Raw genomic sequence first — 122,916 nt, 5'->3', positions numbered from 1 at the left:
GGTCAAAATGTCTGCCAACTGGGTGAAGTGGCAGCGTCTTATCAGAAAATGATTTCTTCGATCTGTACAAATGGATTCATGTTTCAGTTCCGGACAATCCGATCTTTAGATTTTTACTTTATTTTTAAACCTACATATCTACATTTTGAACAAGTCGGAAGAAGACAGTCTCGTGTATCACACATCTTCACTTTGTGGGGTTTAAATGTGTTAAAAAGTGCTCTCTCTTGTTACCATTTGGCCACGCATCGATCACTTTTTCTGTCGACGTGAACATTTTAAGCTGAGCTGGATGAGGTATAAGAGGTGACAAAAGTAAAAAGGACAATTTATTTTGAAAACAGAAGGAAACATAATTTAAGCAAAGCTGCATTCAGCTGAAATGTTTGGCTTCTGGAACAGCGGGGATTGTCGCAGCCCTAGGTTATGAATACATTTTCTATCTGGCACTTGAGGTTTCACTGTCAGTTCCCAGGTATCCTGAACATCTCTGGAGGGTAATTAAGTTTGCAGATAACCATTGCTCAAGGGCATCTTTTTGACAAACCTATAAACCTATAATTGACAGTCCTATAACTTACACAGGCCTGTTCTCTGTGTTAGTAAAACCACTAAAGTAAGTCAAATATGTTCCATGAATCTGGTTAATTTAAGCATTTTAAACTCTCCATATTAAGGGAAGGCATGTAGAACATCTTAGTCTAATATTGTGATACTTCATTTTGATTTCAAATTGTTTAAACTATTCAGGTAAGTTATGTTGAAGAGGGGATGATCACTCAAAAGCATCAGTTTTGCCAATCCACCTGCTTTAAAACCACATCAAATGAATACAAGGAAAAAGCAAAGTTCAACCCTCTGCCTTTGGGTAGTATTTGCTTTATCAGGTAACCGGGGAAGCATTCGCAACCTATTGGGTTTATATGATATGAAGCATCTGATTTGTTTTTTGTTTTTTTGGTCTTTTTAAACAATGCTCTGTATTTATATTATTTAAGTACCTTAATGACTATAGGTCTATGGATGTAGTACTAGCTCTTCAGGTGATTCATGTTGCACCTGGAAATGGAGAAAGCAATTACATTCAATTTTTTGTGTGCAGGAACTAAAGTGAAGCGATTGCGCCTGTTGCAGCAGTATTTACACATTCCCCTGTGGTTTAACACATTGCAGTGCTGTGCAGTGCGTATGCCAGTGGGAACAGAGTAGAGGGTATCGAGTGGACACTTGATTGATCCCGGTTTCTGAGGGGGACAGTGAGGAATACTAGGCCTTTAGAAAGGGCATTGAGTTTCGCTTCACACTCCAGTTGAAGCGACCCATTTGTGCCATTGCCCTTCTCAACAGAAGGTAAGCAGATGGACAAACTGCACGAGTGCTTTCCCTCCCCACAGCCAGAATTCACTGCTGAATTAGGGAATGAGATATTCCAGTAGGAATCCACTTGTGAATCAATGCCGATGATTAGGTGTGAATTCATGTAGAGACCGTGGAATTGGTTTCAATCTTTTCTTTAAAATGGTAGTGCTTCCCCTCTCTTTTTATTGTCAATACAACCTGTAATGTTTCAGTACGAATTTCAAAACATTAAACAGCAGAGCAATGAAAACTGGATAAAATTCTTGTGCTTTATTGTCGTTCAAAGAATTCAAATACCCACAATTTGTCCAGTGTTTTCATCAGTAAAATAACTCCCAAGAAAAAAACAAATCTTTAAAAACAAATATAAACATTCACAGATTAATAATTAGAGATGCATTTTTAAGCAAACTGATTTAAAAATAATACATTTTACTACACTCAAAAAAATTAAATATAAAAAAAGATATAGGCAGTATTACTCCAAACCATTGGTTTAGATACATTGAGGTTGATCTATATTATCTTTCCATCAGCTCAACTTGAACATATCAAGTAAGTATACTCAGACAAGTGGAAGTAGCCCACAACCTTAAACCACCGCGAGTGGCTACGACATCGTCATTTGTAAATGTGGCACGAGGTTTAAACAAATACAGCCCATGTCATAATTGTCACAAACTAAATGTCAAGGCACTTCCCCAATTGTAGCTCTTGTCTTTGAGTACATGACATGTAATTCTAGCAAAAAGTAACTTGGCAACTCCAAAGTTTCAGAAAGTTTCTCTATGAGTGTGTCTGTGTATATCACTATCAACCTATATTGATCCACTGCTGGCTGATGGCCTCCCCAAGATCTTATCACTAGTTTTGATCTATAGTTTCTCTTTTCCGTGTGTGTGTATATATATACATATGTATATCTATATCTATATGGGAGGGTTACTTTGAAAAAACTATTCCCTTACAGAATACTAATAGCTTTGTTTTGAAAATGATCTGTGACTTAATCTCATATAATTCTCCAAATCAGTAAATTAATCAGATTGTCAGATTACTTTAGGAATACATTATTTTAATATCTGTTCTACTATTATTACAAGTTATTCTCAACATAAAATGAGACCATATGCATTTCTATAAAAATAACAGTAAATGTGGAGTAATACTGAAACATTTACTGTATTACAAATATTAATAACAAAAGAGAAGCACAGCAAAATCCAAGTCAATTAGAGTATGTGTTTTCTCTGGTGTCCTGTTTACGGGCTGGGAGTCTTCCTACAGTCAGAAGGAAAAGACTGCAGGACAATGTGAGTCAATCATCATTCTGTGATTAATGCAAGACTCTGTATGACTTCAATATGGAAGTTGGTGCAAAAGCTCTAATTACATTTTAGAAAATATGTTCTTGTTAGAGTGAATATTCCAAAAGTATTCTCAAAGATAAGAGTCGAAGTACTCTGATTGAGTTACTATTGTATTGCACTGCATTACGTACAAAAAGGCTTTCAAATTTGTAATTGAACACTTCTTCAGAGTATCCCTCCCGGCACTATAAATGTATCAATATTAAAATATCATTTTCATTTCACTTAATTGTTACAATTTACAAAAGGAAGTCTGATACGATTATGGGCCATTATTAGCTAGAAGGAAACAAAAATATATTTATTTTGGAAAATAAGGAAAGGACATATTTCGTACATTTAGAGAAGCACACAAATGTGATATTAAGTCATAATGGTGTCACTTACACACATCATGTGTCATTTACGAAGTGAAAGAAGAGAAATTCAAATCATTATAGTTTATGTGCTGTAAAGTTTAGAAGTGCATAAATGTAACAGACTACTTTCATCAAGTTTGATTAAGTCATGTTGCTATACAATATTATAAATAGTAAGCTATATCAAGTGTAAAGATAATTTATTTTCTATAATGAAATGTATATATGTATTTATTTATTATTCACATTACAGGCTTTGGTCCCCTATAGTTAAAATGTACACCATTATGACATTTCAGTCTTTCATACTGGTTTTCCAGCTGTAGAGAAGTATATGTACGTAATTGCACTGGAGGTATATTTTAGTGTAAGCATAACCAAATTAAACTGAAAACGTATTGTACCCTCATTTAAGTCACAGCTATTGTAAGTATTCCACAGACTGAATGTGGTCACAGTGATCTTTTGATTTTATTATGTTTGTTTTCTTGTTTGTGTTTTTAAAAAATAGTTAATGATTACATTATTCAAGAATATGAAATGAAACAGACTTGTAAACATATATTTTAAAATGTTTTAATTTTATATTATTATTATTATTATTATTATTATTATTATTGTTATTATTATTACAGTCTTCAGGAAGTGAACTTCATATTTTCAATAGGATGTTACACAAATTATGTTTCATGAGCAATTGCTGTGAAGCAAAGTGATTTGTTCATTTGAGAATAATTGTGTCTTTTTTTCAAATTCAGAAAAGGTACTGCAATTCCTGTGCAGGCATGACTATGTTCATGCATTTTTTAAACTAGCACCATCTAAAATGTGTATTGGTTTGAAGACTATAATTCAATTCTGAGAGAAAATAATTGAGTTATAATACACAGCAACTCAGTGTACAGAGAAAAAAACAGGATGTCAGATTATCGACTTGAAGTGCAAACGCCACTTGATACACAGCTGGTTATAATTTGGTATAGTCCATAGATTTTGAAGTTCTTTATCAATTCTGCAACCCACTACTATTGATAAATTGACTATTCTGCTTTTGTCCTGGAACAGCAAGTACATTTCTGTTGTTTGAAGAGTAAACGCAGCTTCTGACTAGAATAGATAGCTATTTCTATATATTTCTGTCTTTCAACACAGACAAACCATTATCTTTGTTTTCAGTATATATGCATAAATATTAAAGGATTATATTACTTCCCTTTCATGCGTATTTATTTTATATTCTCCATATGAAGGTGAGGGATAGCTTTCAAAGTATAATTAAAACCATACTTACCTTATTAAAACCTATTGTGATGTTTTTGAACCCAAACAGCACCTTTAGATGTCAAAAAATAATAAATAACTACAGTCCTTGGTCTTCTGTGAGGATGAGGTCTATAGGCATAATCTAAAAATAAGTGTATCTTAAATCAATACCTTTGGAATTTTAAGAAGTTTAAAATTTGGAGTTGCCTAGTAGATTTTGATGAGTAAAAGATTTGTCCCCTGTCTGATTTTCTGTAATTTTGCACATTTTTCACATTGAATTTGGTCAGATATTTTTGTGGGTTGTAGTAGTATATAGAGTCAGAGCCATACTGCCCAAATGGAGACAGTTTGGGACAGTAGTAGATCTTCCCAGGAGTGGCTGTCCTGCCACGATTCTGCAAAAAATTGATCCCAAAGACACAAGCAGGTCTACATCAGAATGGTTGAAGAACAAGAAATGTAAGGATTTGGAATGGCCTAGTCAAAGTCCAGACCTAATCCCCATCGAGATGTTGTGGCAGGACTTGAAATGAGTTCATGCTTGAAAAACCCATAGGTTTTCCCAGAGGAGTGGGACAAAATGCCTCCACCACACTGTGAGAGACTAATCAATAAGTACAGGAAGCAGTCGGTTGCTGTTATTGCTGCTTAAGGTGGCGTAACCAGTTATTGAGTCTAAGGGGCAATTTACTTTTTCACACAGGGGAACTGGGTGTTGCATAACTTTCTTTACTAAATAAATAAGTATCAACATGTTGTCTTATTTGTTCTGGGTCCCTTTCATCTAATATTAGGTTTTGGTTGAAGATCTGATAACATTCAGTGTCACACATATGCACAAATGCAGACTATCAGAAAGGGGGCAAATACTTTTTCACAGCACTGTATATGAAATGTATATATTAAAAGCATTGTGAAGCAAAAGTGAGTATCCAAACTGGGTAAACAAACAGCCAAACTACCGACCACCATCCCTAATGGTAGTCACCTTCAATTATTTGTACATATCACTTGCTTTAAAAACTGTGCAAACCCCTTATCTACATCTAATGTAAACAGCTGCAGGAGAAGTCACTTTTGCCTCACCAAATAGAAAATTATCTTTAACAAAAAAAGCCCATTAACATAGTTTTCAATAAATAAATAAATAAATAAATAAATACGACATTATTAATTTCCTTTGGAGTGTCTTGCTAAGTTGATCTGAAGCTGTTTTTAGCTTGTGGTGTGGAGCCCTCAACAGGTGTTACAGGTTAAAATCCATAGTAAAAGAGGTCTGAGTATTACTTTCAGGTGCAGATCGTATAGCTATAAAATCCCTGTGAAGAGCAACTTGGCCCTCTGACGTATACTATTCTAAATAAATTATGAAATAAAAAGGTTAATTCCTATGACTCCGTGGCCGGCTCTGATAAGGTCTGGAGCAGGTTCTTGTAGACGGCAGAGTTCATGAATCGGGGGTATGAGTCTCTGTGCATTAAGGTGTAGATCTGAAGCTGTGCGTCATCAAACGTATGGGATGTTGGCTCAAGCATGTTCCTGTTAATCACTTCACGAACTCTGGAGTCCAGACTTACCTGATAAAAAAAGTCAAAACTTTGGTGAAAAAGAAGAAAATTAAAAGGGTAATGCTTGGAGGTAGGCTATATATCTTTTTTGTTTGTTTTTGGCTGCAAGGACAGACAAATATATTAACTTTACAGAAGGGAGTACCAGCAGTAATACAAAGCTAAAGTTAGATTACTGACAGCAGTATCATATATTTATAATTATAATAGACATAGTGAATTGTTATTCACCCATCCACACACCCACCTCTTTCGGCGAAAGGATTGAGATGTAGTCCTCATATATTAGCCTGGCCTTCTCTTCGATAATACTTTTGTTGTTTTCTTTTTTAAGGTCCTCACAGGCCAGCCAGAAGAGCATGTTCTCCTCGCTAAACTCTGTTCGTAGAAACTCTCGGAAAGCATTCCTCCCACCGGGACTTTTCATCAGCTTGTCGAATGACTGGCCCCAGGTACATACATCTTCCAAAGTTGGGTTCGGGCTTCAGAATTGGAAAGGGATGGAAAAAAGAATGAGTGTGAAGTCTTCCTACTGTAATCAGTAAACAGAAGTGCTCCTTAATGCATCTGACCTTCAAAATTAGTAGTAGCTAATCTGTTTAAATGTATAATTAACATTCAATGCTGAGGAAAAAAATCATCTGCTTAGTTGGCGAGATCCCAGCTAAAGATTCTTGACATAAACTACATGAGTTTAAGTTAGAAGACTACAAAAAGGAAAACATATTACTTATAAAATCATTAAGATAAAGCAGCAGTAATAAGGTTTGACTACAGTCCACAGGCTGCTTTCTATTTTTCTCATGACATTATGCTAATAGGGGAAGTTGCATGGGGTCATGTTTAATCAGCTATATGCATGGCTAAATACAAGTTCATGTGCTGTTTTCACATAAATGTTCTAGGAAATGGGGTTTTCATGTACAGAAAACATTCATTCATGAGAACATGGTGATCCACCTGTGTGAGATGACTTTGTGGTGATTGCAAGGAAAACGGTGAGATTTTAATGCCTCATGCCTGATTGTTTGCCACTTAATACTATGTTCTTCAAGATGTGCTAGCAAAACTCTTCAAAACTCTTCAAGCCCTTTGTACTTTACAAAGTTCTAGACGAGTTCCACAGTCATTCTTTTTAGATTGTAGTGAAGTTCTGTCTTTCAGTGTGGCATTAATCATCTGTTATTTATAATGAAAACTAGCTGACATTGTCATCCTTAGGCATTAAACAGAAATACACAGCAACACATACAAATGTGGAGCAGTTCTGCTGTCAGATTGCAATGAATATCTGCTGTAGATATTATGAGTCAAAATAAAGTGATACAAATAAATGAGAGAGAAAATAAGATTATCCAAAGCAACATATGCATACAAATACCATTCATACATGCATCCCAAGCACATCATGCATTATAATTTAGACACAGCTCCAACAGAAGCAAGTCTCTGCTCAAAGATCATGCAGAGTTCAAACATATATATGTATATATATATATATATATATATATATATATGTATATATATATATAAATATATATATATATATACAATGAGGGGAAAAAGTATTTGATCCCCTGCTGATTTTGTACGTTTGCCCACTGACAAAGAAATGATCAGTCTATAATTTTAATGGTAGGTGTATTTTAACAGTGAGAGACAGAATAACAAAAAAATCCAGAAAAACGCATTTCAAAAAAGGTATAAATTGATTTGCATGTTAATGAGGGAAATAAGTATTTGACCCCTTCGACTTAGTACTTGGTGGCAAAACCCTTGTTGGCAATCACAGAGGTCAGACGTTTCTTGTAGTTGGCCACCAGGTTTGCACACATCTCAGGAGGGATTTTGTCCCACTCCTCTTTGCAGATCCTCTCCAAGTCATTAAGGTTTCGAGGCTGACGTTTGGCAACTCGAATTTTCAGCTCCCTCCACAGATTTTCTATGGGATTGCTTCTGTGGACAGGTGTCTTTTATACAGGTAACGAGCTGAGATTAGGAGCACTCTCTTAAAGGGAGTGCTCCTAATCTCAGCTCGTTACCTGTATAAAAGACACCTGGGAGCCAGAAATCTTGCTGATTGATAGGGGATCAAATACTTATTTCCCTCATTAACATGCAAATCAATGTATAACTTTTCTGAAATGCATTTTTCTGGATTTTGTTGTTGTTATTCTGTCTCTCACTGTTAAAATACACCTACCATTAAAATTATAGACTGAGCATTTCTTTGTCAGTGGGCAAACATACAAAATCAGCAGGGGATCAAATACTTTTTCCCCTCACTGTATATATATATATATATATATATATATATATATATATATATATGTCTCTCAATTATCATGCTTGTAAACCAGTCAAAATGCCACTTTGCTCAAAATTAAATTACCAAATTAATAGCATAGTAAGAGAAATAATACACACAAAAAAGTCAAATTCAAGTGATTATAGCAGAGGATATTTACCTTTCTTCACAGTTTGTGGTGCTGTCTGTCTTGACATCATGAGAGTCTCTCCTGTCTCTCTCTTCTCCCTCTTCATTCCTAACAGTAAGACTGCAAGGTAGTAAACAAATCATTTGATCCAGGGACAGATAACAGATAGCAATAAATGAGATTTTGATAAGCATGCAACTATTGGTGTCATGCCTTCATTTCTTAATTTTTTCGGATGTCTGGGCAATTAATCCTGGCACAGAAATAAAGACCAGTGAAAACAGAAAACAGGGAGTGAGTGATGCATTATTGTCTTTGGTTAACTCTTCTGTTTGAATGACGATGAAGGCAAAATAGAATGGGTGGCATAATCAAGACATGAAGTAAACTAAGCACATTTTGGCAATAAAATAACTGAGTATCCTCAGAATTGGTTAATAAGAACTATTAGCAAGAAATATAAACTTTCAGTCATACTACATTTAGGGTTTGAATACATTTGGAAGCTACAATAACTACATTAATTCCCTTAATTCAAGCCAAGGCATGCCGCAATTCTAAGAATATATGGAGATTTGTATTATAACTTGATTAGAGAGTGTAAAATGTGTTTACTTTCTTCTTTTGTGGAAACTATGGATTCTCTTTACCAGCTTATTACAATAATTAAAACAATTTAAATGCCTGGCTAAATGTTAGACACATATTGTATGCAACACCCTATGCTTATACTAGAGTTCATGATCAGTTATGATCATATTTCTGACTAGCAAACACTGCCATAAAAATGTTCTTTGAGATCCACATTTACTTCCCCTGCATATACGCTGCACTCACCCATACAAGCTAACTACGTTTCATACAAATGCTTATTTTAAGGAAATATCTGTCGATCCAGAGCTTCCTTATGTGAGAAATGTATTAATGTCTAATGCATTTGGAAAAACTTGTACATGCAGTGAAAGACTATTCCAGAATACTGAGATTTTTTTAAAGCAAGGGTTGAAGCTTGATCTACCATTTCTCATCTACCCTTTACTTTGATCCTATACTGTATGTTCCTTGAGAAGACACAAGTAAATAAATCAAAAACACAACAAAACAAAAATAAATACATACAAGTAAAATAAAGGCATTGACAGTGTTGGTAGAGTATTTATAATGCCAGGCATGAAGAAAACCCCTGTTTTGGATATTGACCTCATAGATATTTTTTTAAACAAATAGTCCTGTCTAGATTTCTATGCGAAGAACATAAATCTGTGGTGACTATATCCATGGAGCAGAGATATTGTAACTTGTTGTAAACACCCATCCTCTAGTCCTCTTTTGCTTTTAGCTTTGAATACTGTAATAAATATATAGCCATTATATTTTTGCAACATGTGCAAAATTATTATTATTTTATATTATAATTAAATCATGGCAAGACTTCAGACCAGCCAGTGGCCTAGTTTAGTAACAGGAACTGAGCAATACCAGATTCTGATACACTGCTGTTTTGTGATGTTGACGAGGTGCCATTGACATTGATTGAAGTAATTCATATACATCTGTGCAAGAATTATAATCACTGCAGGATGTGTGAACTGCTCTGAATTGTGTAGCTGTATGCATTTGTATTAGATGTATTTGTTAGCCACAACCAAATTAAAGTATACGTTGGATTTAACTTAAACCACGCAGTTTTGACCAACATCTCCCAGCATTTTCCAATCTCTAACAGTTTACAGTGGTCCTAGATGTGACTTGGTTTTATGAACTTTCTTTGGTGGTTGCTCCCCTGGATGTAGAAATGTTGTCCTTTACATGTAATATTTTGACTGGTTAAAATTAAAATATATAGACACTAACGGACTGTCAACAAAAGCCTACAGAATTTGGCAAAACCACCCAGTTTTCATCCATACATGATTTAATGGGAACCTCTGTACAAACTGTCATGGATTAAAAAACATCTAAGCAGTGAAATTATAAAACACATTTTTGGCATGATGTGTTCATTTAATTATTATATTTGCTGAATTGGTTGGGTTTAGTACTTAGGTTGTAAGCTTAGATTTTAACATATGTATTACAAAGTTGTGTTTTGCATCAAGTACAATTGTACAATGCATACATCTATGTTTTTAAATAGAAATATAGTATAAATATATACAGTGCTGCAAAAGACTCGGTTATCAAAACCCAAAGTGAGCCTGAAATTATATTGCATTGCATCAGAGCAATGTAACCCAATATCAATCTTTGTCACTCACAAATGTGTATACAAAAATAACAAAATACTTACCTCGAAAACCACTGCTGAATTAGATATTTGATTTTACTAGAAAAAGCACAGTATTTGCTAAAAACACATATCATATCTTGTTAGTCAACCTTTTAGAACAAATTCTCTGATGGTGGCCTTATTTCAATTCTTACTTCACAAACCATTGATTAGAAGCATGTTTGGTGCAATTAATTTCCCTTACGTGCATATTAATCATGAAAACAGTGTCCTTAAGCACTGTGTGGATCCCTGTTAATAGTGGTCTAAAGCACCGGCACATTTGAGGAAACGTGGATTTGTCTGAACAACATACCAGGAGCAACTGCAGCAGCAGCACCAGCAGAAGCAGCAGGCATTGGAGGCACGGTTGCCTGCGTCCGGCTGTGCCTGTGCAGCGCCCGGCGTCTCCTGCTGCACCGACATCTGCCGCTTGCGCATCTCCATCCGCTCCGAACCCATGGGCTGCAGGAGAGGGGAAAAGAGCGTTGCCTTTAATCAAGGAAACACAGTCTGCTGGACGAAGTAACCCCTGTGTTTATGGTGCAATTACAGTCGTTTTTACACAACTTTTAATAATAGTAATTATAATTATAATAATACATTTTATTAACAAAGATTACCAAGATTTTTCTCTTTTTAAGTTAAACAGACACATTTATCTTGACATAATTACCATTAACCGATAGCTAATGCATAAAATAAGCCATGGTAGTCATGTGATAAGTGATCTATTAAGCAGTCACCCTTAATTAGCTTCAAATATAGAGGGTTGTGATATTGTCCACATGAAGCATCAGATGGTATCACCTGAGCTTGATGACATACATGATTTCCATAGCGTGAGAATGGGTGTCAAAATTCCATGAGTACATGAACTCAGCTTTCGCCAAGATAATTAATACCAAAGTAACCTAACGTGATCCATCTGCATGTCAGTACATCTCCAACATTCCCTTCCACCTGATGATGTAGATATACTTCTGCCTGGTACTGATGGCTGAAGTGTAATGCTGTCTCTGGGGTTCACCTTATTTTGCCTCCCCCCATGCCACTCTTAATTCTACCAGCTGAACAAGGCGTGCTGATGCAGACCACAAGATGGCGTCTGGTCGAAGGCTAGTGGTGGCATTTTCAGTTGGAAATATAGCCCGTTGACCAACATCTGCCAGAATTTTCCAATCTCTAATTGTTTACAGTGGTCCTAGATGTGACTTGGTTTTATTAACTTTTCTTTTGGCTCACCTGGATGTAGAAATGTTGTCCTTTGCATGTAATCATAGCAGTACTTGGTCATTTTGACAGGATGTAAAGTGGTGTATGAACTAATTAACATTTCCAGCTTCTCACTGTTATTAGGGGAACTTTGTACACAGCAGCCTTGGCAGTAGACCAAACTGAAAGCACCAGAGTTTCAGCTTGCCAGGTAAAACCTTGTTGTCTATGCTCTTCACCCATTCCACTGCTTGTTGTCTCACTTCTCCAATTCGAACTGTGTCCTTTAGGTCCCTGTCCTACTATCTTCCTAAACTTTTCAATGGCTTCTCAGACACTGTTGGAATTGCCTCTTCTTTAATGTAGAACATTTTATCCTCTACTTTACCTTTGACTATGGAGATTTGATGTTGCAGGCTTGAACTCATTCGTGCCCATTTGTTTTGGTGGCTCATTTCCCCAATAACCAATTAGTGCAGCCTGCTGTCATAGTCTTAGTTGTCATGTCATGTCATCCATGAATGCTCCAATTGTTGGTAGTCGCATTTCAAAAGCCAAGCGTTCTCCTCCTACTACCCATTGATGCCCTAATAATTACATCCACAGCCATGGTAAAAACAAATGGAGAAATTGTGCATCCTGTGGTAAAGTGGTACATTTTGAAAAGTCCCCAAAGCAGGCTTTAGAAACACTGAAAAGATGCTGTCCACTTCCAACTCAGTGTAATGACAATTGTCAACTGCAGTTTGCTACTTTTACAAATAAATCACATCTTCCATGTAGCATAAAATGGAAAGATAATTGTAGCAATTAATTCCCATATCCCATGGCCTGTCAAACAACCAAACATCAATAGTTTGAAGAGAACAAACAGCCTTCACTAATCCCTGCACCTGGACTTATGAATACAGATTCTGTGCTAAAAAAGCAATCTGAAATTCCAGGATGTAGTTCTCTATGATGTATAAGCCAAACTGTACTTCTCAAAATGTAAACCCTTCACGTTGAGAATAAACACATTTTACTCCGTTTGCATAAACTATGCAAACTAAAGAACATTTAGAGTAAGAAAAGTATCTAAAATGTATAGCTTGGCTTTGCTGTACACCCTTGGGTTTCTGATGGAATGTTAAATGTTGAAATAAATATCTAATTCTTACGAAAGGGTGCCCAGTAAGTAAATTAAAGTCAGTAAGTAGTCCATTCCAAGGGTGGAATCTCTAAATTTAATTTAGCTCATCAGAAAAGCATACTGTATTCTCCGAAGTCGATTAACAAAACTCTGTGTTGACCAATTGAAAGCATCTTTTAAGATAAAGTCATACATTACACACCCAGGGGTGTTAAAAAGGCTACTCATATTGTAAGCTCCTTGTGAGAGGAGAAAACCTAAGATTTGAGTTTGGGTTTGAGTCTGTGTTTCTAAAAGGATATGAGACAGATATTGGTATGACAACCTCAGAACTGAAATAAACATGCACAATTATTATACTTTATGCCCTAAGTACCTTAACTCAATTAGGTAATATATCACTATGTTTTTATTTACAGTCTGGAACAATAATACAAACGGATATATTGTAGCCCTTAATCCAATGTATTATGTGAAATGTTTTGTCGTAATATACATTTCTCCAGAAAATACTTCTCCATAATTGATTAAGTCTTTCTCTGAGGTCTTTCCATTAGGCATATGTGAACAAGTTAATTGTGGTTTCCATGTTAGGTTGATGTCCAGACTATGAGGCATCCATGGAAGAAGGTAAAAGCACTGTAGGCAATTATTGCTTTTGGAAAAATAAGAATATGGCTGCAGTTTCAGGGCAGGTAGCAGCCCCCCCCACACACAGGAGCACCAACTCACATTTTCTTCCTCAGCCCCCCTTTAAGTCTTCCCCTGACCAACACACAAACACCATGCAGGACCAAGTCCCTCTGCTGGCACCCACCCATCCCAGCAAACATTATCACATTATTGGGGGCTTACTTTGGGGGACACTCCCACAACTATGCAGTAAATATGTGCCCCAGCATTCCCTATACTCATGTATTATAACACCGATAAGCAAAAAGAATTAGTCCTGAACAAGACTAACCAGCCATGCCAGGTTTGCCCTAAAACACTGTACATACATAGTGCCAGGCAGAAGGCCTACACCTATGACACACTACAGCATACTGTTAAATCTAATACAAAAACACATTTCTAACTAAAAACAGAGCCCTGCACTGGAACTGGATTCCTGCACCTTCAAGTCCCACCTCTCTCACCCATCTGCTAAGTGAACTTGGTAGGAATGATTTAATATCAAGCAGCTGGACTACAAACAAATAGACTCAAAGTTGTTCTTTCATCTCTCAATAGCTTCTCCTGGATGACATACAGTACAGTGCAAAAGTTTTAGGCTGGTGTGAAAAAATGCTATAAAGTAAGAATACTTTCATAAATTGACATGTTAATACATATTTATCAATTAACTAAATGCAAAGTGAGTGAACAGAAGAAAAATCAACATCAAATCAATATTTGGTGAGACCACCCTTTGCCTTCAAAACAGCATAAATTCTTATAGGGGCACTTGCACACAGTTTTTGAAGGAACTCGGCAGGTAGTTTGGCCCAAACATCTTGGAGAACTAACCACAGTTCTTCTGTGGATTTAGGCAGCCTCAGCTGCTTCTCTCTCTTCATGTAATCCGAGACTGGATGATGTTGAAATCAGGGCTCTGTGGGGGTCCATACCATCACTTCCAGGACTCCTTGTTCTTCTTTACGCTGAAAATAGTTCTTAATGATTTTGGCTGTATGTTTGGGGTCGTTGTCATGCTGCAGAATAAGGAACCTCCACCATGCTTCACTGTTGCCTGCAGACACTCATTCGTGTACCACTCTCCATCCCTTCAGTGAACAAACTGCCTTCTGCTACAGCCAAATAATTCAAATTTTGACTCATCAGTCCAGAACACCTGCTGCCATTTTTCTGCACCCCAGTTCCTGTGTTGTCATGTATAGTTGAGTCGCTTGGCCTTGTTGCCACGTCAGTGGTATGGTTTTTCGGCCGCAAATCTTCCATGATGGCCACTTCTGACCAGACTTCTCCGGACAGTAGATGGGTGTACCAGGGTCCCACTGTTTTCTGCCAATTCTGAGTTGATGGCACTGCTGGACATCATCCGATTGTGAAGGGAAGTAAGCATGATGTGTCTTTCATCTGCTGCAGTAAGTTTCCTTGGCCGACCACTGCGTCTACGGTCCTCAACATTGCCCGTTTCTTTGTGCTTCTTTAAAAGAGCTTGGACAGCACATCTGGAAACCCCTGTCTGCCTTGAAATGTCTGCCTGGGAGAGACCTTGCTGATGCAGTATAACTACCTTGTGTCTTGTTGCTGTGCTCAGTCTTGCCATGGTGTATGACATTTGACAGTAAACTGTCTTCACCAACCTCACCTTGTTAGCTGAGTTTGGCTGTTCCTCCCCCAGTTTTATTCCTCCTACACAGCTGTTTCTGTTTCAGTTAATGATTGTGTTTCAACCTACATATTGAATTTATGATCATTAGCACCTGTTTGGTATAATTGTTTAATCATACACCTGAATATATACCTACAAATATTATGATGCCTTGATGTATGTAATGTGCATGTCCAAGTTTAGCACGTGCAGGTCGGATCCCCTCACTCGGGATTTGAGCTGCACTGACAGAGGTGCTCCTCCGCTCACACCCAGTAGAGAGATAACAGTACACAACACAACCGCTACACTCCACTGATTTCACAGAGGGGTTACGTCACCAGAACAAGCTCATGTACACAATCATCCCTGCTACACAAGCAAGTAACGGTTTATTGTTTATTTTATTTGTCGTGTTATTATATTATTATACATGTAAAACATTTTAATTGCACAACAAAATCAAGTAAATATTAAAGAAAATAATAGTTTACATTGTAGTAAAATATTACTTATAATTTATCTATTTCAGTATATAAATATAATAATATACAATTAAACAATATAAAATCCCACGTTACAAAGCATTTTGCTACATATTCTGATTAAGAAGGACACATAATCTGTGATTTGTCAACATCGGGGCTTTTACATTTACATTTACATTTCCAGTTTCAATTTTTATTTTTCTGTATCAAAATATGAACCTAATAGCCAATGTTCAAAGACCTCTAGAAAATATGTTTGTTTGCTTGTTTGTTTTGCAAAAATGTATAATTAAGAACATTTAACATTTCTGTTTAACAATAAAGTATGTTAAAGGTTAGATTATACAGCAAATCACACAAATGCTGATTAAAATGAATGACTGATATGAACAATTACATAATGCATTTCTCATTCTAATTTAAAGGCCCATTATTTTTAATTAACTAAATGTTCATTCCCAGGTGAATTTCCAGAAGACAGAACTAGAAATGGAAAAAAGCAACATAAAAAACATCAGCATGTCTTACTCCTCAGAGTTTAATTAGACCTGCAAGTTACCACCTGATCATTTTAAAAATAATAGTAATAGTTGCAAAGTAAACAAAAAAGCTACAGCAACAACAAGGACTGCCATTTTAATAGTTCAGGCAATTTAAAACAATGTTTGATGCTTGAAATGCTAATTTCTATTTTATATCCATAAATAGTTAATGTTCTCCTAGACTCCTTAGTAATTATATCTGGAATATATGCATCGTTTTTATGATGTTGTGCTTATCAAAAATGTATACTGTTAGCGTGTTCACAGTTTACGCATAATTTGCAACTTGCATTATAAAAGGAATGCAGTGAGATAGAAAAATTACCTTAATATATATACATATCAACTGCAAACTCAAGATTTTAAAGTTAGGACCACTGCACACAAAGCCACTTCCAGTCCAATGCTTAGACAAGCACTAATGCAAACATGAAAATATAACCTGCTTCTTCAGTTAACTAATTTCTCTGCAGTCTCCATGGACAGACTACAAAATCTATGTAAATCTAATAGGGTTGAAAATCCTCTGAACACAGTTTTGCACAATAATTTGTTTACATAAATGTACAGTAACATTATGTATTTTTTTAGTCAGTAAGAATGAACTTTTTCAAATTCTCTGTAAAAGACTACTCGGCATCCTAGTGATAGATTTCTCTCGGCAGCTTCACCAGCTCCCTCCCTAGCAGGAATTAATTTTATTTTGCCTTTGATCCGGAGACATGTAAGCAGAAGAGCTCCAATCAAGGAGAGAATTGTCAAGCACTGCCAGTGATCTTACATGCTGCCTAACACGAGGGGTCTGACAATTGCTGTGATTAAAAAGAGATTATTTAACATGTGCAGAAAGGTCTGTGAGTTCTAGGACACTGTCTGGCACAGATGACACTGTAATCCCTAATGTCATTTGCACCCCCGTGGTTGTCAGAGAATCAAACAAGCTATTTGACAATTCGGTGCCAGCCCTATTTGTATACAAACGTGTCTAAGTGAAATGTTGAATTTGTCTTTTCTTATTGTCACATAAAAACCAAACTATGATCCACCTGCTAATAAAAAAAAAACATCCTGCACTTAGTGGAGTCTTTAATTTTTGTCAGATGCTTCTATCTTCTAATATAAATATTACCACTTCCATGTACATGTTTGTAGTTTGCTATGAGCATGTAGGTCAACATTTTGATATAACCACTTACCAGCTATTTCAAATTAATATTTTCCTGACTACTTTTAGGAACTCATGGGACAGCAAATTAAGTCAAGTGATGTCAGACTACATACAATGTCAAATTGTATCATGTGAAGCTATGCATCACTTGGAGTTCACCAAAGCCACGGCACATATCTCTCATAACAACCTGTTCCAGATAACTACTGCACACATTCAGAAAGGAGACGGAGAATACATAGGTATTCCAAACTGCCACGAGCAAACACAGAGGGAAAGCAGGATATAGATGTATAGGATTGACCAGTAAGATGATTATGGAAATAAACTATTCAAGGAATCATTCAAGCAAGCAATTTCTGCTTCTTATACTTTTTGCTAGCTTCCACATTCTTGAAGGTATGTCTGGAAATATGTTAGGAAAAGTGTCAAAGATTATAGACATACATACTAACAAATGTAGATTTTATATTAGCTTTTTTTAAATGGCCTTGGATGGAAACATAGCCTGGAGAGTAAGAATTAAAACAAATATGCATTCTTTAGAAGGTCAGTTGTCCTATATGAACTGTATTCACATAGTCTTTCAGTTCTAAAATGTAAATACCAGTGGAATTTATATCTCTGCAACACTAGTGTAGGCGGTGATGATAATAATTACGTGATTACAATCACATCTTACAATAAAAACCATCAATCAGTTTGTCACCATTCCATAGTAAGGATATTAAACAATTAAATGCCTGGGTTTATATACAGTGGACTGTTATTAGAGCATTGCAAATAATTGTTGACAAAAAGCTAATGATCTGGGTTGCACAATGGTTTGTAACAGAAGTCCCATGGCAAACAAACAAACAAAACTTCTGGGTATTTGAAGTTGAAAGGATTGCAAAAAATAATTTAGTCCAATGCAGAGGCAAATTCCACCATATATTGTTGAATGATATTTTTTATATATCTCATATAACCAGGAACCTCAAGTCATATAATGAACAAAATCTACATTGTTAGAAATAAACCAGGATGCTTCTGCTGGTGGTGATGATTATTATAACTGCATGAGATAATGCAGCAAATGTATCTTACATGTAGAGAACAGTTTGCTCAGTTTGTAAATGTACATTCAGAGTCTGTGACACAAATCATAAAATGTTACCAAATCTATGAACATAAATAGTTTATGTATCAGCAGGACAACTGTCAAAATAATGACTATTTCTTAATATGAAATGTTCAAATTTAATCATAGTCTAGTAATAAGTATGTTGTGGCTGCTGCTTTGGCTTTGATAACATGTTTTTAGATTACTCCTCCATGCAGAACCTCTCCAGCTTCTCAGGGTTACATAGCTGGCACTTGTGAAGTGCTTTCTTCTTTCCTCTGCATTGAGATAGATAGATATGAAATTTGGATGGCTAATCAAGAATGTTGATTTTATATTCCCTTAACCATTTGATGTTAAGTCTTGGATGGGGGGTTTGAATAATTCTCCTGCAGGAAAGTCTATGCAATCAAGCTAGAGCTTATTGACAGAAGACCCCAGGTGTTTTGGCTGAAATATCCAGGTATATGGTTTTTGTTATACATTTTATTTTACTATATATTATCTATTTCTTGGCAGATGCCCTTATCCAGGGTGATTTACAGTTTACATGAGGATTACAAAAGTGCAGTAATAATACAGATCAATACAAAATTCAATTTAAGTAGCACTAACATTGAATAAGCATGTATAAACCCTCCAGTCCTCAATTCTACAAATAAACCAAGACTAGGGGATATAAATCAACATTACAGAAAAACACATCCATCTCTGTGCTTCACAGAGGGGACGCCATTCTCCATGACATGAGTTTCACTTTTCTCCTGGCATTTACTGAAATCATTTGTTGTTGTTGTTGTTTCATCCAACCACACAATATGGTCACTTTCAACTTGCAAGTCATTGAGTGTCTTTGGTTTTATGTTGCTACTTCAGGAGATCCAAATTGTACCCCTTGAACTTAAATTAGCTTCCAAAACCACGTTTCAGTCTGTGTGTTTGGGCAAAACCTTCTTGGACCCTTTTCCTGGACAGTCAAATTGGGGTTGTTCATCTTCTTGTGATTGCTATTATGGTGGTCACCAGACCTCTGGAGGTCAAAAACCTTTTTTCTAAGATATAGGCCTACAGAATATTATAAGTGGATCTGTATGGTGGGGAATAGAAGTGGCTGGATTACTTCTGTGGACACCTTCCTTTTACACCCAGTGGTGATCCAAATGACTTTCAAAAGCTAATATTAAGTGGCTGAACAACTTTATTGAGACTACCAGATGACCAAAAAGAGATGCAGTTGTTTTACATTACTGATTTAAAAAAATAATGTGCATATATTTGCAGGGAATGAACAATGCATCATTAGAAATATGTATAATGATTTGTGACAGATATATTGTTGACACTCATACAGTATAGATTTTATTTTGTATTCACTTTACTATTTATTTATAAGCAACTATAATTTCATGATATGTATGTATGTGTGTGTATGTATGTGTAGGTGTGTGTAATTGAAATGTGCCGACTTTATATTATAAGGAAAATGCTGTCATACTACTCCAAAATACAGGTGTTTTTCGTCTCCTGTTTTGTAATTATTATTATTTGTACATTTTAGACAGGTTTAAAATGTAACAGTGACACTTAAATTAAGTGCAAAAGGTTCACGACGATGAATGAACCAGAGCAACCAAAGCCTTGCGACTCGGATGCGATTTGCCATTGAGCTCTGTGGAAACTTAGTGCTGCTAACGAGATTGTAGAGGAACTTTCCCTTTACAATTTAAATCATCTAGTGTTTGAATGTGTTAAAAATATATGTACTTTTAATTCCATAACTCCATACATTTGCAGGAAGATTATCATACGTGACACAGTTATACTTCTCCAAGACACACCAGCGGGCATCTTAAGAGATAAACCGCAGTTAAGAAAGTGATTTAGAAGATCATTCCTGTAATACACTAATGCATATTGATTCCTTCACGATTTTCTTGTTTGTTTTTATGCGCACAGTAAATTGATTTTTTTCTCAATCTAGCCTATTTTTATAAAAACAAACATGAACAAATAACATATTTCATTATACCAATGGAGGATTTATGAACAACAGAATACATTGCAAACAACGTTATATTAATTGGGAAATTGTTTTTGCCTTCGCATTATATTTCTCATGGTTTTTATAAGCAATAATATAATTTGAGGATAAACCGCGCGTTCCGATGTAATATATATATATATATATATATATATATATATATATATATATATATTTGGATGATTTTGATACAATTAGCGATTATATATTTCACAATGCTGAGTGTAAATCATCACACCTAAAGGACCACAATCTGCAAAAGAAAAGCAATGTTAACGCAAAAAATGAACAAAAAGCCGCAGACTGTGTCGAATTAAAGGATAAAGAAGCAAAGGCGTTGCTCAGGCATCAAAACTGCAATGCCATAATGTAACATATCCAGCCGGTGTACATCAGAAACCATGCATCGCCTTACACTGTATCAACTGTAGCAAATACTAATACATCAAAACCACACTCGCTGCCTTCGGAATATGCGAGTGCAATAGTATGTTGAATAAAAGGGAAAACCAGTATTGTTGCCAAGAAAAAAAGGCATTTCCAGTATGTATGTATGCGTGTATATATATATATATATATATATATATATACACACATACATACATACATACATACACACACACATATACATACTATATATGTGTGTGTGTGTGTGTGTGTGTGTAGACGATAACATTTACCATTTGAAACATTGCATCTTGCTGTTGTGTAATCACCATAACACCCTGCTATAAAAGACACTGAGATATAAAACACATAACCCAATCACCTATCAGAAAGTGCACCCATGAAGAACTACAATCCAGCTACACCGCAGAGGCGCATCATTTCTGTTGCTCCCTCTATAAATCAGCGGCTCTCAATCAGCCCAGATCACGCACACGGTGCCGTTATTATTAATCTCACGTCTGTCTGGATCGGTCCGTGCCGCCGGTACTCACACTTTCACCATGTATGCCAGGAGACAGAGCCGGTAATCCTGTGCCTTGATTACATCCGTTTGCACCGGGCTCTTCACAGAGGACCGACTGAGCGTCATCCATGCGCATGCGTGCGTTATTTATATATTTATTTATTTATGTACTAGTAGTATATCTTATTCTCTTTAAGTTGGTGCATGTACTCAACGCAGCCGTGGCGTACTGTGGAAGAGGCGATGCACTGCCAGAGCAAGCCGTGCTCATGTTATAACTGTGAATAGCACTGAACAAGCGCCAGTCCGGCTGAACAAGTGCACCTTTTAAAAGGAGGAGCGCATCCGAGTGTCTCCACTGTGGGACTGAATTGGTCAGTGAGCCGTGCATACCGCAGCGGTCCATTAATAAGCTTCTTAGCAAAATACATCCATCAAATATGTATGATGCAAAATAAAGCATGTCTTTCTTTCCCTGGTCTTATTTGTTATCTGCAGATTTTATATTTTAACTCTGTGTGTATCGTTTGCAACACCCATTTTTGTTTGTATTGGTCATTAGTGTGTGTGTGGATACATACACACACACACACACACACACACACACACACACACACATATATATATATATATATATCTACACACTCACACACAGATCCAGGCTGTGTGCAATAGAAGTGGATCTGTTATGTACCCACCCCATATAGCAGCGGGTGTAAGCATTGCCTAATAATAAGCCCCTTGCATTCAGATGCTACTCTTGTCAAAGACACGTTTCTGTTTGCAGGGAAGAGTCCATTTCCGCGGCCAAACACTGACCTGATCAATAACCTGCGCGTCACTTCCTCTGATTGCGGTGGAGTGGGAATCGGTCCCCCGGCCGGCAGGACCCACCACTTACACTGGCATGCATTGAACTGCGGGATGATGACGACGCTGCTGCTGTTCATCATTGTATGAAAACACTAAACATGATATACGAAATGCACACATGTCACACGATCTCTCGCTCTTTCACACACACACACACACACACACACGTTTATATTATATTTCCATCCACTTTCTGCATCACACGCAGATTGGCTGTCAAAATGAAAAGGTAAATACTATACAATAAATACATAATAATAATAATAATAATAATAATAATAATAATAATAATAATAAACGTTACTATACTTTAAGGAATTGGAGACACCAATAATAATACGAATTAAAATGTTTATGGAGAAACTAAAAAGGTAGTTATTGACATGAAATGATCTGCATGTGTCCGTATAGGAACACACAATGGTCGAACCACGTCATATAGAAAGAGAAAGGCTTTGAAATCACCGCCATTCATTCTCGCATCCCTGAGATTTGTTCATAATCTTAGTCATACTTACACTTCTTTATATATCAGAGCAGCAACCTTTTATCTTCAGTAACAGACGGGCTCCTCTTTACTGTGCACAGTTATTGGAAATCCGTGTTCTTCTCTTTCAGTAACCATGATCAAAGGTGCGGACACGTTTATTCTCAGAATAGGCATCCTCTGGGGTCGCCATATTCAAAAAAAGAAAGAAATGGGAGAAACTCACACGATGGAGCTTTTAATGGTTATTTGTGCGTGTTGCTTGGGCAGCATGTGGACTGCAGAGCCGTATTCACTTTCTGAAACACCCAGTTTTAGACTATGGGCTATAATAAAGAATACAAAAATAACAACAACCACCTTTATTTACGCTGCTTCCCTTTTCAAAAACGTATTTAATAATGCACGTATTTTGTCATTCTTCAGAGGCAGATCATTATGTAATCAGTACAGTATTGTGCATCTATACACTATTTTTCTAATTTGTCAGTGATTAGTACAGAAGCCTAATGCAGGCTCACCCAAGTACAAAAAAGTTGCTTGTTCTGCTTCACAAATCATAATCATGATTTAATGTCATCTAATCTTACACTCTAATAACATTTACCACTACTGACATGCACAATAAGAAATCGTAGGAAGAAGGAGAGTAAAAAACTATGAACAAATGTACAACATATTAACTTACAAGAACTGTGTGGGTATATATTTTAAAGTCGGTGTATTGCACATTTAAGATATTAGAATTCATATTATGTACATATAGCCTACATTATATTGTGAGTAATATATATATATATATATATATATATATATATATATATATATATATATATATATATATATATATATATAGTGTACAGAAAGTTATGATACATTTGTTTTCATATATATTTAATAAACCACTAACAAAACAACTCTTTTAAGAGATAGCGCAGTATTGCGGGTATGCTTGAAATGCATGAGCTGGAAAGGCCTAGTGTTGTGGAATCAATTAAATAGATTAATTACAATCAAAAATAAGGCTTGGTTGATGATGAGGAAAACATCTCTCCCGAAACTCTCAATTTATGCTGGAGTGCTATGCATTTGAAAAGTGTGTACTTAAGATATGTGTAATGTTTCCTGTGTGGCTGGTCTGTGGTTGTTGGTTGTATGCTTGGCAGATCTTTCCTTGCACTGGAGGTGGATTTTCCAGGAATATGTTAAATATGGGAGTTGCCTACTGTTAATGACTGTCATTGAATTTGAAATTATTACTTTTGAAGGAAATTACATCATGTTTCTTTTTAAAATGCAATGCTGATGTACATGTATTTGAATATTATTGATACAGGCAAAGATACAAAAAAAAAAAAAAATCCCAATCCTTTAATTGATTTATCAGAGGGAAATGTTATGAACAACATTTGTATCAGTGCCTTTGATGCTTTAAGATTGTACTGTTTCAATGTTTAAGATAATTTTACAGTATGCTTTTTCCAATAGATTATTCTAAAAAATGTTTATATTATTATTAAGGGTACTAATAACATTTCTTAACATGGAAAATGAACGTTTACCAGTAGAGGGTAGTGTTTCACAAGTGCTATGGTGAAAACAACACAAGGTAATCCAGCATTGTTGGTTAAAAAAAAAACTTCATCAGCATCGTACTAGTCCTTTTTGAAGAATGGCAGAACATAACTTTACTCCATTTCATAATTCTACTAAGATCAATCTCTTCATAACAGTTTGAAGGGTACCTTCACAAAACAGTCTTATGTAGCAGAAAGACAAATTAATTGTTGAGGTGAAATGTGAAAGCAAGTTGTACACTTTATCTACAATTAATCTAGATAGTTGGGTAACCTGTGTATCACTGCATTTAGAAAAAAAAAACACATACATGTTTATTAGATGTACTACATTTTAATTCATCAGAGAGAACTGAAAGACACATGTGCAAAGTAACATTTGTACAGGTAGATTGTAGACTGAAAGGTCTGTTTCAATTGTTAATATGAAAGCATTATCCTGATGGTGTAATATATTAATATATTACCATAGGGGCTCTATTCCAATTAATTAATTAATTAAATTCCCATTAAACATAGTTGCCTCTTAATTTATTCATACCATTGTAGTTAAAGGCTGATTTAGCAAGGGAAATACAGACTTATCATGCAAATACATGTATGAGCAAGCTTTAGGTTCTTGTCAGAGGTTACTAGAGTTTTAGACTAAAATATCCTGATATACTTTGTAATCAATCTGTTCCTCAATTCTAACCAGGGAAACAGGATGCAAAAAAAGTTAAAATTACATCATATCTGATATTATATTTATTTATTCAATACTGACAGTCATAAGATTTCTTAATTTATTTGTAAAGAAGTACTGAATGTACACTTTAGTTAATGTTTTTAAACTGATAGGATTTGTGTATCTCTGTTTAATATTTTAGTTTTATTTACTTATAGTCACATTTTGAAAACTAGGCTTTTGTATAATGAATATCAAATATGCGTAAAACATACTGTAATTATCTGTGCTCGATAACTCTGGGTCTTTCTTTTTGCTGCAAGCAGAAAGATGGAACACTATCCAAGGAATAACAAGTAGAGATGTATTTACAGACACAATGAAATCTACACATCAAATTAATGGTGAAGGGGGAGTCAGAGCTAACATTACGAGTCAAATCAAATTAAACAAATCTAGCGTCCCAAAATGAATACAAACCCTTCAATGCAATAAACTGAATACAAATAAAAACTACAACTTCCCAAACACATATAACAATAACTCTTGCACAATAGCACACAACCCAAAGAAAAAGTGATAAGAGTACATATTAAATTCACACTATATGTTACCAAATAATATTTTTACTCCTAATCCCCCTGCCTACTATCAATTACAACAGCTACCTGGCACAAATAAAACAGAAAAGCATGCACACATAGATGTATGTATCTAACTTACGTCCTTCTACAGAAAGGCTTGGTGTATTGGACGATATTGAGGAGGTTTAATTAAGGAGGATCACACTGCTACACAAAATCAGTCAAAATAAATACACTGCCACTGAACACTGTCAATCTCCAGCGCACTCTGCTCAAGAACATCTCTCTGTGCAGTGAGTAATCCTTACAGTTAGTACCAGAGCCCCAGGGTGGAGTTCGTTCCTTTTAAATGTCTCCAACAAGACAGAGATATAGTTTCTAACCATGGAAAGAAAAAGACAGCCTACCAGGTACACATCTCTTACATTTAAGTAGCAACATAAATAAGCACAAACATAAGAAAGTTTACGAACGAGAGGAGGCCATTCGACCCATCGTGCTCGTTTGGTGTCCATTAATATCTAAGTGATCCAAGGATCCTGTCCAGTCTATTTTTGAATGTTCCCAAACTTTCATCTTCAACCACATCGCTGGGGAGTTTGTTCAGATTGTGACGACTCTCTGTGTAAAGAAGTGTCTCCTGTTTTCCATCTTGAATGCCTTGAAGCCCAATTTCCATTTGCGTCCCCAAGTGCGTGTGTCCCTGCTGATCTGGAAAAGCTCCTCTGGTTTGATGTGGTCGATGCCCTTCATGATTTTGAAGACATCCAGCAGAATAAGAGAAATCAATGGGAGTCACAAACACAATGCAGCTATTTAAGTAGTAGTAATTCTTGGAGATAATCCCCTGTGCTCGTATGCTTTGAACCTGGCCCTGTCTTCCCGTCACTCTAGAAGATCCTGTACCCTTGTCTCCGAAGTGGAGGACCCGCTGTTTACAGCCATTAGGACTGCACTATCTCTCACCACCTTTTCCCACCTCTGCCAAAATCACCAATTTAAGATACACTTGTACTTTTAACAATAAAATTAAGCTCATATAAGCTATTATCTGCAGGATTGCATGGCTAGACACCTCCCACTACATTCTTGATTTGAAGCCCCTTTTTGTTATAAACTTAATCCTCTGCATGCTGATTCACAAGACCAGTTTAGATATACAAGTGATGTGTTACTCCTTATTTACAATAACTTCATGTTCCTGTGTTAACATTTATATATATATATATACACTCACCTAATGGATTATTAGAAACACCTGTTCAATTTCTCATTAATGCAATTATCTAACCAACCAATCACATGGCAGTTGCTTCAATGCATTTAGGGGTGTGGTCCTGGTCAAGACAATCTCCTGAACTCCAAACTGAATGTCTGAATGGGAAAGAAAGGTGATTTAAGCAATTTTGAGCGTGGCATGGTTGTTGGTGCCAGACGGGCCGGTCTGAGTATTTCACAATCTGCTCAGTTACTGGGATTTTCACGCACAACCATGTCTAGTATTTACAAAGAATGGTGTAAAAAGGGAAAAACATCCAGTATGCGGCAGTCCTGTGGGCAAAAATGCCTTGTTGATGCTAGAGGTCAGAGGAGAATGGGCCGACTGATTCAAGCTGATAGAAGAGCAACTTTGACTGAAATAACCACTCGTTACAACCGAGGTATGCAGCAAAGCATTTGTGAAGCCACAACACGTACAACCTTGAGGCGGATGGGCTACAACAGCAGAAGACCCCACCGGGTACCACTCATCTCCACTACAAATAGGAAAAAGAGGCTACAATTTGCACAAGCTCACCAAAATTGGACAGTTGAAGACTGGAAAAATATTGCCTGGTCTGATGAGTCTCGATTTCTGTTGAGACATTCAGATGGTAGAGTCAGAATTTGGCGTAAACAGAATGAGAACATGGATCCATCATGCCTTGTTACCACTGTGCAGGCTGGTGGTGGTGGTGTAATGGTGTGGGGGATGTTTTCTTGGCACACTTTAGGCCCCTTAGTGCCAATTGGGCATCGTTTAAATGCCACGGCCTACCTGAGCATTGTTTCTGACCATGTCCATCCCTTTATGACCACCATGTACCCATCCTCTGATGGCTACTTCCAGCAGGATAATGCACCATGTCACAAAGGTCGAATCATTTCAAATTGGTTTCTTGAACATGACAATGAGTTCACTGTACTAAACTGGCCCCCACAGTCACCAGATCTCAACCCAATAGAGCATCTTTGGGATGTGGTGGAACGGGAGCTTCGTGCCCTGGATGTGCATCCCACAAATCTCCATCAACTGCAAGATGCTATCCTATCAATATGGGCCAACATTTCTAAAGAATGCTTTCAGCACTCTTGACACTGTTGAATCAATGCCACGTAGAATGAAGGCAGTTCTGAAGGCGAAAGGGGGTCAAACACAGTATTAGTATGGTGTTCCTAATAATCCTTTAGGTGAGTGTATATTGAACTAGGTATCATATGACATTTCTGATATAATACATCATTACATTTAAAATGTATTAAAAAAAAACTATGGAAGGCATCAGCTAAATAAATAAATACACACATACTTATATAGTTATATTTCTGCTACCACTAATTACAACAACAACAATAATATGAATCAACTGAGAAAAGATTCGTCGTGTGTCTGGCATATTCCTTTAATATGTTTGATTTCATTGTCACGCATGGCATTCCTGGGGGAGGCTACATTGTCTGGTGTGCCCACACTCGCTGGGTTCAAACAAGTTCAAACTAACTTGCTCGTGTTGCAATGTTTATTGTCACTTTGCCTCCATATGTACAATTCCCAACCCATGCCAGAAAACAGTCAGACAGGTAAGCTTACTATGTAGCTATTTTTTTCTACATGTTATGAATTGTTGGTAATTTTAAACAATATTTAAGTATATAAATATTAAAAGATTCACACTGTATTTTGATTCATGATTATATTTTACCAAGCTTACATTATACATTTATTTGTACTGGATAATTTAATTTCATATATAAAACCTTGCTTACTGTATAATTCTGTGCTGATAGATGTTTGCTTTTGTAAAGGGATGATTTGCAAAGTCTAATCTAAAGTGTGATCCATTTTATATACGATTTTCTATGAACAATCATCAAAATGGATGCCAGAGAATTCCAACTACTTAATCTATAATTGATGAAAGAGACTTGAAAAACAATTACTGACTTGCTCAAAGTGAGATGTCCTGCCTGCCAATGTGTTACATTATATCATTTTACGAGGCTGTGATACATTTGTAAAAGCTAGCTGTGAAGGCAGAAGCTGAACCTCAACTTGAAGACACCAAAAACAAACAGCTACAATAATAACAACTGTTATCTGGCCAGAATACAGATGCTGGATAGCTCCAAAATAGCACATATATAGCAAAAGCTTCCCAGTGCTATACAGCATTTAATCATATCCACTCATTTTGGTATCCTGATAAGAAATCAAAGGCATCCAACCAACCATTTTCACACACACAGCAGCATGCAAACTACACACGGACTGACACTCAAGTCTGGAATCAACCCCCGGGTCCCAGGAGCTGTGAGGCAGCAATGCTAACCACTGTGCCACCGTGTCATGATCAAAGGTATTTAATATTATATTCATAGCATTGTATGAACGGTTTAAGGCATTTTGCGAAGTTCAGTCTAGTTCAAGCACGCAACTGATTAAAGACCTTGAGGTTGAGCTTGCCTCTTTCACTGAGTCATAGGAGCAATGTATGAAGCTTGCCTTTTAACAGCTGCATTATATCAGCTAAAACAACAAAACCAACAAACATATATTGCATAAGTGGAGGGAGTGCCTAAACAAAACAAACAAACAAACAAACAGAAGTAAATAAAACATCATTCAAAGCAGTATACACAAATTCCACCAGGTGGCAATGTAGTTTTACTTTCTGTTCTTGATTTTTTTCCTGTTGCAATTCTATTTTAATTTCTGCTGCTGCATATGCTACATTGGATATATGCACCATTTTGTTTATTTTATTTTATTGAAAATACATATATATCCAAAAAGAAGTAGGACCCAATTTAGACTACCATATGCTGGGTTCTCTACATTTCTTACTCATAAAAGGTTCTTGAATGTTCCTCATTGAAGGAGGCATGACGCAACAGGCTAATATACAGTCTTGACTTCTGCATGTCTTTCTCTGAATCTAGTTTAGGTGAAAATGTAAATGAGATTGGTGGTCTTAACTTAAGTCTGAGTGAGCCTTTGTTAAGATTGCAATAATACCTAACTGCTGAGGGAAAAAAACATTGTTTTCCTTGGAGGAGACAGAAGCCTGCTTCACAAAGGGGATTAGTCGGGATTAAGAGCTATGAGAGGAAGCTGATGGCATTGTGCTTGACTACATTCTGTCTCGGTGTACACAAACATTTTAATCACAGATCACACAGGAGTTAACATTACAAAGGAAGCAATATATATGATTCTACTATTAAAGGCTTTCTTCAAAATATAGAATGCTTAATTTATTTGAAAAACTTTTTGAACATTAAATATGTATAATGATTTATTGGAAAACAGTAAAATCCTTTATATATTTTGCAAGTACTTAGATTTTCTTGAAGATGCTCAAAGTTAAGGGTTGTGACAAACTATATGCAAATTGTATTCTTTCCCAAAATAAGGGGATGGGCCTTTTTGTCTACAGCTTGCAAAATGAGCATGAAAGTGGCTATGACTGTACACCAGCGCTTACAGAAATGCATTTATTTAAAAATGTAATGTAACGGTGGGAAGCATGTAGGTCTCGGATTAAGACTTATTGCCAGATGGCAAATTATGCTTTAAGTACAGTTCACTGGAGATTAATCAAAATATTCTTGACAAATAATGTTTTGTAAAAAACTGACAGGAAATGTAAAATGTCCAACTCATCTACAAGACTAACCACTAAAAGTAAATACCTTATTCAACTTGCATTTAATGCGCTTGGGTGAAATCAAATGAGTGAATTGTACATCCACCTACAATGCATTCCAACTGTCTGCACTTGCAGTTTTATAAATGCCAGAGAAAGACTTAATATTTGGAATAAAGTTTGACAGTTCATTTTTTAAATAGTACATTTTAGCAAATTCTAAAAGCTTAAAAGCAGTAATTTGAGTATACTTTGTCAGTATATACGTGTCTTAAATATGTTGAATACTTTAATTAAATACCACTGCAGTGTTATCTCTTAGGAATGAAATCATTGAATTTCCATTAACCTCTTACTTCTGGGATCCAACCTAGTTTATGGAATTTATTAAGCCATTGCAAATCCACAATAGGCAAAAACAAAGTTATTTAAATGCATGGGACAATGGATATACGTTCAAATGAGACTTAATACAATATAATGTAATTCATACTCCATGTTTAAATACAAGTAGTGATAACAGGCAATAATCTACACATTCAAATGTATTCAGTATAGTTATGACGTTATTATAGAATATTTAGAGGCTGAAAATAGCCACCATGTCATTATAGGATATTGCTGTCAGGTATGTGGGTTGTCTCGTGACATTTACATTTATAGGGTGCTGATAGGGTGGGTTGGCACAGGGAACCCTGCCCACTTTCCAATTTCTTCTAGGCAGCGCAGCCAGGTGACTTCCACTTACTTCTCAGTATAGTTGGTGAAGGATACTTGAGTAACTGCTCTTACTGCGCCTCAATTTTCTCCATCGTATTGCAAACATGTACTTTATTTGCAAATAAACCATTCCTGTGGCTGCAGTGGAAGCTGGCAAAAGACCCTTCTTCGGATTTCCTCACAGTATTCCTTCCTTCTAGGCATGAGCTTGACTTTACTTTGGGACTCTGGGTGCTAGCTTGTCTGCCAATGTTTAATCTTGCTCACCCAGCTGGGCTTGCCATTTAGTCCCTAGGTTTCGGCTGATTCTCAGCCAGTGGTACCGTGGCTTATCAGAGAAAGTACTGAAATGTATTCAGCTGAATATGTTTTTTCTTTTCTTTTTTTTTTGCGCCTTTACACATATATTTAAATTCTCAGAACCTGCATTTAAGTCCCGCCTAGGAGACAATGTTGTGGCCTTGTTATCTTGCAGAATTAGGACATGCCTCAATTGACTATTTGAGCATTTTAATTCCAATGCACTTTCCAGCTACCATTACAGTTTTTCAACACATTCTTTTAAGACTTCCCTGTAATTGCGTCAGAATTACAATTTATTGGGACATAAAATTGAAGCCTTCGGGAAGGGCTGTTCTGTGTAGGAAACAATTGTTCAAAGCTACCGGAATAAAGTGAATCAGATAAAAAAGCTGCATACCAGTACACTTAAAATGTGGAAGGACATCGATCAAGTATAAGGTGTCAGGGTAAGACTGATGTTAAGGAACTATAACTATAATGGATATAATTGTATGATGTAACAGATATAATTCAGGTATAATTAGGAATTTGCTGAGATTGTTATTATGATTAGAACAATTCGTTTACATGGAATAAGTTGCTTATAACCCAATGGGGTAAAACAATCACATGAGTATTATATATTATTCCAGGTATTACAATTCATTTCAAATAAAACATCATTTTAGATGGGAATTTGTCTTCCATTGCCCTAATTATTGTTCATCAAGATACTGTGTTGTATGCTGCTAGATTCCATAATTAAAAGTTCTATAAATGAGCATTTAGATGAACAGCATTGTTTCATAGCAATACAATGTTCCTTTCTCTATGGGTTTTCAGTGTGTTCCTTTACTGTCAATGGTGGAGGTTTGTACATGGTCAGAGAGTGTGTTTGGCTTCAGCGCCATTAACTATATAGAAAAATATAGAATGATCTTGATCTGGACATATGGGTAGAAGAAAGTTGAGGGGAGCTCTATAAATAGACATTCAGCACTGTTGATTGTAGTTGTAGTTGCAGTTTTAGTAAATTGAAGGCCAGGAGAACCTCAAAATATTTTAAGCTTATTTTAACACCAGTCAAGTACAACACAGAGAATAATCGTGAGTATTCTGTATGTATGCTGAATAATACAGAATTTGTCTTCCGTGGAACATGAACAAATCAAATCCCAGTTGCAGGTAATGTAACCAATAGGGTAAGGTGAGCACTATACACTACAAATAAAAATACAGAAACAAATTGTCTTGATGTTTCCCAACATGAGCCACAGGATTTCCAGAATTGGATAAATACACCTCACATGCTACAGTGGTATCAGTAAGCTTCAGCATGGGGAAATCCACGGATGTCCCATACTTCCAGAAAGGGTTATTTGGCTTCCTTTGGATGCTGACACACCTGCTATTACTTGGCAAAAGTACTTGGGATATACACAGTATATGCAAGAAAAACATGTCTACATTAATACAACCATGACATAGGGGGGGTTCTATGAGGTTTGGTATAAGTGTTTGCATTTAAGCAGGATCTATGCTGGTACATAGGCACAAATTACTTACTTCTATGCACGTTTCTTTCAGTTTGTGATAATCTGTAAGGGCATTTTAAAGCTAACAGACAATATATGCAAATATTTTGGAATTTGTATCTGAATGCAATATATCACCTACAGTACTGAACAGTCACAATGTCTTGACATATTGGTATGATGAAGTGTTTATCCATAAGGTAATTATTGGGTGATGTATCTGTTTAAATAATAAATAACATGAAATTTTACCACCTAGAGAAAACAGTTTGTAAGTTACTGAATTATTTAAAACATTTCCTTGACTTAACTTTTTAACAGATAATTTTAACATGAGGCAATCATATTTTACAAGACTTGCATATTTGTTATGCTTCATGACACATAAATGTGTCAAAATTATAAGACATTATAGCGACATGTTGAATAATATACAGTGAGGGAAAAAAGTATTTGATCCCCTGCTGATTTTGTACGTTTGCACACTGACAAAGAAATGATCAGTCTATAATTTTAATGGTAGGTGTATTTTAACAGTGAGAGACAGAATAACAACCAAAAAATCCAGAAAACACATTTCAAAAAAGTTATAAATTGATTTGCATGTTAATGAGGGAAATAAGTATTTGACCCCTTCGACTTAGTACTTGGTGGCAAAACCCTTGTTGGCAATCACAGAGGTCAGACGTGTCTTGTAGTTGGCCACCAGGTTTGCACACATCTCAGGAGGGATTTTGTCCCACTCCTCTTTGCAGATCCTCTCCAAGTCATTAAGGTTTCGAGGCTGACGTTTGGCAACTCGAACCTTCAGCTCCCTCCACAGATTTTCTATGGGATTAAGGTCTGGAGACTGGCTAGGCCACTCCAGGACCTTAATGTGCTTCTTCTTGAGCCACTCCTTTGTTGCCTGGCTGTGTGTTTTGGGTCATTGTCATGCTGGAATACCCATCCACGACCCATTTTCAATGCCCTGGCTGAGGGAAGGAGGTTCTCACACAAGATTTGACGGTACATGGCCCCGTCCATCGTCCCTTTGATGAGGTGCAGTTGTCCTGTCCCCTTAGCAGAAAAACACCCCCAAAGCATAATGTTTCCACCTCCATGTTTGACGGTGGGGATGGTGTTCTTGGGGTCATAGGCAGTATTCCTCTTCCTCCAAACACGGCGAGTTGACTTGATGCCAAAGAGCTCGATTTTGGTCTCATCAACCACAACACTTTCACCCAGTTCTCCTCTGAATCATTCAGATGTTCATTGGCAAACTTCAGACGGGCCTGTACATGTGCTTTCTTGAGCAGGGGGACCTTGCGGGCGCTGCAGGATTTCAGTCCTTCACGGCGTAGTGTGTTACCAATTGTTTTCTTGGTGACTATAGTCCCAGCTGCCTTGAGATCATTAACAAGATCCTCCCGTGTAGTTCTGGGCTGATTCCTCACCGTTCTCATGATCATTGAAACTCCACGAGGTGGGATCTTGCATGGAGCCCCAGACCGAGGGAGACTGACAGTTATTTTGTGTTTCTTCCATTTGCGAATAATCGCACCAACTGTTGTCACCTTCTCACCAAGCTGCTTAGCGATGGTCTTGTAGCCCATTCCAGCCTTGTGTAGGTCTACAATCTTGTCCCTGACATCCTTGGACAGCTCTTTGGTCTTGGCCATGGTGGAGAGCTTGGAATCTGATTGATTGATTGCTTCTGTGGACAGGTGTCTTTTATACAGGTAACGAGCTGAGATTAGGAGCACTCCCTTTAAGAGAGTGCTCCTAATCTCAGCTCGTTACCTGTATAAAGGACACCTGGGAGCCAGAAATCTTGCTGATTGATAGGGGATCAAATACTTATTTCCCTCATTAACATGCAAATCAATTTATAACTTTTTTGAAATGCATTTTTCTGGATTTATTTGTTGTTATTCTGTCTCTCACTGTTAAAATACAGCTACCATTAAAATTATAGACTGATCATTTCATTGTCAGTGGGCAAATGTACAAAATCAGCAGGGGATCAAATACTTTTTTCCCTCACTGTAACTGATGTTCTAACTACTAACTAATCCACCATTGTGTCTCATGTAATATATTTTGAAGCAGCAATTTCATAATGGTGTGTGACTTAATAGAAGGGCAATGGAGAGATTTTTGTCTTGCTTTAGATTTTTTACGTACGTTTTTATATTGACCATTAAATTACACACAATAACTATGAACAGTCACAGGTGTGTGTAGTGACCTTTGGCCAAAGAGATTTTTTGCATTTAATATTCTTCTTCATACTATCAGATAATTTACGAGCTCGTCTCAGGCTGTTTGACCTTTTTGCATAACACTAAAATAGTGACTGGAAGGACCTTGAATCTTTTAATGATGACAGAAAAAAATGAAATGCCACCTAACAATCCCCAATTTTTAAATCTATTGTTTAATCAATCAGTTACCCACTTCTTGACTATAGATAAGGTCAACCTAGTTTCTAGTTTCACATGACTGCATGTTTTTTTTCTTTTCATTTAATAATAATTGTTATGTGATGACATTTTAGAAGGTCAGTATTCATTTTTATTTTAAAATACTTAAATTCTTAAATGTTTAATACAATAAACATGCAGGTTTCACAATTATATTTGGTATTGTTTCACTGTCAATACAAATACATATAACATTTTTTTTCTCTATTACTATAAAATAGAAAATGTAACAGGTTCCAGTCCTTTACATTTGCTGGATATCTTCAGAAACAACACATTCAGAGACTTTGAAATGAGCTCCATTACTTTCATATTATTGAAAGCTTATTTGGTAGGTTATTAAAGGACAGATCCTGGGAACTGCCTGCTCAGTTTAATCAATCTTTTGTTAAGAGAATGCTATTCTATGTAATATGGATATAGGTGAAGGTGAGAGAGGTTTTAATGGAAATTGCAAAGTAATGAATAAAAAGGACATTAAACAAAGTGAAAAGTTATCACTCTTTAAAGAATGTGACTATTTTCTCTCCAGTTCAGCATTAAGGTTTTTATGCTACTTAAAACCTATTGCCCTGTAATAAAGAGTCTTGTGAATAAAAGTTGCAAGCAGTGATTGTGAAGATTGAAGGTTTAGCCCTTTTGCTGACAAAAGTAAATTACATTTTTCCGTTCATTTCATTATTCCAAATTAAATTAAAATTAAATACAATCTAAATGCTAGTATTTATAGACAAGGTCTCCTTCCTTTTATTCCACAGTCATCAGAGCTTAAACCCCAAGACTTCTTCTCTGAGGAAACTAAAAGTCATGAGTTTACTGTGGCAAACCCTGCAGCACAAATGAGCTCAATCAATTTCCAAAGAAGCAATAGGCTTTGCAAGGTGGCTTGACCCATGATTGTCAGCAGATCAAACCCTTATTCTAATGTACATACAGACATGCTCAAATGTGTTGGTACCCCTCCACAAATATTGAAGAATACACAATTTCCTCTGAAATAACTTGAAAGTAACAAAAGTAATTGGCATTCACCATTGTTTAGACTTTGCTTTTTATTTAGTTTTTCAGCATAATATTGTTATGCCCATAATGATGGGACCCTCAACCTAATATTTTGTTGCACAACCTTTAGAGCCAATCACTGCAATCAAACATTTTCTGTAGCTCTCAGTGAGACTTCTGCACCTGTTAACAGGTAGTTTGGCCCACTCTTCCTGAGCAAACTGCTCCAGCTGTCTCAGGTTTGATGGGTGCCTTCTCCAGACTGCAAGTTTCAGCTCTTTCCAAAGATGTTCGATAGGATTCAGATCAGGACTCATAGAAGTCCACTTCAGAACAGTCCAATGTTTTGTTCTTATCCATGCTGTGTGTTTTGGGTCATTATCCTGTTGGAGGACCCATGACCTGCGACTGAGACAGAGCTTTCTGACACTGGGCAGTATGTTTTGCTCCAGAATGCCTTGATAGTCTTGAGATTTCATTGTGCCCTGCACAGATTCAAGGCACCCTGTGCCAGGCGCAGCAAAGCAGCCCCAAAACATAACCGAGCCTCCACCATGTTTTACTGTAGGTATGGTGTTCTTTTCTTTGAAAGCTTCATTTTTTCATCTGTGAACATCGAGCCGATGTGACTTGCCAAAAAGCTCCAGTTTTGACTCATCTGTCCAAAGGACATTCTCCCAGAAGGATTGGGGCTCATCAATATGCATTTTAGCAAATTCCAGTCTGGCTTTTTATGTTTCATGGACCTTGAACTTCTTAATAATACTTGCAACTGTTGTCACAGGAAGATCAGGCTGCTAGGAGATGGTCTTGCAGCCTTTACCTTTACCATGCTCGTCTATTATTTTCTTTCTGATCTCCTCAGACAACTCTCACCTTTGCTTTCTATGGTCCATGTTCAGTGTTGTGCACACAATGATACCAAACGGCACAGTGACTACTCTCCTCCATTTAAATAAGCTGCATGACTGATTACAAGATTGGAGACATGTGTGATACTAATTAAAGAAAGTAATTAGTTTGGAATATCACTATAATCCAATGATTAATTATCTTTTCTAAGGGGTACCAACAAATGTGTCGAGGCCATTTTAGAATATCTTTGTAGAATGAGCAATAATTAATCTCTTTTCACAGCTTCTTTGCTTTATTGTATGACATACCAAAGACATGCAAGTATACATGATGCAATAGCTTTTCATCACTTTTCAGGAGGAATGAAGCATTATTTCAATGAGCTGTAAGGGTACCAACAAATTTGAGCATGTCTGTATATTACCATAACGTTTTTGTTGTACATATTTGTAATTTCCTGTAATATGTTGACATGCCAAAAATAAATATAGTAAAATAAAATAAGTGTCAGTTATTTTTCCTTTTCATAGTCCACGTTTTGTCCAATTCACATGATAATCTGGCGTTGCAGGAAATAATCTGGTGTTTCACTGCTGATGATACTAAACAAAATTATCAAAATAATTCAAGAAATCCCAACATAAACAAGGCAAAAGTGAAAACATTATATCATACCTAACTTCAAAACTGTTGACACTCTGATTTATGAACAGTAAGGAAAGTAATGCTGATACCTAGAGAAGTGCAACCTAACCATTTAGTTAAATCCTCTCATGTAATTCTGTCTGCATGGCACAGTTAATTTACCCTGAGCACGTATGTCTGAATGATTACATTCTGTATTGCTGTATAAGGATTAATGTTTCCTATTTTTCCTTTGGGTCTCTGGGTTTACAGAAAAAATGAAGTAGTGTAAGAACATATAATAAGTATTTTTAAACAAAATACTACATAAATTGTAAAAACCTTATGCATATAAAGAATGACTGAATTTTCTTAGGTGTCAGCATTTGTTGATTAACAAGCTTATGTCCTTTAGCTTTACAATTCAACCGAGGAATAAACAAGCAGATAGGTCAGCAGTGTAATCCAGTACAACACCTTTCATTGCTTTCCTTTACAGATACAGAACCATCTATACAAATAAGATCACCTTTGGAAGAAATACTTTGTTACACAAAACAAATTGGAAAATGTGATGAAAATAGTTGTTATGGTGGTGCATACATACATACATACTCAGCAACTGGGTGTGGCTTTAGCTCCATTAACCCACATACAGAAAAATATAGAATTTTCTTTATATGGAAATATAGGCAGGACTAAGGCTAGTTAAGGGAAGTTTTCTCATGCTAGCTTGGAGAAACGATATGATTACAGATTCAGCCCTGTGTAGTGTGCAAGTGAATGGAACTGCACTGTAGCAAAGAAACTGAAGGAAATTAGGAACTGTGAAAGCAGAAGTTCAGAGAAGCAGCAGTAATAACTGCTCTGGGCCTCCAGCTGCAGTTCAGTCCACCATTATAATTTCCCTCCTGGGCTGTTGTCTTGCTACTCTGACACGTTTGACTGAACTATCCAGTATATAACATTCTAACAGTTGATAGTATTGTATTATTTGCTTATGTTTACTGTCTACTATTATTTTCACAGCTATATACACTCACCTAAAGGATTATTAGGAACACCATACTAATACTGTGTTTGACCCCCTTTCGCCTTCAGAACTGCCTTAATTCTACGTGGCATTGATTCAACAAGGTGCTGAAAGCATTCTTTAGAAATGTTGGCCCATATTGATAGGATAGCATCTTGCAGTTGATGGAGATTTGTGGGATGCACATCCAGGGCACGAAGCTCCCGTTCCACCACATCCCAAAGATGCTCTATTGGGTTGAGATCTGGTGACTGTGGGGGCCAGTTTAGTACAGTGAACTCATTGTCATGTTCAAGAAACCAATTTGAAATGATTCGACCTTTGTGACATGGTGCATTATCCTGCTGGAAGTAGCCATCAGAGGATGGGTACATGGTGGTCATAAAGGGATGGACATGGTCAGAAACAATGCTCAGGTAGGCCGTGGCATTTAAACGATGCCCAATTGGCACTAAGGGGCCTAAAGTGTGCCAAGAAAACATCCCCCACACCATTACACCACCACCACCAGCCTGCACAGTGGTAACAAGGCATGATGGATCCATGTTCTCATTCTGTTTACGCCAAATTCTGACTCTACCATCTGAATGTCTCAACAGAAATCGAGACTCATCAGACCAGGCAACATCTTTCCAGTCTTCAACTGTCCAATTTCGGTGAGCTTGTGCAAATTGTAGCCTCTTTTTCCTATTTGTAGTGGAGATGAGTGGTACCCGGTGGGGTCTTCTGCTGTTGTAGCCCATCCGCCTCAAGGTTGTACGTGTTGTGGCTTCACAAATGCTTTGCTGCATACCTCGGTTGTAACGAGTGGTTATTTCAGTCAAAGTTGCTCTTCTATCAGCTTGAATCAGTCGGCCCATTCTCCTCTGACCTCTAGCATCAACAAGGCATTTTCGCCCACAGGACTGCCGCATACTGGATGTTTTTCCCTTTTCACACCATTCTTTGTAAACCCTAGAAATGGTTGTGCGTGAAAATCCCAGTAACTGAGCAGTAACTGAGCAGATTGTGAAATACTCAGACCGGCCCGTCTGGCACCAACAACCATGCCACGCTCAAAATTGCTTAAATCACCTTTCTTTCCCATTCAGGAGATTGTCTTGACCAGGACCACACCCCTAAATGCATTGAAGCAACTGCCATGTGATTGGTTGGTTAGATAATTGCATTAATGAGAAATTGAACAGGTGTTCCTAATAATCCTTTAGGTGAGTGTATATTCCCTGTCTGTTGCCACCAATGACAGAGTCTGTCCTAACAGACAGTCCTGCACTAATGAGGTACATCTAAGAATGCCTATGCCAGTGGGAACCAAGCAGTCAGGATCTCCATATGACCCAGCTCAGTGTCTGGGATGAAGGCCGTAATCTGGCGGCCTTGGTAGTGGCATACAGACACTGGCAGTCTCAGGCCAGAGTCTCGGAAGCTGACAAAGTTCCCTTTCTGGATGCCCCGATCTCACCTGGATACATGTTTGGCCAAACAGTAGAGTTGATGCTTAAGTGCTCCTAACAAGACAAAGAGGCCCACAAGACAGTTGTCCCAACTGCTAAAGCAGGGTCTCAGACAGCTAAGGGCCCCTTGGTTACACCTTGGCCCCTCCCCACCCCCAACTTTTCGACCTTGACAGGAGTCAGCAGTCACTGGCCCACCATCCATACTCTCCAACCCACATAATCCAATTGCCCCTCTGCACTCCAAGCTTTCTTAATTACCCCACAGAAGAATCTATTGGCAGCTTTGACATACGTCTCATAAGCCTCCCAGAAATGTGATGCAATTTCCCTCTAATGGTTGCTTTTACAAGGCTGTATTGCAACCCTGTTTTTTTTTACACTGAATCAGTCTTCATTAAAATTTGAATGAATTGTTAGATATATATAATTTAATGCATAGTATCTTATTAAACCAAATTAATCAAAGAATAACTATTTACTATCTACAATTGTACCGCTATACAATCTATACTTTTACAATTTTAATTCACTTAATTTGATCATATTTAGCCTACATTTTCATAGGACAATGAAATAACAAAGCATTGAAGTCAGTAGTGTCTCAAAAGTAATCATAAAACAATACCATAACATGACATTTCTAGCAGATGGTTTATGATGCCCAGGGTTAAATATTTAAAATAGTGAAGCAATTATCCTTTATGTTTCTTTGAACCTTTGTTAAATCCATTTGCAGAACTGTATGGTATAACATTGGCTTTTATATTCTGCATTGCAAACAGTGAGACCCTTATTAACAATGTCATATAATAGAAGATTATAAATAACTTAAATAAATGAAAGTTTTTGTGGAGGACTGTAGTCATGCCATTCCACTCAATACTGTACCACAGTGCTGTGTAATGCCACAGAGGAACAGAAGAGATTAATTTTACTGTTCTCATTGCAGATACAGAACTTGCTATTACAAGTATACACACAAGCCAACCTAGCTGGGCTCAGGCTGACCCAAAGTACACCAGGCAAACCCTTTATCACGACCCATCAGGAGTAAGTCTCCAATCACAGCGCCTTAAAACAATACAGAAACATCTTTGGCATTTTCCAGAGCACCCCCGAACCTGTAACTTTTTATAGATTTTGCCCCATTGTTACCATATAAATGCACATTGATGAGTGTCTGAACAGTCCTGTCAAGGATCAGGTGGGACCCAAGCCACCCTATAAGGGCCTATGAACGCAACCAAAACATATGCCTTCATATTGCAGGGAACCAGACATATTACACATTTTTATTATGATTCCTGTGATTATGATGTTGATAATGATGAATATATGTATTTATGTTTTTCCATTAAACCTAAATAGAAATACAAGAACATTAACCAAATACTACATTTACCAGCACACACATTTAGTGATTAATAACTGCACACATAGCTGAAGAGGTTACTCCAAAAAGTCCACAACAATTAGAAGACCAGCTTGGTGTTTTCTGACAGATGCTTTTTTAGCAACAACTGGGGTTAAGAGGTCCACATTCTACTAATGTAGTCTGACGAGCTGAAAGGAACAGCTTTGTGACAAAATCTACAAATTGCAAAACCTCTAATTTGTTAATTACTGATTCATAATTTTCTTGCAGATAATGGCAATTGGTTTTAGACTAAAATAAACAGTTTTTCTGCTTGAACTTGTTGGATATATCAAGATGAAAAAGATGAAATGCTAACCTGTTTCTTTAAACACTGTGGTTCATGGATTGCTTATGTAACAGCTAGGTCAACTGCACTTAATCCACTTCCTCTGAAGTAGCAAGCTAATGCTCTTGTAAGTATGTAAGGTTTCAAAGATATAAAATGCAGTGAAACTGTAAATGCTCTGTTTTGTATGTAGATACATACATATAAATATGTATATAGATGTATGTATATATATGTAGGTGCATGTATACATATCTATGTATATATATATATATATATATATATGCATGTGATTACAGAATACATTTGATATAATATATAGGTGGCTATCCATATTGGAAGTCAATAAGTTAATACATAGTCTTAAAAATGCACTTTTAATGTATTGGGAATAAAATACACGTATCCCAGTGTCCAGTGATGTCATTAGCCAAGTGTCCATCACTTTTTAGGCCTGGTGCTTGTCATAATACTTGTGTGATTTGTGTATAACGGTTCAGCTGGAAGGGTCAGGCTTTTTGAGTGGAGCCACTGAGAATCCCCAAATTAGCAACATCATATTCTGAAGCTATACCCAATCCCATTCATAGCATTTTAGTTTGGCCTCTAAATCGCAAACATTGATGGAAATCTACATTTACTAATGTTTTTCCATATATGATTAATAAACAAGTCTTCTGTATGTATATACAGTGATGAAAGAGGGCATTTCTAAGAGAAACTTCAATACTTTTCACTAAACTGTAGATTTGTTAGTGAGTTGCATCAAGTTAAATCCAGCATCTGTCTGGAGGACAATATACAAAATTAATATAAAATTAAGAGACCACTGCAAAATGATCAGTTTCTCTGGTTTTACTATTTATAGGTGTGTGTTGAACATTGAACATTTTTGTTTTATCTATAAACTATTGACAACATTTCTCCCAAATTCCAAATACAAATATGAATGGAATGGCTGCCATACATGTAGAGATGCTGATTTAAGAAAATATTGCAGTGGTCTCTTAATTTTTTTCCAGAGCTGTAGTTGATTCTTGTTGTTAAACATGTACTCAATGTACTCAAATGTATACAATGTTAATTTGACATTAAGTAAGTAATTAATTAAGTAATTAATTAATTAATTAATTAAGTAAGTAAGTAATTAATTAATTAATGTAATTAAGGACAATACACTAACTTTTTCATTAAGTATCTAGGCAGGGGGGACAGGAGCTGAGATTCATTGGAATTATATTATTTAAATTGGGCAATGAAGATCAATTAATGGTAAGCTGATTATGATTAATTGTGTCAAACCTAATTAAAAGGTGATGTGCGGAATTTTAACAGGAAAGGGCATCAATATTACCCATGTGAGAAAAATGACAACGGTATGATAACATTGTATTGATTTCTGAAATCTATTAATTTGTATGAAGAAGGCCAATTTATATAAATAACAGCCTCTAGATTTTTAAGAATGTATATTTCAGAGGCTTGCAAGATTAACTTTGTAGTATTTGCTGCCTGAACATTATGGCCCAGTAAGACTGAAGATAGTTTAGTTTCAAAAGGAAATCAAGCTGTATGAGTGTCCACACACCAACTTGAACAATTCTGGAGTGAATGTCTTTGGATTGGGGCTACACAGCACATATTGCTGTTTACTAGCTGGGATATATTGGTGAACATCTTCAGAAGTGATGTTTACTGTGTACACATCAGGATAATAAACCCATCTATTGTATTCATTATTAGATTCCTAAACATCCGCTCTTTACCCATTATTCTTTTTGGCAATATATCACATGTGGGCTTAAAATCTAAATGCTAACCATCGTTTTAATATAATTTTATGTTTAAATGAATGCACAGTGTTCTCTGAGCACTATAACCGATGGTGCTGTTGATGATATTCATTAATATGGCAGAAATGGATTGTAGCAGAAGTTTTTTATTTATAAAGTGTGACTTCTAGCACCTAAACTGACATTCTGGACAATACTAAATTACCAGCATTGATGACATTTTCTAGTTAGGAACTGTAGAGCATGGTAATGCCATGTTACAAAGTAGGTAGTATATCATAGTATTTCAAAGATAATGATTTTGAAATATTTTTACTTCAGTCAGTGGGATGCACTGGAACAGGGAGTCACATACTCTTGCCACAGTATGAACTGCACTGCTTTAGAAATGGCACAGTATTCCTCAAAAGGATTGCAGCAATCATTGAAACCAAGTGTGGGCCTTTACTCTATGAAATGTATTATAAACAAACATTACATTTCAATTAATCAGTTGTCCTCTTAGGGAGGTAGGTGGTCTTCCTTCATGCATATCTAATATGTCTGCTAATGTGGTGATAGAGTTGTAAATACACAGCATATCTTTAGCTCTACTGCGTTTATAATATATTTGAAATGTTAAATAGGATCCATTTTACTCACTTTTGCAAACCAGTATAATTTCTCTCATCTTTCAATTTTCTCAAATGTGTTTTTTAAGCGAGCTTTCTAGTATTACAGACATTGCTGGGAGAATTAGAAAAAAATAAATCTCATTCACTTACTGTGCTGTAATTACAGAGTACTATAGCATCTCCAATTACTCAAAATGAAAAAATAAAATACATGTGACACCAAAGTGGAGAAAGAAACTAATCCAGGCTTATAAATTGCCACTGGACACCATTCTGGTAGAAAGTAAATGACTACTCTTCCAGAGTCTCATTACTGTCTTCAGTAATAAACCTATGTTAAGTGTACTATGATCTGGCACTGGAAAGGGCATGATAAATACTTTAGTTCTTAGGTGTTATCACTGTTAATTTTCTGCCCCACAATTAATGATTTCTATTGTGCTGATAGTAAAATTAAATATTATATTATACTGTTAAATAAACACCATTTAACTGCTACAAATGTGTTAATAGTAATATAGTTCTAATTCTCATGCTATGCATGTTTTTTTATTAATAAGGAACAAAGGGCATGTTGAAGTGTAATATCTTTATTTGTATCTAAGAGCTTTCTTAAATTTGGTCCTTATACTAAAACATTCTTAAATTATTATCAATTGATTTTTTTTAAACACAAAACTTGTTTTATGATTCTTCATTGGGGTCATATGTGATTTGTAATTTGTATAGTCAGTTATGGTAATTGGTTATATTTAAGTACATTGGGTGACCATTCAATAGCAAAGGAACAGCACATCACACTTTGCAAATAGATGGGAATTCAGCCGTGTCCTTGGTCTTACCTTGAATGGAAGCAGCTCCTCTCTGTTGTTCTGTTCGTTTTCATTTTCAAAGCTTTCTGTTGTCTGATAACCTTCAGTGTAGCGCCAGGCATGAAGCTGAACCCACAGCTGCCTCCACATTGGAAGCAAGTTGGCAGGTTTCTGAGAAAAAAGGCAAGCTTTCCGGACTAAAAAAACACACTCTCCTTCTGCAACTCTGGAACTCTAACAGGCATCAACATTACTGAAGGTATTCGCAATCAGCAGTATGGCACTTACTTACTTTTCGACCATTGCTTTGGAAAATCTAAAACAGTGACAACAAAAACAAGCAAACTGTCTACTGTTGAACAGGCAGGAGAGATTATCTGCTCTGTGAGACACTTTGCCTGATCCACTGTGTCTAAGTACATCACTCTGATTTAGCACAGATTAAATCTGCATGTTTGTGTGTGTGTATATATATATATATATATATATATATATATATATATATATATATATATATATATATATATATATATATATATATATATAATATATATATATATATACAGTGAGGGAAAAAAGTATTTGATCCCCTGCTGATTTTGTACGTTTGCCCACTGACAAAGAAATGATCAGTCTATAATTTTAATGGTATGTGTATTTTAACAGTGAGATACAGAATAACAACAAAAAAATCCAGAAAAACGCATTTCAAAAAAGTTATACATTGATTTGCATGTTAATGAGGGAAATAAGTATTTGACCCCTTCGACTTAGTACTTGGTGGCAAAACCCTTGTTGGCATCACAGAGGTCAGACGTTTCTTGTAGTTGGCCACCAGGTTTGCACACATCTCAGGAGGGATTTTGTCCCACTCCTCTTTGCAGATCCTCTCCAAGTCATTAAGGTTTTGAGACTGACGTTTGGCAACTCGAACCTTCAGCTCCCTCCACAGATTTTCTATGGGATTAAGGTCTGGAGACTTGCTAGGCCACTCCAGGACCTTAATGTGCTTCTTCTTGAGCCACTCCTTTGTTGCCTTGGCTGTGTGTTTTGGGTCATTGTCATGCTGGAATACCCATCCATGACCCATTTTCAATGCCCTGGCTGAGGGAAGGAGGTTCTCACCCAAGATTTGACGGTACATGGCCCCGTCCACCGTCCCTTTGATGCGGTGCAGTTGTCCTGTCCCCTTAGCAGAAAAACACCCCCAAAGCATAATGTTTCCACCTCCATGTTTGACGGTGGGGATGGTGTTCTTGGGGTCATTCCTCCTCCTCCAAACACGGCGAGTTGAGTTGATGCCAAAGAGCTCGATTTTGGTCTCATCTGACCACAACACTTTCACCCAGTTCTCCTCTGAATCATTCAGATGTTCATTGGCAAACTTCAGACGGGCCTGTACATATGCTTTCTTGAGCAGGGGGACCTTGCAGGCGCTGCAGGATTTCAGTCCTTCACGGCGTAGTGTGTTACCAATTGTTTTCTTGGTGACTATGGTCCCAGCTGCCTTGAAATCATTAACAAGATCCTCCCGTGTAGTTCTGGGCTGATTCCTCACCGTTCTCATGATCATTGAAACTCCACGAGGTGAGATCTTGCATGGAGCCCCAGACCGAGGGAGACTGACAGTTATTTTGTGTTTCTTCCATTTGCGAATAATCGCACCAACTGTTGTCACCTTCTCACCAAGCTGCTTGGCGATGGTCTTGTAGCCCATTCCAGCCTTGTGTAGGTCTACAATCTTGTCCCTGACATCCTTGGACAGCTCTTTGGTCTTGGCCATGGTGGAGAGTTTGGAATCTGATTGATTGATTTCTTCTGTGGACAGGTGTCTTTTATACAGGTAACGAGCTGAGATTAGGAGCAGTCCCTTTAAGAGAGTGCTCCTAATCTCAGATCGTTACCTGTATAAAAGACACCTGGGAGCCCGAAATTTTGCTGATTGATAGGGGATCAAATACTTATTTCCCTCATTAACATGCAAATCAATTTATAACTTTTTTGAAATGCGTTTTTCTGGATTTTTATGTTGTTATTCTGTCTCTCACTGTTAAAATACACCTACCATTAAAATTATAGACTGATCATTTCTTTGTCAGTGGGCAAACGTACAAAATCAGCAGGGGATCAAATACTTTTTTCCCCTCACTGTATATATATATATATATAGTTATGTATTTCTTTTTAAAAACTGGAATTCTTGCACCTAAACCATTCTTCATTCCTGTTCAATTACAAATGTGAAGGATGCAATTTCAGAGAAAAAATAATATATAACTCAGTTGTAGATGCTTAGCTATACATTTGAATCAGAAGTAGATACAAAGCATTCACAACAGATGGGATAGTCTGATCAACAAAATAATCATGTTAATCTTAACGACAATGCCTGATTTTTTTTTTTTAGGTACACTGACAGAAGCATACACAATGTTTCCAGTTTAGAGTATGATCTGACTTGTTTTATATATATATATATATACACACTGACACACTACATTGTAGCCTAACCTACATACACTATTAAACTACATACTTTAATGTCATCGCTTCTGAGGAACTTACATACCTGCTCTTTCTATTGACCCATTTGTTTCGCAATTCTTCAGCTGCAATTGACGGCAGAGGAATCAAACGCCTGTCACAGGGATCAAGATACACAAACTCACCGACCACACGATTCGGCAAGGTAGCCAGCGGACAACAGCTCTAGGATTAAATGGTTATTTTGGGATGAACGTCTCTACTTGACTGCTAAAACCCCTTAAAAATAGCACAAGTAGATTGTGAGGACATAGACCTAGACGGCAAAGATAATGAAGACAAATAAGTAATACAAATAAAAGTCACTTCAAAGCTATTTAATCACTGTTTTATTCAATTGTAATGGCAACTTCAGATTCAGATTGTACAATTTGTTTTATTGGATTTGCTGACCGCTCTACCTTTATTACAAAACCAATCAAACTAAAAATACGTTTTGAACAAAAGTAACATAAAAGAGTGTTTCTTGATTTTTAATCTAGGATATAAAGATGCAAAAGTAATAATGTTGGCTTTAAAATACCTTTGTATTGTAGCTAAATAAATTAAATCCTGAAAACATCGCGAATAAGTGTAAACGTTGATTACATCGCAGTCAGGAGGGCAGTTAATCATGCCACTGAAATCTCACTTGAGCTGTAAAGACATGGGTCGCGCCCGTCTAGCGCAGATTTACGCAGTTCTGCGCAGATATATGCTACTCCACCAATGGAATCGGTAGAATTCTGCAGATCTGTGCAGAACTTGGGTAATTCGCGCAACAAGAACGTGCCCTCAGATTTCCGCAGATCTGCGCTCATCTGCGCGGCTCCACCAATGGAATCGGTGGAATGCTGAAGATCTGCGTAGAACTTCGAACGTCTTCGAACAAGAACGCGATATCTGAACCGAGAGCGCTTGTGTGTCATGTGACCAGCGCTGGGGCTGTGTCACATGATCGCAGTATTGACGTTCAGAGCTCTGTCACTGAGTTTGCAGGTAAGTGGAGACCTGTTATGCAGTTTTGCTTATTATATCCAGTTGATTTGTTCATTTCTGATTGTAGTTTTGCTTGGGAATATATATCGTTATATTACTGCCATGACGTTGGTATTATTTGGTCCTTTTTCGTATCTAAAGAAACCGGAACAAACCCGATGTTAAAGGCCCTTGAGGAGAAATGCGTTACATTACAAGTAAACAGGAGTTTTAATGTCAAGGACATTGATTGTGTCCAATTGTAATTGAACTGAACGGCATGTATATATATATATATATATATATATATATTAAATTCTAATTCTTACGTATTATTATTAAATCTATATGTGTGCACGTTTGAACTGACCCCTTGTATGTCCTTGTTTATCTGAACGATTTAATACCTACAGTTAAACGTTACGATTTTTATTTTGGTAACTATCCTATATTTTAATTTCTGAGAAGGAAAGTAGGTGCAATAAAGAATTTTTTTGTATCTGCCAAGTAACAAATAGGCCTTCATTTTGGCCGTTTTTAAAATCATTGAAATATGCAGGCAGAATTTAAAATGAGAAACCAAATCTTATCCGCTAATTAATTGTTTTCTTTGTTTTTAGGTTAAAAAACTGTTTTTTTATGGTGTGTGCGTGTGTGTGTGTGTAAATGACCTTATAGTTACACTTTTTTTAAGAGTGTGAATAATTTTTGAACCAGCAGTGTATTTATAATATCCGCAATTCTTACAATTGTATCTTTCTCAATCACCAACTAGATTTTTAATCCAAGGAACCAATAAAGAAACGTAGCAAGATGGATATCCGAGGAGCTGTGGATGCTGCCGTCCCGACCAACATTATTGCAGCCAAAGCTGCAGAGGTCCGGGCCAACAAAGTCAACTGGCAGTCATACCTTCAGTGAGTACAACAGGAAGTTTATTTGGGATTATGGGATCTGGGATTATTTGTTGGTATTTCTTGTTACATTTCTTCACAGTCGACATTAGAGAGCTACACTGAGTTTTTATCATTTCACCCTTTTTTCTGGGTTTGATGCAAGTCTTTAAACTAACCAAGCATTATCTTTCAGGGTACTCACTCACACTGTCATTGGTGTTCTGCATTTGGAATTTAGGTTAATGGTAATACATTTAAAACATGATGATTATTACAATGAAAATATGACACCTAATTATGTTTGCATCTGGTTTAGAAATCAGATTAAGTTGTTGAATACCTCAAAATTTATACATCTAAGTGGATTATCATACTATGATCACTAGCCAGACAACAATACATGCTGTGTTATGGGTAATTTGCTGTGTGAAATTAAGAAATCCCAGTATGACTTTTTCTACAAAGTAACTATTGGCTGTTCATGATTTCCTCCTGGAATTTAGCTTCAACTGTGTTGAACAAGTACAATGATTGAGAGAAGCTGGAATGAAGGACACTGTTCTGTAGTCAAAAATATAAGAAATTGATTTAATATTGCTGCCTACTGATCTTGTGACACAATAGAAATAACCCTTGAAGTATAAAACATATATATATATTCTTTGATTACAGCCAACACTAAGGGACATGTCATGCCCTGCTGTACTGAAAACAGTACATGAAGGAAGATATTGTAAAACTGGAGGGAGCTAGAATTATTTTACTCTAAACATGTAATGTATAGATATACAAATTATTGTATTATTATTATATTTTACAGGTTATGTTTTGACATGAGGCAAGTTTTTCAGACTTAGAGAATGGTGTGAACCATCTGAATGATTCCTGATATCTATAGCATCTTTTAAATGCACAATCTCTCCTAATAGAATAATATCATGAGAAAAACCACAGGCATTTGAGGAATGATGAAATATTTCACAAATGTTAATTTTTACACTGGTTAGATGATATAACTATGTTTCAGAGGTAGACATTGCATTTTAGAAATGTATACAGTCAAAAATAGTGAAAAAATATAAAATTGTTGGGTAATCGGTGCTCTATAAGTTGTGCCATGTTTTCCTTACACCTATGAAGACAATACCCCTACCTGTAAAGAAATAATGTTATTTTAGTTGTTAACCTTCTTTATCATTGTGTGAGGAAGTGTCCTAAAGCTGTTTTGATTTGTTTCACAAAAAGCATTAAAATGTGTACTGGCACAACCAGGATTAACTGCACTCAAAACATTACAATAAGGGTGAAGGAACTGGTTTTGCAGTAATTATTTCTGTATTCATAACCGACCTAAAGCAGTTGTTTTGAGGATAAATGCAGTCTACCCTGAATACATACTGTAAGAGTCTCTTTTCTCTTCTTCAAACCAATTTCAGCAGTTTTTTTGTATATCTCCCTACACATGTTAAAGGTATAAATTGCCTGAATATTATATTTTGCCATATCCTTTGTTTAGTTTCTTTCACTCCTGTTGAGTTTTTCTAAGAGGACCTGTGAAATTTCCAGAGTTAATGCTCTGATTATTTCAGTATGCATTTCCATTAGGAACTACCTAGAATTGTTTTATTTTTTTATTTTTTACTTGCCTCATACATACAACATAGATAAAACATATCTTTGTAAATACACTGGAACTGTATATTCTAACCAGTACTTAAACATTCTCCAGCTGGAAGTTCTGCATCACTGTGTCAACTCTTCAACAGGGGCAATATCCTGAAGGAAAATTGTGCCTCAGCTTGGCATGTCAGAGAAAGAAAAAATAGATCTGTGGCATCTCACCTTTTTGTATCCGTACATACATAATATACATGCAGATGGGTGACAAATTAAAGGGAAAAACCAACATAAAGTGTCTCAGTAAGGTGTTGGGCCACCAGAACAGCTTCAATGCTCTTGGCACAGATTCTGTGAGTCTCTGAACTCTACTGGATGGATGAACACCATTCTTCCAAAAGATATTCCCTCATTTGGTGTTTTGATGATGATGGTGATAAAGAGTGCTGTCTAACACGTCGGTCCAAAATCTCCCATAGGTGTTCAATTGGGTTGAGATCTGGTGACTGCGAAGGCCTTAGCATATGATTCACATAATTTTCATACTCATCAGACCATTCAGCCCTCGTGCCCTGTGGATGGGGGCATTGTCATCCTCTCCCATCAGAATAGAAATGTTTCACCATAGGATAAAGGTGACCACAGAATAACTTTGTAATGATTTGCAGTGACCCTTTCCTCTAAGGGGACAAGTGGACCCAAACCATGCCAGGACAATGCCCCCCACAGCATAACAGAGCCTCCGGACCCCCTCACTGTAGGGGTCAAGCAGTCAGGCCTGTACTGTTCTCTTGGTGTCGCCACACATGCACTCGCCCACTTGTTGAGAACACTGGCAAGTTGAGCGTCTGTGTGACTGAAGCTCCTGGCATTCGTGCCCCAAAAATGACCCCTCTTTCAAAGTCACTTAGATCCTTTCCTCTTTGCATCTTGATCCAAAATCGAGGTCAGCTGTGCCTGCTCAGCATTTATATACATGCCACAGACCATGATAGGATGTTTATTACCTAATTGTATCATGCAGTAAAGCTGTTTGGAGGCATCTGCAATCGTTATGTTCCTCCATTCAGGTTTTTCCTTTAATTTGTCATCCATCTGTAAATGCAACCAATGGGTAAATGCCTGAAAGTCTAGGTTACTGAACGTAGTGTTAGAAACTTAGAAAGCTTCTGTGAAAAGTCTTGCTCTGGAGTCCTTTGGTTTAAATAGATGTAGTTGGAATGAATTAATGCCTAATAAGCTATTGAGTAATGCATGGTGAGGAGTGAGGCTGTATTTTGTGTTCTATATATTTTTTTTCTTATGTTTTTGTCTGAAAAAGGGAAAGCGGATATGAACCTTAGTTTGTGTAATTCTTTATTTTTGTGAGGGAAATGGAAAGTATTTTTTTGCGTCTGTCCTACGACACTCTTAAGATTAAAGATGTGTTGTAATGAGCCAAGTATTGTAAACAATTAAATAGTAAATCTTTACACCTTTTCCTTTAATTAATTTTTTGAAATTGGTCCAGTAATATATGATTTAACAAATAGTGTAGAAAGTTAATTTTAGATTAGATTAATTTGTAATGCTACATCTCACAGAGAAACCAGAATCTGTGGTCAAACTTAATTGTTATAATTCATTTTTTTCCCTCAGAGGACAAATGATTTCAGGAGAAGACTGTGAATTTATTAAGAAGTTTGAATTGGCTAGTTCCGAAGAAAAGCAAGTGATACTCACTAATGAAGGGCATCAGGTAAAGGGTTTAACACAGCTTTCTATGTGTGTTTAAACAAATTAAGGAAACGTTTATCAATTTATCAGTAATGATTTATATCCTTCTGTCACAGTGTGCAAAAACATTCATTAACCTTATGGCACACATCTCCAAGGAGCAGACTGTACAGTACATCTTGACCATGATTGACGATACATTGCAGGTAAAATTGACTTTTTTACATTTACAACATTTAAATCGCTTTATTAAAAGTCAAATGAAGAAGTGCTTCTTTCAGGATGAGTAAACAACTACTCATTTGTTGTATTGATTTTAAATGGCTGACTACTAATGCCAGCCAATTAACTTTAGACATTCCATAACTTTTTTAGGAGTCATTTTGACTTTGAAATTGTATCTAAGGATAACTCCTGTGTAGTAAATAGAACAACTAAAGATACACTGTAGTAACACATATTTTAGTATTTTAATGTTGTGAATTTGACAGGTTTTCTGATAGATGGCCAGAGAAATACTGTGAGCACTTTTCTAGTTCATCAGGGTGTTGGATTGTGTGGTGGTAAGGACTCATAACAGGTCTTTGAAAGAAATGTTTTTTTTGAACCACTCTATCACACTCCCAGATTTGATATAACAAGTTGTCCAAAATTGATTTATACATACTGGAGGTCATGGTTGTCATTACAAAAACCAACCTCTACCTAACAGATAAGCCTCCATTACCACTGGAGCAATCATGAGGCTTCTGTTACCTTTGTAGTGTATCTGTTTCCATTTTTCCCATGAAAACATTTTTTCCCCCAGCTTTTCACTACCTCTTTGGAGTTTCCAGTTTAAAAGTTTAAAATGCCAATCCCTGACCAATTGTGTCCTAGTTTAACTGTCCATTTCAACCTCTCATCAATTGTGTGCATAGCCTCACATAGGGGTATCATTGTTTTTAAAAGGAAATTAAACTATGTTCATTATCTAGTAGTTTGTCATTACAAAAATGATAAAATACAGAACCATTATATACAATAGTACCCTAAAATACAAACCAAATGCATAGATGTGTCAAATGTAATATACTGTACTTACTAAGCAATGTTTGCTGTTCAGGTTAAGAGGAAAAACATTGAAATAGGCCTGCTATAGTGTATGAGGCATCGGCTGCAAGGGTTGGAAATTATTGCCTATAAATCATGGTGTGATAAAGAGATGTTCAGAGGTATTTTGTGTGACTAATTTTGGCATGAGTATGAGCTATTTAGCATTTTATGTTTCACATTTTCAATCCTGTTCTTACAGTCAAGAAAAAGGAACAACATTGCATGTGTTGACGAGCACCTTTGAGACTTGTCTTGCTAATTGAGACTTTGACATGCAGTTTTGTAAATAACTGTAAAATAAAGTTTAAAGAATATATTGTATTAGTACTGGTAATCCTATAATAACTATTATTATAACGGCATTTTGAATATTATATTAAAATCTAGACTGCAGCTTTAAGTTGAACAAAAGGCAGGTTCATTGAAATGTTTGCTCCTGAAAATTGACTGTTTGGTTTCCTAGGCAGACTTCTAAATCTGTACAGATGTACCCTTTAGCCGAGTGAAAGAGAGGCAAATCGTACACCTTTTCATACAAAATCTGCTCTGCATATAAACTTTCAAGTAATAGTTTATCTTTTGTTTGTTTTTCTCCTGTGTAGGAAAATCATCAGCGAGTTAACATTTTCTTTGATTATGCTAAGAAAACTAAAAACACAGCTTGGTCATATTTTCTTCCCATGCTGAATCGTCAGAATCTTTTCACTGTCCATATGGTGAGTAATGTTATGGCCCTTTATGGATTTTATTGTGTATGTAATGTATGCTTTTTAAAAACACAAATTTGAAATGAAATGCTTTGTTTTTCAGAGACTTGAATGATCTCTTTTGAAATAATGGAAATTTTTCCCGATTTAAATATATCGTGCATTTAATATCTGCTTCAGCTTCTACTGCATATTCTCTGTTGTTTTATGTTGCTCTTCAGATACTATTTTTATGCTGTCTACTTCAGTGTAATGAGCTCCAGAAAGATTTGCAAGCAAGTGTCACAACTGTATTGCACAAAGGTGTATGATTTTATTGGAAAGAATTTACACTTTTAGTATTTTCCATTACAGCTCAACCTCCCCACTTCAACTCAGATCTCAGGGATGAAAACAATTTTTTCAAAAGCTGTTTTTGCCTTTTCTCAGCCTTGGGCTAAAATAATTTATTTTGCTTATACACTGGCTGGCTGAATTTTATGAACTAGTTTTAATGGAAAAACAACATGCAATAACAAAAATGAAAAATAGGACATTTTTTTTAATACTGGATGAGAGAAATCCAATCTATATAAAATGCTTGTGTCTGCCTCCATGTGTCCTTATCTGTCTGCAACTAAAAACCTATCCAGTAGAACATTATACCTCTTCTCTCATTAATGTAAGCATTTTTGTATGACTGTAATGATTTGTCTAAATATGTCATTCTGAAGTTACATAATGCGAAGGGGAAAAGTTCTTTATATTTTAATACAGAAACAGAATACCAAATGTGGCTTCCAGACAGAATTTACTCCCACTTAAAATGTTCTTTATATCTCAAATACATACAGTGTTAGTTACATTTCAAGTTTATATTTTGTAAGACAAAACTTGAAACATTCAAAGCTTGTGGTAAAGTTTTTTTTTTTTAAATCTCGTTCAGGAATGGTGGATTAATTCTGTGCTTTCATACATTTACATGAAGTCCTTTTCAGTTATTCCTGTTTCCAGTGGGTGGCAGCACATTCTTCTACCTTCGTCAGTCCCGATCTCGGCAGATAATTTCTCATGCTTTAATTATGATGCATGCTTGAATGAATTTATCGTGCTGAACTTGCAGAAAAAAAAGATGAATGCTTAAAATTTATATTTTATAGAGTTTTTACTTAGATGAATGTTTTATCTTCGTCTAGAGATACATTAACGATGTATGATTTCCTCAAATGCTTAATTCAGTTTGTTATAAACATACATAAAACCAGGCCGATAGTTTTATATACACCTTGATTTCTGTACCCCCTCAATTTCTTTAAAAGCAACATTATTCATTAAATTCTTCCCAGTGAAATCGCAGAATAACAAAACACCTTTAGAAACACAGTAGAAAAGGTTTAGCCCCCGCCAATGTATAGTATATTATGAAACACTGAATCTGATAAATGTTCAAGTCATGTAACAAATATGCAATTGGTATTTTGCCTGTTTGGATCATTTTCAGTTACAGAGCTTTGGTGTTTGTACTCAAAACAATTTAAACCCTCAGAATGAATTTGAATATATAGCCTACATTTGCTCAAAAACACATTTTTTCTTATTAAATGTATTCTAAATTATGAATATCAGTGGCACAGTGACAGTTAATAACACTTTGAGATATGATGTATACTGAAATTGAAAATGGCAAAAAAATTATCTGTTTCAGTCTGTTAAGTACAGAGAGAATAAGTTTTTTTTATTTTTTTATCTATTTTTCCCAAGGCTACAAAGACAACCTTAGGAGGTGATATGTATTTGTGAATTAGCAGTTTTAAAATAGAAATACATTATTGGGGACCCAAAAAGCATTTTTTTCTGATCTACCTAGTAATAGCCTAGTTGTAGTAGTATTAGTAATCGTTATAATAAAAGTAGTAATGTGTGTTTGTATGTAGAGGACAAATCCTAAACTTTAGATTTAGTTTAGTAAAGCTCAACATAAAACAAACCATTATACATTTTTGCACCCTTTCTTGACCATATTTTTTATTTATATTATCCAATAGATTATTTGAAGTCTTACCACTGTACTGATTAGAACTAAAATACTTCAGTGTGATTTGTATTACCAATAATCACAAAACTCGCACATTCGCTGTACTTGTTTACCTAATCTGATTTAATCTGTGGCAAAAACATTCTGGATTAATTCAGTTATTTTTGTAGCTCAAAATAATACTTAATCTCTTTTGTAACCCCATAGTTAAAGTTAATAAAATGTTTTCATTTTTCTCTAATTTAAAACATGTATTGTATTCTTCTGTTAATGGTATATGTATTTTTACATAGCACCCAATGATGAGAAATATATTACAGGGTGTGTTAATTTATGTTTATTGAGGGATCTGTTGGCACATTTAGGTAGGCTGAACTAGGAGTTAGATTTTTTTAAAAAGGTTATGCGTCTCATGCTTGTCAGCGTGCTATTCCTTAACCCCACCTATTCGCTGTGGTCATCCCCCACCACATAGCTAAGTAAATCTAAATCAGGACCTAACTCATGTTCGAGCCTACCTAAATGTGCCAACATATGCCCCAATAAACATATATTAACAACACACAAGGCAGACATTCTGTAACCAGTCCAAATCACAGTCCCCAAACCCAACGTTGGTATTCCTTTATCGCTCTTGCTTTATCTCTCTCTCTCCTTCACACCCTCGCTTTGCACTCTAGGCTTTAGGCATTCCTCCCGGTCTCTCCACTACAGGAAGCTGTTTGCTTCCTATTGGGAAATAGCTCACACAGTTGGGCGCAGGAGGTCAGGAGTGAGTACTTCTACGGATTCTCCTCCCCCAGAATCCGGCGAAGGGTACCCGTGTCTTGCCAGACACGGCACCACTAATATATATATATAATATATATACACCGATCAGCCATAACATTATGACCACCTGCCTAATATTGTGTAGGTCCCCCTTTTGCCGCCAAAACAGCCCTGACCCGTCGAGGCCTGGACTCCACTAGACAAATGTGTGCTGTGGTATCTGGCACCAAGACGTTAGCAGCAGATCCTTTAAGTCCTGTAAGTTGCGAGGTGGGGCCTCCATGGATCGGACTTGTTTGTCCAGCACATCCCACAGAAGCTCGATTGGACTGAGATCTGGGGAATTTGGAGGCCAAGTCAACACCTTGAACTCGTGATTCATCAGACCAGGCCACCTTCTTCCATTGCTCCGTGGTCCAGTTCTGATGCTCACGTGCCCATTGTAGGCGCTTTCGGCAGTGGACAGGGGTCAGCATGGGCACCCTGACTGGTCTGCAGCTACGCAGCCCCATACACAACAAACTGCGATGCACTGTGTGTTCTGACACCTTTCTATCAGAACCAGCATTAACTTTTTGAGCTACAGTAAATAAAGTTATAAATTGATTTGCATGTTAATGAGGGAAATAAGTATTTGATCCCCTATCAATCAGCAAGATTTCTGGCTCCCAGGTGTCTTTTATACAGGTAACGAGCTGAGATTAGGAGCACTCTCTTAAAGGGAGTGCTCCTAATCTCAGCTCGTTACCTGTATAAAAGACACCTGTCCACAGAAGCAATCAATCAATCAGATTCCAAACTCTCCACCATGGCCAAGACCAAAGAGCTGTCCAAGGATGTCAGGGACAAGATTGTAGACCTACACAAGGCTGGAATGGGCTACAAGACCATCGCCAAGCAGCTTGGTGAGAAGGTGACAACAGTTGGTGCGATTATTCGCAAATGGAAGAAACACAAAATAACTGTCAGTCTCCCTCGGTCTGGGGCTCCATGCAAGATCTCACCTCGTGGAGTTTCAATGATCATGAGAACGGTGAGGAATCAGCCCAGAACTACACGGGAGGATCTTGTTAATGATCTCAAGGCAGCTGGGACCATAGTCACCAAGAAAACAATTGGTAACACACTACACCGTGAAGGACTGAAATCCTGCAGTGCCCGCAAGGTCCCCCTGCTCAAGAAAGTACATGTACAGGCCCGTCTGAAGTTTGCCAATGAACATCTGAATGATTCAGAGTAGAACTGGGTGAAAGTGTTGTGGTCAGATGAGACCAAAATCGAGCTCTTTGGCATCAAGTCAACTTGCCGTGTTTGGAGGAGGAGGAATGACCCCAAGAACACCATCCCCACCGTCAAACATGGAGGTGGAAACATTATGCTTTGGGGGTGTTTTTCTGCTAACGGGACAGGACAACTGCACCGCATCAAAGGGACGATGGACGGGGTCATGTACCGTCAAATCTTGGGTGAGAATATCCTTCCCTCAGCCTGGGCATTGAAAATGGGTTGTGGATGGGTATTCCAGCATGACAATGACCCAAAACACACAGCCAGGCAACAAAGGAGTGGCTCAAGAAGAAGCACATTAAGGTCCTGGAGTGGCCTAGCCAGTCTCCAGACCTTAATCCCATAGAAAATCTGTGGAGGGAGCTGAAGGTTCGAGTTGCCAAACGTCAGCCTCGAAACCTTAATGACTTGGAGAGGATCTGCAAAGAGGAGTGGGACAAAATCCCTCCTGAGATGTGTGCAAACCTGGTGGCCAACTACAAGAAACATCTGACCTCTGTGATTGCCAACAAGGGTTTTGCCACCAAGTACCAAGTCGAAGGGGTCAAATACTTATTTCCCTCATTAACATGCAAATGAATTTATAACTTTTTTGAAATACGTTTTTCTGGATTTTTTTGCTGTTATTCTGTCTCTCACTGTTAAAATACACCTACCATTAAAATTATAGACTGATAATTTCTTTTTAAGTGGGCAAACGTACAAAATCAGCAGGGGATCAAATACTTTTTTCCCTCACTGTACACACACACACACATACATACATACACTGGTTGCCAAATGGAAATCGTCTTAAAATAATCAAATGAGAAAGGAAGATGAAGCTGTTGTAAACATTTGAAATGAAAGTAACAGAAGATATGTTTTCCTTGTATTTTTCTGGAACCATTTTCAGGAAATTTAGGACAGGGCCTCATGTTTATGGTTATTATAAGAATGTTAATCAAAACCTTCAACTACAAGTGTTCCTGGGGGTGTTTGCCTGTGTGTTGTTGGAGAGTGGAGTGACCTTTATTTTGCAAATGCACAATATAGTTTTACTATATTTGTTATTTGTTCTCTGCATGAGTCACCAATGTAAAGCACACGGCAAAGTCAACTTAAAGATAATTGGAAAAGGAGGAGTTTAACAGGACAGATAAGCACAAGTCTTACAATGCTGTGAGGAAGGTTTGTGGGCTGTCATAGTAGCCAAACCTGAACACACTTAAGAACTAACTGACTGTAAAAGCCCTTGCAGAGTTTCTCGGATAAATCATTTTTTATTTATAACTAAGTATTGTTTAATAAATTAATTACGAAATGAATACGTAAATAACATTGTTTTAAACAAAGACTCACAATATTTAAGTATGCTAATACACACATGCACATACGTATATATATATATATAGTAACGTGCACTACCTTGGAAGCCATTTCAATTTTCTTTGTCTATTCAGTGTTCATCTTGGGAGAAAGTCTGCAAGGGGTTTTTATTTGAATTCTATATTATTGTATATTATGCAGTCAGGGCTCTTCTGAAGTCACAAGACTTGAAACCAAATTAAAAGTGCATAGAGTGGTGACATGCTGGAAAATAACCTTTGCCATGCAGCCTGTAATTGATGTTTTTCTTTGTTGAAGGCTGCAAGGATTATTGCGAAGCTGGCTGCCTGGGGACGGGAACTGATGGAGGGCAGTGACCTGAATTACTATTTTAACTGGATTAAAACTCAGTTAAGCTCACAGGTATTTTTGTTTTGTTTATTTTTACATTGGAATAAATAGACTTCTTTAGCCTGACTTTATTGATGTACACTTGTTGTCTATATCTCTCTTTTGGGTTTTGAGACATTTACTTTTCTTATTTGTCTTATTTTTCTAATTATGTTACTTATTTTTTTCTTGACAGTAACTATATGAAATGAAAACCTGAGGATTTGTTTTTCTACTTTTTAATTTATCAAGTTGACGGTAACTGCAGTTCATTCATTAAAATTAAAACCTTAGGGCAATCACATGCTTATGTAATGTGGCCCACAATGGAGTAATCTGCTGTCTTCAAATCTATATTATTTTTACAATTTATATGCAATGTTAACTCCTTTGATGTTTGATTCTTTTGTCTGTTTTCTAATTATTTCTTTGCCTTTTGGATACATCTAATTCCTGAACACTGCAATAGTAATCTCCTATATATTTATTTACAATTGCTGTTCAGGAACAAATTAAAATGCTTTCTTGTTGGAAGATGTGTCAATAATTGCTGCTAAAGTCTTGGCGAAAAGGGAACATCATGATTTAGCTAACCATGTGATGTCTCTTGTTTATGAATTGATTTAAGTAGATTTGAGAATATGTATTAACTATTTTTCCTCCTACATTTATTTATTTTGATGTTATGATTTTGCCTCATTTTATTTTTGCCTAATTTGACCTACTGTTTGCATTTTCAGGTAACAACCCATGTTTGAACATTTGAACAATAATTAATAATTTTTAATAATACAAATTAAATAAAATAATACAAATTAAATGCACAAGCATAGCCTACCTAGGCAAAGTCCTAGGCAACCAACTGTAAAATAAATGGCACTTGATTTGTGTTAGTGGGAATGAAGAGTGCTCTTGTATTAGCTCAGAGTTTTGATTTAGTCCGGAATTCAGTTACTAAACCCGTTTATAATTTATTACGCTTCTTTTATGTTGTAATATATTTCAGCAGTCGGCATACATCTCTCATGCGGGCACTTATGTCAGCTGCGTCATCCAGATCTGCCTTTTATTGCTTTTCTTATGCATTCTGATATCTGATATTTTTATTGTTGGAACTGGATGAAATCAAACTTTTTTTTCTTTCTAGGAATGATTGTTTTTTTGTACTGATTCCACATATCCACTGCAGGTCGATAAACTTCATTATTTATTGCCAACACTTACATAAGTATTCTCCATGGGGTGTGTACTACATAATGTGCTGGCCAAATTAAAAATAAAATTTAATATATATATAATAATATATATAAATAATATATTTTAGGACATGTTTCACTTTGGCCTCACTTTTACTCTGAACTGAAAGAAATCCAGCTAAAATAGTTAGAGCTGTATCAAGAGTGTTGATAGCAGAATCATTATTCAACTTGGTATGTAGCCATCTACCTGCTTTATTGGAGGCCTATCTATTTCAAAATCACTCAAGCTAAGCAACAAAATGGCTGCTACAAATGTTTCTCATATTTGGCTGTGTATTTTGAAAGACCCTTTTACTGTTCATTACAGAATGCTGAAAAAAGCCTAATTAGCATTACAAGATTGTAAGGACAAATCTGTAAAATCACAATCCAAAGGAGAGACGTCTGCACAGAAAATGTCACACGTTTTAGTCGCATTAAAAATACATGAGAATATTCTTTGTTTTTCTGAATTTGTTCTCCTGTTGTAAAAGTGTTGTATAAATGAAATCGCTAGATGTTACTAGATTAATGATATAAAATATTCATAGTTCCTATATTTTAAACTGCGTTGCAAGTTTGACAAGTGGGCAATAAATCAAGTAGAGGGATGATTGTACTAGGTTTAATCACTCCCATAAGACAAATGTAGAAGCCTGGGTCACTGTCACTGCTCTGACTTCCCTCATCTTTTTCCAAAACCATGCAATCCAAGATGCTGTCACTTCTACTTAGAGTAATGATTATCTTAACTGCTTTCCTCTTCATACAGTGTGAGCCATTTCCCAGTAAATACTCTCAGTGCTGATTGTGGGTTGACAGCAACCTGGCCACATCACGCCTGGAACTGGCAAATTGTTCATCTTAGTTCTTCACGTCTTTGAATCTCAATGCCTTGATTTATGTATTGATTCATTTGTTTTATCAGTTTTCACAAATTTAATAAGCTGAAAATGAGGATGTTGAACTTTACATACTTTAGAAGTTCAGCTTTCAACATATCCAGAATGTAAGTTTACACCATATTTCTGATTGGTGTCGGAGTTTGAGAGAGAGTTTTTTCCAGCTTCTGATTTTGTTAGTTTTTAGTTAATTCAAATATTTGTAAAGGAATTATTTTACCTTACTTTTTACATTTTGACTTTAACAAAAGTGTTTAGTAAAAATAAATGGCTTTAAATATAGATTCTTCAGAATGCCACAGATTCCGGAATCAAGTTTGTTCAGAATTCTACAATGTAGACCTATGTAATTTGCTATGGATGTAACACAATGAGTCTCTCTAAATCATGCATTAAACTAATTCCTTGAGCTTTTAGTTCAGTATACTGGTACATATGCACAAACCACAAGTTGTCCAGATGACTGATTACAGCTTCAAAGAACCAGTCATTTTTATTGTAGAGTACAGAGCACCAGAAATGATATAACTGGAAGAAATAATAAAATATGAGATTCATTTGGCTGCATGATTTATTAATTTGTGCACATGCTTTTGACCATGATTAACTGAATTGTGTGCACGAATGATTCATTATTATAGTTTTGTGATTTGTGGGCAAGGATCTTTCTCAACTGTGTACTAATTGATGTTTTATAAGTTTGTCAGTATGGCTTCTGACATTGCATGCAAGTCACATTTTTAAAAAGGTTTAAAAAGGGAGTGTATTGGGAAATAAAATATGTCTTATTTTAGAAAATTTTAAATCTATTTTGGATATGATTTTTTTTACTATTAGTATAAAACAGGAGTGTGGCTAGCTAACATTTAAACAATTTATATATTTTTGTCAAACCTACATGAGATCAAACAAAATAGACTATATTTGAAGAGGAAAATAAATTATATGATGGTTAGAAATAAGTGGCTTATGGGCATGTTATAAAGCAGGATCATTGCAGCAGAGCCTTATAAACACATTACAAGGAGTCATACCACAAAAGAAAACGGATAATGTTTTTATTTCACTGGCAACTTTTTTATCTGTTGTTAGAAACTACGTGCTGCAGGTCCTGAAACTGGAACAGTTTCCCCAAGTGATGTAAGTACTTAAACCACCTAAATCTTTTGTGAAACTCTAAATGACAGTGAACTTGCTCGGGCATCATGACTTCAGCCTCTGACATATGAGAGCTGCCTCTTCTGTTCACTGTAAAATATGGTTTCACCAGCATTGTGAGAATGGCTCCTGGCAAACTGCAAGCTTTAACATTAATCTTTCCTTGCTTCATTCTGTCTCTCTAATAATCTTGCTGCAGTCTTAGTGCAGGAACAAACAAAAATGGAAAAAAAATAATAACATTTATAATATATATTTTTTGTATTTTAATCAAATATATATAAAGGTACATACATTATAAACTGTGTATTAAAGTAAGGTATCCACTTTATACTTCAAAAAATACATTCACTATGAAATGTTTTTTTTGTTTTGTCAATTTTAAAAACACTTTAGTTTGCTGTATATGAATATTATTCCATATAATTGATGTGTATTCAAATCCTACAATATGTACTTCATTATCAATTATTTGTTTCCAAGATTAAGATTATCTGTTCAAATTTGATAAACATTTCATATCTGACAAAACAAAACATTTACATATGCTAAATAAACTGTACCGACTGCAGTTAAGACATATTCCTCTTTCTCTCTGCATTCCCCTTCATTGACTGTTAACCTATTCTTTTTTCTAGATTTCATTGCTGTTTCTTGGTCTTCTGAAGGGGTGGATGGATATGTTTTATTTTTTAATTTTTTAAACAGCTTCATAAGCTAATACCTTCTTTCTTGCAGACATCACAATGCTTTATCTTCGCTTCAGTACTAATAAATTGTGTGTTGACTACCTTTGCTATATTTGTATTATAGTTCTCATGGTTTACTACATAAATGGTATTAAACTCAAACTGGTTTATTGCCATGGTATATAGGTATGTATATGTGTATTAATGACTCGAGTTATTCTGACTGAATACTATATAAACTAAGCTTAACCCCCTTGTTTTGGATTGTGAGTTTTTGAATCTTGCTTTTCAGTCTCTGGTCTTCTTTCCACAAATATTGAGTGCTGTTATTTTTAATTACATCTGCAGTACTGCTAAAGCTAACACCTTTTTTTTGTTTGTTTTCTTTCTTTCTTCCCACTACCAACTCCATCTAAGCTGTACCTTAATCTTTTCACTTTTTAAAAAAAGATGTGCTTCAGAGATTTAAGGTTTGCTGAGCTTCACGGGGTTTACTGAAGCCTTCTAAGGTTACCTGGGGGTAGAACAAGGCATAATTCTTAAGAAAAAAGGAACTACTGTATACTTCAAAGATATGAATCTTGTGGGGATACGTAATGCCCCTGGTTACTGCTTATAGAAATTGTGCATGTTTTCGTCATTTTTTTTTAAAACCAGATTTTTGGGACGGTAATAAGCTGCAGGTGTTGAAACACAAAGCCTTCCTACCGTTAAGGTGCAGCTTTGAATTATGAGGCAGATATTTTACAATTTCACATCTGTCTGGAGCTTCTTATTTCTGTTAGTTAAATCAGAGGTTTCTTTTTTTTTAATACTGACACAAAACAAACGCCTTTAAAAACAGAACTTAATTAAAATTCTGAACATAATGGAAAGATACCATTCACTATTTTGTTAAATTTTTGATGCTGCAGTTTTCCTCATCAGACTAAAATTCACTGAATAAAGATGACATGGACATTTTATGTCTTGGTGTATTAACCACAGATGTGGTAAGATTGCTTTATTTTTTATTGTTGTTCAGATTACTTCTGGTTTTGCCTCATTGGTTTCTGAAATACATATTCTTTACTGCTTTATAAATATTAAACTGTTTCATGTAGCATAATTTGCCATTATATTTCTGATAACTTCTAAATGTTAATTTTCTCAGGAGTCGACTTGCATTTGGCTGCTTGCTTTGTCAATCAAAGACAGTCCTTCATGTCCTGGGTATTTTATCCTTGACATCTCTGTACTGTCCTTTCGGCGTGCAGTCAGAAGTGTTCTGCATCATGTTGCCTTGACAACCTGTAGAAGAAGAAGATTTTTAGAAGTATTCTTGGCATCTATATTCAATGCACATAAACTGCCTAAGAGGGTTAGGGCATGTGTTATGGTCACAACTAGGCTAAGGCATAGTGTTCCGATGGGGTTCAATTGTATTTTGAAATGTGTGGCTAAATAAGGACTGGGGGTGCTTCTGCAGAGGTGAAAATGTGTTTAAAAGCAAATTAAGTAATGGGCTTCACTCTATACCTTTTAAGAAGGAAAAAATACATAGGAGAGTCCCTATTCGAACAGGAATCATGGTTCTCTATCCTATATACCTCTGATAAAGATGTAAAATGTTGTGAATACACTGGGAGCAATGCCTTTTATGCTTCCAATGGCCGGTAGTTGATGAGAGGTATTGTACAGTTTACTGCGTTTTTCCCATTATAGAGCTACACAGTCATTTAGATCTTCTTTTCAGTTCCAGAGTTCCCAGTATGTGCAGTGTGTTGCTGGTTGTTTGCAACTGATGCTGAGAGTTAATGAATACCGTTTTGCTTGGGTAGAAGCTGATGGTGTCAACTGGTAAGTGGAAATCTTTCAGGATTTGTAAATCTAATCTTGCAGACTCTTACTAATGAAAATGGTGATCTAAATTGAATGTGGCTATGAATGTTGAATTGTGGCTATATGTGTTTTTCTGTATTATAAAAGAGCATTTTAGGTTTTAAATTTAAATAAAAAATAAAATGAACATAGGTCTTTTAACTTGAATGGATGTTTTTGTGAGTGATTTTTCCTCTTCTAAGGAAATGTTGCTATACCCACGACATTCAGTTTTCTTGTAATTTGTAGTAGCACATCATAAATTAACATGTTATAAAGTTATAGATAGTTATATATATTATATTCCAGGAAGCCACACAAATTTATTTTTCTACTGGGACACATTTGTAAATTTCGTTTCTAGCCAGACTTTGATATATGAATGTTTGCTTAATTTTTAAAAAGCAGTCCTAAAACAGTTGGTAATACAGTTCTCTTTGGCTTGAGACCTGGGAACAAATTAACTAATAGTTGAAGTCAGGACGTGAAATGGTTGAGTTATAGGCATCTGCAATAGGAGCTGGAACCTTTCTTTATTATTTTGATGAATAATGTTTCAACACCTAAACATCCTTTGTGTACTGTAGCATTTTTGCTGGCTCTCGAAACATTGCTGCAAATGGTGGATGAACGTTTGCAATTTTAAGTGTCTACGTTTTTGGAACAGCTTACCTTAATGAAAGCTGGGTGTTTCTCTGTTCTTAAATTTGCCTTACAAAAATACCATCCACAACATGTATTCTTTACAATTGTTCAGCATCACAGCAGTCTTGAACAATAAGTGTGGATTCCAGCTACAGTATCAGATGATCTTCTGCATCTGGCTGTTGGCATTCAACCCTCAGATGTGTGAATACCTCCGCCGGTACAATGTTGTTCCTGCACTGTCAGATATCCTCCAAGAGTCTGTGAAAGAAAAGGTTACCAGAATCATCCTTGCTGCATTTAGGGTAAGTGCAAACCATTGCTTTTGTTGTGGTCTTCTAACTGCATTTGGCTGTCTTGTAGTAGGTAGTGGCAATCTGAAGTGTTTCACCCACAGTGTTCTTGGACTTTCTCAAAAATGTTCAGTTTGGAAAGGGTTATTGGCACTTTAATACTTAATCACTTGTGTTAGCAGTTTTATTATTTTCATACAACATGTGTAAACCAAGAGGTGCTCATATATTGATACATTCACAGGTAAAAGACTGCAAAACCTATCTTTTAAAAACAACAACAAAAACTAAAGCTTTAAATCACATCTATGTATAAAACATAGAACAAACACATCTGGTGTGAAATATTTCATAGTAAGCAATTGGGAATAAAGGAATAAAGTTTTCTAATTTATTGTCAACTTTCTGATCAATATAAAGCTTTGCAGCAGTTCTATAGTGTTCAAAGTATATAGTCGGTCTCATTTGAAATCATCATCTGAACACTCAGATCATTGTGTGGTGCAGCACTAATTTGAAGCTCTTGCCATTGGGGATCTAAATTGAGCCTTACAAGCGTGTGTGAAGGATTTCAATAGCATTTGTAGATGTATAGTTGTGTTCTCCAGAGCAAGATAAATGTGAATATAAGCTGTATAATATTACTAAATGATTTAAAGTTTCAATTGTTAAAATTAAACTGCCAATTTCCATTTTCTGCAAAACTCAGCATGGAAATCAAAACAGTTTGTCACTTCTTATCTATAAGTGTAAAAGTTTGTATGAAAAACGTTCTGTAGCCAGACTGATGACTAGTTATTACCAACATGATTTCCCTTGATGGACTTGTTTCCAAAAGAAGCGGCATAGCTGTACTGCTCAAAGAGTGATTTGTGTTCAGAGCGTTTTTCATTCTGTTAAGTCATTCATTCCCAGTTGGTTGATGGCAGTACCAGTAGGAATTTCAGGGCTTTCAGAATTTGAGGGTGAAAATTTGGTGCATTCATTTTACTGAGTTAAAAATAGTTAAACCACATGGTTTGATTTAAAGGGTGAAGCATGTCATTAACATGCAAATTGAAAAATGCAATTGCAATGCAAATTAAAATTGAACAGTTTATCCCCATACAATCGTATGAGGCAGTTTACCAATCACATATTGCAATGTTTCTGTGTGCATATGTATAAATATCTGTATAAATGCCCCCAGAAACGTTGCAGTGTGATGGCAAAGCATTTGCATGTTCCAAATGTTGTACAGGTTAATTTATTTGTGTATATGTGTATACATATTTATAATATACACACACACATTGTGCTTAATCTGTATTATGGACATTTGGAAAGTTGTCTGCTGTAGAACCAAAGTATTTTCCCCATTGAAATAATCTTACTGGTTTTAAGTTGATCCTATGAAATAACCCAAATACACATTTATTATTATTAAGACTTCTCTTGGTTGGAGCCATTTACTGAAATTTGTTTTGGAAAGAACCCACATTTGTTAATGATTTAGTTTTTTCTTAATTTTCAAAGCCACTTTCATGTAACTGTAGATATCATTGTAATTATTCTGTAATTGCTGAAGGTGAATTAAGTAGGTTCCACTTATTTTCTCTCTCTTTTTATCCCAATAAATTGTCTTGGAGGCTTTTTTCTGTGACCATAGCTGGTAATGTAAATGTGACTACACACAAGTTATACATTATTTCCAAACTCATCCCACTTTCAGAACAATTCCGCAAGGAATTGGAGCACTAAATGTCTTTTACTGTTCATGTTGTCAACCCTTTAGTGAAAGGAACCACTAAAGCTGTTTTAATTACATTTTATGTGTATCATATTATAGTCAACTGTAAAATGAGATCAAAAATAAATCAGTCTTGACAGTTTTCCAATAATTTTAATTCGTGGTTTTTATAAAGTACATCCGACAAATAAAAAATACATAAATGTGGTGTTATAATGCATTTTGAATACTATATACACACACACACACGTATGGATGTAAGTAATTATGTATTTGTGTATCTATGCTTTTTTGCCCATTATTGTAAGTGCAACTGATGGTATAATATTACAATTGATGCTCTATGTGGGACCATAAGGCACCAAGCATGCTGGACTGTTAGGACTGATATACTTAGCTTATAAGGTTGTAAATCATTGTGGTTGAAAGCAAAACAATAGTGTTTATACCGTTTGGAGGGTAGTGGAGACATTGTAAAGGAGAAAGCATGAATTAATGGTATACGTTCATATCTGCAGTTAATGTGCCGTCTCAGATGCTCGTAGGCGTTGATTTGTGTTTGTTTTTGTTAATGAATTTCGATCTGGGTGTGCCTCTCCTTATTCAAGTGGAATAAATTAATGGAAAGGAAAATATGTTGGTATTGTTACGTGGCTGCTTCAGGCTAAATCTGCACTGCAGTGAGACCGATCGGTGAAATGGGCAGAGGACAAGAGGAACTTTTACTCACCAGTTTTATGAACAAGTATTGTTATCTGAAAAAAAATTGAAAACTTACAAAGTATACATTTTGGCTGTAGTAATATTCTGCTGCTCCACTAGCCCAGGTATGACTGCTGCTTCAATCATTGCAGTCTTCACAGTTCTTAATCTCCTTCACACAATGCAGTTCTGCCGGCCCCCAATACTGTTCTCTTTGCAGAGCTGTAGCCGGCTACTTTTTGAGCTAGCTTGAGAAAATTCATCTCAAGCCCACCCATCTGTGCATAAAGAGACTTCTTCTACAGTCAGTGGCGCTAAAGCCAAGCTGACTTCCCCAATATGTATGAGCTCTGGATGCGTGAGTTATCAAAAGTTATAGAACACAAAGAAAACCCATGGAGAAAAGAACAAAGAAAATGTATAACACCCTGTTAGTGCTAGACAGTGCTGTTAATCTTCTACACCGTGTATGTAACCAACCATCCAATTTCTGGAAAACAATCAAAGTGTAGAGAAATACCACAATATACTGGAAAACTGTTATAATCTATATCATTCCATCTTTGATTTTGAATATGCTTGACCTAAGAGGCAACTTGACATCTAAAGTTTGCATTCTACATTGCACTGGATATATATGTAGCCTATACATTTAGCAGCCAGTCCTAGATGATCATAAATCAGGCGTTCTGTACTCTGTATTCACAGGCTAGCCTAATCTATCAGGGTTTTATACCCTGTTGATAAACTTGTCATGCTTCTGTTCGTGGGGAGGATCTCCAAGAGACTACTTGTGGTGCACTACATTTAAATTAAGAACTCATTAATGTTATCTTGAATTGGTGATGAACATCATGCAGCTGGCAAATCTTACATTTCTTGATTTTAGACCTTGCTATGATCCTGACCTGGGGCAGTATCAAAGCTGAGAGTCTTACAACCCAAAAAAATGAATAACTGGTATGAATCAGTATTGTTGTATATTCATTCAGTGCAAATCAGGTTAATTTTCTCAGTTGATGATTCAGGAATTGTACGGGCGTTGTGTCCAGTTCATGAATGGGGTACAGTATATCTCCAGTTTATAGACAAATATAGACAAAGCATGTAACTAGTTTGAATTTTATTAAAGGCATTGCTATAATCTGATCTAAATATTCCTGTAATGTTAATCACTGTTGAAGCAGGCTGGGCTTTATTAAGATAAGCTCTTAGATCCCACTTACATTTAACAATAGGTATATGTAATATGTCATGGCTGATATCTACTTTATCTCAATTCTCAAAGCCAAAGAAGCAAAAGTTTATTGATTTATTTATTGTCAAAAGGATGCATTCTCTTACTGTAATAGCTGCTTAATCTGATTTTGCAAAAGAAAATGTCTGGCATAGTTTGTATTATAATTACATGTAGTCATATAACTCAAAAGATACGACCTGTCTTACCTGAGTGAATCTGACAATCCTAATAAGGGACAACTTTGGCTTTATGCATACATTGGATGTTCTTCTGTGCTTCCTGGTGACTAATCGGAGAAGACCATAGACATTATGCCCACTAAATCCAATGGGCAATTATGTCTCACTTTCACATCATTGACTCTATTACAGTAATCTGCTGAGGTTATCTGATTAATATAGTCACTCTATGGATTTACATTATAAATATTGCCTTTAGCTCCTTTTTACCTTTTCTTTGATTATGGTAGGTTTCCTAATCAGAAACCATTTTACAATACTGCCAAAAAAATCGTACTTCATTCAGTTTGAAGCTGACACGTTGACTGAACTGTTTCAGTGTGCAAAACCATAAGTGAAATTCTACTGAGATGCTATTTGCATATGATTTGTCATTTCCAACCCACCCCAGATATATTTGGATTGAGTGAATTTTTCCAGTGCGTCACAGAATAAGAGAAACTAACTGATAACTGGTCAGAGCAATCAATTAATTAATTATTTTATTTATTTATTTATTTAAAAAAATAATCAACCCATTGTGGAAAAAAAATCAGACCCACAGGATTTTTGGGGGTAATAACAACTATGCGAGCTTGAGTGGCCTAGTTATTAATTTATTTTGTGTTTTTATTATTAAAATGGTCACAATTTTGTAGAATAAAAAGAAATGTCCTAACTCTTTTTGTGTTAATCATCTTCTATCCTAAGTTAGCTGTGTACAGTTTTAAAATTAATGACCTAAGAAGATTCTACAGGGTGAGCATTCTAATTGCTCTTATGTTTGGTGCTAACAAATAAACTCAAAAAGACATTAAGGCAAGCCAACCGTAGTACAAATGAATATTGGTGGTGAACATTTTGCCCCTTGTGTTATGTATGCACTTGCTCTTCTCTGCTCTTTGATTCAAGTTTACTGTTGTGTCCTTCTTTTTTGGGAACTTATGACATAGCCGTTAGGTTTGATTAATTGAGTGAAGCCAACTGTTTCAAACAAGATTTTAGATTTCTGATTTTGATACTGAGCCATGTGACTAATGGTATTGGATGTCATAAAACAGTAAGGCATTCTTAAAATTAAAATGAGTACCTGTGTAGTAAAAACTAGAACCAGGTTGAGGAGGGTAAAAAGGGTAACTACCCACTCACCCTTTAAAAAAAAAAAATATATATATATACACTCACCTAAAGGATTATTAGGAACACCATACTAATACTGTGTTTGACCCCCTTTCGCCTTCAGAACTGCCTTAATTCTACGTGGCATTGATTCAACAAGGTGCTGAAAGCATTCTTTAGAAATGTTGGCCCATATTGATAGGATAGCATCTTGCAGTTGATGGAGATTTGTGGGATGCACATCCAGGGCACGAAGCTCCCGTTCCACCACATCCCAAAGATGCTCTATTGGGTTGAGATCTGGTGACTGTGGGGGCCAGTTTAGTACAGTGAACTCATTGTCTTGTTCAAGAAACCAATTTGAAATGATTTGACCTTTGTGACATGGTGCATTATCCTGCTGGAAGTAGCCATCAGAGGATGGGTACATGGTGGTCATAAAGGGATGGACATGGTCAGAAACAATGCTCAGGTAGGCCGTGGCATTTAAACGATGCCCAATTGGCACTAAGGGGCCTAAAGTGTGCCAAGAAAACATCCCCCACACCATTACACCACCACCACCAGCCTGCACAGTGGTAACAAGGCATGATGGATCCATGTTCTCATTCTGTTTACGCCAAATTCTGACTCTACCATCTGAATGTCTCAACAGAAATCGAGACTCATCAGACCAGGCAACTGTCCAATTTTGGTGAGCTTGTGCAAATTGTAGCCTCTTTTTCCTATTTGTAGTGGAGATGAGTGGTACCCGGTGGGGTCTTCTGCTGTTGTAGCCCATCTGCCTCAAGGTTGTACGTGTTGTGGCTTCACAAATGCTTTGCTGCATACCTCGGTTGTAACGAGTGGTTATTTCAGTCAAAGTTGCTCTTCTATCAGCTTGAATCAGTCGGCGCATTCTCCTCTGACCTCTAGCATCAACAAGGCATTTTCGCCCACAGGACTGCCGCATACTGGATGTTTCACCCTTTTCACACCATTCTTTGTAAACCCTAGAAATGGTTGTGCGTGAAAATCCCAGTAACTGAGCAGATTGTGAAATACTCAGACCGGCCCGTCTGGCACCAACAACCATGCCACGCTCAAAATTGCTTAAATCACCTTTCTTTCCCATTCAGACATTCAGTTTGGAGTTCAGGAGATTGTCTTGACCAGGACCACACCCCTAAATGCATTGAAGCAACTGCCATGTGATTGGTTGGTTAGATAATTGCATTAATGAGAAATTGAACAGGTGTTCCTAATAATCCTTTAGGTGAGTGTATATATGGATCTTGTGTTTTGTTGAATCCTGTCTTTTTTTCTTATTTTAGCATTTGTTTGTGTAGGTTTTTAACTTAAACCTACTCTAACTGTATTAAAAAAATCATATAATAATAATTTAGCATTGAAGGACCTTGAATTTATACAAACACTGCAATGCATGTACAAATATATATTCATGGTTCAGACATATTTCCTAGGAATGAGCCAGTGATGCTTGAAATATGGACTTATCTCTTGCCAATCTTTTCACTAATCATCCTTCCTTTATTTCATAGTAAAATTATCATCACTTGCTTTCCTATCAAAAGCCAGCAGTAGACGGAATTATCTATCTTTTTTTTAATTGCATGAAAGACTTATTAGGATGGCAGACTTAATTTCAGCTAATAAGAATTACTGAATGCAGTGGTGGGTCACAATGACTTATTCCTGAGAACATACTGATGATAGATCTTTTACATCTTAACTCTTTCACTGTTTTACTGCAAACTATATGACCCCAGTTATTTCCCTGCTTCATCATAATATGGTTTCAGTTCCACATTTGAAGGAGAGTAGAAACAATATTGAGAAACCATTACTGCCTCAGTGTTCCCTAATAGCTGAGCAGATGTGTAATATTGAATTTCAAGTGAGGGCAGAACACTGCTTCTAAGTATTCTTAATAAACTAATATAACATTTAGTATTTTGTTGCTATCATTTGTAAAAATGTGATTATTCAACATAATTGCAGTACTAGTATGTTTTTGGTTATTACGGAGTCTATAATATCCAGGATCTCACCAGGTCTTACCGGCTGGTCAGCTCTTGGTAAGCTGTCACCATCTGATTGCAAAAAAAAAAAAAAAAAAAAGCATCTTGCATTGCATTACGAAAAGCAAATGGTTTCACTGTTGTCAAGCAAAATACTTCAAACCACGGATTTAAAAACTATTAATGTGAAGAAATAAAATGTCAAGGTCACGAGAACCACTTTGGTACAAGAAAACTACAAGCAAATGATCACAAAGGTTTTATTCAGGACAGAACACCAAAACTTTATAAGATTGTTCATTATAGTAATGTTACTATCATTTTTTATGACTTAAGGTAAATATTTATGTATGTATGCATATTCATGTATTATTGTTATTTTGCTGGAATATAACAAAACAAAATTTAAAATAATCCAAACCAGAAACTAGGCAACAACTGGAGTTAGTAAAATGAAAAATGGTGATCTATAGCAGCAACCAAAAAATAACTGTCCAAGGTTTTTGGGGAGTTATTTGAGAGAGACGAGGTTAATAAAAAAGAAAAGGTGGCAATGTTTTGGTTTGTACGAGAGTGAATTTCAGGTGATTTCTCTGGAGTAGAATCTGGACTGGTGCTACAGAGTTCTTGACTTTGGGGTGTTGAGTATATTGAAGTGTGCTTAAACAGATACTGCTGTATTGCTGTGTACAGTTCAGAAGTAGGGTGGTTGGGGAGGTTTTTTGTCTGAAGAGTTGCTTTGGTGTGTTTTGAACAGCAGTGACCAGATTTGCAAAGTTTTATCATTTGCTAAATGACAAGAGTGCTGTAATGATTCATGCCTTGAGTTCTTGGAAGTGCTTTAATGATAAATAATGACGAGCTTAGTTGATTATCCAGAATTAGAGTAATCGAGAGTTTCAGCAGCTCTTCAAGAGAGCTCTAACATCACCAAGGCCTGTTTAAAAAAAACAAGGGTTTAATTGTTGCTGCCTAAGCAGAATGGGACATATAGGACATGCAGGGCTGATGCAAGTTCTTGTTAGGTAGGTTAGGTTCTTGTCTCAAATAACCTTTTTGGACCAACCAATGTTTAGAATAGAATACATTTTGTGACATTGACTGGGGATGTATTGCCAAAAGCTGCAATCTTGGTTATTATACATCACATAATTGGGCATAGAGTTGTGGTGACCATCACCACTAGTGCATGTTTCAGCACCCTATTGGCACATTAGATATTCTAATTATTAAGGAAATATAGGAAATATGTCTCCACCAACACAACATCACCATTAATATAAAGGTGTCTTAACATAATTTCATATGATAAAAACACATTTAAACTTCTGTGATGAACCAAACGGAGAGAAAAAAACAAGCCTTCAAGTCTGCATTTAAACCTAAAGGGACAACTTTGAGCTTACTGCAAATACAGAATCCAATGAGATCTTGGATAATGAAGGCTGATCTGGATAACTACATCTCCCATAGGTACAGATCGTGCATAGCATGATGATCTGAGGTGACTGAGGCTAGTGTGAAAGTGATAGAATTGAAGGCCTACCTACATTTATTCATAATATGTTCAAGTATTGTAATGAATCTTACTTTTCTCTAATGCAGTGTTAATGGTACTACTAATGATGGCTCCTTCCTGTTTTGCATTCCTCTGGTTTGAAACCTCTTTGAAAATATACAATAGTGAAACACTGAAATATCTGAATATTATATTTCCTTCTGAAGATTTTTCTGTTTTAATTATTTAGCATCTTTGTACATCCCCAGGTATTTCATTTCTCTGAGAGATGATTTTGTGCTTGTATGTGAGGTTTAATTCTTTATAGCTCTATTCTATATGTTCCTAATTTCTCATTGTTATTCTCTCCTGTTTAGTTTCTAATTTCTTGTTTATGGTTTCAAATTGCAAGTTTTTCCACTAAGAACAGTGAGAGCAGTCGCAGCTGTGAAATGCTAGTGTAAATTATGTGTAATGTGAAATAGAAGGCTGTTGCCTGGAATCTTCTTTGTCAGAAAATCAATGGTACAGGATACAAGTGAAGTGATTTTGTGAAGCTTGTTGGTGAACATTGTACATTTTTTGCTTCTGCAACAGACCCTGTTTTAGATTATTGATAACATTTATCATTATCAATTCAGGATCTTATTAATTATTATCTTAATACATCCATAATGTATTATTTACTTTCATTATTTAAGTTTAATTGAAATAAATTATATATAAAACTATAGTGACACTGTGTAGGGTTGGAGGGAGAGCTCAAAATAAACATACAAACAACATAAACAAACACCTAGCTCCTCTTGAGCCTGAACTAAACACTGAACAGGTCCCTCTCTAAAATATAACTGATTGTTGCCATTTGTAGTTATCATTAAAGTAGGTAATCTGTATTCAAGGCCAAGTTCCGTAGCCAAGTGTGTGAACCATTGTTTTGTTTAATGCATTTCTGTATGTATATATGGGCCATCACAATCTCCACATCTCAGTGTTACAGAATTTTTGTGGTATGAAGTGAAGAAGGCAATTCCCAAATGAAAGCCTCACAACCAAGAGCTCATAAAAGTATGCTGGTGTATGTTCTAGAAAGCAGCCCAGTCATGGGTTATATAAATGCTCACAAGCAAACTTCATGAAAGTACATTGCAGTGCAAGTTCTATGAAAAAATATGAAAGAAAAAAAATTGAGGTTGAAAATTATTGCATTGTTCTTAATGCCAGATTTACCACAGAAGTAAAGGAAATACATACCTATAGTAAACCATAACATTTTGTTAATAAATTAGTTGCATAAGTCTAATGTTACTTTTTCTAGCAAAGAAAATACTTGCACCCCCCGAGAGGCAAGTTCCATCTGTCTCATGCCTAATGTATATCTTACCAAGAAATAAAGTGTACCAAATGCCAAATCCCTTTTGAGATCAAACATCTATGAAACATAGACTTAAACAAGTCTGTATGAGGAGCCATACAAGCCATTATTCATTCTGTGCTTCTCACATACATACATTCTCCTTTCACATACTTTTTTCCCCTCACTGTATATGTATTTGATCCCCTGTTGATTTTGTACGTTTGCCCACTGACAAATAAGTGATCAGTCTATAATTTTAATGGTAGGTGTATTTTAACAGTGAGAGACAGAATAACAACAATAAAATCTAGAAAAACGTTATAAATTGATTTGCATGTTAATGAGGGAAATAAGTATTACATGTATACATTGATTGCATGTGCATGAGAGCAAAAGTATGAATGTGTGAGTATAAATATATGTTTGTGAAAGGAGAATGTATGTATGTGAGAAGCCCAGAATGAATAATGGCTTGTACGGCCCCTCATAAGTCTGTCTCATCTCCAGATAGTTGAATTTTTCTCTCAAGAAAACATCAGATTTTTTCTGTCTTTTTTTTGTTTAATACATTTGTAATTGTGTAGGAGTGGTTGCGTATAACATGGAATTTTAATACAAAGGATAAATAAAAGCCTTGTGGCCTCTTTGAGTGGCTGCTATTGAGTTTTACAAAGTTATGATAACTAAATAATTGATGTTGCTGAATGTAAAATTTGATTTTTTTAAATTAGAAAACCTTTTCTTTGTAACCTTGCGACAAAATAAGTAGCAGCATATTTCTCTCTCAGTCATAGGTTATTATACACAGGGCCTCATTCACTTAACAGTAGTACAAAACCAGACATAGGGAAGCCACACTAAAGCTAAGATTTGGCATTTCCCGACAAATCTGCACTGATCATGATGACAAGCAGCTTGGTGTGTGCCCGCTAATGATGACCGTGTAGTGTGAGAGGGTCCACGATGCCATTGCTTGCCCTCCGATCCATTCATAAGCTAGTTGGAGCCCCTGAGCTTTGACCCAAATTTTTTTGGGGGGCGCCACCCAGAAAGTTTGGGAACCACTGGTGTAGTGTACACTCCTTCACAACACAAAAGACATGCATTCGGTGAAAGACGGTCATTAAGTGTGAGCTGCCCACCGTTCTCAACATCGGGTTGGATTGTAGAAATCATGTAGTGTGAACCTAGCATTAGTTGCACTGATGAAAACTGAGAAGGAACATTTACCCATCCTAATAAGCGCAAAAATGTATGTGTGACCAGTCTATTCAGTAAGCTGCTTATAAAAGTTAATAGGTCGTATGATTGGTGTTTTTCATTGTGTAAGAGATGTCATCTTATGCAAGTTTGGCTGAGAGAAAAGCAAAGTGAAGCTGAGTATTATAAATCGCACACACCAGGATTAGACGCACAATTCTCTCTACAGTGGGGGAAAAAAAAAAAGAGTAATTAAAATTGTCAATCAACCCCTTTCTCTCTGCCTAAAAATGTTTTGGTCCAGGTTCCACTGTAATTGACCTACAGTTGACGATCTGTGTTGTTTTCATGCTGGTTAAATGTAATGAAATTGGAAGTGATTGGCTGGATTCTCATATGTGATTTATAATATGCAAAAATTAATTGAGCCAAATTATTCATTGGCAAGCAGTGACATCACATGAGATTATGCAAAAGGTTTATACACAGTTTACGTTTTTTCTGCAGTTAAAATACAGAGACAGATTTAGAAACAAGCAAAATATACAATAACCATAAAGTCCTGAGTGATACTAAATGTAAAACTTTGCAATCGGTAGTAATCTATAGCAGTATTCAGTGTTTTACTAATCAGACATATTACAAATTAAAGTTTCAAAATGACTGAATTACAGATAAAATATAGAGTTACTTATTGAAGTGTGTGGGGAGCAGTCTTGATGTTTGTGGGGATTGCTGTGTGTGGGACAGCTGGAGGCTCCGCCTGCCTGTCAGCATCAGTGACTGTCGCTGTAGACTCAGGCCAGCGGTTTCAATTGAAAGATAGTCTTATTCAGTCTTAATTTTTATGCAACTGACTAACTTGTATAGACTAGTCTACCTGTCAAATTAAGACCAGTCTAATGGTTTAGACCAGTCTAATATAGTTTTGTGCAACCAGCCCTGAGATGTAGCCTATATGTAGGTTATATGCATATATATAGACACACATACACACACACACTCATATTGTACATGCAGCATTACTGACATTCCCATCATGCTTAGAAAGAGAAGAAACTTCATTAAGAATTTAGACTCACATTCCCATTAAATGTTTCTTATTCACAAGTTCATTTTATGTATGAAAAGGAAAGGTCACACAGCACTGCTTGTTGTCATTCAGATGATCTCTACAGTGCCGAATTTCTTGTAACAAGAAATATTTAATCTGTCATGTAAGATCTTTGAGATTGGCAGAGGTTTGCTCACGATTTTTTCTTAATTCTGTTATGTTCTCAGAATCTTTTGGAGAAATCTGCAGAGAGAGAGACACGCCAGGAATACGCTCTGGCCATGATCCAGTGCAAGGTTCTGAAGCAGCTTGAGAACTTGGAGCAGCAGAAATATGATGATGAGGACATCTCTGATGACATTAAGTTCCTCTTGGAGAAGCTGGGTGAAAGTGTTCAAGACTTGAGGTATATAGATTTGAAGATTTGATCACAATGTTGTACTTTATTTCCCCTTTTAAATAGCCTGTCATCATCCTCTCTTCTGCTTATACACATTCATTGGTGATTAGAATTCTGAGGTCTCCCGAAAATCGAACTGAAATACAACTCTGAAAGTAAGAACCTGAATACGTGATTGATTTGGATGAAAAAGTATGAACAGAGCAATTTTAGTGAAGACTACTCAACAGATCACACCATAACATTTAACAGTTAAGGTCAGGCATCTTGGGAGAATGGCACATCAATTTCAACAGCCTTTCTTTCTTTTTCTTTTCTCTTTCTTTTTCTTCCTGCCTTCCATCATTCCACTGGCTGCCTTGAAAATTGAATTTCATTGGTGTCTTTACTGTATCACTTGTTAAAAAAACTGAGAGCTAAGCTCAGTTACACGTTCAGTTTCACCAGAATCATTCTGTTTAGCTGCAAAGATCTAGTATGGCTGGTAGAGCACCGTGATGGCCTCAACTAACTAAATCATAGTCATTGTTTTAAAGCATTTCTAAAGCTTTGCTTCATCTCTTCTGTTAATATTTACAACCAGGCATGTGAAAGTTTTCATTTTCTATAAAATATCTTCCTTTGAAGCATTACATTTTTGCTGCACTCAGCTCCTTATAGCACTTCACATCAAAGTGGAAAAATGGACCATCACAGCTTCACTGCAGCAAATGAAAGCTAGATCGTGAGATCATATACATGTTGACAACTAAAAACAGCATTTCAAAATTGCAAGAGAAACTTTTATTTATGTATGTATTTATTTTACAATTTTACAGCTCATTTGACGAATACAGCTCTGAACTGAAGTCAGGGCGTTTGGAATGGAGCCCTGTACATAAATCAGAAAAGTTCTGGAGAGAAAATGCAGTTCGGTTAAATGAAAAGAACTATGAACTTCTCAAGTAAGTGATGACTTTTCTCTCAGTGCCCCCATCCATTAAAAGATTTCACAGTTTAGGCTAACAGCATTTTTTCAATAAGATTTGTAAACTAAACAAAGAAGGATAACCGTTGTATCATTTAAATGTATATTTGTATTCTTTTAACAGGCAACTGTTCATTTCAACATTTTATTTATCAAGTTGACATTCCCCTTTGGAGTACTGTGTAAAATCAGTACACTTGTTACCCTTTCTCTAATCCTTTTAAGCAAAAGTGCACCGGAGCTTTGAAACTGGAACACTACATCTGGGATTTTTAAGCTGAAATATTAATTGCCACTACAAGTTTTGCTTAATTAAAGTCATGTGCTTTGCTATTTAACCTAGAGATTCAGTGTTATAAGGGATTGTGTATCTGCTTAACTGCATTCTGACCATCATAGATACTGAAAATACTAGGAGTGCTCTGTTAACATATGCAACATTCTGTTTTTTATTTGTATCTTTTTGTCTCAGCACATAGTTTTACATTTCACCTTCAATATGTGTTGAAATCATAATACTTTTTTAATTAGCTTTGGAGATGTGATTCTTTTGGAGGGGTAAAATTATATTCATAGAACTGAGGTCTAAAATCATTCCACTACAACTAGGCATAGAATGATACAGGCAGGGCTCAATAAAATGGTTTGCTCTATGATATTTAGATACTCGTCATAAACCCTTCCTTTGTCTGGAAATGCCATTCCAGCAAGAAAGACATTATGATGAATTACTACATTTACCCCCGAATAGTTTTCTTCTAAAGTGATGATGGAAGTTGTTTCTGAAAAAAAAAAAATCCCATTCATTATATTCAGCTTTGCTCGGATGTATTTGCTTTTTGTTTTCTAGTTAGTTTCTTTTGCTCCTAAAATCACTTGGAACACTCTATATAAACACAATTCTCAATATTGATATTTTTCCATAGAGCTACCCACCTGTCAAATACAAATCACTGCATTCATGTTATTGCAGTCTTTTAAATTTTGTACAAGATTCTTTGTATGTCTATTACCTAAAATAGGTCAACAGTCCATCTAGAGATTTGACTAGCTTGGCAAATCAATGTACTCGTGGTTTTCTCTGAAAAAAGTAATGACAATGCTTCCTTCAATTCTAATTTATAATGAGACCTTTTAGCTCTCAGTGTCTCACTGTGTCCTTCAACACAGCACTTAAGTGATTCCTTAAATCCACATAATTCCATCTATGGATTTTTCCAAATAAAGTGGCCATGTAGTGTACAGAATGTTCTTTTTGTTTATTTCTGTTTTGATTTGTATGTGTAATGCTGTGTACGCGTTGAGCCTTGTGCCTTTTAAGAGAAGGGGCAACTTGAGCAAAAATTGACAGGGAAATTTTTATTTTAATATCATGCCAGCAGGATATTGACAGCGCAGGGTTGACAGGAACAAACAAGAAAGAAAATAAAACATGATTAAACTTTACAGCTAACCATTAGCTGGGAAGGGTCTTAGGCAAGCCCACATGGAAACCAAACACACTCTCTCGCTCTAACAGCCCCCGGCTAGAAAGTCTGTAAGTCCCAATTTATATATAATTGGGAAGCACCTCCCACTAGTTCATACAGTTTTTGTATTCTTATTTTTTAACTTAATAACAATACATTTAATAGTATTTTGTTTTATTTTCACAGTTAATAATTTTTAACATGTACAATTTCATTAAAATGGATTTATCAAAGATATAAACTTTTTAAAAGGTTTTCATTTCACAACCTCCCCCTTTTACTAACACAAAATTGGCTATGCTTTGGTTTCCCTTTGATTGTAAACAAAATTGTAAAGTGGATCCATTGTCCGACAGTAATTTCCAGGGCATATTGGGACAATTGCTACATGAGTTTAGACATTAGTGATTGTAACTAATTATTTAAAAAATCAGTGGCCTCTGACCTGTGTGTCCAGAAAAGCATTTTTAGACCATGAGTTAAGAAAAGTTGCCATGGTGATGTTACCTAATAAGCTCATGTTTTTTGGTCTGTAATTTTAAACATTCTTGTTTGTGTTAAATTACCCTCTCAACAGGGATTACTATTTTTAATTGGACACAAATTACTTTCTTTAGTAGATTACATAATTCGCTTCAAATTGCATTGTTTATATCTCCTGACAGGATCTTGACCAGGCTGCTTGAGGTCTCTGATGACCCCCAGGTGATAGCAGTTGCAGCACATGATGTCGGAGAATATGTGAGACACTATCCTAGGGGCAAACGGTAAGGACAAATAAAATCAATAGTTTTGATGGTCAATTCCTCTCACTAATCTAATTCATTATTACTTTGGGACTGTGCACAGAAGGTTATGCGGCAGTGTTTTCCTGTTGAAGAATACCCATTAGTCATGTGACTAAAGAATATACAGTGATAGATTATTGGACAGTTTTCACTAAAATATTTATTTTAAATGAAAAGCTATTCATTCTGTGGAGTCTGTTCACTGGTGACCACATGTTGGAAGAAACGCTAAGAGTCATCAGAAATTAGACATTTCGGAATATAGTTTTTGTCTGTTACCTTAAAATGAAATGTTTTAGATTCATATGGGCCTAGAATCAGATTTTAGTTTTGGCTATAGTTGTGGTTCGTGCTGTTGTTAAGGCTTAAATTGGTCTAGAGTATCTATTGATGAAATCAAGATTCTGAATATTATTGATGTGTTATCCCTATAAACTGAAGATTTGGATATACAAAGTGTTAAAATTAAGAAAGAGAAAAATTCAAAAGGCAATGAACATTCGAAACTTGGCAAAGGTAAGATTGAAATAGACAAATGCATGGTGGTAGGGTTGTTCTTATGGTTACCAGTTCAGAAATCAATTTTAAGTGGTCTCTTAATTTTTTCTAGAGCTGTATATTTTTTCTTCCTGGAGTTAAATTGAACAAACAATTATAAGGCGATTAATAAGGTTTTTACATAGCTTCTCTTAATTAGAATTGTGTTTCAATAAGAGCAACGCTCCAGGCAATGTGAATAATAGCAAACAGTGGCACATTTAGGGGGGTGACACGATGCCATGCCCCCCTCGGGGCCATGACAATTAGAAAAAAAAAAACATGTTTCTGTAGGTCGGAGCTCTGCCCGGGATTGGAAGCGCAACTCCGGCACTGCTCTGCGCTGCAGCAGAGTTCAGCGCTACTGATTCTGTCCCCGAGTTATATAACGTGTAACGAGCTCATATACTACACCAGTCACGACCAGTCACGACCGCAACAGCGATCATTCAGTGGCTAAAACTACTCAAATGTTTGATCCACTATGACAGAAAGACTTTATGGACTTGTTCACATGTGCATAAATATGGACCTCAAACTATGTTGATGTTATTGATGAATTCGGGCCTCACAACAGGAGACTTGCATTCACTTAGAAACTCCTACATCAGCGGTGGAAACAGATGATTTTCAAGGAAGACGCACATTTCTAGCAGCGCACGCAGCAAGTTGTGCATCCTCATCCGTTTCATTTACATCTCCACCGAAGTTGATTGACAAGCACCAGAAACCTTATTAAATTAAATTACCAAGTCTTATTAAATTACTTAATATGTAGGTGTTGCTTTTTTAAAAATATTATAATTATATTAAAAAAAAAAATCATTAAGTATTAATACCTCCTCTGTGTGTAATCGCACCTACAACCTCAGGTTCCTAGCTGTGTTTATTAACTACTGCACCAGCCCATACACAGTAAAGTACCCTCCTAACGCAGACAACTTTCCTAATTACATTTAGTCCATATGACTGAATTATTGGAATTCATTTAAAATAAACGTATACACTGAGAAAAAAATGTGTGTATGGGGTTACAGCACTCTATTACATATGCTTTTTTGGACATTCACTTAGGAGACTTTAGAGCACTTATCACGGGTCAAAACGGACTCTGAAATATTGTCTCCAGAAGGCCAAAACCTGCCCCCTCGGGTGATTGAAAGCGTTAAAAAGAAGTTTGTTTACCAAATGAAATTGAAAGATCATTTGGCAAACAGTGCAATAAATTAATGAATTGATTTATGAATTGATTAATTAATTTACTAATTGACAAATTAATTTATTAATTAAAGATTTAATTTTGTCCCTTATAATGCTCCATATAAATCATCTAAATATTTTAGCATTCTGAAATGAGTTGGTACCTATTTTGCAAGTTTTCTGTTTAAAAAGTATTGAGATGTTTTACTTGAACACTAAATAAGAGCCTAGTACCAATATTCAAAGGTGTTCTATAATTAAGAGACAATCTTTGAAAGAGTCCACTTTACAACTCAATAAATCAGCTAATGTGCTGATTAACCTTTAGCAAATCATGAGAGCTGCTTTTTTAATGAGTCTTTCTGGCATTATGCAAGATCAGCAATGTTGAATAACAAAGATTAAGTATTTGAATTGATAAATGTTTTTAATAGTCTTAATTTCCATTCATTTTTGGGTGTTGAATGCTAGTGAAAAAAAACAAAACTCCAACAGGTTTGCTCACCAGCATTCTTTTGTCCGTGTGGAAAGTGTATACAAAATATCACCACAAATTTGGGGACAACAGACAAACTAAAAGACAACTGTAATGGATTCAGTAAGGTTAACAGTTTTATGTGAATTTTTGTAAGTCTTCAGCCTCCTTGAATTATTGTCACATCTTAAATCTTTGTTTTATTTCACAGTGTATTCATACGTCCCATTGGCATGGCATTACACTATATGTTCATTCTCTCTTGAATACTGAATACTGTCAAGTAATACTGTAAAATGGAGAAAAGAGAAATATAGCAGTTTTGAATGTTAATGAAACAAGTGGATATGTAGTAGTAATTTATGTACATTCAAAGTAATGTTTTTTTAATTTGATATAAACATATTCTAAATATGATTTGTTATATTTTGATAATCACAATGACAGATTAGTAAATAATTGTGAAGTGAAGTATTGTAAGTTGCCTTGGATAAGGGCATCCGCCAAGAAATAAAAATAATAATAATATGATTATGCAGGGATAGATCTTTATAGATGCAATTATTTTAATTACAGGTACATTGAAAAGCATGTGCTTCTGTCCAAGAGTGCATAAAAAAAAAAGTTGTTAGTAATGCGACATTCATATGCTGCTACTTTCCTTTCATACACGCTTTGCTGTTATCGGCACTTGACAGCAGCTGATAATTGTTTTGATTCAGAGCTTAGCGAGTGTCAAGGTCATGCCTAGTGTGCGATGTATACGCTGTTTGGTAATTGGTTGAACTTGAACAGTGGTGAACTAGTTTACATATAATTATACTGGCAGCTTATCAGCACTCTAGTCATCATGGCAGCACAAACAAAGCTACTTTTTGGAGAAAGATGGACAAAGGAAGCTATCAAATGGATCCCAACAGATACAGAAAAAGGATAGAAGACAACCACATAAAAGATGGGAAGATGAAATAATAAATTTTGCATACGTGACATGGAAAGGGGAAGCTATAGATCGATGCAATTGGAAACATCTTGAGGAGCCTTCTTCCAACAGTGGATCGATATGGGCTGATAATTATATATAAAAAGTTTTTGTATATTAGGCAAAAACAGTACATTGTTATTGTCAGTGATGTATGCATTTATAGAGCCTGCATCTTTTTTTAAAATAATAATGAGTAGGCATGACCTTCTTAGCTGACAAGCATTTAAGTCTTCTATCAAATTTCTGAGATGAATGTGCCCACACACACATAATTAGATTTCATTGAGTGCCTCACAAGATACCAGTGGAGCCAACATCAATATTAATCATTAAAAAAGTTCTGTCTTTCTGTTTGCAAGATGAGACATATTTATATGTATGAATGATAATTAAAATTAATAACTTGTTTTGGTATTTAACAGCAGTATAATGTAGAAGGTAGATCTTGGCCCTTCAAAGCTTGAAACTGTTTTAAAATGCAATACTTGATATGATTTTTTAATTGTATACTTTTTTTTTATAATTGAAAAACAATCAAAAGTTGTTTTAAAAATTAATCCAATAATTATTTTCATCTTTCAATGGCCCTAAGCACTTTATATCTTTGATTCACCTAGCAACCATCATTTGCATTTCCAATACTTATTCTGACAGATGACATCCTTCTAACATGGTGGATCTCAAAGTGTGGTCTGCAGGCTGATGTAAATGCAGGTTGATCTGAAAATAATGAGTGTTTTTGTTTTGGACATGAACTAATATTTTACTTCTGGTATTTAATTAAAAAATGAAATTAGATAAACTACCCTGATTAAATAAAAGCTATGTTTTCTGTTTAATGATTTTCACAATATTGCTGCCTGGAGATAGCCATGCCCACTTAGTCACTGCACACAGCCTGTTCGCAATGCAGCACCATTCGTCCATTTAGGATGGTAAGTGCAGTGCTGGTTTTAGGGTTATATGTAATAGTGGGATAAGATGTAAATGCCCCACCCCCAAAAAAACAACAACCTTATAGCTGCATTAAAAAAGTATTTATATTAATATAGTAATATGAATAATTTTGTATTACGGGTATTTAGAGATGAGCAAATGTGTTTTGTCATCAGGGGTGGGGGGCTGGTCCATAGAAATGTTTGCATGTTCTAACTGAAACAAATTGAAACTGCCATCAGGTATTATTTTAATTTGCAATAAAGCTTTACTCAGATGTATGAAAAAACTATGAGGAAATCCAACTTTATTTGTTAATTAAAATTACACTATCATTACTTTGGGTTCACACCTCAATGCTAGTTAATTTAATATAGTTAGGGTTTTCCAAAATATTTAAATATTCCATAAGTAATTTACATAAAATTCAATATTTTGTTTTATTCAATCCTATTTATATATTCCAATACAGTATTCAGGTTCTCACAGTTAATGTGTGTGTGCTGTGACTGAAGCAAACAATAAATGGTATCGATTTATATTAAAAAATAACTGAATGATATATTAATCTGACACAATGGAATATGCGTTTAAATATAGATTAATTGTTAAGAGATTTTATATTACACATTGAAGTGGAAAAAGATAACCCAGTTCTTAAGTCAGGAACAACATACAGTTCTTTCACCTAATTATGTAGGGTAACAAATGTTTTGATTGCAACTGCTTATCAGTTTACCTCCATATCTGTATTATTATTTGTCTGGTTCCTTTGAAATAAACAGGGTGCAAAAGTTGTTTTGTGTGGAGAAAGATACAGAATATAAATGACAAACCCAGAACATTAAATCAGGGTTCACACAAGGTCCTTGAAGTGCTTGAATTTGTGTCACAGAAATGTAACTACTGGAATACCTTGTGACTGTGCTTTTGAAAAGACGTTGAACATAAATGTATCCAATATCTTGATGTGATGTCCCCCACATTCTGATTGTCAGATTATGAAGTAAAATACTGTAATCGCTCAATCTCTCTACGGTCAGTATTAGAAGGCGAGAATATATATATATATATATATATATATATATATATATATATATATATATATATATATATATATATATATATATATATATATATTCAGTATATAGCTACAACAAATTAGGTGAAGTATTTCAGTACAGTTTGCTTGAGCAACGAGTAGTAGAAACAATAATTAAACAAAGGGTGCTTGTGATTTGTTCTTGCATGAGTTCCATACTGCTAATAAGATTATAGTCTTCAAAGCAGTGGGAGGAATCATAGGTGTAGTATAAGCAGGGTTTCAGTAATAGAAGCAATCCTCAGAATGCTGGTTCTAATGGGGGACAAGAGGAAGGAATAAGTCGCCTGTCATGTTTACACTGCTAATAAGAAGCTGGTACATTTCCAATTTGTTCCAAATTGTTCAATACTTTGATGAACATTAGATTGCAATCAAGAATAAAATAGTTCTTACTTCACATTTATTTGGATAAGAATGATAACCAGCACCGCAGATACTGGTTATTTCATTCTCTCAGGACAGTCAAAAATACATAATGTATAAAACAGTCATTCCACAGCTCTGATGATGTTCCCCATAACACCCGTAGTAAAGGGTCAGGGAACACGATGTCCAGTTAATGTTCATATATTCAGAGAAAAGTTTACTTTTTCCTTCTGAATCTTGACAGATCTAAACCATTTCATAGATTACACACTCAAGGGTTGTCCAGACATAAATGTTTTATGTGTACTTCAGGGGATTAAGAAGCAAAAATGCTTTCATTTTCCCCCATCATAATAAGTTTACCTGGAGGCCTAACCATGCTTTAATCTTGCATTCAGCACCCAGATATTGAAAGTCCTGAGAGCTGCATAAGACCTCCTCCAGCTAGCAAAGCTTTCAGCATAATGAACAATATCATGAGGAGCTCACAGAGTACAGCAAACCGATCAAATAATATGAAGTTAATTCCATTCTAAAGAGAATTGCAGATCTGAATTATCCCAAGATCTGGTGAATGAAGTAAAAATAGTTCTTAAATATTCTTGTTAATCTGCATCAGAACCTGTCACAATTGAACAGTGTTGATGTTGGTTGTGATATTATCCAGTGCTTGAGCAGTATTGCAAAGATTTTGTACTCACCATCACCATCAGCCTATATCAATCCACTGCTGGATGAAGGCCTCCTCAAGATGTTTCCACTTGCCACTTTATTAATTTGTTTTTGTTGCCTGTGAAGATTTGTATCATTTAAAGGCATTATTAATATCTGATTAGTGAATTAGAAAGAGAAACCACAGAATCAAAACAAAATAGAAAATTGTTACGGTTTGTGGCATAACAAAAAGTAAATTGAAGGATTAAAGATGCACAATTAACTAATTTGCAGTTTCCATTGATTTAATACTGCAAGTTCACATGGAAGGGATAGCACTGCACAAAAACCCAGATGCTGTCTGATCTGAATAATTAATCCAATCAGTATATAGAAGGTCTTGTAGTTGTTGTAAGTAATGCCTAAATTAAGAGAAAATCCTTGTTTTTTCTCACACTGTTGAAAAACAAGAATGGTTTCATTATGTATTTCAATAATGTATTAAATTCAATGTTTCAATGCTAACATTCATTTTGTTTAAGAACAGAAGCAAAATATAGCAAATCTCATTTTTTTCAATGAAAAGATCTTTACTATAAACTATTTCCAGTTAAATTATCTCAGCCATCTGCAAAGGTAGTAAATATGTCTCATATTTGAGGCCATAAATTTGGACCATATTTTCTAATAGTACACTTTTAATATATTACAACAGGATTTAATTAAATGTAACGCATATTAGTACAGTTGTCAATTTAATGTCAAACCCTGATACACTTGCTCTAATTAATGTATTAGTTAAACAACTAACAATTGAAACTGTTACACCAATAATCTATAGATACAATATTGGAATATTCCATGGAATTGTTTGTGACATTATGCGTCTGTTTGGGCCTAATAGTATCGCAGCTTTCCTTGTTTAGTTTTAAAGGCTGAAAAGAGGCTGCAGGTAGAATTTGCTGGCATTCAGACTGCAATGGATGTTTCTGTGGCAATGGTTTTCTGAATTGAACAACCTTAAAAAAAAAAAAGAGAGATGGGTATACATTCAAATGATGCAACATTTTTCTTAAAATTATTTATTTTAAGTTATAAACAAAAGCTACATATTGTAGAAAATTTGATTATTTAAAGTGATGTAGATTGTGTTTTGGAGGTCACTCAATACACAGTTACATAATTGTGGGTATTAATGTGTGTAATAATAATGTAATAAGTGAAAGAGACCCTAAAGTATGCACTTGAAAATATATATTTTTCCTGTTCATTAAGCTTAAATGTTAAAGGAATAATAAACTACTTAAAAATATAATAACTAAATGTAATTCATTATATAAACAATAAACATATGCCTAATGATAAACTATATGAAGATGAAAGGATTTTAAAATAAAAAATCAAACACCTTTCTTGCACAACGCGAGAGAATAAAACACAGCTTTCACACAGCCGCTACTACAAAACTACACCACTGTACTCAGCCGCGCTTTCATGTTTAGTTAGATGCTACTCTCTACTAATTTTTAAAGTAAATCCCATGATGTACAGTTGTGTAGTTTGCTATTATCGTCTGGTTAAATTTGTAGTTAATCCCGCCCAACAATACAGTGGGAGTGGTTACATTTTCGCTGCATTAAATCAAGAAAATATCTGCGAGAAAACACCCTGAAAATGCTCTCGCAGGTCCCCTAGTTTTAGACCACTTTGGAGTTGTCTAAAGCCTCTTGCGGTTGAGGCGCAGTGGAGAGAATGCGGAGCTCCGGAATGTGGATTTTGATTGATGCATTTTGTAGCCGATGTTGGGACAGTACAGATTTCTACAGTTCACGCATCTCTCTCTATAGCAGTGGTTCCCAAACCGGTCCTGGGGGACCCCCTACCCTGCTGATTTTTGTTCCAACCGAGCTCTCAATTACTTAATTGAACCTTAATTGAAGTAACTGCTTAGATTTTATTTTTTAAATTGTGTTAGAATTAGAAATAGTTGTTTCTTCAATACGTTTTATAATATGATTCTATACTTAACTTAAAACCCCTACTGTTTAAAATAATTAAAAGTCTCAGATTTAGGAAATTATTAGTTCAATTAAATAATTGAGAGCTCGGCTGGAACAAAAACCAGCAGGGAAGGGGGTCCCCCAGGACCGGTTTGGAAACCACTGCTCTATCGGCTGCTCGGGGCGCTTCTCACTGACCGCTATAGGGGCTATAAAGATGGCTTAATGGGGTCGGAGTTTGGACGGTGTTCTCCGTTGCTTCTTACGTCTTTGATCGTAATATTTTTAGGGGGGCTGATGCCCGTGGGGTATATGTGTATTTGGGAGTGAAGGCAACTTTTAAGATACGGACACTAAATTGAATTACACTGTCAGCAGCTGTATAATTGCTATTATGAATATGTACACAAAAAGGTAAAGCATCTGGAGACGGCTGGATGACATTTATAGAATATTGTTACAGGCATATATGGTCATTTAACTTGCAAGCCAGTACACATACAAGTGTATGACGTTTAGGCACTGCACGTTGGGTTTAAAAACCCCCACACACACAAAAAATAAAAAAATAAAAAATAAATATATTCTAGAAAAATATGGAATAATCTGAACAATCAATTATCTAGTAGCAGGTGGCCAACGTTATGCCTTTATCCTAGACACAGTAGCCTATATAACCTGGAAATGATAACGATACACTACTGCACTGCTCTGCACCGTTACATTGACACACACACAATATAGAAAGAAGGTTGCAATTGGTCGATTTAATTGCCACAAGGACCCGTAAAACTATTCAATGTAGGGGAGATATGGCCAATTTCATATATAAATAAGTCTATATATATATATAACATTTACACAACAGCATAACGGAACCTGTAATAATGTAGCATCCGTCAATCATTCTTTACTAATCACAGATCACACACGCATGACGCAACTGGATTGAATGTGCACCATATCGCCATCTATAAAAGAGAAAGTGGACTATTATGACAATTAAAATTATAATGGCAGACATCGATGCCCAAAGGCGTGGAAGACGATGTCAGCCCTACACTTTCAGATCCATCAGAACTTTCTAGACCTTCCGATCACCTTTTAATAAGACATTATCGGTTTGATAGACACAGCATAGAGTTATTGTTTCACCTGCTGAAGGATAAATTGAATCATAGATTTGCACGCAACCTTCCTCTCACTGTGGAGACAATTATGTGCTACGTTAGCCTATTATGCTACAGGCTCCTTTCAAATTACAGTAGGGGATGTTGTGGGAGCGCCAAGCCACTATCAGCACCGCTATCACAGCTGGCACTGTGGACAATCAATGATGTAGATTGACATATATACAGCTGACATTATATTACCTTGTCATATTACAACGTGTACTGTAAAGAGTATTTATGTATGGATCAGTGTCGTAGCCAGGAAAATTAGGGCGAGGCATAATGAGGGATTCACGGCGGGGGTCTGGGGGTCCTCCACCAGAAAATGTCGAAAATTAAATACCTGAAATGAGCAATTCTGAGTCTTTTCGGAGTCGAACAACTTATATCAGTATCTCCATTAAATATATATTTGCTTCACAACCATATATCACAATGGGACACATCCAGTGAACAATCACACATCAACCGACATTATACCCGCAAACTAGGGACCGGATTGAATCAAATCTTTGACCCCCCGTTAATATAAAACTACAGAACTGGACTCAATTGCGGCTTCATTCTTCAGTTGATCGTTTATTATAATAATTAATGTAACCACTATGATGTTCATTTTGTAGTTTTGTATTAGCCAGTGGGTCAGTTTTTATTGAATGCACCGTGTTACACATTATTATTATTATTATTATTATTATTATATTTGTTTATTTATTTACTGGCAGTCTTACAAAACAGAGCAATACAAAGTGCAAAGTGCACATGACAAGTAAACGCTGATTTAAAGCGTCCCTGAATAAGAGATTTGCATTGTTCTGATATTCACATATAACCGAAGATATCAGCATTGATCCACTGGCTATAGATAACGCCTGGATAAGGTTGTCTGCGAAGACATAAAAAGATGAAAATACACAGCTGTCATCAATGCCAGCTTTTGTTTTTATTTCATTATTTTTTCTTCTACTCATATTTGTAGCCGCTACAAAGTACAGGTTTGTAATTCTGTTTCAGCGGGTAGATTAATGCTTTCGATTTACAGCGTGGAGTGTAAGATTTCTGTACCTTCATGAGCCATCGTTGGGCTGAATTAAATCAAAACTTTGACCCACCTGCTAATAGCAAACTACACACCTGTACATCACAGCAGTTACATTTATTATTAGAAGAAAGTGTCATCTTACTGAAAATGAAGCCACAACTGAGTACAGTTGTGTAGTTTTCTATTAGCAGGTGGGTCACAGTTCTGATTTAATCCAGTTATTTCTCTGCTTTATTGACCCATTGCTCTTTCGCCCCCCGCTGTCTGTCCAATTTCAAACACTGTGATTGGCTCGCGGTTTCTCTCGTTCTGCCCGCCCATCCTGAAAGCCACGCCGGCAAAACTCGCTCCTCCTTGTTCGCAGCTCCTCACATTGTAGATTTAATTCAGCGAGGAGCTGATCTGTGAGATCCCCTCCTGCAACTCTTACACAACTTTTCACGCTCGCACTTTGCAAACATTTTTGATTTTAATCCTGCCCGTGGTTTTACAAATTCAAATTGACGGTGACAGGCAGTATATACTTTACCATTATACTTTGAAAAGAAGCACGTGTGTCTGGTAAATTCACATTGACATTGCTTTATCTGACCTTTTTATGAGGTTTGACTGATAAACTGCATCCCTATCAGTACTACACTACTTGACACCAGTGAAGAAATTTGTATATTATTAGCATAGGTAGAGAATCTACAATTAATGATGTCTCCCTCCTCCCATAAATTTAAAATAATTATGGTGAATGCAGATTCTGTTAATACGTTTTGTTTTTGCAAAAAGAATCAAGAAACTTTAACTCTATATGGAATATATTTCTATTATAGTTTGCGACCAATGGATCCTTACCAAAAGTGAACGATGTATTCTCCTTACATTTTAGTGCCTTTCCATTTTCTTAACCACACCCACAAACCATGTTTCCACCCAGTTTGCAGAATATAAACATGTTTTATTTCACCCACTCCATAGAAACTATAAGGAGTGACAGAATGCAGATGATGGGGACTATTTTTTAAACACACACCCTGAAAGATTTATATAATATATATTGTATTATAGTATCTTCATCAATAATTTAAGTGAATAAATCATTTGCAACATTTTCATTATTTGCACAGGGTACATATGCTTTATATTCAGTGATTTTAATCTTTCTGTCATAAAAGAAAGAAGTAAACAGGATCATTCACCAGAAGGACTAAAAAGACAAAATTGTGGCCTACTGGGATGCATTGGAAGGTAATGTCAGTGACCTGTCCGTTTGAAGGGATAGGACACAGGTAGCAGCAAACAACCGAAGTGGAGTGAATTGGCAATAATTGCAGTTTTTTCACTAATACTGGATGGTGTTTGCAAAATGGCAGTGGAAGCTGAAAACATGCTGTAAAAATGGGTGATGTATCAGCTTCTCAAGTCAGACCATCCATGAAAATAATTTTCAAGTTCGGTGACTGTCAGCCACTGGAAATCAGAGTGCAATACCAAAGTGAAAGAGGAGATGATGTTTGTTGATCCAAGTAAAAGATGGCCAGCTTTAGTTATTAGTAAAATGTTACTCTAAATTGTTTAGAGTCATTGTGAAATGTGTTTCTGGAAACACACAGCTGACTTTCTTTCCTAGGTAATTGATTTACATGAATGTATTTGAGGGATTACAGACTTCATTCCCTATGCTATTTGTTAAATTAAATCTTGAATGTCTCTGCGCCCCCAGTTCTTGTTTCAGCATTTAAAACTTCAGATAGTAATGTACTTGTTAACTGAAACAGTCCTCTGACTAAATTATCATATGAAGTACTTTAATTCAGACTTGTCTAGAATGAATAAAGGAATGTCCTTTATTTGCTTTGTTTGTTGGTATGTGCTTCACAGCTAAAGGTTATTGTTTAGACCTTATCTGTAATAAAAATGGAGTTCTGGACCCAATGGTCAATTACTGCAGACGGCAGACTGACGTGAAGAAGTGAAGCTAACTTTTAGATGCAAGTGATTCACACAATTGAAATGTCCCCATAGGATTTGGTCTGGTAATAGGTCATAAGAAAAAGATGATTTAAAAGCCCATGGTGGCAACAATTTAAACTGATCCTTCAGTAGAAACCGAGCTGCACATCCTAATTATTCTTGCTAATACTTATTATTTTATCATATATTTACTGTTATAATAATGCTAACTGAAATTCTGCTCAACCTTTGTGATTTGAACAGCTTCAGATATATTTATCCACATTTAAACAACAAGGTATGGAGTAACCATGAAACCATATCCACTTGTGCATGTAAATACACATTTAATTAATTAATAACATTAATAAGCTTATTCATAGTTTTATGTTATGTATTTGGAGATCCCAATGCAATGACTATTTTTCTATATCAACCCCGGAGGTTCCCATTCATTTGACATCGGTTAGACCACAGATCGTCTCATGTAAAACAAATTGAGCCCTTGGAAATGGAAATGTCATCCTTCTAAATTCTGATGTCTGTTGCACTGGAATCTTATGTACATGATTTAATATCCCCTTAATTATCTGATTTTTTTCTTTGCTTAGTAAGTTTTTAATTATCAAGCATACAAATATGGTAGAAACTATAGTCTAATGCTTGTCTACTGAAGGTCTCAATTAACCTTGTATGCCATTCGATGGCAAGCTTTGTATGCATGGGTCTTTCAAAGTTATGTATTTTTTTTATCTATATCCTTTTCCTATATCTGGATTTCCTCCTGAATGTTTTCAAATCATCAATTATGAATGATGATAAATATGCAAGTAGTTTCTCATTTGAAACATCTTAGAATGTTGGGTTCATGTTAGTAACTTCCACCCTGACAAAACATTGGGATAATAAAGATTTGCGTTTTCAGTGTAATGCATTAAAGCCTGTGTTTTTACTCCTTTAGATTTACTTTTCAAGTGACGATTGAGGCAGACTAATTTGCATATTCAAATCATTCAAAAGTGTGTTTCAGTCTTTGATGGAGTTTATGAGTTGAATGGGATTCGTACAGAATTGTCTAGGAAAGCTGTAAAATTAGACAGGCTATGAGTGAGTGGGGAAAAAACACACATACTCTTATCTCTCACACGTATATATAAAGCCTATATATACACACACTAAAAGTTTTTTCTGTACTCCTAGTGCCTCATTTAATTTTCTGTATGATAGATTTGATATAATCTACATAACTCAATAGTAATCCTACTCACAATCTAGTATTCCACACTTCATATTTGAATATTTAAAGAAAGATGAGATTACATTTTATGTACATATAGTGGCGTATGCCACTATTGAAAGGCATAAAACAATTTCTGTCTGCATTAGCCTTGTTGAAAATAAAAACGCATGTGTTGACACAGCACTACCTCAGTCTCCGCATTTCTCATGAAAATGACAACACTTCCATTTTCTCTGATAGCAAGAGATAACATTATCTCGTGATCACAGGACATAACCAGAGGGGCAAGTTTTTTTTTTTTTTTTTTTTTTTTTTTTTTTTTTCCCCTGTGTCCTCAATGAGCCACTGTAGATTCCTTAATCCTAAACAGAATATTGTTTCTTTAAGGTGAAGTATTTTTTTTCATGGATTATTACATGGCAAAGGAGTTTAATACTCAGTACGTCTCTTCTGCGCACCACTATTATTCAGAAGCTGCTCTGTAGTGTACAACATTTATGATCTCTAAGCATAGTTTTTTTTGTTGTTTTTTTAAATTTATTTATGAAACGCATCTGTCCCTTGTAGTGATTAGTGCTCACCTGTTGAAGTACTGGAAGCTCAACAGATCAGTTGGTGTCTCCTGGGCAGCATTTCCTGGCAAATTGCTTATCTGACAGTTTAATCAGAAATCTGTTTAAAACATACTTTATTTACAAAATACTGATTTTCATAGTCCCATGGAGCCTGTTACAGTGACGTGCCCCTGCATTTTCTGCTTTTTGCTGCCAGACAGTTTCTGCAGTATCTTGCAAGGATATAACTCACTATAATCAGCATGTGGTCTCTAAAAAGAAGCAGCAATAAAACCCATGTAATTACTCCAGAAAGCATAACAAGGCACCTGTTATGCCTCTGTTATTCAAATTAACTTCTTCACTAAATTAGGTCCAGGAGTTGGAGGAGAGAGAATCTTTTGCATCCCCCCTTGATGTGCAGAACATTTCCCACCCCAATCTTTTCAGAATCTGTTGGGAAGCGTTTGAAAATCTAAATTAAACAAACAAAAAAGAAAGTGACCCTGAGAAAATTGTTACATTTGCACTTTAGTTTTTCTGTGATTCCTTGCAATAGTACAATACATCAGGTAATTAATTACCGGTTGCTCAGTTTATTTAGAGGTCTATCTCCAGCGATTAAATATGAATATTTAATTAGAACAGTACTCTGTTGTGAAAGGGCAGGCTTTCAGGCTCATAATGTGCCTTGAACTGTATATATTTATTTTGTAGGTTTCCTTTGATTTATAGTAGAGAGAAGTGCCACACTGTTCCCCATTATTATTATAACATTAATCTCCACTCCTTCCATTGTATATCCTTGGGTCCATTTGAACCAGAGTTATGTCCCTTATATATGTGTCTGACAAATAAGGTTTTCAAAATGAAGAAGAAAAAAAAAATGCACAGAAAAATAGATGATTTTTATGTTCACAAGAATGTATTTTGTGTGTTCTTGTTTGTTTTATAGTTTTTAAGATGGCGTTTATTTATTTATTTATTTATTTATTTTTATAAGATTTCTGATTTTACCACCCAAGAAATGTCGGGTGGCGCAACCTAATTATACAAATATGTTTTTAAAAAATTATCTGGTTGCACCACCTGACCATGACTGGTTGTGCCACCTGATATACTCAATAACAATTGATGATCACAAAATAACATGAAAGACGTGAATGCATTTTATTCTTGTTTCTTTTGGCTTATAACTCACCCCCATTTTCACTTCTTAGACTAAGTTTTTATATATTTTTTAATATGGACATTATAAGGAATATTGGTATGTGACACCTATCAAATGAAAATAGACAAACTGTACTATAATTTTCTGCATAGTTGATCATGATCAGACAAACTATATTATACTACTACCAAGTTTTTTACCAAAAATGTCCTCTGTTAAAGTGTAAGGAACATTTTGAGATGTTGAAATTTGTAGTCATTGTTGGGTGAAAATAGCATAAGAAATTAAGGTGTAATGTGCAATTGAAATAACCTAAGCGGAAAAGTTTAGAGAAAATGTGTAACACAAAATGCTAAAATATAAATCAAAATCTCTGTTTTCATGAAATACAAAAGGCATTATTTACTGAACACACATAAAATAGTGAAAACATCTTTGAAAATATTTTAAAAATACGTTTTCTATATGAAATAAGCCTGACCATAAATTCAGTGTGTTACATAGATTAACTATCAAACATTCTTTCATGTATGACTTGAACTGGAAACTCACAATGAGATGCTGGGTTAATTTATGTAGTTCAGGTGTTTCTTCTCAATTCAAATCTAACAAGCATTAACTTGGACACCTATATTAACTTTTAAATGTTTTAAATAATAGAATACATAGCACTGTTTCACAACTTTTAATAATTCATAAGCAATTTAACACACGAAGGAATGAAACACCAAAACTCAAAAAATGTATTGTATTATATTTAAATAAAATGAAATTGGTTACATATAAAGTAAATATCATAGAATAATTGTATATATTACATGTATTTATTTAAAAGGTGTTTAGGAAAATAATGGCTTTGGACACAAAAAATGCACGTCATGTCATTGACCCATATTTGTTTACATAGCACTGCACTACCTCATTCTGGAAGAAAATTAAAAGCTTTGCATTAACACTTACACTTTACTGTGGTACATGAAAAAACTACTTATTATGAATACATTGTATTATATTATAACACAAACTGGTCCTAGTAAAATTATGTTAATGATTAATTAGAAGTGACAAAAATGGGCTTTAATCTCCTGCCATGATAAATAGAAGGCTGTTAAATGTACATTATATTTCAATAGTGTCATGTAATCTCCTTTGAAGATGTCTGACATTAGATTGGCAAGAACGTCTGGTGATTAAGTTTCAAGTGATTGTTTTTGTGAAAAATAGTGTCATCTAAAATATGAATATTTTTATGGAGTGTATTGTTGGCAAATTATTCTTCCTAAGCTTGGTTACACTGTTGTCTTTCAGAGTTATTGAGCAGCTGGGTGGAAAGCAGTTAGTGATGAACCACATGCACCACGAGGATCAGCAGGTCCGCTACAATGCCCTGCTGGCTGTGCAAAAGCTCATGGTGCACAACTGGTAAGTGTGTCTCTGTGATGATGTAGCAGACTTCATGCATGAGAGGATTTTACAATTGTTATGTAGCCACTATTTTCCCTCTCTGAGCCTTAAGAGTTCAAGGGTAGGGCAAAAAGAAACCAAAACACGCTGAAGTCAATGTGCCCGTTAATGAGAATAGCTGCAAAATGTAATTATTAAATATAAGCTGTTTTGTACAAATGACCCCAGTACTTTGATTTCTTATCTTTGTGAGGACATGGGTCGTTTAATGCAGCATATCTTGTTTTCTAATGTATTCATAATCATTTAAATGCTGACATTCTCTTTGGGTTTCTTGTTAAAATGTGCTGTGAACATTGAATAAAACAGACTATGGGGGAATGAATTCATATTGTTATAATTAATACAAAAGTAAGGTTTAAATAAATGAAACCTAAAATCATGCTCATATTTTCTGTCGTGTATTTGTTTCTGAATAATTAGAGCAGAGATTAATAGTTCAAGAAGAGTTCATTTTTCTGCAGCATATTTATGTTGATATGAATGTATAGGGTGTTGAATTAATTTACTGTTGAGCCACATATGTATTTATAAAATGCTGTGATGCAGTAGTAGGAAATACCTAGAAAATATTTTCTGAAAACCAGTTCATTTTATGTCTTAGTTACATTATTTCAATTCTGAAAAGCCTCAAGTTCTTGTTAAATACTACAGTGCCTTGCGAAAGTATTCACCCCCCTTGGCATTTTTCCTATTGTTTGCCTTACAACCTGGAATTAAAATACTTTTGCAAGGCATTGTATATATTATAGCCCCCCATATGTACCTTTATGCTTTTTATTTAATGGCAAAAGGCTGTTTAAAAGCAGCTATTTTGCTCCATTGCACACACTGAGTAGATGAGAAGGAAAAAAAAAGAAAGAAAGAAAACAGTTTGAATGGACAGGTTCACTAACCACTGAAATACTGGGAAAACAAAATAGTTTTCATTCATTTAGAAATTGTATGTATGGACATATTGCTTTGTGCATCTACCAGTTCAAACTGGATTGTGTCTCTCATTGGTGACATGAAGCTTAGTCATCTCCATGGAGAGTATCTCTTTAACCTCATTATAAGACACTCTGATTGGATTATGGGCATTTCGATGGCAGTAGAAGACATGCCAGATGTTGTCCCCACTAGAAGTCCCTAAATAAGGATTTAAGAATGCAGCTGCATACTTAGTCATGACTTTTGAGGATAAGTGCTTCCCAATAAACTTTACTCGGTAGCCTGCAACACCACCTGACCTCACCTCTACAGATTTCCAGTTATAAGGATACATACAGGATCGGCTGTAATGCAACCATAAAACATCTCTGTCTATGCTCAGAAATGCTATTCAGTGTGGCATACTGTTATAAAGGCCAACTGCATTTTGGTGGATGTTACAGTAGTGGCGATGTTGTTTTTTTACCTGCCTTTCGCAGGTCTGTGATCTTCTCTGTGTACATACCCTGTACATTTCAAGTACATATAATTTAAATTACTTAAAACATTCGTAAACTTTAGGTACTAAAAGATTTTATTCCTAAGCAGATCTATATTGATGGCTAACATATCCTTTTTCTAAATACAAAACATGTCCATGTCAAACAAGTAGGATTGTACATTATGACTTAGGGTGCTAATACCTCTTTTCACTTTTTGTATTGAAAGGACTATGTTGTCATGGAAACAGCAGTCGTTGAAGTTGTTTGAATTGGATTTGTACTGTTACAAAGGCAGCGTGAACCTGTTTTAATAAATGTATTTTATTGTATTATGGATCACCAGGCGTATCCCTTCAAATGAACCAGTTAGAAGAAATAATCAAATGACAATCAAAACCTGTTTGTATTTGTTCTAAGATGAGCAAGAAAGTGAATATGATCTGTACCTAAAAGAACATAACGCAAGTGATTATAACTGAGAACCTTTTCCATGAATAGAAGAATTCAATGATCCAGTTAACCTACAAAATTCCTTTAATGACTTGTCTGTACCTATGTCCACTTATTTCATATTAGCAATACAGATAGAGACCTGAGGTATAACTGTTTAGTAGATGCATTAATGTCTTGTATTGACTACTGTATCTGTTGCCTGCACTTCAGTAGCATAAAATACTCATATTTAAGAATGTATGTTTGCTGTTTTACATCAAAATATTATATTCATCCAGACAAATATACTTGACCGTTCAAATATGTAAGGACTCCCAATCTCTGCCCCATCACACACATCACGTCAACCAGAGAAAATGTAACATTTTAGCCACAAGTCAAGACCAAAATGTTGTATTCTAAAGCTAGAACATTCCAAACAGATTTCATTTATCCCAGGAAAATGCCCTAGAATTATATTACTGTGAGAGACATGGACCTAAACAAGAGCCATTGAAAATGCTATTCAGGGAAATTCAACAATATTACTTTAGTTAGGTAGCATGTTGTTTTGTATGAGTGCACAATTTGGTTCCCTCGTTTAAGAGTCACTATAATTGATGAGTTTATTTTTTTATGACAAACTGGGCAGGCTGTGTTGCATAAGATGCATGTGACTTGTCTACAGGTTTGAGTATGGGCACTTCTGCTGAAAAGCTAATTGCAGGGTACCACGGGGGACATTGTTCATGGTGCTGAACTCTGTTCAATAATGGGCCGACCTGCTAATATTCTGTTTGATTAAAATTATTTCCTGATTGCATCGTGTTTATTGTTTCCTTTGCCTAATTAAATAATTTTGCAGCGTGAAGAAGTGCTAGTAATATCCGTATATTATAAAATATTAATGAATAGGCATAAGATTAAGGCTCAGGGTTCGGTGATGATTTATTACCTGCTCGAGCTGACAGTGGAAATTCTTCTTGTAACTAAAATATATGATTTTTTTTGTAATTAAAAAAAAAAAAAAAAAAAAGTTAAATCTACACCTAGAAGAATTAAAAATGTTGCCAATCGTGTTAAATGGCAGTGTGCATCCAGCATGAAAAGTTTGAACCAAAAACAAGCCTTAAATTTACGTTAATGTTTAATTTGAGTCGATTCAGAACTCTAGATGTCTTTTCCTTTTAAGATGACAAATGTCACCATTTTGACAAGAATATCTCCGTAAATGAACTAGCTATTACTTGTCTAAAATTCAGTGTTGCAGCTTTTCTATTTATAAAATCCCATCTTTCGCTAATGATGCATAACCTTTACGTATTTAAAATGGCTGTAACATGTTGTCGTTGAGTGTTGCCAAGGAAGTACGATGATGTTGTGTTTTTTTTTTTTTTTTTTAAAGCAACACAGCTGCAAAAAGGGGGGGGGGGGGGAAGTATTAAGCTCCAGGAAACAAAAATGTATTAAATGAAGTGGAAAATAATTTAGGAGCACTTCTGTACTATATATAGGGCTCTGAAGCATAAGAGAGCAAGTAAATTATAATCCTTAAAATAAGTGTGATTATTCTACATCGGGCTGTAATTTTACTCCATATTTCCAGTAAGTGTGTGCAGTAGTAGAGGTCTTCCATCACAGCTGCTGTAATTGCCTCGAATCCTCTGTCTTGGGTTATGGGCAAAAAGTTGTTTTAAACTAATAGTTATATTTATCATGCAATACAAGGGAGATGCATTCCCCTTCCTCTCCTCTTTCCCTAAAGTGTTTCCAAGGCACTGGTGATATGCCAGTGGTGTATTTTGTGCATAGTCAACTGTGGCATTTCCTATTGCTCTGCCAGGCTAGGACAGTGTTCAGTGTGTCTCTTGCCCAGCCTCCTGGTCCATGTCGTTTTTCTGAGGTCTGTCTACAGGTGTGGGGAAAAGAAAGTTAACCATGCACACAGGGATTCAACATCCCTCCACAGCATTGCCCCACACTGTCTTCCTATATCTGTCTGTTATTTATCTGTTAGCTTAAGAATATATTATTACAGGACTTTGATCTATCAACACAGTACTAACTTTTGGTTGGCTTTCCTGATTCTAGTATTCTCCCACTAGTATTCAAAACTGTGCCACTCACCTTATACTTTCTCTCCCTCACGTCTCTCATTGTATTGCATCCTTTACACTGGCTTTTTATTACCGTACATATTCAATTCAAGACTCCTATTCCCGGTCTCCATTCCTTTTTGACAGGTTGATTAGGCCTCCTTTCCTGCAGGTCTCTGACTGCCCTGGCTTGATCTTTATTCTCTCTTGTCCCGCAGTGGTGATATAAACTGCCAGTAAGCTTTAGGTCATTGCACAGATCCCAAAAATGAATATAAGACCATATCATGAGTGTTATTCAATACTTCCAATAATAATCCACAGCTTGACTTTTGCCTTATGAAATGCATCCATCCATAAACCCATGGTGTAAAGAAGAGATTGCTGTTCTCAGTCTTTTAATTTAGTTGACCTTTACTCTGGTTTAATCCTGCATTGTTGTTTTTTTTTCATTTGAGGAATTGATTATCCCTTTTAAGACTGTGCTTCTACCTTTCTATCAAGTCTTCCCAAAGTAATCTTTCTTCCAGGCTAAAAGAGATATATCACTTATATATCCTCTCATATGACCTACTTTCACACTCCCTGTAGTGGGCTTAATTGCGTCAGGGTAGCACACAATGACCATAGACATATTTTCCAAAGCAAAGCATCCATTGTTGTTGTTCTAGCTTCGTGTAGCATTTTAAGCAATGAAAAGTTCTGGTTTCTATTTCAATATGATTAATCCTTCAGATGATGATGATGATGATGATTGTTGTTATTATTATTATTATTATTATTATTATTATTACATTTCCTTAGCAGACACCCTTATACAGCACGACTTACAATTGTAAAATACATCACATTATTTTACATAATTACCCACAGCGTTGTTTTTGCTGGAGCAAAGTCCCTTGCTCAAGGGTACAACAGCAGTATCTGCCACCTGAGCTTGAACCCATGACCCTCTGCTCCAGAGTCCAGAGCCCTGACCGCAACTCAACACTGCTGATCACTATATATTAATACATTCACCTGCTAATCATGTAGTCTTGTGTTATTTTGTTGGAGGAAAGTAGCCTTTCATCAGTAATAGAAATCACTGCTGTAAAACACATTTCTAGTGAAGCACTAATCTCACTGAAGATGCTGACACAGTGCAGTTAATTAAAATACCACCAAATGGTGAAATTGAATGACATGGCAAATTAGTTTGAAAAGATAACTTGTTCAAAGTTTTCCTTTTCATCTTATTTAATCTATAGCTCAGTTCATTCAGCCATAGAATTCTAATTATATTCGTGACAGATTAGTCAGTACATAGCTATTTAGCCACCAGTTTTTCCCCAAGCTATTATTTGATCAAATAAAAGCTAAACTAAAATATAAAAATAGCCTATTGATCAGAAATGTTTTACGAATGTATTTTAGTTTCTCTTTCTGTTTTATTTATTTTAATTGGACTTTGTTGCCAAAAATTGTAATCTTCACACACACACGCAGGTCACATCCAGTAAAACATTAATCGTTTAATGTCTGGAAAGTTCTGATACAGACACGGTCATTGGCCATTGCTCTAAGGAGCTGAGGTCTTTTAATTGACAAATGTTAATTTATCTTTGTAATCTCTGATTATAATTAAAACGATATTAACAGAAAATACATTCACTGCATAGATCAGCTGATTCACTGCAACCAATTTCATGAAAATTGGTAGCTTCTATGTGCTTATCATTCTGATAGTAATAATAGTGTTCTCAAGGGGAAGCTTGACTGGCTGTGGTGTAAAATTTTCTATCAATTTTATTTTAATATATCCTGTTTTTTGTGTGTTGGTGAAAAACAAAAAAACAATTTCCACCAAAATGTGTAAGCTGTTTTCTGTATTAGGCATTAAGTATCAGAGTTGAAATTATAAATTCTCAGTAAAGTAGTACTTTGTAGAAATGCAATGGAAAACTCTTAATATGATATTGTGGTGTATGTGTAAGAATATAAGAAAGAACATTAAAAAAAAGTTAACAAACAAGAGGAGGCCATTCGACCCATCATGCTCGTTTGGTGTCCATTAACTAAGTGATCCAAGGATCCTATCCAGTCTATTTTTTAATTTTCCCAGAAGTGTCTTCTGTTTTCCGTCTTGAATGCCTTGAAGCTCAATTTCCATCTGTGTCACCGGGTCCGTGTGTCCCTGCTAATCTGGAAAAACTGCTAGACCCCGTTCACACTTGAGATTCCTAACTCATATGTGAACGGGGTCATAGATTTAGGCCGGCCCTGGGCTGGGTCAAAACTAGTCCCGCTTTTCGACCCGGCCTAAATCTTTCGACCTGGCCTAATGCCGGCCTAAATGTAAATGTGAACGTGCCGGGCCCTGGGCCGGGTGGAAAGCATCAGCGTGTGATGCAACTCAAGCCCCGCCCCCAGAGACGCGTGTCTGAGTCAGAGAGACGCGGAATAAACAGAGTAAACACAGAGTAAACACGGGCACCAAGACAGCTCACACACTGCAGGATGCAGTATTGTCTCTATATTGTTTGAATGTCATATCGATCTATAGCCTTACATGTACAGATACATTTCGCTATCTCACATCTTTATATATATTATAAAAGTCTAGGCTAAGTAATGAGTTATAATGATGTAAACAGTTCAAACTACTCGGTCAATTAAAATAAGTGTATAGCTGGTAAACTTGCTATTGTTTGTTCTTGTACTAAGTATGATTGAAATCTGAAATTTAACAGCATGCATTTTACACATGGAAATTGCATTGAGAATTTGTGAACGGGACCAGGTAACTTTATTAATTATCCGCATTTTGCATTAAAATGATATAAATTTAACCGAAGCAGGTTTCTATTAAAATCAGTGAATTTTAATACGAGACAAGCTATTTACTATGCAATCCGAAATGCGATTTATATTGAGCTGAACAGTACAATCACAAATGCCAACGTTAGAGGTGACAACTGGGACGATGCAGAAATTAAAGCGCTGTTTACAATGTGGATGGAAAATAGTTGAAAAACCTCAGTAAGTGTCCAACGCTGCTGTCTGATATCACTATAGACGCGTCACAGAGTCTGCTTTCAATGCATACGATCACATACTAATGCACACGATTTCTTGTGATTTAATGCAATGTCCTAATAAAGGTGCTTCGCTTTCGAGTGAATTGTATAACAGCACTTTTGAAAAGGGAAATGTATGAATTAGATTCCCCATTGAACCAGCACATTTTTAATTATTTTAGAAAGCTTTGGTTGCAAAGGGTTAAGATTACTTTCAAATAAAATATAGAACCAAACAATAGCCAATCGATATTAATAAGTTATGATTATAAACACATCGCATACACCTGTAAGGAGACCTAACGTCCTACGTCACTGGTTTGTTTGAGCTGATGTGTTTATTCCCGGCATGCATTTCCTTTAGGCCGCTTTTCGCCCGCATGTGTGACGCGCTGAGGCTCCTAAACCCGCCAGTGTGGACGGGGTGTCTGGAAAAAGTCTGACTAAATTTGAGGCGGCCCTGGGCCGGCCTAATAAGTGGTGCTATAAAGTTCTGGATTCTACTCTTCTAGTTCTTAGGAACTATGAAGACAGAGGTTTATAAAAACAGAAGCAATACCTGGTCTCCCAAAGAAGTTGAATATTGTTCAAGTTCATATTGATAAAACTTATGCAAATAGGCATATAATCGTGTGTTGTTCATACTGGTGCAAAACATGAAGAGCACATTGCTTCCTATGCTGTTTTGTTTCCTTAGCCTTTAAGGGATCTTTTTGAACATCCAATAAGTGATTACTGTTTTTTTTTTTCTAAGTAACAGGAAATATCATTCACACCACTTGATAGAGTTTCCATTTCATACTGTGTTTCTGATTGCTTTGTCCTTTTAAAAGTAATGCTTCAGCAGAATCTCAGGTGTGCACCATGTTTCTTTTTCAGGAAAAAGAAAAGTCAGTATTAAAAGCTCCATAAAGTTCTACAGAGCTGTAAATGTGCAGCTCACCAAGATACTTTTCATAGTTAGGCCTGTGTTATGAGTTTAATACGTTTTTAGTGTTATGTGTTTGATTTGTTTGTTTGTTTTATTTGTCATTGATGTATAATAACAGCCATTACAGGATATTAGATGTAGTTTTGAATATGTTTTCATTTCTCAGTCCAATACTGTTTCCTTACCAGATTTTAATTTATTTCCCTGTTTTGGCTTAAAATTATCTGTAAATTTCTCATTTTACTTCATTATACTTAAATATATCAATTAAGTATCCAGCTCATTTTATTATTGTTATTGAGATTTAAGCTGACCCAGGAAAAACAGATCCACTAATTTTTCTGTATGTATAGCCTACTTAAAATTAAACATAAATGTTAGAACTACATGTTACAGGCATTAATGAATCTGTGTGTGTATTTATATACTATTCTTTTTTTATTATAATTTTTTTAAATTATTGCAAATTATATGGATCTTTCACATGAACTGATAGAACAAGGAGAGACATAACTGAAGACTGATGTTTTAAGCTCAAATTAATTATCTATTTAAGCATTCTCTATTTTAATTTATTGCTGTGAATTAAAGCCACTTATTAAGCAGGGTTTATTGTTCTACTCTTATGATCTGTAGAAGTGTTTGTGCTAAACCTGGATTTGTAGCTGATCTAGAGTCCCATTTCTCATGGCCGAAGTCCCCAGAACTGTGAATAACGTGCATAAAGTAATGAGCATAAATATGCCATGACTTCATGGGAGCTTCTGTAAAGGGTGCATCTTTAATGAGCCTCTTCTGCTTGACTTACACATTATTCTGAGAAGGAAGGATAAATGATGTACAAGAAATTAAATGCCATTGAGTCTAAATATGAATTTTAATAGTCTTATTAAAATTGTATATTCTACAACATAGTGGTGTATAACATTTTAACTATTGAAGATGAGCTGTTGAAGATCGTGTTAGGAAGCATACAGAGTTCAGATTTATTTTCAAGAGGAAAAGACAAATAAATTAAGCAGAGGTCACAAGAAAGTCATGGTTATTAGGTCTCCTAATCAGTTTATCCCCTGTGCTCTTTTGCTTTGGGCACTGGTCCTGGTGTTTGCAGTATATTTCATATATTCCTTATCATGAGTTGTGTATGTAGCAACAGTACCAGTGTAAATGTTACATATCTACATTTAAATTTATTACATGTAATGAAAGCTGTTCTTCATGTGTTAATTCCCTTTTTTGTTTTTACATTTTAGTTCCTGGATTTAATTTGATGTTGTATTTTGTTCTAGTCATGCATAATTTTCATTAATGTAGCTATAATTATTTTATACAGACACTCCAAAATCTAAATATTGTACCTCGTAGAAGATAAATTACATGAACAAATATTATTTGAATTTGGTGTTATTTTTAAGAGGTTTGGCCTACCCCCGGGTTTTATTTTTATTTTCAGACAGTTGAGATACATTGTTATATGCAAGACAGGTCAGAATACTGCAGGAGACCTGTTCCTAATATGAGTATCCCAAAGACATAGCTGTGTTATGTACAAGTTGTACTTACATATGGGATTAGCTGGTAGTGTAGAATGCTTATTCTACTGATGTAAATCAGAAAAATCATTAAATATGTTGTCTTTGAACCTCAGTGAAATACAGTACAATCAGAGGATCACATGCACCTCTCTATTCCAAAATATCAGTCTCCAGGGCTTTGACCATCATGAATCTACCCATTATCTTCACTCTATGATTGAAAAGAAATGCAGGGTTGAGTGGAACAGCACTGCTACAGTCTTTTAACATAATGAAATGTAAATATGCAGAGATTGAGGAAAGCAGGTATTCAGAATATGCTGCTTATCTTAATTGCCTTTCCAAAAATCAACATATCTTAAAGTTTTGTTTAGATTCCTTTTATTATGAATACTACTGATTTATATTGCAGATAAACCATTTACATCAATATAACCCATAATCTGTAATTATATGTATTCTACTTATAAATACAAAATATGATGTTCCTGTATGTGTGTTGAGCCTTTGTAGTCTAATTTATTTTCTGCAATTGGTATGTCTGTAGTAAATATTAAGTACTTTAATTACCTGCATGGTTAGTTAAATATTGTATTGACTTTATTAAGTGATACAGGAATGATTAATGTCTCACTTTCAATATATATTTATGGTGTGTGTGTGTGTGTGTGTGTCAGTGCCTACTGTGTTTGTTCTTTCTTGAGGATACAGGCAGTATCCAATGAAAACGAATGCAAACTGTGGATTAATTTATTTTCCACTTGGAAAAGTAAATGAATCCATTGTCAAGTCTTTAATCTGTAAACATGACAGATTAATTTGTAGCAATGTATTGTAGATATAATGGAAATCATAATTTCAAACTGCATAATTATCTGAAGAAAAAAAGTTTTTTTTTCTTGGAAATGTACTGTTGGGTCTTGTTGGTACATATTCAATTAAATATTATAGCAAAGTTTGTTTTGTAGTGTAATTGTATTACGTCAACAAATATGATGATATATTACTTAGTATTTAGTTTGAATGACCTGATTCTTTGTGTATGTTACAAATGTTACAGTTGATTTGAGGAAGGTTTAGTTTAAACTTGAATTTACATTTTAAAATCATTCAAAGCCTTATTGCATTTGACCCACAATGTTTTACATTCAGCAGCTTTTTATGTACTTATTTCCAGAAATTGTGTGTATAGGGGAATTTTTAAAATTCTACTTTTTTCTCTCCAATGCCAATGCATTTGTACCAAATGTTGTGAGTAAGTGATAGAAAAAGAAAAACAGAAATTAAGGCCTAATAATGAACCCGTTTTAAAATTAATGTAATATAAAACTGTTGTATAAAACCAGTTGAATATCTTTTGTCACTAGTTACTTATTGGAATTTCAATACTCAACTTAAAGCAATACATTGTACTTTATAATCAACTAGGTATGATAAAATATGTATTATTTTACCTCACTTTATATATTGATTGTGTTTTTTTTTTTTAAGGGAGTACCTGGGAAAGCAGTTGCAGTCTTCAGAACAACCTCAAGTTGTGGCTGCCAGGAGCTGAGCAATCAGTGTGTGTCATCTTCCACAACAAGACAATGTATGTGTGTTCACTGTTTAACAATAGAATCAATCTGCTTTTGCCCTAGAATTAATGTTGAGATGTTGCTGCATATTTTGAATTATCCTTTGATGAGAACTTCCTGATACATTATTTTATTATTATTATTATTTTGACGTTCATATCAGGAAGTGCTATATTGTGATTTAATGCAAGCCCAGTGTCCGTGATTGTAAAACTTTAACTTATTCTTGTTGTGATGTTACAAATATACTCTCCATTCCAGTATCCAAAAAAATAAACAAATAAATAATTGTGTTTTTCTTGTTCTGTCTGTGCTTTACAACACATTCTCAATGATTTGAGGACAGGTCTATAGGCATCTGTACACAGTAACATGCCCTGTTCTCATTCCATAATTAAGCTGTTTCAGTCCCCATTGACCGTGACCCTGAAGCGAGTTATTCCTTCACCATTAAGCAAATGAGGCAAAACTAGCCATTATCATTACTTTACAAATGTTTTCTTCTTCATCATAAAATGTAAGGAGTTACTTGCAGGCTGCACACAAGAACCCAGATGAGACAGTCTTGCTTTCAAAAGCATTGCATTTGCTTTTTTTTTTTTTTTTAAGATGCTCCAAAGTAAAGCCAATTGGGTTTATTACATGAGTTTATTATTCATTTTTTTATGAAACTAAGGGATAGTCCAAATCAAAGCTTTGACCTACCCGCAAATCAAAAAGTACAAATCTGTAGCCTATTGCAGTTTAAATTGTTAGAAGCAGTTTTATACTTAATCAAATTGTGATCAAAATGCGATACAATTTCAAAATGTGTGATTCGCAGGTTGGTCAAGTCTAGCCCTAAGTCTCATTAACAATTTTCTGAATTATACCACATAGAAGATGGGAAGATTAAATCAGAAGCTTTATTGGCATGACTTAGATATATATATGCACAACTAATCGGCATCTAATATGTGATCTGATGTTAATCTTTTAATCTAGAGCTAATACAATGTTCCTCTATTTTAGAGCTATTTTCTATGCTGGTCCTCTGTGTTCCTGTGTACATCAGTCTTTTTTACAGACATTTGGTCTTTTCTTATTAAGATAACATTTATTAGGTACCTTTGGAGTTCAATATATTTATTCCTCCAAGGAATCAACCAATCAATATATAATTGTCTGAACTAGAAGCACCCTGAGATAATGCAGATAGAGATAAATCAACTGCAGTGGCTTGAAGTGTACTTGGTCAACAATAAAATTGAAATAAAAAGCCCTTGTAGTGTTGTGTTGTTCAGGCCTCACATATTATTGTCAAAATCTAAATCTCTCTATAAAGTATATTTTTTCCATGTATGTAATATCTCCCACAGTAAACATTATTTCTCTTGCTGATGTGAAGTTAATTCTACCTTATTTTCCAGAACTATTAATATATATAATAGTTTGTGATTATAACGTTTTTTAAACTGGAATATGCAGCCCATTAATTAAAGTTTTACTGTATTATATTACACACAGATTTGATGGTGTTTTTTCAAAATAGTATTGGGATGAGTAGTCGCAAAGCCATCGGTAAAAAAACATATTCATACCTCTTTAGAGAGAGGTTTTGGAATTAACTAATTAAAATATCTTCAGGTATTGGAAGCAGTTAATAACAAAACAATTACAATCTATATAGACTCCCACAAATAAGTATTTTAGTAATTGTGAGTAAGACTGTAAACATTTCCACTGCCAATTTGATGCCTTAATTTGTCCTCCATTTGCACACAGCTGAGAATTGTATGGATTTAATGAATTCATTAGACAGACATTACTGATCAAGTGCAAACGCACCCAGTGATTTAAAAAAAAGTTTTAATGACAGTGAATCCTAATAAACCAGTGTTAATAGGGTGTGGCACTTTCTTTACTAGCACATGTATCAAAGTAATGGATCCTAAAATGGCATTGAAAAAGAGGCTACTCGCCAAATCCCCAAAATGACATCATACACTATATATATATATAAAAAATAATACCACTTAACATTGATTTCTGAACTTGGAGTGGACTCTTAATTCTTTCCAGAGCTGTATATACAGTACTGTGCAAAAGTGCAACTCGGCAGGTAGGTTGGCCCAAATATCTTGGAGAACTAACCACAGCTCTTCTGTGGATTTAGGCAGCCTCAGTTGCTTCTCTCTCTTCATGTAATCCCAGACAGACTCGATGGTGTTGAGATCAGGGCTCTGTGGGGGCCATACCATCACTTCCAGGACTCCTTGTTCTTCTTTACACTAAAGATAGTTCTTAATGACTGTCGCTGTATGTTTGGGGTCGTTGTCATGCTGCAGAATAAATTTGGGGCCAATCAGATGCCTCCCTGATGATATTGCATGATGGATAAGTATCTGCCTGTACTTCTCAGCATTGAGGAGACCATTAATTCTGACCAAATCCCCAACTCCATTTGCAGAAATGCAGCCTCAAACTTGCAAGGAACCTCCACCATGCTTCACTGTTGCCTGCAGACACTCATTCATGTACCGCTCTCCAGCCCTTCGGCGAACAAACTGCCTTCTGCTACAGCCAAATATTTCAAAGTTTGACTCATCAGTCCAGAGCACCTGCTGCCATTTTTCTGCACCCCAGTTCCTGCATTTTCATGCATAGTTGAGTCGCTTGGCCTTGTTCCCATGTTGGAGGTATGGCTTTTTGGGCACAAGTCATCCATGATGGCCACTTCTGACCAGACTTCTCCGGACAGTAGATGGGTGTACCAGGGTCCCACTGTTTTCTGCCAATTCTGAGCTGATGGCACTGCTGGACATCTTCCGATTGCGAAGGGAAGTAAGCATGATGTGTCTTTCATCTGCTGCAGTAAGTTTCCTTGGCCGACCACTGCGTCTACGGTCCTCAACGTTGCCCGTTTCTTTGTGCTTCTTCAAAAGAGCTTGGACAGCACATCTGGAAACCCCTGTCTGCCTTTAAATGTCTGCCTGGGAGAGACCTTGCTGATGCAGTATAACTACCTTGTGTCTTGTTGCTGTGCTCAGTCTTGCCATGGTGTATGACTTTTGACAGTAAACTGTCTTCAGCAGCCTCACCTTGTTAGCTGAGTTTGGCTGTTCCTCACCCAGTTTTATTCCTCCTACACAGCTGTTTCTGTTTCAGTGAATGATTGTGTTTCAACCTACATATTGGATTGATGATCATTAGCACCTGTTTGGTATAATTGTTTAATCATACACCTGACTATATGCCTACAAAATCCCTGACTGTGTGCAAGTGCACCTAGAAGAATTGATGCTGTTTTGAAGGCAAAGGGTGGTCACACCAAATATGGATTTGATTTCGATTTTTCTTCTGTTCACTCACTTTGCATAGTTAATTGATAAATATAATCTATTAACGTCTATTTTTGAAAGCATTCTTACTTTACAGCATTTTTTCATACCTGCCTAAAACTTTTGCACAGTACTGTATATATGCAGGTTCACTGATTGTTTGAGTCATTGTTCTGATTTCTGCATGTACGTACCAACAACATTCATAGTAAAACTGATTTCTAGTATTTATTGGAGTCACCTCTACTGTTGTTTTTGCCTTATTTATTATATTAATACTGGTGCCATATACTATAGATCCTTCTAAAGTTTCCTCAAGGAAAATTTTTATGATCACCATCAAAACACATTTGAGTGCTTGAAAAACCATAAAACAAGCCATGCAGAATTTATCTCTGCACCAAATGGTTGTACTTTTGCCGTCACTGACTCAGAACTAAGAGAAAGGTTGTACTTAAGAAGTACAGGTCAGCAAACAATTCAGGCAGATCAAATTAATTAACTATATATGATTGCTGACTCCGAGGCACAGACATGAACAGTAATAGCCTTGGAATAAAATGTAATCATCTCAATTAGATTCAGCAGGTTCAATACGATGATTCCTGACCCCTGACAGAAATTATTCTCAAATCAGCCTCCAATCCTCAGTGATGTCAAATGCCTTCTCGGGTTTGGAGAGGAGTTCGTTTAATCTACAGGGAAGCTGTTTAACAGAGAATAGACCACTAGTAATTGACAAAAGTGGCATAGAATAAGCCTAAAACCAAATCAGTAGGCAGGGAGATTCACAGTTTACATGAGCATTACAAACATGCAGAAATACAAATCAATGCAACATTCAATTTAAGCATTTCAAAAGTGCAGTACAATTAAAAATAAATAAAAAGCATACATCCTACTTCAAAGAGATAACAAGTACAGACATGATGTAGTGAAGTCCTGGGTGTGAGCTATAGGGAGGGGGGTAGGAGAAATCACAGTAAACCAATAGGAGAGCTAACAATGTAAGCAGGAGCATAAGGAAGCATAGTTGTATAAAGTGCAAAATTACTAAACAGCTCAGGCGATTAGGCTGCTGTATCACAAGTACAGAGCGAACAGATGTGTCCTGAGTCATTGCCGGAAGGTGGTTAGGGACTCTGCTGTCCTGACCTCAGTGGGAAGGTCATTCTACCACTTAGGGTTGAAAAGGAGCGGCTCTGGAGGAAGGGGAATGAACTGGGGGTACAGTGAGTCTTCTGGTGCAGGAGGACTAGAGAGGTCTGGAGGGAGTGCAAGGAGAGCTGAGGCTGTGAATGTTGCTAGGCAGACAATACTTGGGAAAAGTCAAAGCCTTGAACTAGATGCGAGCCAAGATCGGGAGCCAGTGAAGGGAATGGAGTAGTGGACAGAGAGAACACCAGATGAGCAGCTGAGTTCCACATGAGCTATAGGGCGGGTAGGTGTTGCAGCCAGGAGAGAGTTGCAGCAATCCAGGCAGGAGAGAATGAGGGTCTGGGCAAGCAACTGAGTCCAGTAGTTGGTGAGGAAGAGGTGGATTAGGAGTATGTTGCTCAGGAAGAATTGGCAGGTGTGTGTCAGCGTGCGGATGTGCTGAGAGTGGCACAGAGCAGGATCAACGGTGACTCCTAGATTCTTAGTGGAAGAAGAGGGTGAGAGTGTGGTAGATTCCATGGGAACTGAGATGGAGAGATAAATAGAATGTGAGGAGGAGGAGGGAAAGAAGAGGAGATCAGATTGAGAGAGGTTGAGTTTGAAGCAATGTGAGTGCATCCAGGAGGACAGAGCAGACAGACAGGAAGAGATGTGAGAGGGGATGAGAGGGTCAGAAGAGGGAAAAGACAGGAAGATCTTCTGCATACAAAAGGTGGGAGAATCCATGGGATTTGTTGAAGAGGCCCAGAGAGGGGGTGTAGAGTGAGAACAGGAGGGGCCGAGGACAGAGCCTTGTTAGGAGAGGTTGCGTTGTGGATGTAGATCTGTGCCATACGATTTCAATCACTGAATCATCCACATAAAATATGCTACAGTGAAGGGGTTGTATTTATGTGATTGAAACTTCTATATACAGCTCTGGAACACTCCAAGTTCAGAAATCAATGTTAAGTGGTCTCTTAATTTTTTCCAGAGCTATATATATATATATATATATATATATATATATATATATATATATATATTATGCTGTTACCAACATATTTGAAACTAGTAAAGTTTATATATATTTACAACATTTAAAACATTATTAAATACTGAATTACTAGTTACATGATGTAATAATAAAAACAATTATAATAATGTTTTTGTGTGTTCAGAAATCCTTAGTGATAACCTTTCCAAATTAATTGTTTTCACTTATGGTTATGTTTGGGGCGCATCTGCTTTTCTTAAGATAGTCTTTACGTGATGGACTTTTAATTGAGTACCTTAACTAAAGACTCTCTCTGACAGGTATTTAATTTTGTAAAGAAATCCCATAAGGATTATGTTCTTGCCGTGCACCAGCTGAATCAGTTCAATTGTTCCCTCTGCATGTAACTGTCTCATACAATGATAGCATTTCAATCAGAGTTTATTTCCCCCGGCCCAAATTTTATCCCTGCTCAATTACCTATTACAAATGGTCCTATGGCAATCGGTCACCTATTGAAAAGTTCTTCATTGTATTTTAAGCCCATTATGGCAAACTATTCAACACACAATGGGTGTCATATTAAATATGAGAAAATAGGTAAGAAATCAATAGTATTTAATTTAGCTTTCAATGAGTGAATGTCACTTGGAAACAGTGATTTTTTTTTCACAAATCTAGCTAGTGAACAGTGGTCAGCAGTCACAGACAGATAGCATTGACCAGGGTTGCCCTTTATTCAATATAACTCCCACTCACAAGAAACGATTTCATCCTCCTCCTTTTCTACAACATTATAATACTAATGATGGTATTTGAACCTGTTTAAGAACAAAATCATTTCCACCTCAAAAAAAGGATTATAGTTTAATCTGTAGAAATAATCTGGCATCAATTTCTACAGATGTAAGAAAATAAAGCACTGGAACACTTCACATCATTCACATAAAGCCAATATTTATTTAACTGACAAATATCTTCTTGGCCGCAGTGTTTTGACAACTAAATATTATTTGCAGTTGCTCATATAAGCATATGCCCATGTGATAATTATTTAGGTTTCTGCCTTTGAAAAAGAATAACAAACAAAGGGACAGGTGAGGACTGAGTCAGCATTAAGTAATTGGGTCACATTTGAATTACTTTTATATATTTTTGACCCTGTTTCAATATAAACTGATATATAAATATTACCTAAATAGTACATTATTATCAACTATTACAATACGGTGTAGTCTTGTGAAATGTAAATGTCTAATTAAAAATCTATATCTATCTATCTGTGTCCTACTATCTTTACTATCTATCTATCTATCTATCTATCTATCTATCTATATATATATATCTGTCTGTGTCCTTCTATCTTTACTATAATATACTATGATTAAAACCTGCTAAAACGGTTTGTACTCAGCTGTTGATTGACACTGAATTTTCACAATCCTTCCTTGGTGTTTAATTTGTAGGTTGTCTATTCTATGGCAGTGATGCAGATTGTTTCAAATCTAGAATCAACAGACTTATTTGCATCATCTGTTGACTGACTGAATAAGAATATGTTAAAGCATCAGGAGAAATAATGTATCAGTTAATTTAAAAAAATCATTACGTGTCAGTCAGTCAGGAATGTTGAAGTAAACTAGCACCTTGTAGAGCAATGTGTGCCATGACTTGTCAGTAGTTTTCCACAAGCCAGGTTACAATAATAAAATAAAATCAAAAACAGCTGTATAACTCCACCATGCTTTGGGGGAGTATTTCTTGGAGCCCTCAACAATTGGAATCTATGTATTAGAGGCTGATTACCACAAAATAAGTATTGATTGTCTGTCACTTGAAGTTAGAGGCAGAACCTGCTGGTGAATAATGCATTGTGTGGCTGGAAATGTTGGAAAACTGCCCAGACCCGACCCTACTGGTTGATCAAAGCTATTGTCTCCCAGAATTAGTAAATATATCACTTTATTCTATGCTTAGGTGTTGTTTTTCACTGACCCGACAAGTCCCTCCTGAGTAAATACAACATGTTCTGAAATTTTAAAAAATTTGTTTGCACAAGTGCAAAATGTAACAACATAAAATTATTGGTTTTATTTTCTTTGCTGATTAATTATTACTGTAGGTAACAGACACACATTTCTTCTTTGGTCGTTGTATTCATTTTACAACCATTTATTACCATTAGAAATTACCATTTTCTGTTCAGCCCAGCTCACTGATAGTGCCCTCACAGAAGACCAGCTGAGTTGAACACAACCTTCCCGTCTCTACTGCAGGGCGTCTTGTCAAGACATCCACTTATTTTCTCACTGTGAGTCTGAAGCACAAACAGCTGAAAAGCACTCTTATTAATACTCAGGGTGGAGGAAATCCACACCATTTCCAGCTAACAGGAATATGGATTGTTACAAATATAATCACAGTGAAATAGTCATTTATTATTACAATAATGTATTATTACTAATTTGCATTAGTATTTGCCATCCACTAGGGTGGCTGTTGAGTTATTTTCTTTGAGATCCAGACAGAAGACAGGAGTTATGTAAAATAATAATAATAATAATAATAATAATAATAATAATAATAATAATAATAATAATAGATTAATAAAGTACCTCAATGAAAATCCGCAACTACATTTATATGCCAAATACAGTGTGGATATGTACAATAAAGCAAACGTAATTTAAATGAAATCTAAACATACATATAAACATACATATAAAAGTGCATTATTGCCACAACAATGCAGATCCCCTGCCCAACCCAAAGGAAGAGCACAACGGGCACCTTATTTACCCTTTGAAAGTTCAGACATTTTTATCTACAGATTGTATGTAAAATGTCTGTAACAGGAAAGCAACCAGATAGTCCACATTATGTGCAAAGTTCTTCCTTAAATTCATTAATTAATTAAACAGAGAAACAGCCCATTGGTTTTAAAAACATTCAAATGCAAAAATAAAAGCAACATTATTCCAAGGAAAACCTCCATTGAATACTGCAGTCATCGCCATGGGAAAAGATTTACTAAACAGCTGTCACAAAGCACTTAGCTGTTTGGCTGTTTAGCTGTCTTCCTGACTGCCTGTCCTCTAACTACATGTGTTCAACATCTTGATACGCTTACTGCAGATTACTGCTAATTGAGGATTAAATCCTGGTTCTAGCTGTTACAAGAGGACTGACAAAACTTCTCAACAGCACCACAAGATTTCACTTTCCCGGGCATTTTTCTGGCCAACTCTATTCCACATACTGGCAGCCATTGGTCAGTTGTGGCCCACTTCCTGAGAGGCAAGTGGAATAGCCTGACTTTAAGCAGCAATCTCTAGGCTATAGTGCACATCCTTGATACTTATCCTTTATATTAATACTATAATAAGCCATTATGTTTTTCTATGACAAATCACCATCATCAGAAACACATGCATTAACATGAGTCTCTCATCTATACCATAATCTAGAACGCAACACTGTTTCTCTTCTGATAATTAAATCATTCCTTAAATTCAAGACCGAATTCCCTATCATTACACTTGCTGTCTGTGTCTACCCCAGGTTAAGAAGCTGAGCAGTATAACAGAGCTGTTACTGATCGAATCTATCGACTGAAGTCCCCCTCTCCCTGAAACGTATACATCAATCGCAGATCCCTTGTTCCCATGGTGATATTGTAACACGCAGGATTTCAATGCCCTCCAGAAGCCAGCGCTCATTTGATGAAATCCTGTGGGGAAACCAAAGCCTTGGGCTGTTTCCACTCTAAGGTAGTGTACTAATTATGTTGCAATGCCAGTGAACTACTTAGACTTCCAAATAAGTGCTCAGTTAGCGACCTCTCAGACACGCCACACAAGGCTTTGATCTATTAAAATTTTATGACTTTTAATTTTGGGTTGGTGGCACTTTCTAATGGAACATGTAGGAGTTTTAAACACTTTTTCTTGAGTTTTGGCAGTATAAATATATATTTATAGCAGCAGTCTTCCTTATTTTACAACTTCCCTATTAAATTGATATTTATGTATTCAGTGTGAATATCAGTTACAAAACAAAATAATAATAATAATAATAATAAAATCATGCCACATGTTTGCTGTTAAATGTGATTTGAGCTGGAGGTGCACTTATTGGAGGAATATTTTAAGCCCCAATCTCTACCGAAGATAAACTAGAGAGGCTATGCAGGACACTTTTGGTTAAGTCTCTCTATATTTTGTTTGGAGAAAATTAACTTTTAATTGTATTCTCTGGCAACCATTCTCCTTTGTGCATGTGCGCCATTCAGTTTGTTATTCCTCAAAATTTAAATAATTTATTCATGGCCTTATCAGACTGTAGACCTCTGTTAAACTAAAATGAAATGTATTTTCTAGTGCGCAATCCCCTTGTATGCATAGATGGATCCCATCCCCAGTGATCTCCGAGGGCAGCTGCCAACTACTTTTATTTTTATTAATGTCGCAACAGAACCTGAACAGATGGGTAGAGACACAGCAAGATCAGCCATTCAGGGACCAGACCAGTTACAGAGGTCCATGACGTGAAGGAGGGCAGGGATTGCCGAGACAATTTTACTCCAACTTGCCATGGTAACACTCAACCATTTCTGTTCTGTCAGTTTCAGCTCCTGTGTGAAGTCAACAGGAACTATAGGCTGTATTCAAACTGCTGATCTCCAACCTTTAGCACTCATTCAAGGATTCTTCCCTTAGATGCAACATTGAATAAGCCTTTATCTGCCATCCTAATTTGGTACTTTTACCATAGGATATTATCCTTTTAAATATTTATTTTAATCTTTTCCTAGTACTGAATGCCAGTGTAACATTTCTTGCTGTAAAATCACTTTCTATGTCTGAGAATTAAAGGGTTAGTCAGTGGTAACGAAAAAAAAAACATCTTGCTGCTGGTTTGTGGAATGTTATCATTTTATAATAATATGGTGCTCAAAAACATATTCTCAATGCCACAATGCCAACGTACCAAATTGTCCTGCTGGAGATGCTTTTTAAGAGCAATCTAACATGTTGTAGATGTACCAACGTCAGGCCCTTATGTTTACTGACACGCCCTAAAGCAATGCCGTATGTCTATTATTCTGTCCATACAGATTCTTTCTGTTCTAGCCAAGTGCTGTGCCAGTGATTTCACAAACAAATAGTAAATTGTTCTTATTAGCATGAATAATAATATCAAGTTTGAATGAAAAAAGTTCAGAGTTTGATGGAGGATGGGATTTCAATGCTGACATTAAGATGGAATGAGTTGGGTGCTACATTTAAGATATTTGGAGATTAATTTTAGTCGACATGTAACACTGATCAGCTGTTCACAATTCCTGCTGCAGAGCATACGGCTGAGCAAGGCTACTGATTTGATTGGGAAAGATCTCACCATTTCATTCATTAACAGGAGATAAAGAGCAACGTTACTATATTAATAAAAGCAAACAGAAGAAGATGAATATTTAGCGATACAAATGCATTATGAGTCACTATTCACTGTATTTATTGCAGTGCATCAGTACTCAATTTAACAACAGGTTGTAAATTGTGTTATTTATGAATAAGGTGATAATGTATTGTTAGCGATCTTGAGCCACACTAAGAGGCCTGGGCAACAACTATTCACATCGAGCATTTTCCACCTCCCTGGCTGCGCAGTGCAACCAAAGTCCTCAGGGCCCCTCCCATAATCCCTTGTGCCCCGGTGACAGTGAGATGCAGGACTCAGCAGGGGTTTGTCCCGGTGACACTGGACAGACCCCTCTCCCAGGCTGCATCAAGGGTGCATCGAGGTCGCCCAGCACCCTGTTCTCTTCCAGGAGGTGTAGAGGTGGGCATTTCCCAGACACTGGGCTGGCTGCAGATGGGCTGACTTGCAAATTGGCTGCTTCGGGGGTGTGTGATCGAGAAGCCCCAGTGTGATAACCTTTCTGGCTGTAATGTGGAGGCCCAGAAGCGGCGCCAACTGGACGGGAGGAGAGCTGACCACCCATGTCAGGCTATGGGTCTCACCCCGTGATACTATCTCCAGGTCTGCTCGGTCTAGAGACCCCCCAAAGCAGATCAAGGAATAAATGCATTTTTCTTCCATGTCTACCAGCCAAAATGTGTGCTTAGAAATATTAAGGAGCTTTCTCTCAAATTAGTTTGCAGTAATTGCAATGCCTGGGGA

The 122,916-nt window shown here is 35.9% G+C and overlaps 2 protein-coding genes and 1 long non-coding RNA gene across 5 annotated transcripts; 1 reads left to right on the top strand and 2 right to left on the bottom strand.

The window, feature by feature from the left end:
* Positions 1–1,336: 1,336 nt before the first annotated feature.
* On the bottom strand, positions 1,337–21,646 carry rgs20 (regulator of G protein signaling 20). Its single transcript, XM_066719767.1, has 5 exons — positions 21,579–21,646; positions 10,946–11,094; positions 8,391–8,480; positions 6,170–6,404; positions 1,337–5,931 (listed from the first exon to the last, which is right to left on the bottom strand). Exons 2-5 carry the CDS (start codon positions 11,089–11,091, stop codon positions 5,743–5,745), a joined length of 660 nt encoding a protein of 219 aa, XP_066575864.1. The 5' UTR covers positions 11,092–11,094; positions 21,579–21,646; the 3' UTR covers positions 1,337–5,742.
* Positions 21,647–24,825: 3,179 nt separating this feature from the next.
* LOC136712575 (uncharacterized) lies at positions 24,826–48,203 on the bottom strand. The gene is made up of 3 exons (XR_010804853.1): positions 48,110–48,203; positions 45,571–45,711; positions 24,826–26,485 (listed from the first exon to the last, which is right to left on the bottom strand). It is a non-coding gene; the product is annotated as an uncharacterized LOC136712575 (long non-coding RNA).
* A 752-nt stretch (positions 48,204–48,955) lies between these two features.
* atp6v1h (ATPase H+ transporting V1 subunit H) lies at positions 48,956–111,572 on the top strand. 3 transcript variants are annotated; one of them, XM_066719706.1, is made up of 14 exons: positions 48,957–49,062; positions 49,817–49,958; positions 53,193–53,292; positions 53,387–53,476; positions 54,968–55,081; positions 60,771–60,875; positions 64,075–64,122; positions 66,565–66,668; positions 67,447–67,639; positions 79,993–80,171; positions 80,984–81,109; positions 83,267–83,368; positions 100,079–100,192; positions 111,194–111,572. In XM_066719706.1, exons 2-14 carry the CDS (start codon positions 49,855–49,857, stop codon positions 111,255–111,257), a joined length of 1,443 nt encoding a protein of 480 aa, XP_066575803.1. In that variant the 5' UTR covers positions 48,957–49,062; positions 49,817–49,854; the 3' UTR covers positions 111,258–111,572. The 3 variants fall into 3 exon arrangements, with proteins under 3 accessions (XP_066575820.1, XP_066575803.1, XP_066575812.1); XM_066719723.1 differs by lacking the exon at positions 111,194–111,572 and having other exon boundaries at positions 48,956–49,062; positions 100,079–100,196; XM_066719715.1 differs by lacking the exon at positions 64,075–64,122.
* The last annotated feature ends 11,344 nt before the right edge of the window (positions 111,573–122,916 follow it).

This window comes from Amia ocellicauda, chromosome 2 (assembly GCF_036373705.1).
Source record: "Amia ocellicauda isolate fAmiCal2 chromosome 2, fAmiCal2.hap1, whole genome shotgun sequence".
Taxonomy (NCBI): domain Eukaryota; kingdom Metazoa; phylum Chordata; class Actinopteri; order Amiiformes; family Amiidae; genus Amia; species Amia ocellicauda.
The sequence above is the reverse complement of the archived record's forward strand: the minus strand, read 5'-3'. Positions and strand labels throughout refer to the sequence as shown.

What these genes read in the sequence shown, in the direction of transcription:
- rgs20 (XM_066719767.1), bottom strand. Translation starts at nt 11,091, where the DNA reads ATGGGTTCGGAGCGGATGGAGATGCGCAAGCGGCAGATGTCGGTGCAG. An exon ending in ACCACAAACTGTGAAGAAAG is followed by an intron (nt 6,405 to 8,390) that starts GTAAATATCCTC and finishes CCAATTCTGAAG; the next exon opens with CCCGAACCCAACTTTGGAAG. An exon ending in CAATCCTTTCGCCGAAAGAG is followed by an intron (nt 5,932 to 6,169) that starts GTGGGTGTGTGG and finishes TTTTTTTATCAG; the next exon opens with GTAAGTCTGGACTCCAGAGT.
- atp6v1h (XM_066719706.1), top strand. Translation starts at nt 49,855, where the DNA reads ATGGATATCCGAGGAGCTGTGGATGCTGCCGTCCCGACCAACATTATT. An exon ending in TCATCCTTGCTGCATTTAGG is followed by an intron (nt 67,640 to 79,992) that starts GTAAGTGCAAAC and finishes TTATGTTCTCAG; the next exon opens with AATCTTTTGGAGAAATCTGC. An exon ending in AAGAACTATGAACTTCTCAA is followed by an intron (nt 81,110 to 83,266) that starts GTAAGTGATGAC and finishes ATCTCCTGACAG; the next exon opens with GATCTTGACCAGGCTGCTTG.